General features: G+C 34.2%; 9 protein-coding genes, 2 long non-coding RNA genes and 2 pseudogenes across 16 annotated transcripts; 5 read left to right on the top strand and 8 right to left on the bottom strand.

The window, feature by feature from the left end:
• Window positions 1-30,767: 30,767 nt before the first annotated feature.
• LOC107902625 (uncharacterized) lies at window positions 30,768-32,561 on the bottom strand. Its single transcript, XM_016828773.2, has one exon. It carries the CDS (start codon window positions 32,559-32,561, stop codon window positions 30,768-30,770), a length of 1,794 nt encoding a protein of 597 aa, XP_016684262.2.
• Window positions 32,562-40,087: 7,526 nt separating this feature from the next.
• LOC107905295 (uncharacterized) lies at window positions 40,088-42,127 on the top strand. Its single transcript, XM_016831925.2, has one exon. The coding sequence runs from the start codon at window positions 40,545-40,547 to the stop codon at window positions 41,895-41,897; it is 1,353 nt and encodes a 450-aa protein (XP_016687414.1). The 5' UTR covers window positions 40,088-40,544; the 3' UTR covers window positions 41,898-42,127.
• Window positions 42,128-42,444: 317 nt separating this feature from the next.
• On the bottom strand, window positions 42,445-43,884 carry LOC107905296 (aquaporin PIP2-2). Its single transcript, XM_016831926.2, has 4 exons — window positions 43,493-43,884; window positions 43,107-43,402; window positions 42,881-43,021; window positions 42,445-42,782 (listed from the first exon to the last, which is right to left on the bottom strand). The coding sequence occupies exons 1-4, from the start codon at window positions 43,791-43,793 to the stop codon at window positions 42,663-42,665; spliced, it is 858 nt and encodes a 285-aa protein (XP_016687415.1). The 5' UTR covers window positions 43,794-43,884; the 3' UTR covers window positions 42,445-42,662.
• Window positions 43,885-50,975: 7,091 nt separating this feature from the next.
• LOC107905297 (aquaporin PIP2-2-like) lies at window positions 50,976-52,427 on the bottom strand (annotated as a pseudogene).
• A 3,088-nt stretch (window positions 52,428-55,515) lies between these two features.
• LOC107905300 (thylakoid lumenal 17.4 kDa protein, chloroplastic-like) lies at window positions 55,516-57,516 on the top strand (annotated as a pseudogene).
• LOC121214043 (uncharacterized) lies at window positions 56,217-56,627 on the bottom strand. The gene is made up of 2 exons (XR_005909653.1): window positions 56,489-56,627; window positions 56,217-56,415 (listed from the first exon to the last, which is right to left on the bottom strand). It is a non-coding gene; the product is annotated as an uncharacterized lncRNA (long non-coding RNA).
• Window positions 56,869-57,185, bottom strand: LOC121214044 (uncharacterized). Its single transcript, XR_005909654.1, has 2 exons — window positions 57,080-57,185; window positions 56,869-56,907 (listed from the first exon to the last, which is right to left on the bottom strand). It is a non-coding gene; the product is annotated as an uncharacterized lncRNA (long non-coding RNA).
• A 5,730-nt stretch (window positions 57,517-63,246) lies between the features above and the next one.
• LOC107905301 (cytokinin riboside 5'-monophosphate phosphoribohydrolase LOG3) lies at window positions 63,247-67,601 on the bottom strand. Of its 3 annotated transcripts, none has more exons than XM_041087670.1 (7): window positions 67,036-67,253; window positions 66,741-66,838; window positions 66,599-66,629; window positions 65,654-65,753; window positions 64,609-64,679; window positions 64,103-64,246; window positions 63,247-63,588 (listed from the first exon to the last, which is right to left on the bottom strand). In XM_041087670.1, exons 1-7 carry the CDS (start codon window positions 67,036-67,038, stop codon window positions 63,496-63,498), a joined length of 540 nt encoding a protein of 179 aa, XP_040943604.1. In that variant the 5' UTR covers window positions 67,039-67,253; the 3' UTR covers window positions 63,247-63,495. The 3 variants fall into 3 exon arrangements, with proteins under 3 accessions (XP_040943604.1, XP_040943603.1, XP_016687417.1); XM_041087669.1 differs by lacking the exon at window positions 67,036-67,253 and adding an exon at window positions 66,933-66,975; XM_016831928.2 differs by lacking the exon at window positions 67,036-67,253 and adding an exon at window positions 67,307-67,601 and having other exon boundaries at window positions 63,248-63,588.
• Window positions 67,602-86,600: 18,999 nt separating this feature from the next.
• Window positions 86,601-88,979, bottom strand: LOC107903156 (protein CNGC15b). Its single transcript, XM_016829199.2, has 5 exons — window positions 88,493-88,979; window positions 88,205-88,417; window positions 87,815-88,107; window positions 87,617-87,728; window positions 86,601-87,542 (listed from the first exon to the last, which is right to left on the bottom strand). Exons 1-5 carry the CDS (start codon window positions 88,934-88,936, stop codon window positions 86,601-86,603), a joined length of 2,004 nt encoding a protein of 667 aa, XP_016684688.1. The 5' UTR covers window positions 88,937-88,979.
• A 3,841-nt stretch (window positions 88,980-92,820) lies between these two features.
• LOC121214042 (pentatricopeptide repeat-containing protein At2g35030, mitochondrial) lies at window positions 92,821-95,350 on the top strand. The gene has a single exon (XM_041087668.1). The coding sequence runs from the start codon at window positions 92,876-92,878 to the stop codon at window positions 94,778-94,780; it is 1,905 nt and encodes a 634-aa protein (XP_040943602.1). The 5' UTR covers window positions 92,821-92,875; the 3' UTR covers window positions 94,781-95,350.
• A 4,683-nt stretch (window positions 95,351-100,033) lies between these two features.
• LOC107905303 (phenylalanine ammonia-lyase-like) lies at window positions 100,034-103,060 on the top strand. Its single transcript, NM_001326949.1, is given in 2 exon segments — window positions 100,034-100,449; window positions 101,311-103,060. Coding segments are annotated over 2 exon segments (2,166 nt in total).
• A 5,061-nt stretch (window positions 103,061-108,121) lies between these two features.
• On the top strand, window positions 108,122-109,862 carry LOC107905304 (uncharacterized). Its single transcript, XM_016831931.2, has 2 exons — window positions 108,122-108,439; window positions 109,265-109,862. Exons 1-2 carry the CDS (start codon window positions 108,213-108,215, stop codon window positions 109,353-109,355), a joined length of 318 nt encoding a protein of 105 aa, XP_016687420.2. The 5' UTR covers window positions 108,122-108,212; the 3' UTR covers window positions 109,356-109,862.
• A 572-nt stretch (window positions 109,863-110,434) lies between these two features.
• On the bottom strand, window positions 110,435-116,423 carry LOC107905305 (uncharacterized). Of its 4 annotated transcripts, none has more exons than XM_016831934.2 (10): window positions 116,296-116,423; window positions 116,113-116,188; window positions 115,073-115,190; window positions 114,474-114,660; window positions 113,644-113,693; window positions 113,362-113,443; window positions 112,718-113,271; window positions 111,621-111,848; window positions 111,480-111,536; window positions 110,435-111,006 (listed from the first exon to the last, which is right to left on the bottom strand). In XM_016831934.2, exons 3-10 carry the CDS (start codon window positions 115,130-115,132, stop codon window positions 110,794-110,796), a joined length of 1,431 nt encoding a protein of 476 aa, XP_016687423.1. In that variant the 5' UTR covers window positions 115,133-115,190; window positions 116,113-116,188; window positions 116,296-116,423; the 3' UTR covers window positions 110,435-110,793. The 4 variants fall into 4 exon arrangements, with proteins under 4 accessions (XP_016687423.1, XP_016687421.1, XP_016687422.1 ...); XM_016831932.2 differs by having other exon boundaries at window positions 110,435-111,012; window positions 116,296-116,418; XM_016831933.2 differs by having other exon boundaries at window positions 110,435-111,012; window positions 115,073-115,165; window positions 116,296-116,418.
• Window positions 116,424-118,049: the final 1,626 nt, after the last annotated feature.

The raw sequence follows: 118,049 nt of genomic DNA, 5'->3' as shown, positions 1-118,049 counted from the left end.
AGCCCAAAACAAGACCCAACTAGCCCAACCCCCTCAAAGCTAAGCTAGGGTTTCAGAAAAGAAACCCTAGCGCCGCATCTATGGTCTTTAGACCTTCGGCCTTCTGGCGCCGTCGCCGTACCCCGCACCCTTGACCCTCTACGCCACCATCATTTGTCGCGTCCCATCCGCACCTACTAGCTTCATCAACACCTGCAACACAAAGCAACAGAGGACACAAAAAAACGCAAAAATAGAAAACAACAGCAGATAAAAAATACATTTTGATTGTAATATTGGTTTTGTTTTATCTTGGGTATAAAAGGCCATTTTCTGGAATCTAAAAAAAAGGAGGCGCATATTGTATCAAAAACAGGAAATCAATAAAAAAAAGGTGATTTTCGAAAGGCTCACTGGTTTCTTCCGTTTTCTTTTTTTTTTTTGGGTTTTCTTTTCGGTTTGATTTTGATTCATCTTAGAAAAAGAACAAAAACAAAGTTTAAAAGGGAGGGAGATTACCTTGTGGTCGCGATCTTGGCCCTCCTCGTCGCCATCGGAGAACGGGCTAAGGTCGAGGGCCGTTTGAACGCCATCATTGTTTAAGAACGGCGCCGATGAAGCCTTCTTCTCCTCCTGGTAAGTCGGAGTTGAATAGGCGAAGGCGAGGGGGGGCTCTCGAGCGGCCTGTTGTCGGAACGGCGCGGAGGAGAGAGCATTTGGCTCTCTGTTTCTTTGTTTCTTTTTTTCTTTTGTTAAAGGATGAGTGTAGGCTACCAGATTAGGTTTTGGGGGGGGCTATTGTATGATGTGAAACGACGCCGTTTGGAGTCTGATCAGTAACTCCAAAACGGCGCCGTATTGAGCTCTGACCCGCGCGTTTTTGACTCCTGGATAATTCCTGCCTTGGTCCCTCAGCATTTCTTATCTTTTTAATGCGGTCTTCTTTTATATTTGCAATTTTGGCATCGATTTCTGCTTCTGTTTCAGTTCGGTCCCTGGACTATGCGCATTGACTTCGTTGGAACTGTGTCGTTTAATCGACAAGGTTATTCCCATCCAGTCCCCGCTTTTTCTATGCGCATTCAGAATAGTCCCTCCGCTTTAATTTATTTATGTTTTGACCCCGAATTTCGTTTAGATCTTTAGTTTAGTCCTTTTTATTTTTTTATATTTCCTTAATAAATTTATATTTATTATTATTATTATCATTATTATTATTATTTCTTCCTATTTATTTTTATTTATTTTATTTAAACCTTTGGTACGTATATATATATATGCATATTTTGTATGACATACATGCATTATTCTTATAATATATATATACTTATATATTTTCATACATTTATAACTTATGTACATATCTATAGATCTATATACATGTTTCATTCTTATAAATATATACATATTTATATATAATCTTTATAGTTTAAAATATACTTTTTTATATATTTTAAAATCCACATACATACACCTTTTCAATATATTTTTAACATGTATATAAATTAACGTATTTATTTGTATACATATGTATATTTTCATATTTTAAAACTTTAATTTGTACATATATATTTTTTCTTTTACTTTACAATATGTATACACTTACTTTTTATATGTATTTCTTTATTTTCGTATTCCATTAGTTTTATACATCTATATATATGTACATGTTTTTATATATACGTATATTAATTTATTTTATTAAAATATACTTTATATATTTTATTAATTCATGTATACACATATTTTAGCTCATGTCTATATATATCTTTTTATACTTAATTGTATTTGCTATTTATTTATTTCATTTTTGTCATTATTTTGATGGATGATTTAAATTTATTCGTTTTTTTATATTGTGTTATTTTGTATGTTATAAATTTGATCGTTCAAATTAATTGCTATTGTTTGCATCGTTTTTATATTTTCATGTTCATTATGATCTTGCTATGCATAAATAATGTAATTTGCTTTCACTATGATTTTGTGCTTTATTTTTACTCGATATAACAAAATTTATTTTTTCAATCATTCGTGTTTGGAATCGAGAAAATCGTGCCCTAACTTACTGGGTTTCGTTTTTCTCGATAAATCTAATGCACGAATCTTTTCAAGCTCAAATTTTAAATGATCCCGGGATCTTAAAAAGAGTCGCGTCCTAACTTACTGGTCGTGATCTCATTTTAAATCCGAGATGGCTAAAATATCTTTTAAATAAGCATTTTTATTCGCGTATCGGGAGTTTGAGACATTGTATTCTAACTTACTGGATATGATTCTCTTTCTCGATTAACGTGAAATATACTTCTTTTTCCAAAACTTTAATGCTAGGATCGTATTTTTTTTAATTCTTTCAAGTTCTCAATTTTCGACATCAAGACATTAGATAATCAACTAGGTACCAATTTCTGGGCGTTACGAGGGTGCTAACCCTTCCTCGTACGTAACCGACTCCCGAACCCGTTTCCTAAATTTCGTAGACCAAAACCGTTGTTTTAATAAGATCAAATTATTTATTAAAAACAACCTCTTTCCAAGGTGACCCAATCACACCCCAAAAAGGATTGGTGGCGACTCCCGTTTTTTTCGTTTTCATCAAAACCCAAGTCGACCCGTTTTCCATCAAAAATGGTGTCAACAGCTGGCGACTCCACTGGGACTTAAAATAAGAGAGTCAAGCCACGAGTTGATTATTTTTGTCTTTTGTCGAAAGTTAAAATTTGGTTTAAATTTACGATCCTCTCGTTGCATTTCATTTGTTTTGAGTTATAGTTTCATCAGGTTGTGTATTTTAAATTTTATATATCTTTCTGCATTGCATTGCATGACCGTTGGTCACACCTTTTAAGTGGAGTGAGAAACTACGCCTTCGTGAGGTTTTCACCTCCGCATGGGATAGTGAATCGCTTCCGGGATACATCCGTACCTATGTCTTCGTGAGATTTTCATCTCCGCATGGCCATAGGGAAATGTATCCCCCTGAATCGAACTTGGTCCGTATGAGCCTATAATGGGTGAGGATCGAGGAATCTGCTGGTTCAGGTACCCTACTTTAGAGCCAAACCACATGTAATGAGCCATAGGAACTGACCTAAGTAGAGCTACTCCAATTTTTAGTGCTTACCTAAATGAGTGTTGTATTTATTTGCCGCTTATTTTAAATCTTATTCTGTGTTTAATGCTAATTTACTTTGTTTGTGATTGCATGGCATCTTCATTCTAAAAGAGGTGTCGATTTACATTCAGTTTCTCAGTAGAAAGCTTATCATGGAAAAGGGGTTTGTTGATAAAGTAGAGGATAATGCGGCTGTGCGAATATGGGCTGAAACGACACAGCGGGAGAAAGGCGATAGTCTTACCAAAGGGTACATGTCAGAATTGTAGGATTTTACCCGTATCAGTGTAATCCAGAATGACCTTCGAGAAATGAAAGAAGTCTGGATCAATGGGATGTCGAGGCCAAGCAGCTGTTCTATTGTAATTACGGTGACCTACCTTATCTGCTTAGTGTCAAAGTGGACAAGTATTTATTCCGAGCCCTCGCTCAGTTTTGGAATCCTGCCTACAGTTGTTTCACTTTGGGAAGGTAGATTTAACGCCTACTGTGGAGGAGTATACGACCTTGCTTCGGTGCCCAAAGATTCAAGTCGACAAGGCTTATTCCAGAGCTGCTTGTGTCCCTCCGTTGTTAAAGAAATTAATGAACATCACTGGGATGAGCGAGCAGTGGGTCGCTGCCCGGATCCAACAGAAAGGCGACAGTAAATGTGTTCTTGGAAAAGTTTGCGAGATTTGGTGCTTGTACATCTGACTTGAAGAAAGGGTCGATGTCTTCGCTTTAGGTATCTATGGACTAGTGGTTTTCCCCAAAGCTTTAGGACACATAGACGAGGCTGTATCTGATTTGTTTGATCGGCTTAGTAAAGGGGTGACACCGGTTCCGGCAATACTCGCTGAAACTTTTAGATCCCTGAATGCGTGTCGAAAAGCAGGGGAGGAAGGTTTATTGGATGCGCGCAGCTCTTATTGGCATGGTTCCATAGCCACTTCTGGAAGGTCGAAAAGGTCTCCTATCGGGTATTCTCTGATAACTACTCCCCTCTAGGAGAATTGGTGGCCACGCCAAGACGGGATGATATTTCAGAAGGAAAATGGATAGAGATACTCCAGAATCTCCAGGATGAAGATATTGAATGGAGGGCTCCTTGGTTAATTCCCGATGAGATATTGTACCGATGTGGAGATTTTGACTGGGTTCCGCTGCTCGGGATATGGGGAGCTATCGGATATGCTCCTCTACTCGTATCAAGACAGTATAGATCACGGCAATTCATACCAGCAACGCAGGGGTTGGCTTATAGTGATTTTTCCTATAGGGAGGACCATTACAAGAAGAAGGTTCGAGAAATATCTAGTGCCTGGAACCAAACTCGTCGAATGAAGATCTTAGCCGTGGGTCCGATAATTACCCCGAGTATGGTCAGTGGCGTGATCAAAGGATCAACGACAACATCCCGGCGTCAAATTCAGAAACTGCTCGATCTTTAGAGGAATGCTTACAAGTTTTGCCTTCTGAGATGGAAATCATCAAACAAGAATTTGAAAAAAGGAGTTTAGAATTGGGGAAGAAGATAGAACAACTAGAGGAAGAAAAAATGCAGTTAGGACTGGATGTGGACATTCAAAGATTAGAGGCCGATAAATTGAGAAAAGGAAAGAACAAAGCAGAAGAAGATTTAGACAGCCTGAAGACAGATTACAAGAAGTTGCGCAGGTCGGTAAGAACTGCTGGCTTGGGTAAAACGCCAGAACAATGGCGACAAGAAATTCAGGAGGAAAAGACGAGAGCTAATCAATGGGAAAAGAAATTTCAGGATACTCGGGCTCGAGAAGTCGCCTTGGGAAAGAGTCTACTAGTTTGCCAAGATGAGAAGACGGAGTTGAAGGTCCGGATAACTAAACTAGAAAGATCGCTTCACCAGTACTGTAATCGTAATGCTACGGTTGAATTAAGGGCGAGCTTAGACAAAATTGAAGACTTAAAAGGACAAATAGGAGAGCTAGAGAATGCATTGCAGAATAGTGAAATCCGGATAGAGCTTCTGGAAGAAAATAATGAGCAGTGGCAAAGACAATTCCGTCGGTCTCAAGAGCAGATTAGAGAAAGAGATTATATTATGGGAGAGGCGGTGGCTCAAGTGCGCGAAGTAGCTGATCATCTGCAGACTCTAGCGGTTCAGGCTGATCTATTAAGTTTGAAGTATGAGTCAGAGTCGGACAGGGGCCGAGAATTAGCTTGGCTTCTTAGAAAGGTTAAGGCTTTGAGTGTGAGGGCAAAGCCGTATATGTAGTCTATTTTATGTAAAGAAGCTCTTTATCTAGTAAAGTTTTCTAACGAAGTTGAATTAGAATCAGTGCCTCTTTTTCTTTGCATTCTTTTCATGCATTGCATCACATCATATGCATTAATGACCATAAAAAAACCTAATTGAATAAAATCATTTCAGTTAACCTGGAAAACCAACAAAGTTACGGCACCCGAGCTAAGGCAAAAATTATGGACCAAAGGTTGGAGAAGCTAGAGCGACTTCAGAAAGAAATGCAAGACCAGTTGCAGGCGCAAATGAAAGAGCAAATAGAAAAGATTCAGCGTGACATGGTGCAAAAGATGGAGGAGTCCCAAAATGATCTGGTGGCTAAGATGACGCAATTATTGAAGGAGTAGATAAGGGTAAAGGTCCTGTGATTGTTAGTGAAGAAGAAAACAATGGTGAACCACTTTATCCTCCAGGTTTCACGCCTCCACATGCGCAAGTACAGGCCGAGCTGCATTCGCGGAGACCCTCTGTGTCGGTTAGACCCCAGCAGTTTCAAGGCGATGCTTCAATCCCAATGAATTTTCAACCCGGAGTGGGCTTTAATCCCGGTGATAGCCCGAATAATATTGCGGTCCCAGATCTAGACGAGATGGTTGAAAAGGACAAGGCGAAGGAGGAATTTCCAAAACAATTTGAGGAGAAATGGAAATGGATAGAAGAGAAGTTTAGGGCAATAGAAAGCATTGAAAGTTATGGAACAGATGCAAAGGATCTGAGCTTGGTTCCGGACTTGGTGCTCCCTTACAAATTTAAGATGCCGGAATTCGAGAAATACAACGGGACTAGTTGCCCAGGATCCCATATTACTATGTTTTGTAGAAGAATGACGGGGCATATTAATAATGATCAATTATTAATACATTGCTTTCAAGAAAGTCTTACGGGAGCGGCGTCAAAGTGGTACAATCAGCTGAGCCGAGCTAAAATCGCTACTTGGAGGGATTTAGCACAGGCTTTCTTGAGACAATACAATCATGTCTCAGAAATGATGCCTGACAGGATAACTCTGCAAAATTTAGAGAAGAAATCGAACGAAAGCTTCAGACAATATGCGCAGAGGTGGCGAGAGGTGGCGGTTCAGGTGCAACCACCGTTTTTGGAAAAAGAGATGACGACGCTTTTTATTAATACTTTGAAAGCCCCGTTCATCACTCACATGTTGGGAAGCGCATCAAGAAATTTCTCAGATATAATCATGAATGGTGAAATGATTGAGCATGCCATTAAAAGTGGAAAAATAGATGGAGGAGAAAATAATAGGAGGGCACCCCCGAGGAAAAGAGAAAATGAAGTGAATAATGTGAATACTTATGGTAGGTCAATTACCGTAAATCAGCCAAAGAAAGTGGTTGCTAATCAACAGGGATCCTCAAGACAAGAGTCGGGAGCTAGGCAAACTACTGAAAAGCCCCAATTCACGCCAATCCCGATGTCATACAAGGAGTTGTATCAGACTTTATTCGATGCACATGTTGTTGCTCCTCGTTACTTGAGTCCTCTACAACCCCCGTATCCAAAATGGTATGATGTGAATGCGCAATGTGATTATCATGCGGGAATTTCTGGGCACTCGATAGAAAATTGTACTGCCTTCAAGAAGGTAGTAGAAGGACTTATCAATTTGGGTGTCGTCAAACTTGACGACTCACCTAACGCAAAGAATCCGTTACCTAATCACGCAGATAAAGGGGTGAATATGGTTAGCGAAGGTACGGGAGAAGAAGTCAAGACTGACATTGCTGAAGTAAAAACTCCATTGAAACGGGTCTGGAAAGAAATGGCGAAAAGAGGGTTAGTTATTTCAGATTCTGAGAAAGGGCATGAGATGGGAAATTATTGTGAATTTCACCATGAAACAGGGCATGAAATCCAAGAATGTGAAGGATTTAAGGCCTTGGTTCAAAGCATGATGGATAACAAGGAGATGAGGTTTTATGAAGATGTGAAAGAAATGAGGAGCATATGCGCGACAGAGTTGGGAACAAAGGCTCCAAATCATCCTGTGGTCATTATCTCACGCCCTAAGGGTAATGAGGTTAGGGCCCAGGTAACACCGAAAATTGTAATCCAGAAACCATCAAATTTCTCTTATAGGGATAACAAAATGGTGCCGTGGAATTACGGGTGTAATGTGACCGTTTTGGGAAAAGAAGCAGAAAGAAATCAGGAAACGGGTTTTTACACGCGCAGTGGAAAAAGATATGACGCTCAAGCAGAGTCGTCCAGGGAAGAGAATTGGAAGAAAGAACAGAGGAAAGGGAAAGCAGTAGAAGTTGAACCATTGGTAAATGAACCAATAAAAGAAGAGAAGGCAAAGGAGTTTCTGAAGTTTTTGAAACACAGTGAATACAGTGTTGTGGAGCAACTACACAAACAGCCAGCCCGCATTTCTGTATTAGCTTTACTCTTAAACTCGGAAGTACATCGGAATGCACTATTAAAGGTGCTAAACGAAACATATGTGGCTGACGATATTTCGGTAAACAAGCTGGATCGGCTGATCAACAATATTGGTGCTGACAATTTTATCTTCTTCAGTGATGATGAAATACCATCCGGAGGAAGAGGTTCTACTAAAGCCCTACATGTTACTGTCCGATGCAAAGGGTACACACTCCCGGGGGCCTTGGTTGATAATGGATCGGCACTAAATGTATTGCCTTTGTCCACTCTTAGTCGATTACCAATAGACAGTTCGCACATGAAAGCATGCCAGAGCATAGTAAGAGCATTTGATGGAACAAAAAAGGAGGTTATAGGGAGAATTGAGATACCATTAAGGATTGGCCCAGTCAATTATGAGGTGGATTTCTTGGTAATGGATATTAAACCCTCCTACAACTGTCTATTGGGGAGACCGTGGATACACTCAGCAGGGGCAGTACCTTCATCATTACATCAGAAGGTGAAGTTGGTATCGGAGGATCGGTTGGTAACAATAGATGCAGAGGAGGATATTATCGCAATGATGACTAGCGATGCACCTTATGTGGACATCAACGATGAGGCACTAGAATGTTCTTTTCGGTCGTTAGAATTTGTGAACGCGATGTTTATTGCGGAGGGAAATAGAATTCCAGTACCGAAAATATCCAGGACCACTGAGATGGGATTGCGATTGATGGTAGAAAGAGGAGCCTTACCCGGGAAAGGATTGGGAAAATATCTTCAGGGAAGGATTGAGGCACCAATGCCGAAGGAAAAGTTTGATAGATTTGGTTTAGGGTACAAGCCAGACATGAAGCAGAAGAAGAAAGAAATAGAGAAGAGACAAGAGAGAAGAAGGGCGCGTTTGAATGGACATGAAGCTAAGTGTGAGCCTTTAACCTTTCCCCACATATCTGCATCTTTTGTGTCGGGAGGATTTATCCATTCTGAATGTGGAGTGTCCGGTAGCGGCATAGGAGGAATGTTGGAAGATGTTTATACCAACGCCATAGAAGCAACGGAAAGGAGGGCTTTGTTGGAGATCTGCCCTTATGAGCCTGGAAGCGAGCTAAACAATTGGACTGCTGAAGAAATCCCTGTAGTCTTTAGGGCTTATTCAGAGTAATGCTCAAAACATTCCTGTTGTTTGTTGGCCTAGGAACGATATGAAATCTTTTGTGAAATAGGCATTGGGCCTAAATATCATTATTTTAATGAAATACGTGTCTACGTTCATCTCAATCAGTCATTTTTTTTTCCTTTTATATTTTTCATTCGGTTGATTGTCTTACAAATAATTCTTTCATTTGCAATTCTTTTGCACAAACATATTCGTAAATTTATATTCCTGGTATATTCTTTGACATGCTCTCATAGGTCTTCAGATATCAATGACATGAGTGACGCTGCCTCAAACGCGGAGCCTATTTTTGAGCAAGAAGTGTGTTTAGAGGAATCCTGCGACTTTGAAAATGACGAAGATTATGATGCATCTCCGGACTTGTTAAGAATGGTGGAACAAGAGGATAAGCATATCCTACCTCATAGGGAATCATTAGAAATAGTGAGCCTAGAGGATGGAAAGGAGGTGAAGATTGGAACTGAAATCACCGCAAAGACAAGGCAAGACCTCATTAATTTGCTCCGAGAATTCAAGGATGTTTTCGCGTGGTCGTACCAAGATATGCCTGGGCTAAGTACTAACATTGTGGTGCATCGTCTGCCCATAAAGGAGGATTGTAAACCCGTTCAACAGAAGCTCAGGAGAATGAGACCTGACATTGTATTGAAAATAAGAGAAGAAGTCAAAAGACAATTCGACGCTGGTTTCTTACAAGAGGTCAAGTATTCGGATTGGGTAGCCAACATCGTCCCCGTTCCCAAAAAAGATGGAAATGTACGAATGTGTGTGGATTATAGGGATTTGAACAAGGCTAGTCCAAAGGATAACTTTCCACTGCCTCACATTGATACTTTGGTAGATAACACGGCGGGCTATTCATTGTTTTCTTTCATGGATGGTTTCTCTGGATACAATCAAATAAAGATGCATCCTGGAGACATGAGGAAAACCACGTTCATTACCTTATGGGGAACATTCTGTTACAAGGTAATGCCCTTCGGATTGAAGAATGCGGGAGCAACATATCAAAGAGCGATGGTGACTTTATTTCACGACATGATGCACAAGGAGATCGAAGTCTATGTTGACGATATGATCGCAAAGTCTAGATCGGAAGAAGAGCATGTTCAGGTCTTGAAAAGGTTATTTTTGAGATTAAAGAAATTCCAGCTCAAGCTTAACCCGGCCAAATGTACGTTTGGAGCCAGATCAGGGAAGTTATTAGGCTTCATAGTTAGCAAAAAAGGGATCGAGGTTGACCCAGACAAAGTAAAGGCAATACGAGATTTACCTCCCCCGCGCACTCAGAAGGAGGTTCGAGGTTTCCTAGGGAGGCTGAATTACATTGCTCGGTTCATCTCACAACTGACAGAGAAATGTGATCCAGTATTCCGGCTCTTAAAGAAACATAATCCGGGTGAATGGAATGAGGAGTGTCAGGAGGCTTTCGATAAGATAAAGCAGTACTTGGCTAATACCCCAGTCTTATCACCTCCAAGTCCAGATAGGCCATTGATATTGTATCTAACAGTGTTGGAGAATTCCATGGGATGCGTATTGGGCCAACATGATGAGACGGGAAGGAAAGAAAGGGCAATATACTACCTCAGTAAGAAATTTACCGATTGCGAAATGAGGTACTCATCAATTGAGAAGTTGTGTTGTGCTCTAATCTGGGCGACCCGAAGACTGAGGCAGTATATGTTGTATCACACGACTTGGCTGATTTCAAAGTTAGATCCTTTAAAGTATATGATGGAATCGACTGCTTTGAACGGGAGAATGGCTAGATGGCAGATCTTGCTCTCAGAATTTGATATAGTATATGTCAGTCAGAAGGCCATAAAGGGAAGTGCAATAGCCGATTTCCTAGCTAGTAGAGCCTTGGAGGACTATGAATCTTTGAACTTCGATTTTCCAAACGAGGACTTGATGTATGTGGCAAATACTGAAGAAAATCCTCAAATGGACCATGTATGGAAGCTAAATTTTGATGGAGCTTCAAATGCTACGGGTAATGGAGTTGGGGCAGTTTTGGTATCCCCAAGTGGAGATCATTATCCTGTTGCTAGCAAGTTGGACTTCGATTGTACAAATAACATGGCAGAATATGAAGCATGTATTATGGGCATTCGTGCAGCCATTGAACGGAACATCAAAGTACTGAGAGTATACGGGGATTCAGCGTTGGTGATATACCAACTCAAAGGGGAGTGGGAGACTAGAGATCCTAAGCTAATCGGTTATAGAAAACTAGTTCTTGAATTGGCTGAGGAGTTTGACGATATCACCTTCTATTACCTCCCACGGGAGGAAAACCAAATGGTTGATGCATTAGCTACTCTAGCTTCGATGATTTAGGTGAATAGACTTGAGGCAATGAGGCCTGTTCAGATGAGTATCTCTGAGACCCCGGCTAATTGTTGCAATATTGAGGAGGAGAGAAAAGATGATTGTCCTTGGTATCGGAGTATCTTACAATATGTGAAGAATCGGGAATACCCTGATCAAGCGACAGAGAATGACAAAAGAACTCTGAGAAAGATAGCCATTGAATATGTCTTAGATGGAGAAGTGTTATATAAAAGAAGGAAGGATCAAGTACTGTTAAGATGTGTAGATGCGGTAGAAGCCAAGAAAATTTTGGAAGAAGTCCATGAGGGTATTTGTGGGACGCACGCTAGTGGTTTCACGATGGCCAGACAGATCATGAGATTTGGGTACTATTGGCCCACCATGGAAGGAGATTGCATTGATCATGCCAGGAAGTGCCACAAATGCCAAATTTACGGAGACAAAATACACGCGCCCCCTTCACCTCTTCACGTCATGACCTCTCCTTGGCCGTTTTCCATGTGGGGTATGGATGTTATTGGGCCAATATCACCAAAGGCTTCTAATGGGCATCGCTTCATCTTCGTAGTAATTGATTACTTCACCAAGTGGGTGGAGGCTGCTTCATATGCAAATGTCACGAAAGCAGTAGTCAGCAAATTCTTGAAGAAGGAGATTATTTGTCGATATGGAATGCCTGAGAGGATCATATCTGACAATGCGATGAACTTGAATAATAGCACAATAGCTGAAGTTTGTAGCAAATTTAAAATCAAGCATCATAACTCATCGCCGTATCGTCCAAAAATGAATGGTGCAGTGGAGGCGGCCAATAAAAACATTAAAAGGATTGTGGGGAAAATGACTGAAACCTACAAGGATTGGCATGAGAAATTATCATTTGCTCTCCTTGCCTATCGAACATCTGTTAGAACTTCTACTGGGGCAACGCCTTTTTCTCTGGTTTATGGAATGGAGGCAGTATTACCCATTGAAGTTGAAATCCCTTCTCTACGGGTGTTGTCTGAGCTACAGTTGGATGAAGCCGATTGGATCCAATCTCGGTACGATCAGTTGAACCTAATAGAAGAAAAGAGGCTAAGAGCTATTCACCATGGGCAAATGTACCAGAAACGAATGATGCGAGCCTATAATAAAAAGGTTCGCCCCCGAGAATTTCGAGAAGGGGACTTGGTACTAAAAAAGATTCTTCCTATGCAAAAAGATTTTAGAGGAAAATGGATGCCAAATTGGGAAGGCCCTTATGTTGTAAAGAAGGCCTTTTCCGGTGGAGCTTTGATCCTATGCGAGATGGATGGCAAAAGTCTACCAAATCCTGTAAACGCAGATTCCGTCAAGAAATACTTCACTTGAAAGAAAGCGGAACCAAAGTGAAAACCCGTGAAGGGCGCTTTGCTTCCTAAAAAAAAAAAAAAGGGACTTTGGAGAGGCTAAGGTGAAAGCCCGTAAAGGGCACTTTGAGACCAAAGAGGGCTTGAGTCGAAAACCCGAAAAGGGCGACTCAAGTATTGGGCAGGATTGGAACATCAGGACTGGAGCGGATCAAATTTTGATCGGGGGGGATATGATGATCTTCCTTTACTTGAACCAACAAGAAAGGATATGCAACGTCTTGAAGCAATTGCAGATCTCCTGAACACCTGTCAAACTCAGAAGGGTCTTCGGAAAGTTTGTACAGAGAAACTCAATCTGCGATAACTGAGGCACCTAGTTCTTATGTGTATTCTTGAAAATACATTCTTTCTTCCTTTCCTTTTGTGAAAATCCACATTCTCAATCCACTTCTTTGTTACCTTTCTTTCGCCATCTTTGATGTTTTATTTGAGTTATGATCAGAACCAACTTTATTTTTATCTATTATTATGACCTTTTTGCAAACATGTTGCATTGGAATAATGATTAATGGACTAATAAAACGTTCACAACGGAGGTTTTGCATATTACTCTGAAAAGTTCTAAATAATATAGGAACCTGAAACAGGACTATTGTTTAGAACGCGCCAATTTTAAAGGTTGGAGGTATCTAAAAAGGAAGAGTCTAAGTTAAAGACTACCTTTTCAGATTTTGTTGTCTAAACATTGATTGAACAAAATGACAAGATGTCGTGTTGGTGGCAAAGCTTCAATGAACCAAAAAACGATGTTTACCAGACAAGAAGAAAAGGTCTTCTATGAGAAGAAAATTTTGCATTTGTGCATGAGCATTTGGTATGACACCTTGGGGATGAGGTAAAGGACCAAAGAGTTTCACCTTCAATGTCATTGAATTGCGATAGGAGGAGATTGAGAAAAGCCATACCTTTCCACCCTTGGGTTACAATGGGAGATTGATGGTACAAATTTTATGTCCCAGTGGATTGAACTTTGACGTGCACAGTGGGGGGCAATCAGATTAAGTGTTTCTTTGGATATGCTAACCGAGCAAGAAGGCGGTGTAGCGCGTCAGTGATAAAGCCTTAATAAGCTTTTGTGTGATGATAACCTAAGCATTAAGGAATCGTTTTCATGACATTTTGCATGTCATTCATACACATCTAGTTAGGAGCATTTGTTTCATTTTGATAATGTCATCTTAATCATTAAGCATAATTAGGGTCATTATAAAAGGTCTTATTCCCCTGAGATTACGGTGGAACAGACCAAAGAATTGCAGATCTTATCTCCCTGAGATTACAGCGGAGCAGATTGAATATAGTAATCCTATCTCCCTGAAGTTACAGTGGAGCGGATTAAAGGATCTTATCTCTCTGAAGATACAGTAGAGCAGATCGCACCAGGTCTTATTTCCCTGATATTACAGTGGAACAGACTAAAAATTTCAGATCTTATCTCCCTGAGGTTACAGTGGAGCAGATCGAGGCCAGAAATCTTATCTCCCTGAGATTACAGCGGAGCAGATTGAAGACACTATCCTATCTCCCTGAAGTTACAGTGGAGCGGATTAAAATAAAGGATCTTATCTCCCTGAGGTTACAGCAGAGTAGATCGCATCAGGTCTTATTTCCCTGAAGATGCAGTGGAATAGAATAAAACCACAAATCTCGTCCCCATAAAGTTGCTGCAAAAGAAGATTGAAGCTACAAGTCAGATCTCCCTGAGGTGCAGTAGATCGAAGCGACAAGACACAGTGAACTGGAATGGGGCTACTTGAAGAAGAAAAGCATCAAGAAGTCAAGACTCGGCGAGACCGGGCAAAATTGGTCTTTTTCAGTCTTTGCTCCATTCTCGTTACACGATAACGAGCAAAGAGGGGCAGCTGTACAGCCCAATTTTGCCCTAATTCCATTACCCAATTTGCCTTGGCCCAATTCCAAACCCACCTAGACCTAGCCTAACCCGGAGCCCAAAACAAGACCCAACTAGCCCAACCCCCTCAAAGCTAAGCTAGGGTTTCAGAAAAGAAACCCTAGCGCTGCATCTATGGTCTTTAGACCTTCGGCCTTCTGGCGCCGTCGCCGTACCCCGCACCCTTGACCCTCTACGCCACCATCATTTGTTGCGTCCCATCCGCACCTACTAGCTTCATCAACACCTGCAACACAAAGCAACAGAGGACACAAAAAAACGCAAAAATAGAAAACAACAGCAGATAAAAAATACATTTTGATTGTAATATTGGTTTTGTTTTATCTTGGGTATAAAAAGCCATTTTCTGGAATCTAAAAAAAAGGGAGGCGCATATTGTATCAAAAACAGGAAATCAATAAAAAAAAGGTGATTTTCGAAAGGCTCACTGGTTTCTTCCGTTTTTCTTTTTCTTTTTTTTGGGTTTTCTTTTCGGTTTTGATTTTGATTCATCTTAGAAAAAGAACAAAAACAAAGTTTAAAAGGGAGGGAGATTACCTTGTGGTCGCGATCTTGGCCCTCCTCGTCGCCATCGGAGAACGGGCTAAGGTCGAGGGCCGTTTGAACGCCATCATTGTTTAAGAAACGGCGCCGATGAAGCCTTCTTCTCCTCCTGGTAAGTCGGAGTTGAATAGGCGAAGGCGAGGGGGGGCTCTCGAGCGGCCTGTTGTCGGAACGGCGCGGAGTAGAGAGCATTTGGCTCTCTGTTTTCTTTGTTTCTTTTTTTCTTTTGTTAAAGGATGAGTGTAGGCTACCAGATTAGGTTTTGGGGGGGCTATTGTATGATGTGAAACGACGCCGTTTGGAGTCTGATCAGTAACTCCAAAACGGCGCCGTATTGAGCTCTGACCCGCGCGTTTTTGACTCCTGGGATAATTCCTGCCTTGGTCCCTCAGCATTTCTTATCTTTTTAATGCGGTCTTCTTTTTATATTTGCAATTTTGGCATCGATTTCTGCTTCTGTTTCAGTTCGGTCCCTGGACTATGCGCATTGACTTCGTTGGAACTGTGTCGTTTAATCGACAAGGGTTATTTCCCATCCAGTCCCCCGCTTTTTCTATGTGCATTCAGAATGGTCCCTCCGCTTTAATTTATTTATGTTTTGACCCCGAATTTCGTTTAGATCTTTAGTTTAGTCCTTTTTATTTTTTTTATATTTCCTTAATAAATTTATATTTATTATTATTATTATCATTATTATTATTATTTCTTCCTATTTATTTTTATTTATTTTATTTAAACCTTTGGTACGTATATATATATGCATATATTTGTATGACATACATGCATTATTCTTATAATATATATATACTTATATATTTTCATACATTTTATAACTTATGTACATATCTATAGATCTATATACATGTTTTCATTCTTATAAATATATACATATTTATATATAATCTTTATAGTTTAAAATATACTTTTTTTATATATTTTTAAAATCCACATACATACACCTTTTCAATATATTTTTAACATGTATATAAATTAACGTATTTATTTGTATACATATGTATATTTTCATATTTTAAAACTTTAATTTGTACATATATATTTTTTCTTTTACTTTACAATATGTATACACTTACTTTTTATATGTATTTCTTTATTTTCGTATTCCATTAGTTTTATACATCTATATATATGTACATGTTTTTATATATACGTATATTAATTTATTTTATTAAAATATACTTTATATATTTTATTAATTCATGTATACACATATTTTAGCTCATGTCTATATATATCTTTTTATACTTAATTGTATTTGCTATTTATTTATTTCATTTTTGTCATTATTTTGATTGGATGATTTAAATTTATTCGTTTTTTATATTGTGTTATTTTGTATGTTATAAATTTGATCGTTCAAATTAATTGCTATTGTTTGCATCGTTTTTATATTTTCATGTTCATTATGATCTTGCTATGCATAAATAATGTAATTTGCTTTCACTATGATTTTGTGCTTTATTTTTACTCGATATAACAAAATTTATTTTTTCAATTCGTGTTTGGAATCGAGAAAATCGTGCCCTAACTTATTGGGTTTCGTTTTTCTCGATAAATCTAAATGCACGAATCTTTTCAAGCTCAAATTTTAAATGATCCCGGGATCTTAAAAAGAGTCGCGTCCTAACTTACTGGTCGTGATCTCATTTTAAATCCGAGATGGCTAAAATATCTTTTAAATAAGCATTTTTTATTCGCGTATCGGGAGTTTGAGACATTGTATTCTAACTTACTGGATATGATTCTCTTTCTCGATTAACGTGAAATATACTTCTTTTTCCAAAACTTTAATGCTAGGATCGTATTTTTTTTAATTCTTTCAAGTTCTCAATTTTCGACATCAAGACATTAGATAATCAACTAGGTACCAATTTCTGGGCGTTACGAGGGTGCTAACCCTTCCTCGTACGTAACCGACTCCCGAACCCGTTTCCTAAATTTCGTAGACCAAAACCGTTGTTTTAATAAGATCAAATTATTTATTAAAAACAACCTCTTTCCAAGGTGACCCAATCACACCCCAAAAAGGATTGGTGGCGACTCCCGTTTTTTTTCGTTTTCATCAAAACCCAAGTCGACCCCGTTTTCCATCAAAAAAATGGTGTCAACAGGTCCCATACATAGGAAAATGGGGAGTGAGTAGCCACAATGTGTGTACTAAAAATTCTGAGTTCCCATCAACCAGGGGCACTCACTAAGCCACCCAACTTTACAATCATATGAAGTTGACTTTGAAATTTTATATTAATCAATTTTATAAATTTTGACACTATAAAAGATATTAATATATATTTAAAAAATCTTAGAATTAATTACGGGAGTTAGTTGCCCTTTCTATCTTGACTAGTGGTTGAAGGTTTGATATTCTCTCTGGATACAGAGTAATTTTAAAACTTATGACTAATATCTACCCATTAATGGACATACAAAATACAGATGATTAGTTATTAAATTCGCTCTAATATATTGAGAAATTAGTGGGGTTATTATTATTATAATAAACTATCTTTATTTGCTAAATTTACTATGATATAAATTTGATTTTTTTGGTTATTTTAGAGTTAGTGTCAATAAGTCAAGCCACATCATCATGTTTAGTCAAAAATTTTATTATAGTATCAATAAGTATAGATAAATATATAACAAGATTTATATTTGATACACGAAAAATATATAATTCTCTATATTTTCAGTTAATGTCGTAAAAAATTACAAATAAATTTAAGTGATATTTTTAATAATATTATTAATGTATCAAATATAAATAAATTGATATTACTATTAATAGCGTGAAAGACGTGAACTCGAACATACTTAAGTGTTTCTTCCTTTAATTTAAAAATTATGAAAAAATAATGAGTAGAACTATATATGGTATAAAATATAATATAAATAAACCATTATCATTTTGAAACATTACATTTAAGTTTAGCAAAAAAAAATAGCATTTTAAAGTTGGGTCTGGAAACCCAAACCTTTTTTCCTCTTGGGCCCAAAAAAGTTATTTTTGAGCCTAATAAAAGCCCAAATAAGAAGGGAGTTCTTAATAATTTGAAACGCATTTATTGATTGCTTTGCATAAGAAGCTAAAAAGATTTGTGCATCCAAGGAGTGTCAGTTAGAGGGGCTGATGGGTCATTTCTGGTCCGGTCGGATTTAGGTTGAGCCCATATAAATTATTTAGATTAATTTTTTAAGTTTAGGTTTGACTCGACTTGAAAAATAAATTTATTTTTTGTTTAAGTACGGCCCATTCTAAGAAAGGTGTATCAGGCTTGATTCGACCCATTCATATTTAATTTTTATTAATTTTTATTTAAAAATAAAAATTTAAAAATATAATATACTAAATGTACTAAAAATGCTAAATTAAAAGTTTCCTGACATATTAAAAAGCACTACTATAAATATAATAAATGTTTTATTATATTAAAAAACATATAACAAATATTTTACTGTATTAAATATAATTTTCAAAATTTTTTATTTTGGGTTGGGTTATTTAGTTGTGTAACTGTTTTTTTTAAAATGTTTTGGGTAATGAGTTTAATTGTTATTGGATTAGTGATTTAATATAAGTATAAATATATAATTAATATGATATTTTTTATAACATAATATATTCAGGTGGGGTTGGGCTTGGGTAACAAAATTTGCCCAAGCCCGACTCATATAGAAAACAAGCCTTAAATTTTATCAAAGCCAATTTTTCGGACCTCGTATTTTATCCAAACCCTCACATTTTTCAAGCAGACCTTCAGACTTGGGGCGGGTGACTCAGCCCATGAACAAGTCTAATGACAACGTGTTTTTATCACTTGACAAACAAAAGTGAACCCAATAAATTGTAGGTGAAATAATTTATGAGATATTATTCGCTTTTAACACATTATTATGTTAATGAATAAAGTATGAAATCGGATCGAGTTAAATGTAATGGTTCGAATTAAGCTACAACAATTATTGAAAATATTATTTATTGTTACCATTCAAATAGATCATTATTTAATTACATGTAATAAGAAGTAACTAAAAGAATAAAAATAAAGATGAACACAATTTTAAGTAATTAATATTAATTATTTGTGAAATTTAATTTGAATATATAAATTATATTAAATATTATAATATAAATATTACAATTTTTGTATGGTTAACCATTATAAATTTAAATATATAACGTTAAATATTTGAAATAAAGTTCAATAAGAAAATAATTGTATATGTAATTTAAATATGATATAAAACATATTGTATTATAAATAAAGGTTAAAAATATCATTGGACTGCAAAAATATTTTTCGCAAATGAAAACTTTTGCGTGGTACTTTTTGACTTAAAAATGACCCGTTTAACATTGCTTATGGTCTCAAAAGTACTTTTAAAAATCAATGCTTAATAAAACTTAAATTACCACTATTTCCATTATGGTGCGTGGCACAAATTACTGCAATGATTTAACATCACATAAAACTTAAAAGTTGGTGAGAGTTGAGATAATTCTAAAAAATGTTTATTTTGAAAAATAAGTTTCTTGGGTTTAATTACTATTTAGAATTGAACTTAACAATTCTCACGTTCGAGTTTAAAATTTTTTTTATCTAAGTTAGTATATGAACTTTGTCGAAACCGTTTTTTGAAAACAAAAATTTAGTTGTCGACTTTAAAAATCAAAATTGGAGTCGTCATCGATCCTTTATTAAGGTGTGATCGGCCCACCTTAAAAAATAATTTTGGTCTGCGAAATTTGAGAAAATAGGTTCGGGAGTCAGTTACGCACGAGGAAGGATTAGCACCCTCGTAACGCCCAAAATTGGTACCAAATTGATTTTTTAAAATGCCTTGGTGTCAAAAATTTGAAAAGATTTTAAAAGGAACCTTTTATTTCATGAATGAATTAAAATAATAAGACATTCTTATTTCAAAGAAATAAAACACCACACCCAGTAAGTTAGGACACAATGTTTTTAATTCTCCAAAATATCCGCATATTGCCTTTTGCTTTTGAAAATTCTTATTTCGAGAAGAAAATGTCATGACCAGTAAGTTAGGACCCAACATTTTGAATTCCCGAGAACAAGCTTTTTATTTAAAATTTGCGAATTTATTGCAAAACAAATACTTGGCTTCCTAAATTCATCGAAAAAATAACCGCGATCCAGTAAGTTAGGACACAATCTTTCCCGAGAATCCCGAATGCCAAATATTTTGGAATTTATAAAATCGGATGATTTCAATTCTTTGAGAAAACCAAAATAGATATTTTAAAAGAGATGCTAAAAGGGTTAAGGCACAACATGAAACAAATACTCTAGTTTAAGACAAACATGAATAAATATTCACTAATATATACAATTACAATATACAAGTAAATTTACAAACAAAAAGAAGGAACGAAATACATCAAGCCCCAAAAAAACTAATAAAATGCATGTATATATATATGTATATGAAAATTACGAAAAAAAGATTTCTAAATATATATATGCAGATGTATAGATATTTTAAAAAAATGTATAAGTATATATATAAAATATAAAGTATATAAAAGTTTTTTTTTAAAATAAAAATAAAAAAAATATTAAGAAATTATGAAAATGTATATATATGTATTAAATAAGAAAACAACATATGTACAAATAAAATAGTAACAATAATAATATAATAATAGATAACGATATAATGATAAATTTTTTAAAAAAAAGAAAAATAGCTAAAAATGGACTGAATTAAATTTAAAAAACAAAAACGAATTTAGAAAAAATCAAAAAAAAAAAGGGACCAATTTAAATACACGTGTAACAGTGGAGGACCAAAAGGGTAATTAACCCGTCCTTCCAAAACGCTGCGCAGCAAAGGGGCCAAATTGAAACAAAGATAAAATGTGCGGCCCAAATTTTAAAATATGTAAAAAGGATTTAATTAAATAGCGCTGCAAACAGGAGGGGCCAATTGCGCAAATATACCATGTGACGTCAGAGCGCGCGGATCCTCCCCGGGTCGGGTCAACGCGCAGGTCACACTAGGCTTAAAACGGCGCCGTTTTTGATCCTTTATTTAAAACAAATTTTCTTTTCAAAATCAGTTGCAACCGAAGAGAAGGAAAAAAAATAATAAAATAAAAACAGAGGCCCCTCTCCCTGTTTGCTCTGCTAGGGTTTCGGCCCTAGCCCTCCTCGCGCCGCCGCCGCAACGCGCCTTCACCCCAAGCCTCAGCCCTCCGCCGGACCTCCGATTTGAACGCGGCGAACGTGGGCTTCATCGGTGAAGCTTTGAAGGTAAACCTCTCTCCCTTTTTTATATTATTTTTTAGAAAAAACAAAATAAAAAGAATAAAAGCATATAAAAACCGATTCACCTTGAAAAGCTTTGAACTCTTAGTTTTCCTTTCCGATTTCTCTGTCTATTTTTTTCTCTTATTGTTACAGATCTAGGCTTTTGTAGCCTACCAAAATACATTAGTTTACAATCCTTTTCTATTGTGGACTCTTAGTCCGTTTTTATTTGCAGGTGGTTGTGCGAATGGCGCGCGTGGAGGGGCTGATCTCCGAGTCCTACGGCGCTTGGAGAGGCTGCTGGAGGCAGGGCTTGTGGCGCTACTTACTGCTGGTGCTACCTAGGCTAGGGTTTTTTGCTTAGCTTTACTATGTTGGGCTGGTTTAATTGGGTTAAATTTGGGCTGTGCTTTGTTTTATATGGGCCCGGACATTATTGGGCTTGTACAGCTGCCCCTCTTTGCTCATTGTCTTGTAACGGGAATAGAGCAAATACTAAAAGCCCAATTGTGCTCGGTCTTACTGAGCCTCAACTTCTTTAATGCTTCTCTTCTTTAAGTAGCCTCGTTCCTTCCTACTACATCTTCAGAGGTATAAGAACTGGTGCTCCAATCTAATCCACTAGAATGTCGGGGAGACTGGATTCATACGTCGTAGCTTCTTAGAAGAACAAAATCTTCTATCTTTAATCTGCTCCACTGCAACGTCAGGGAGATAAGACTTATAGCTTCAACTTATTCTGTTACATCTTAAGGGTAAATCTGACGTGATCTGCTTTACTGCAACTTCAGAGAGATGAGATCTGCGGTTTTAATCTACTCCATTGCAACTTGAAGGAGATAGGATTGGTTACTTTTGTCTGCTCCACTGCAACTTCAGGGAGATAAGACTTGTATCTTCGATCTACTTCACCACCAGTATGGGAAGACAAGATCTGCTTATTTTTTATCTACTTCATGCCAGTACATGAAGACAAGATTTGTTTTCTTCGATCTACTTCACGTTAATACATGAAGACAAGATCTACTTTTTCCGATCGATCCCACTGCCGACCAGGGGAATAGAATTACTGGCGTCAATATACTCCACTGCAACTTCAGGGAGGTAAAATCTGCCATCTTTGACCTGTTTCTCTGTCAGTATAGGAATGCAAGATCTGTTTTTCCTACTTTGCCACCAGTATGGGAAGATAAAATCTGTATATTCGATCCACTTCGCTACCGATATAGGAAGACATGACCTACTATCTTTGATCTGTTTCACGCCGGTACATGAAAACAAGATCTGCTTTTTTTGATCTACTTCGCCACCAGTATGGGAAGACAAGATTTGGTATCTCTAATCTACTTCACGCCAATACATGAAGACAAGATCTGCTTTTTTTGATCTGCTTCGCCACCAGTATGGGAAGGCAGGATCTGCTTTCTTCGATCTACTCCACCACCTGTACGGGGAGACAAGATCTGGTATCTATGATTTACTTCACGCCAGTACATGAAGACAGGATCTGTTATTTTTCAACCTGCTCCACTGTTGCTCAGGGAGATAAGGCTCTATGATTTCACCAATCTGCTCTCTGTGAAACATGACCTGTATGATTCACTTTATGAGCCTAATTATGCCTAATGATTAGGATGTCATGATCAGAATGAATCAAATGCTCCTAACTAGGCGTGTATGAATGACATTTGAATGTTATGTCATGAAAAATGCATATTAAATGTTTAAAGTCATTATTGCTCATTAAGGCTTCCTTTGTGGCAACAATGCTTCGTCAAAACTTGAAAATTTTAATCTTGACTCTTGACTCCCAGATATCTCCGACCTTTTAACCCGGTGAAGATCTAAACAATAGTCCTGTTTCAGGTTCCTGAGCTGTTTAAAGATTTCTAGAGTAATATGAAAAACTTCCCTTGTGAAAGTTTTACTAGTCCATTAATCGTCATTCTAATGCAACATGCTTGCGAAAAGATCGTAACGATGAATAAAACAAAGTTAATTTGGGGGCATAGCCCTCAATAAATTGTCAATGATAGAGGAATTGTCTGGGGACATTTATATTGAAAAAGAATGAAATATTCTAAAACAACGAATACAAATACTATGATCAAGCACCCCAGATATCTCTGCTTGAATTTCTCTATACAACTTTTCGAAGACCCTTCTGAACTCAACACTTGTTTAGGAGATTCACAGTAGTTTGTTGATGCCCCAAGATGTCGTCTATTCCTTTCTGCCGATTTAGGTATAGCAAGACTACCACGTGCCAATCAAAACTTGAGCCGCCCTTTTCGGGTTTTCAACTCAAATCCCCTTTGGTCTTAAGGTGCCCTTTGCGGGTTTTCACCCTAGCCTCTCCTTTTTTTTTTTTGGAATCAAAGCGCCCTTTGCGGGTTTTCACATTGGTTCCTTCCCTTCTTCAAGTAAAGTACCTCTTCACCGAATCTAAATTTACCGGATTAGGCAAGTTTTTTCCATCCATTTCAGCCAGGATCAAGGCTCCTCCAGAAAAGGCATTTTTTACAACATAAGGACCCTCCCAATTCGGCATCAATTTCCCCCTAAAATCCTATTGTAGAGGAAGAATTTTTCTCAACACCAGGTCCCCATCGTGAAATTCTCTGGGTTGGACTTTCTTGTTGTAGGCTCGCATCATTCTTTTCTGGTACATCTGACCATGCTGAATAGCCTTTAGCCTCTTTCCCTCTATCAAGTTCAACTGATCGTATCGAGATTGAACCCATTCCGCTTCATCCAATTGTAGCTCAGACAAAACCCGGAGAGAAGGGATTTCAAATTCGATGGGCAAAACTGCCTCCATGCCATAGACTAAGGAGAAAGGCGTTGCCCCGGTGGAGGTCCTAGTTGACGTTCGATAAGCAAGGAGGGCAAACGGTAATTTATCGTGCCAGTCCCTATAAGTCTCAGTCATCTGCCCTACAATCCTCTTTATATTTTTATTGGCCGCTTCTACTGCACCATTCATTTTCGGGCGATACAGCGACGAATTGTAATGTCTGATCTTGAATTGACTGCGGACCTCTGCTATTGAGCTGTTATTCAAATTCAACGCATTGTCGGATATGATTCTCTCAGGCATTCCATACCGACATATAATCTCCCTTTTCAAGAACTTACTAACTGATGACTTTGTAACGTTAGCATACGAAGCAGCCTCTACCCATTTGGTGAAGTAGTCAATAACCACGAATATGAAACGATGCCCATTTGAAGCCTTCGGCGATATTGGCCCAATGACATCCATACCCCACATGGAGAAAGGCCATAGAGAAGTCATGACATGAAGAGGCGAATGTGGTGCATGCATTTTATCACCATAGATTTGACATTTATGGCACTTTTTGGAATAACTGATGCAATCCCCTTCCATGGTGGACCAGTAATACCCGAATCTCATAATCTGTCTAGCCATTGTGAATCCACTAGCATGCGTTCCGCAGATGCCCTCATGGACTTCCTCCAGGATTTTCTTTGCTTCCACGGCGTCCACACATCTTAACAGAACCTGATCTTTTCCCCTCTTGTATAAGATCTCCCCATCTAAGACATAATCAATGGCTAATCTTCTCAGAGTTCTCTTTTCATTCTCTGTTGCTTGGCCAGTATACTCACGATTTTTTACATATCGCAGTATATCTTGATACCAAGGACTATCCTCAATTTCTCCTTTTTCAATATTGTAACAATGAGCCGGGTCTTCATAGATACTCATTTGGATTGGCTTCATATCCTCATATCTGTTCACCTTGATCATGGAAGCTAAAGTAGCTAGTGCATCGGCCATCTGGTTCTCATCTCGTGGGAGATAGCAAAAAGTGATGCCTTCAAACTCTTTAATCAATTCAAGGACCAACTTTCGATATCTGACTAATTTGGGATCTCTCGTCTCCCACTCACCCTTGAGCTGATATATCACCAATGTCGAATCTCCATAGACCTCTAATACTTTGATTCCTCGCTCTATGGCTGCACGAATACCCATTATGCACGCTTCGTATTCTGCCATATTGTTTGTGCAATCAAAATCCAATTTGCAAGTGAAAGGATAATGATCACCATTCGGGGATACTAAGACTGCCCCAATTCCATTGCCCACAGCATTCAGGCTCCATCAAAGTTTAGCTTCCAATTGCGGCCTTTTTGGGGATTTTCCTCAGTAGCGGCTATACACATCAGGTCTTCATTCGGAAAATCAAAAATTAACGGTTCGTAATCTTCCAAAGCCCTGCTAGCCAGAAAGTCAGCAATTTCTGTAACACCCCTTACCCGAGACCATGGCCGGAGTCGAGCATGAGGCGTTACTTGACTTAACTTAAAAGTTCGGGGCATAAAAATTTACTTTCAAATTCAATTTCATCATTCATAATAAAGCTGTCCTCCTGTACAGCAGTCACTAAAATAATTATAATTCAAGCTACAAAACTCGAAATTTAGATCCGTAAATTTTCTATAAAACTAGACTCATATATCTATTCATCATAAATTTTTCAGAATTTTTTTTTTAGCCAATTAGTACAGTTTATTAGTTGAAGTCTCCCCTGTTTCACTAATCGACTATCCTAACCACTCATCACTAAAATTTAATTATCTCTTATTAAAGGCTTCATATGGTGATCAAACTTATTTCTACTGAAAATAGACTCATTAAGGAGTCTATACATATAAATTATAACTCAAAATTCCTTCTGTACAATTTTTAATGAATTTCTAAAGTCAGAACAGGGGACTTCAAAAACATTCTTACCCTGTTTCACTAAAATTCAAATATCTAAAAGTATATAATTCTTTTGCTTACTCCACTTCTTTTATATGAAAGTAGACTCTTTCATCTTTAATTTCATATCTCACTCAACTTCTAATTCTATTTCCACTATTTTTGGTGATTTTTAAAAGTTACATCAATGCTGCTGTCCAAGAACTGCTCCATTGCAATTTTTAAAAAAAAAATTCAATATAACCCCTTTATAATTGTCTAACCTTCCCTGCAAATTTCAAATCACAACCAATTCCAGTATTTCATCTACTTCATTTAAATACTAATGAAGTTCAACCAATCAACCATTTCAAACTAAAAACATGTATATATTTCGATATCTAACGCAACCATAACATTCAAATTTACTCTTCACTTCAATTCCCTATACATGCCATATAAATCCAAAAAGTTGCTTAACATAAACTACCGGAGTATGTCTGGATAGTGTGATTCTTGATGTAGATCCGATCCTCCGAATGTATAAATACGTTAATCTACAAAAACAATAAACACACACATGTAAGCTTATAGAAAAGCTTAGTAAGTTCATAGGCATAAAACATAAATCTTACCAAACACTTTTACACTTATACAATATACACCATTACTAAATTTACCTGTCAACCACAATCTTTGGTGAGTTCCTTGGTATAAACTCACTACTACTTATTCTTTTACCATAATTCCTTTGGGCCCATTTGTCACTTACCATCCTTGATCAAAATTAAGGAACGGTTACGGAAAATTGAGTACTTCACTTTCACTTTGACATATGACCTCTTATCACTTGTCCTTGATCAGATAAGTGTAGCTAGGCTACCACTTATCACTTTGCCACTTGATCAGATAAGTGTAGCTGAAGCTACCACTTATCACTTTATCACTTGATCAGATAAGTGTAGCCACTTATCACTTTGTCTCTTGATCAGATAAGTGTAACCACTTATCACTTTGTTTCTTGATCAGATAAGTGTAACCACTTATCACTTTGTTTCTTGATCAGAAGTACTCAAATCCGGTGTTCCACTTAATTTGATCATTTATTCGATTTTCACATTTTTATTTTATTCTCATTTCAACAATAAATACATTTCATCATACATTGTATAATTCATGAAATTAACATTTAATCATTAAATTTCAGCCATATGAACTTACCTGGATCGATTTGCAGAATTTGTAAAAGTTCAGGGACTAATCGGCTACTTTTTCTTTTCCTCGACTTGTTTCAGGTTCTCGATCTAAAATGCAAATTTATTCATTCATCAGCATTTAATTCAATTCTAATTCATTTCACAATTTATGCCCTTTAATTTTCGAAGTTACACTTTTACCCCAAACTTTACAGTTTTTACAATTTGATCCCTACTCAATTAACCCCTCAATTGATCTAATTTTTCTCAATTAACACCTTTTTCCAACTATTTTAGACTACTACATAGCCTTTCATACTCAAAACCGCAACACCAAACCTTAATTCCCAACTTTTTCACAATTAGGTCCCTAAAATCAATTTCTATCAAAATTACTTAATAAAATCATCATATAACAAAATTAAAGCTTCAATTTCATGTTTATTCATCATAAAAATCCAACACTAATCAATGGTAACTTTCAAAATCAGCCATGGAATCAAAAACTAATGAAATAATTAGTTGGACCTAATTGTAAAAGTATCAAAATCACAAAAATTAGAAGAAATAATCAAGAATTAAACTTACATGATTCAAAAATATGAAAAACCAGCTTATTCCAGACCTCCTATGGCGTTTTTGCTGATAAATTGTGAAGAGATCTCTAGATTTTTCACTTTTGTCTTTGTTTTAAATGTTTAATTTGTTAAGTTTCCAATTTTGCCCCTGTTTCTCCTTACATTCTGCTGATTTTTCTTACCCAACCGTCCAGCCCATATAATTTGGGTCTAATAGCCTTTTAAATCCCTCCACTTTAGTCACTTAAGCTATTTAATCACAATTTAACAAATTTTACACTATTCCCAATTTAGTCCTTTTTAGTTAATTAACTATCCAAACGTTAAATTTTCTAACGAAACTTTAATACCAACTCAATAACACTCTATAAATATTTCTAAAAATATTTATGGCTCGGTTTAAAATCTTCGAGGTCTCGATACCTCGTTTTTTTTAATTATTTTAATATTTATTCCTAGTACACTATTCACTATTTCAAAAATTTTCCTAACTTCACATTTAACTTATACTTACTAAATTTATAATATTTTCTACTCGTTTGTCAGATTTAGTGATCTCGAATCACCATTCCGACACCACTAAAAATTCAGGCTATTACAATTGCACTCCCTTTCACAGCCTTTTGGCTCACATAGACAACATCAAATTTAGACAGTAAGATCTGCCATCGGGCCATCCTCCCATTCAAAGCAGCTGACTCCATCATATACTTTAACGGGTCTAACTTTGAGATTAGCCAAGTCGTGTGGTATAACATATACTGTCTTAATCTCTGAGTTGTCCAAATCAAGGCACAACATAGCTTCTCAATAGGCGAATATCTCATTTCACAGTCAGTGAATTTCTTGCTGAGATAATATATCGCCCTTTCTTTTCTCCCTATTTCATCATGTTGGCCTAGCACACACCCCATGGAATTATCAAATACTGTCAAATACAATATCAGGGGCCTATCCGGGCTAGGTGGTGACAGCACTGGAGTATTAGACAAATACTGCTTCACCTTGTTAAAGGCTTCTTCGCATTTTTCATCCCAAGTACCAGGATTATGTTTCTTTAGAAGACGAAATATAGGGTCACATTTCTTGGTTAGTTGTGAAATGAACCTAGCACTGTAGTTCAGTCTTTCGAGGAATCCTCGAACTTCTTTCTGAGTGCGGGGTGAAGGTAAATCCCGTATTGCCTTCACTTTGTCTGGATCAATCTCGATTCCCTTTTCACTGACCACAAAGCCTAACAATTTTCCTGACTTGGCCCCAAAAGTGCACTTCGCCGGATTAAGCTTGAGCTGGAACTTTCTCAATCTTAAGAATAATTTTCTCAAGACCTGCACATGTTCCTCCTCCGTTCTGGACTTCGCGATCATATCGTCAACATAAACTTCGATCTCCCTGTGCATCATATCATGGAACAAGGTTACCATAGCTCTTTGATATGTCGCTCCCGCATTCTTTAATCCAAACGGCATCACTTTATAACAAAACGTCTCCCATAACGTAATGAACGTAGTCTTTCTCATGTCTTCAGGATGCATCTTTATCTGATTGTACCCCGAAAAGCCATCCATGAAGGAAAATAATGAAAAGCCCGCAGTATTATCTACCAATGTGTCAATGTGGGGCAATGGAAAATTGTCCTTTGGACTAGCCTTGTTCAAATTCCTGTAATCCACACACATTCGCACATTCCCTTCTTTTTTCGGAACTGGTACGATGTTGGCCACCCACTCAGAATACTTGACCTCTTGCAGAAATCTGGCATCAAACTGCTTTTGGACCTCCTCCTTTATCTTAACCACGATATCAGGCCTCATCCTTCTGAGCTTTTGCTGCACTGGCTTGCAATCTTCTCTTATAGGAAGACGATGGACTACGATGTCGGTACTCAACCCCGGCATATCCTGGTATGACCATGCAAACACGTCCTTGAACTCTCGGAGTAATTCGATGAGGTCTTGTTTTGTCTTTGCAGAGATATTCGACCCGATCTTCACCTCTTTACCTTCCTCCAAGCTCACAATTTCTATTGATTCCTTGTGAGGTAGGATTTGCTTCTCGGCTCGTTCTACCATTTTCAATAAGTCCGGAGATAAACCACAGTCTTCGACATCTTCAAAATCATGCGACCCCTCTAAACACATGTTTCGTTCAAAAGGGGATTCTGAATTTGTAAGAGTGACATTTGTATCATTGATATCGTAGGACCTGTTATGAAGAACAGTATGGATTTAGGAATTCGTTTGGTCCAATATGGTCATGAATGAAATGCAAGTGTAGTTTGAGAGAAATTCAAAATAACTGCTCTTATGGAAAGAAAGATTTGCTTCAAAAAATGACTGAAAACATGAACTTTATTAAAATAATGATTTTCTGGACATGAGCCTATTTCACAAAAGAATCCTTATCACTTCTAGGCTAAAAAGCAATAAGGGTGTTCTGGACATTACTCTAAGGAAATCCTAAAAACTACAGGTATTTCTTCTGCATTCCAGTTGTTTAGCTCCCTTTCCAACTCATAAGGACAAATATCCAGCAAAGTTCTTCCTCCCGTCGCTTCTTCATACACGGCATGAATACCCTCTAACTTCGTGTTAATGCTTCTGTCCCCTAGCATTCCTTGATAGACAAATCCTCCTGATACAAAAGTCTTAGATAGGTGAGGAAAAGTCATGGGTTCCCATTTGACCTCATCACCTGTCAAACGAGCCGTTCTGCTCTCTCGCTTCTTTCTCTACTCTATCCTCCTCTGCCTGACATCTGGCTTGTATCCTAAGCCAAAACGGTCCCGCTTGTCTTGTAACCCTGGAATCTCAACTCGGCCCTGAAGATATCTCCCTAAACCTTTCCCTGGCAGAGCTCCTTTTCCAACTGTCAATTACAGCCCCATCTTTGTAGTCTTTGATATTCTCGACATCGGGATCTTGTTTCCCTCAAAGATGAATGTTGCATTTACGAACTCTAAGGAACAGAAAGAGCACTCGATTGCATCGTCACTCATCTCCAAATAAGGTGCATCGTTAGTCACAGATGCAATGATATCCTCTTCAGCCTCTATCGTTACTACCCGGCCTTCTAACACCAGCTTCAGTTTTTGATGTAACGATGACGGTACCGCACCTGCTGAATGGATCCAAGGCCTTCCTAATAGGCAACTGTAAGAAGGCTTGATGTCCATAACCAAGAAATCTACCTCATAGACAGTTGGGCCAATTAACAAGGGTATCTCAATTCTACCCATGACTTTCCTCTCGGTGCCATCAAATGCTCTCACCACGTTCTGACACGATTTCATATGCGAACTATCCACAAGTAGCCTGTTGAGCGTGGATAGGGGCAATACATTTAACACCGACCCGTTGTCTACCAGAACTCCCGGTAATATACACCCTTTACACATTGCAGTGATGTGTAAAGCTCTGGTTGATCCCATACCCCCAGGTGGTATTTCGTCATCGCTGAAAGAGATGAAGTTATCAGCGCTTATATTGCCGACCAGTCGATCCAACTTGTTAACAGAGATATCGTCGGCCACGTAAGTTTCATTTAACACATTCAGTAGTGCATTTCGATGTCCCTCCGAGTTCAGGAGTAAAGCTAGCACAGATATGCGAGCTGGTTGTTTGTGTAGCTGCTCCACAACGCTGTACTCGCTATGCTTTATAAACTTCAAGAATTCTCTAGCTTCCTCCTCCTTAATTGGTTCATTGACCAACAATTCGGGTTTGACCACGTTCTTCTTTTTTCGAACTAAAGTTTCCTCTCCTATCTGTTCGTAGTGCCTTCCTTTATCCTGATCTTCTTTACTGACCATATCCTTTTTCCCCGGGATTGTCACATTACAATTGTAATTCCAAGGAACCCTCCTGTTATCCTTGTAAGTGAACACAGTCGGTTTTTGAATGATAACCTTTGGTGTTATTCGTTCCCCAACCTCACTGTTCTGAGGTCGCGAAATGATGACCATGGGACGGTTAACCTTCGGGACCCCCAACGCCAACTCTGATGCGCATACATCACTTTCCTCTTGAACTCCTTCACAGAATTTCACCTCCCAATTGTCCATCATGCCTTGTATCAGGGCTCTAAACTCCGTACATTCTTGGATTTCATGCCCCACTTCATGGTGGAACTCACAGTAATTCCTCTTCCTTTCACAGCTTCCTTCTGAGACGATTAGTCCCCTTTTCACCATCTCCTTCCAGACCCTTCTCAAAGGAGTCTTTACATCCGCAGTATCTGCCTTGATTCTTCTGTCTTCACCCACCATATTTACCCCACCATCAGTGTGGTCTGGTAATGGATTTTCTGCCTTGGTCGCGTCGTCAAATTTAACGACTCCCATACCAATGAGCCTTTCAACCAACTTCTTAAAAGCCGTACAGTTTTCTGTAGAATGCCCCGTTATTCCCGCATGATAGTCGCACTGTGCATTTGCATCGTACCATTTGGGATACGGGGGTTGCAAGGGCTTCAGATAAAAAAGGGAAACTACGTTTGCGTCAAATAAATTTCGGTATAGTTCCCTGTACGACATAGGAATTGGCGTGAATTGGGGCCTCTCAACATTTCGCCTTGTACTGACCTCCTGTCTCGACGAGTTTTGCTGAGTGGCAGCCACCTTTCCTGGCTGACTCACTGTTACTGACTTCGAGTAACCCTTGTTGTACATGCTCGTGTTGTTCACCTCACTCTCCTTCCTCCTCGAGGCCGATCTTCTGTTACTCTCTCCAGCGTCGATCTTCCCACTCCTGATGGCGTTCTAAATCATCTCGCCGTTCATGACTATGTCAGGAAAGCTTTTTGTGGCACTTCCTAACATATGTGTAATGAACGGTGCCTTCAGGGTGTTGATGAACAACATGGTCATTTCCTTTTCCAAGAGCGGTGGCTGAACTTGGACTGCGACCTCCCTCCATCTCTGTGCGTACTGCCTGAAGCTTTCACTCGGTTTTTTCTCCATGTTCTGAAGGGTGATTCTGTCAGGAGCCATGTCAGTCACATGACTATATTGTTTCATGAACGATTGTGCCAAGTCTCTCCATGATCCAATCGTGGCACGACTCAACTGATTGTACCACTTGGATACTGCCCCAGTAAGGCTGTCTTGGAAACAGTGTATTAAGAGTTGGTCGTTGTTAACATAACCCGTCATTCGCCTGCAGAACATGGTGATGTGAGCTGCTGGGCAGCTTGTCCCATTGTGCTTTTCAAATTTAGGCATCTTAAATTTATGAGGGAGTACTAAATCTGGCACTAAACTCAGCTCTTTCGCGTCAATGCCTCGATAACTCTCAGCAACCTCCATCGCCTTGAATTTCTCTTCGAGCCACTTGCATCTTTCTTCCAACTGCTTCGGTAACTCTTCCTTCACTCTTTCCTTCTCAACCACTTCATCAAAGTCAGGGATGGCAGGGTTAATAGGATTGTTTTCGGGATTAAAACCCGGCCCAGTTTGGAGGTTTGAAATACCAGCTCGAAATTGCTGAGGCATGATGGTGACAGTAGATTTGCGCGGGTATTCAGCTTGAGCTCGCTCATGTGGAGGGGTGAAACCTGGAGGATAGAAAAGTTCATCATCGTTTCCCTCATCAACATCTGCCATGGGGCCCTTTCCTTTGTCACCTCCCTTTGTTATCAATCGAGTTAACTTTGCCACTATATCCTCTTGAGATTCCTGCATCTTCTCAGACATTTCTTGCTTCATCTTGTCTAACCGTTCCTGCATTTGTAGCTGAAGCCGGTCTTGCATCTCCTTCTGGTGTTGTTCAAGCTTTTCTAATCTTTGATCCATATCTTTTGTCTTTGCTCGAGTGCCGTATCAGTGTCGGGTTGGTTGGTTGGTTTCCAGGTTAACTGAGCAATAATTTTAATTAATTAGGATCAATTAAAGGTTTTGAATGCATATGATGTGATGCATGAGATGAATGCGAGAAAGGCGTTAATTATGATTCAATTTCACTTGGAAAACTTTATTAGAAAACAAATCCCTTTACATAGAATAGACTAAAATACGACTTCGCCCTAATACTTAAGACCTTGATTTTTTGAAGTAACGAGGCTAACTCTCGTCCCCGGTCCGACTCTAATTCATACTTTACGCTCAATGTGTCAGCTTGTACTTCCAGAGTTTGTAAGTGATCAGCTACTTCTCGAATCTGAACCAAGGCTTGTCCCATAACACGATCCTTGTTTCTGACCTGATTCTGGAGATAGTGAAGCTGTTCGCTTTGATGATCTTTGTTTGCCTCCAAATACTCAATCCTGGCTTCACCATTCTGTAATGCCACTTCTAGTTCTTCTATAGTTTTCTTCATTTGCTCGATTCTGCTTAAACTTGCTTGTAGTTCCGCCACCGAGTTACGATTTCGGTATTGATAAACAATCTTCTCAAGTTCAGCCACTCTAGCGTTTAATTTATCTCTTTCATCTTGATTTTCTAACAAATTCTTCTCGAGCGATCTGTTTTGCATCTGGGCTTTCTGGAATCTTTCTTCCCATCTACCAGCCTTGGCTTTTTCTTCTTGAACCTCTTGACGCCACTGTTCTGAGGTTTTCCCCAACCCAGCAGTTCTTACTGACAGACGTAGTCTCTTATAATCCGTCTTCAAGCTGTTCAGATCTTCCTCAACTTTACGCTTCCCTTTTCTCAGGCCTTCGGTTTCCTGCTTTTGAACATCTATGTCCAACTTTAAATTCACCTTTTCTTCCTCCATTTGCTCTATTTTCTTTTCTAATTCTGCATTCCTTCTTTCGAGGTCTTGCTTTATGATTTCCAGCTCAGAAGGGACGACGCGCAAATGCTCATCTATCGACTGACTATTTTCTGAACTTGGCCCAGGAATGTTGTCATTAATCCTCCTAACACGCCATTCGTTATATTCAGAAGTTGTCATTGGACCCACGGCTAATCTCTTCATTCGGTGAGTTTGATTCCACGCATTAGCCATCTCACGAGCCTTTCTTTTATAGCCATCATCCTTGTATGAGAATTCACACTCAGCTAGTCCTTGAGTGGCAGGCACAAACTGTCTTGACCGGTATTGTCTTAATACTAGCAATGGGGCATAACCAACAGCTCCCCAAATCTCGAGCAATGGAACCCAGTCGAAATCCCCACACCTATATAGGATATCATCTGGAAGCAACCACGGAGCTCTCCATTCGATATCTTCTTCTTGCAGACTCTGAAAGATTGCCATCCATTTCTCCTCCGAGATGTCATCTCTCCTTGACGTAGCCACTATCTCTTTCAACGATGAATAACTCTCAGAAAAGACTTGATATGAAACCTTATCAACCTTCCAAAAGTGGCTGTGGAACCACGCAAGTAGTAGCTGCGCACATCCAATAAATCTACCCTCTCCTGTTCTTCGACATGCATTCAATGATCTAAAGGTTTCTGCCAAAATTACCGGGACTGGTGTAACTCCCTTATCAAGCCGATCGAATAAATCAGTGACCGCCTCGTCAACATGTCCCAAAATCTTAGGAAACAAGATTAGACCATATATACTTAGAGCAAAAATGTCTACTTTCTTCCTCGCATCTGGGTGTGCTAAGATGAGGTCCTTCAAGCTTTTCTAAGGAATGCACATACTATCCCCTTTTTGCTTAATCCGAGCTGTAACCCACTACTCACTCATCCCTGTTATACTCATCAACTTCCTCATGAAGGTTGGTACATTCACCGCTTTTGAATAAATTTTATCCTCCTGAACCTTCGAACATCGAAGTAAAGCCGTGTACTCCTCTATTGTAGGCACCAGATCAACCTTCCCGAATGTAAATCAACTGTAGGCCGGATTCCAAAATTGGGCAAGATCTCGAAACAGACGCTTGTCTACCTTCATGTCAAGTAAATAAGGCAAATCCCCATAATTCAAATAGAATAACTGCCTAACCTTATTATCTCATTGATCCCAAATCTCCTTCAATTCCTGCAAGTTGTTCTAAGCTACACTAACACGAGTGAAGTCCCATAACTCTGATACGTATCCCACGGCCAAACTGTCACCTTTTCCACGCTGTATCTTCTCAGACCAAGTCCGGACAGCCGCATTGTCTTCCACTCTATCAAGAAACCCATTTCCCATGATAAACTTTCTGTATGGCAACCGAATATGAACCAACGCCTTTATAATGAAATGTCATGCAATCATGATGTCATGCAATCAAAACAAAATAAAACAAGTCAGTACCACATATAAAGGTATAATAACATGGCAAGAACACTTATTAGGAATCTACTAGGGTTCGGTATAGTTCTACCTAGGGCAAGTCCCTAAAGCTCACTATATGAGGTTTAGTTTCTAGAGTAAGGGTACCCAAACCAGCAGATTCCTCGATCCTCACCCATTATAGGCTCATATGGAACGAGTTCAGTTCAGGGGGACACATTTCCCTATGGCTGCACGGAGATGAAAATCTCACGAAGACATAGGTACGGATGTATCCCGGAAGCGGTCCACTACCCTGCACGGAGGTGAAAACCTCACGAATGACTAGTTTCTCGCTCCCACTTAAGGGTAAAATGCAAAATGCAAATGCAAAGTTACCAACATACCATGGTAAAAAAAATATCAAGGGAAATCATGAATTTTTAAAAACTTTTGATATTCGACACAAAGACAAAAATGAATCAATTTCTGGCTCGACTCTCTAAGTGTCCCCAGCGGAGTCGCCAAGCTGTCGAAACCGTTTTTTGAAAACAAAAATTTAGTTGTCGACTTTAAAAATCAAAAGTGGAGTCGCCATCGATCCTTTATTAAGGTGTGATCGGCCCACCTTAAAAAATAATTTTGGTCTGCGAAATTTGAGAAAATAGGTTCGGGAGTCAATTACGCACGAGGAAGGATTAGCACCCTCGTAACGCCCAAAATTGGTACCAATTTGATTTTTTAAAATGCCTTGGTGTCAAAAATTTGAAAAGATTTTAAAAGGAACCTTTTATTTCATGAATGAATTAAAATAATAAGACATTCTTATTTCAAAGAAATAAAACACCACACCCAGTAAGTTAGGACACAATGTTTTTAATTCTCCAAAATATTCGCATATTGCCTTTTGCTTTTGAAAATTCTTATTTTGAGAAGAAAATGTCATGACCAGTAAGTTAGGACCCAACATTTTGAATTCCCGAGAATAAGCTTTTTATTTAAAATTCGCGAATTTATTGCAAAACAAATACTTGGCTTCCTAAATTCATCGAAAAAATAACCGCGATCCAGTAAGTTAGGACACAATCTTTCCCGAGAATCCCGAATGCCAAATATTTTGGAATTTATAAAATAGGATGATTTCAATTCTTTGAGAAAACCAAAATAGATATTTTAAAAGAGATGCTAAAAGGGTTAAGGCACAACATGAAACAAATACTCTAGTTTAAGACAAACATGAATAAATATTCACCAATATATACAATTACAATATACAAGTAAATTTACAAACAAAAAGAAGGAACGAAATACATCAAGCCCCAAAAAAACTAATAAAATGCATGTATATATATGTATATGAAAATTACGAAAAAAAGATTTCTAAAAATATATATATGCAGATGTATAGATATTTTAAAAAAATGTATAAGTATATATATAAAATATAAAGTATATAAAAGTTTTAAAAAAAAAACATTAAGAAATTATGAAAATGTATATATATGTATTAAATAAGAAAACAACATATGTACAAATAAAATAGTAACAATAATAATATAATAATAGATAACGATATAATGATAAAATTTTAAAAAAAGAAAAATAGCTAAAAATGGACTGAATTAAATTTAAAAAACAAAAACGAATTTAGAAAAAATCAAAAAAAAAAAGGACCAATTTAAATATGCGTGTAACAGTGGAGGACCAAAAGGGTAATTAACCCGTCCTTCCAAAACGCTGCGCAGCAAAGGGGCCAAATTGAAACAAAGATAAAATGTGTGGCCCAAATTTTAAAATATGTAAAAAGGATTTAATTAAATAGCGCTGCAAACAGGAGGGGCCAATTGCGCAAATATACCATGTGACGTCAGAGCGCGCGGATCCTCCCCGGGTCGGGTCAACGCGCGGGTCACACTAGGCTTAAAACGGCACCGTTTTGGATCCTTTATTTAAAACAAATTTTCTTTTCAAAATCAGTTGCAACCGAAGAGAAGGAAAAAAATAAAATAAAAACAGAGGCCCCTCTCCCTGTTTGCTCTGCTAGGGTTTCGGCCCTAGCCCTCTTCGCGCCGCCGCCGCAACGCGCCTTCACCCCAAGCCTCAGCCCTCCGCCGGACCTCCGATTTGAACGCGGCGAATGTGGGCTTCATCGGCGAAGCTTTGAAGGTAAACCCCTCTCCCTTTTTTATATTATTTTTTAGAAAAAACAAAATAAAAAGAATAAAAGCATATAAAAACCGATTCACCTTGAAAAGCTTTGAACTCTTAGTTTTCCTTTCCGATTTCTCTGTCTATTTTTTTCTCTTATTGTTACAGATCTAGGCTTTTATAGCCTACCAAAATACATTAGTTTACAATCCTTTTCTATTGTGGACTCTTAGTCCGTTTTTATTTGCAGGTGGTTGTGCGAATGGCGCGCGTGGAGGGGCTGATCTCCTAGTCCTACGGCGCTTGGAGAGGCTACTGGAGGCAGGGCTTGCGGCGCTACTTACTGCTGGTGCTACCTAGGCTAGGGTTTTTTGCTTAGCTTTACTATGTTGGGCTGGTTTAATTGGGTTAAATTTGGGCTGTGCTTTGTTTTATATGGGCCCGGGCATTATTGGGCTTGTACAAACTTGATAACTTTGTTCCCACGTTGGATCCTGAATTGGGCAATTGTTCTCACATTAGGTCTTGAACCTTTTTTGTCAAAGTTAGTTATTGAACTTAATAATTGTTCTCATACCAAGGCTTGAACTTGATAATTGTTTTCACGTTTAGGTGTAAATTTTAAGGTTTTCAACGAAATGTTAAGAACTAACTTGGACAACAAAGGAGTTCAGGTCCCAATGTAAGAATAATTACTAAGTTCAAGGATTAGTTTAAAAAAGAAAAACTCAAATACTAACATAAAAACAACTGCTAAATTCAGATTAACAAAAAAAAACATTAATATGAGAATAATTTTCAAATTCGGGCTCCAAAACATGATTTAGTACTAATATAAAATATTCCAAAGGAAACTTCAATGAAATTATGTTCACATTAGTGCCCATAGCACTGAAAAGGTTGGAACATACTACGGGGGGGCCCATGAGACAAAACCTACGGTCTGTGTTTGATGTATTTGGTTTGTTGGTGATCAATCTTTTCGGATCAGATGCTTTCATTTGCTGCCACGTAACACAATCATCTCCATCTTGGTTCCCACTCCCTTTATTTCCCTTGGTGGTGTAGTTGCAAATTAAATGATAGAGAGTTAAATTCTGCTTAGTGGTCCTTGTACTATGCATAAATTATTGTTTTAGTCATTACATTTTAATTTAGTTATTTTTAATGCTTGTAAATTTTCAATTTTAGAATTTCACGTCCTGATCAAATGACTGTTGTTAAAAGGGATAATATAATTTTTGGTGCTTAAACTTGGTAACTAGATTTATTTTGGTACTTATACTTTATTTTTTTGTTCAGTTGGTACTTGAACTTGGCAACAAGATCCGTTTCGGTCCTTGAACTTGGATTCCATCAAGGTTTGATGATGTGACCAGTATTTTTGGAATAAGACTATATTTAGTTCAGAGACCAAAATGAATCTCGCTGCTAAGTTCAGGTATCAAAGTAGACTTAATTGTCAAGTTTATGGGCCAAAATTATATTATCCCTTGTTAAATTCATTAAGTTCAATTATTTCTAAATTTTAATATAGCAAAAATATTATTATACATGTAATATTATGTTAACCTGATATTTTCATATATTATTTACAAAAAATTTAGTTATGAATTTAATAATTATCGTTTTACATAAAGATTAAAATTTCAAATTAAAAAAAAATATAAGGACTAAGAATGATTCAAGTGGAGAACTAAATCTACAACTTTTAAATAATACAACACTAATTGTAAGATTTAACAAAATGAATTTAACTACTACCGTTTAAATCAATATTAAAATTTTAAAATCCTAAAAATATAGGGACTAAAATTGATAAATAAAAAATATAAAGACTAAATTCCCAACTTAACATATTAGAGGACTAATAGTAAAATTTGACAAAAATACAGATCCAGATCTACTAGGTTTGTATCTCTATTCATTGCTTCATATAGCCTCAGCTTCACTTTACTTTCAAGTTTCAACCATACCAGTATCAAGCACCTCATTAAAGAAAAACAACAAAAAGTTTCCATTTTCTTTTTCTTTTTTTTTTCCTTTGTTTCAATCATTGGTTCGAAACCCAGATTTTAGATTGGCCTAATTCATCAAAAGATGTAATGTAGAATAGTTTCAAAGATTGATTTTTTTTTGTTGATGTTTAAAATAATGAAGCCAAGTAAAAGGGTTCCAATGAAGGTTTGGTTAACTGCTCAAAGGTCAATGGGTCTCCTCGTGGGTGGAAATCACACTTCCTCCAGGTTTTGTACTCGTTAAGTTTGTTTCCTTGTTTAGTTTTGGCTCACATTTTCTTTTCAATTTTCTCATTTTATATCAAAAGATTGGATCTTTGTTACAAGAACATGGATTTTAAGACCTTGAAATTGATGATCTTTCATGGTTCTTTAGCAAGACGTGTACTTTTACGTGCTCTAATGGTGATTACTGCTTTGTCAATTGTTCCTCTACTGCAAATCATATCTGGGGTTGACCTTGAATCTGGCTATTCAAGTTCATTTATATTCCCAGGCACTTTTTTCTTCTCTAAAGCTTGGGGTTCATTTAAAATGGTTCAATATGGAGGAAATAGGAACTTGACAACCAGTGTGGTTAAAGAGCTAATGGGAAAGAACATGTTGAATTACAGTGCAAAAGCTCTATGTGTTGGTGAAGGGTCAATGTCAGCTGTCATGGCATTGAAAAACTTGGGATTCTTTGATGTTCATGGGGTTTATAGACACCCCTTTTCCTCTCTTAAGCATAAGAAATTCATTTATGAGCTTGATTATGAAGACAAATCTTATGATTTTGTGTTGTCAAGGGATTTAGATAAAGTATCTGTCCCTGCGCTTCTTGTGCTTGAGATTGAACGTGTTCTTAAACCAGGTGGAATTGGTGCTATACTTATTGGTCCTACTGGTTCAGACCCTACTAGCTTGATTAGATCGGCTACGCCGGTTTCTTCTCTATTGAAAGCTTCTATTGTTGTTTATGTCGATCATTTGAATGAGCTGACATTAGTTGTATTCGAGAAGAAACTTGAAAACGTCACTTACTTTGAGCAATATCGTCTCCCTGCTGATTGTCCATCTATGACAAACAACAAAGCTATAATGAATCATATTGAGCCTCTTATGGAAGTGAAACCAATGGAGTTTGAGGAAAACATTGCTTATTTGCCTGAGTTTGTTAATGTATCTTCGAAGCAACGGTTGGTTTATATTGATATCGGGGCCAGTGAACATATGAACTCGAATGTTTCAAGCTGGTTCTTCCCATCTTATCCTTTGGATCATAAAGCTTTCGATGTTTATTTCGTTGATCATAATATTTCAGTGATGCTATCTTATATCAAAAGACATGGTATTAACTTTGTTTATTACCCTGGCCTTGCTGAAAACCGAGCTACATCGAGTTCAACTAATAGGGATTCGGATCCATTTCTTGAAGATGAAGGGTTTGACTTTCAACTCTGGTTTAAAGATACAGTCCAATATGCAGATTATGTGGTTCTGAAAATGAACGCAGGTGATGTGGAGTTACAACTTCTATCAGATTTGTTTGAAAGTGGAATCATATGCTTCATCGATGAACTTTTTCTTCACTGCTCGGACCGAACTGAAAGTGGACAAGCTCTGAAAGGAGGAGACTGTATGAGTCTCTTCAAGTCCCTTAGAAGAGCTGGTGTTTATGTGCATCAATGGTGGGGAGCTTAGACACCCATTGCAAATATCGGGGACTCTTGTTTTAGGTACTGTTTTATTCGAGTCTTGTGTCATCTATGTACTAGACCTGCTTGCAGGTGCCATTGTTGTCGTCTGCTAGTTATCGTTGTCGTGGTCTGTTTGAACTTATATGTTGCTTTTGTGGTTGAGCACTATACTAAATAAGCAACCACTATTGTCTCTGGTTTGTTGTTTAAAATTCACTTCTTATTTTGTGCTTATGGCTTAATTGTACTTTCTTTTGATGTCTACGAAACCTGAACATATATGCATATAGCAAGAGATTAAAGGGTGTCGGAGTAGGAACTACGACTACGATTAAAGGGTGCCGGCGTTTGAACTTGTAAAAGTAGTATCATCAGTACCGGAGGAATAATAACACCACTTACAGGGAAGCTAGCTACCTCACTTAACACAAGCCTATGCTTCTTACCAATTTAACATGTTTACAGGCCACGCAAACCATTTTCTATCCAGAATTTTTTAAGCTAAACAGAAGGGAAAAAAGTGGTTAGACATTGAATTGAACTCATTTAAATAATGTAAAAGATAGATTCTATAAAATTTTCAACGACATACAGATACCAAGACAAAGCCAAAAAAGGTAAAAACAGAAAGAAAATTGAAAGGTAAGCAGGGATGCTGACAACGCTTGGAGCACTTTAAAAAGTGAAGTGCCAAATTCAATGCTCTGAAAAATTCTCTTCACAATCATAGATAAAACTTGATCCATTCTTCAATGGCAACCCCTTTGTTTTACATGGCTGAGCTGCTTCTGAAGGATCCAAGAGCTTTAGCAGCTCCTGCTCTGAGGATATACTGGTGATAAATTGCAGCAATGGCAGCTCCAATGAATGGTCCAACCCAGAATATCCACTGCAATATTCCAAACAGATATAAAAAAATGTTTAATAGGAGCCGTATTAAACCAAGGAAAACAATAGAAAATCAATTGTATAAATGAAGTTTCATACATGGTCATCCCATGGCTTGTCCTGGTTGAACATAACAACAGCTCCGAAACTACGAGCAGGGTTGATTCCGGTTCCGGTGATCGGAATAGTTGCCAAATGAACCATAAACACAGCAAACCCAATGGGAAGTGGTGCCAACACCTTCAAAATGTAGAAAAAATTAGTCCCTAAAAACATACTTGTCAATGAACTTGTGTGTGGTGTTGGATTGAATTAAGAGACATACAGGAACATGAGAATCTCTTGCGTTTCTTTTGGGATCAGTTGCAGAGAATACAGTGTAAACAAGCACAAATGTGCCAATAATTTCAGCAGCCAAACCAGTGCCAGTGCTGTATCCATCAGCCAAGCTATTAGCTCCTCCACCATACTTGTTGTAATAACTCTTTTGGAATGCCTTGACTAACCCACACCCACAAATGGCTCCTAAACATTGAGCAGCCATATAAAGTATGGCTCGAACCAATGATACCTTACGAGCCAAGAAAAGCCCAAAGGTCACTGCTGGGTTGATATGTCCCCCTACATATCACCAAACAAACATGCTAAGAAAACACCCTTTTAAGTTTTAACCATATCGTTCAACAAGGAGTGTGTATAAGATATTATTACCTGAGATACCAGCAGTGCAGTAAACAAGGATGAAAATCATGCCACCAAAGGCCCAAGCAATACCAAGAATGCCAACACCATCACAATCTTGACCACCCTTATCTGGATCAACTTGGCTCTTGTATCCGATCACTGTTAACACAGTGATGTATAAAAACAAAAGGGTGGCAATGAACTCAGCTATTATAGCCCTATAAAAAGACCACTGAGTTAACTCTTGGGCATCTACCAATGGAGCTGGTGGAGGATCATGGTAGTCCTTGGCTTGGAACTCACTACCAACCTCAACATCATTAGCCATTGATCAATAACTTGAACAAGAACAAGAACCCCTTTTTTCTGTGCTCTCCTTTGTGAAAGAGATAGGTGAAGAATATTGTGGTGATGGGAAGTATTGAGAAGTGGAGTGGGGGTATATATGGGGGTTCAAATGAATGAGTGAGTGTCAATACATAGCCTTGCCGCCCCATATGACAAAGTAGGGTTTGTTTCATTGTCTGAGACCCCACCATGGATGCCTGTTTGGACTTTGATTCCTTGCCTCTCCCTTAGATTTGGAAGGATAATAATAATGACAGTTTGAATCATGATCAACTTTCTTATGATGTAATTGTTTCAAGCATGAGTTAGATTAAAACTCCATATGTATTTGCATGTGTATATACATACATAGTGGAAGCTATTTCATGTTCTTAAAAAAATAAAAATAAAAGTTGATAATAAAAGTGGGGAAATTGTTATTTTTATTAAACATTTTAACAATTTTATTATAAATTCTCATTATATCTGTTTTTCTTATACAATACTTAGAACTATCTTAATTCCTCTCCAACTTTAAAATAATAAGATAATGCAGTTCAGCGCACTTAAACCCACGTTCTCCTATACTAACAATAATACTCATGTTAATCAAGTTAAAATTCAATCGACTATTTAATAATAATTAAATCATGATAATATATTTAATTTTCTCAATTAAATGCATTTTTAATTAGATGGGTGGTTACAAAAAACAATAATCATTATTATTGTCCTTCTTTGCAATGATGATGGAAGTCCACAAACTTCCCAAAATGTGCAATTAAAAAAATATGGAAAATTCTAGGGTCGGTTGATTAGGCGAAAAGTGAGAAAAAAAAATTGAATAAGGCCAAAACTGGAAAAATATTAGCCATACCTGATAAGAGGCTAATAATTCGCCACGTGTATAGCATCTGGTCGGACCGTGGGCCAACCAATGGCTGTAAATGGAACAGCTAGGATCACATGAAATGGTGTGTTAAGGTCATCTGAGTATTTGGGTAGGGTGGTATTGGTTTGGTTTTGTAAGTTTTTGAATAAATTATTCTAAAAAATAATATTTCAATTAAATGAAAAATAATTAATTATTTTTAAAAAATTATATAAAATTATAAGTTATTTTTAATTTTAGATATAAAATATTTATTTTTACATCATAAAAATAAAAATAAATATTTGGTTCGAATCCAATTTGAGTAACTATAACTTTTTAACTTATATTTTATAAATCATTCAAAACTTCGGTTTGAGTCAATTTTCAATTTCTCAAATTTTCTTGCTAGCATTAGGGTGAATGTTAAGGGAGTAAAACCTAACTAAAAAAATAAAGCAACAAATAGGGGCAAAGCCATAATTTTTTTTGGAGGGGATGAATTTGAATTATAAATTTTTGAGTAAGCTAAAAATGTAAATTCACAATTGTATTACTGTAAAATTTACAAGTTTCAAGGGATTAAACTATAAACTTTTTATTTTTGAAGATGACAAAATTTAATTTAAAATTTATAAAGAGATCGAAATATAATTTTACCATTCAATTAACTTAAAACTTTAGAAACATTCAAATGACTAAAATGATAATTTTCATTTTTGGGGCCCTTGGTTGCCCCCTAGCTTCTCCCCCTTTCAACAAATGGGTTATGGATATATATGGACAAGTGACACGGGCCAAAGTGTAAAGCCCATGACCATGGCACAAGATGCGCCCCATGGAGGTCTATCGATTAGATGGGGATCATTTAGTCCACGAGAATTGGCCCGATTCCAAGAATTGTTAGAGAAGCCTGGTTGGCCAGATAATGAAGATATGACAACATATGCTATTTTTAGTAAATATGGGAATCATATATTGTAGATTTGATTTGATATGATGTAATCTTGTAAATCCCTAAAATCAAGGGATAGACTAATCTCGTCTGTCGATGTAATTTGATCTTGACCGTCGGTTTTGGGGGAGCTCAACTATAAATTGAGAGCATCCCCCTCATTTGTATCTTATCCATTGTAAGTTGAATTCTTAAGAGTAATAGAATTATTTGAGCATTTACTCAAACACTTTGTGTGTGTTCTTTCTATGACTTTTTGTTGTTCTTTTGTAGCTTCTTTTGACACAATTGCTTCTGCTATGCAAATTGGTGCCTTAGATGAATTCTAAATGAATCCTCACTTTTGGGAGTAAAGGCTGACTTAGGTGAGTTTGGAGCGAACGGATCGCCTAAGGCCACATGGATCGCGAGGCGAAAGATCTAGCCTCGTGACAAGTGGTATTCGAGTTATTGGTTGAGAAGGCACTGTTGAGATGTCGAAAGAAGTTATTGATTAGAATAAGCCAATGGAGACTTGTGGGAAGGCCAGAAAAGTAAGTCATTCGAGGTACATTCTGTCAGCTTTGGAAAATCGAGTGAGTAATCTCGAGGAATTTGTGGGGGAAATGAAGAAGACGCTTGAGTTGGTCGAGGGACGCACAAATGGGTTTGACTCAATGGAAGAGCAACTCAGAGAATTTGTGTTGGATTCTCTCGATGCCAATGTGGAAAAGATGAATGGATTAGTCAATTCAACTGTGAAAAGCTGGCAGAGAGGGATGACACTCTCGAGGATATGGTGCTAGCCATGAAAAAAGAAATCGAGGAGCTAAATGGGGAGCTCACGATTTACAAAGCTGCTTTGAGTAATAGGATGTTGACTTCGAGGCTGAAGCAACAAGTAATGGATGTTCCCAAACCAGAGAAGTTCAAGAGTGCAAGGTTCGCATTGGATGTAGACAACTTCTTATGTGAAATGGAGTAATACTTTCGAGCGATGGGCATCGAGGATGATGCCATTAAGGTAAACACTGCTTCCTATTTTACTAATGTTGCTCTCTTGTGGTGGCATCGTAGGTCCACGGATGAGAAACGTGGTGGGTAAGCAATTGGAACTTGGGAGGAGTTCCAAAGAGAGTTGAAGAAGCAATTTTACTCACAGTATGCCGAGAAGGAGGCTCGAGCTAAGTTGTGTCATCTTATGCAAAAAGGCACTGTTCGGGAGCATATTCGGGCATTTAGTGAGCTGATGCTTCAAATCTCTAACTTGAGCTATAAAGAAGCATTCTATTGGTTCGAAGATAGGTTAAAGCCGTGGGAAAAACATGAGTTGCATAGGCAAGGAATCACCGAACTTACTGTAACCATGGCTGAAGCAGAATCCTTTGTTGAGCTTGGTCCAACGAAAGACAAGTTTGAGTCGTTTAAGCCCAATGGAAAGGGCAATGGTGAGAAAAATCATGAGGGAGATGAAGAGGGACACAACAATGATGGTAATAGTATCGATAGCACAAGTAACAATGGGAAACCACGAGATGCGAAGTGGGGATCCAAAAACTCAAGGGATAAGAGGAAGAGGATAAAATGCTTCCCTTGTCATTGACCACACATGACGCGAAAATGTCTGAAGAAATCGATGATTTCAGCTATCGAAAAGAAAGATGAGCTGAAGGAAGTGAAGCCAGTTGAGGAAAAGACATCAATGGTCAATTCGATGGTGCTCTTTTGTAATAACAGGGATGGTGAAGAAGGGTTGATGTTTGTGGACATCAACATTGAGAGTTTGAAACGGAGTGCTCTTATTGATACGGGAGTATCAGACTTGTTCATATCGAAAAAGGCTACGAAGAAACTTGGTCTCTCGATTAGAAAATCGAATAAGAAGATCAAGATGGTAAATTTCAAGAGGGCCCCAACTGTGGGAGTAGTTCGAAATGTGGAGCTACAAATCGGCGAATGGAAAGACAATGAAGAATTTGAGGTAATCCACTTAGATGATTATGATTATATGCTTGACTTAAATTTCCTTGACAGGATTCAGGCAGTTCTGTATCCATGAGCCGATCAAATTCATATTGTCACCGATCCGTTATCAAAAATTTTGTACCGGTGTATCAGATATGAAGGTTGGGACCAAGGTGGTGTCATCAATTCAACTAGTCTAAGATGTTTCGTATGAGAAGAACATTAACTCGATAAAAAGGAATGCTATGAAAGCCCTTTTGAAAAAGTTAGTGGAGCATGAGACCGATATGAGGCCTGTGAAGTCGATTGTGGAGTCGCCACCTTTAGAAAATGTGGGTTGTGTATCGGACTTCAAGGGGAAAGAAGCAATGCAAAAGCAGTCGAAACGAGTAAATGCCGCGAGTAAGGTACATTACAAACACTCTGATAGTGTTTTAAATTCTGACTTGTTGGCTTGGCAAGGTCGTAAGGGCCTTTTCAAAGTTATTAAGCAAGGAGGCCGAGGGACTATGGGCGGTATGAAGCTAAGATGCAAGAATCAAATGGATTCCAATTGGAACAAGTCAAAATTAGGGCAAGTTAGAGCAGAGATTTCTTGCCAACGAGATGTACCAACGAGTGCAGCGGTTCAAGTTAAGAGGTGACGGAAGTCAAAGCAAAGGTTTCGAAGGAAGGGACAACCCGATCGCAAGACAAGTCGGGAAAAAGCTAGGGCAACGAGAGAGTTCCAAGGTGAATCAAGTCAGTGTCATTCATAAGTCGCAATGGGTGGGGGAGAATGTCAAGGGCCAAAGTGTAAAGCTTGTGACCATGGCAAAGGATGCGCCCCATGGAGGTCTATCGATTAGATGTGGATCATTTAGCCCACGGGAACTGACTCGATTCCAAGAACTGTTAGAGAAGCCTGTTAAATTGAAGTCTGGTTGGCCCGATAATGAAGATATGACAACATAGGCTATTTTTAGTAAATATGGGAATCATATAATGTAGATTTGATTTGAGATGATGTAATCTTGTAAATCCCTAAAATCAAGGGATAGACTAATCTTGTTCGTCAATGTAATTTGATCTTGACCGTCGATTTTGGAGTAGCTCAACTGTAAATAGAGAGCTTCCCCCTCATTTGTATCTCATCCATTGTAAGTTGAATTCTTAAGAGTAATAGAATTCTTTGAGCATTTACTCAAACACTTTGTGTGTGTTCTTTTTGTGACTTTCTGTTGTTCTTTTGTAGCTTCTTTTGGCACAATTGCTTCTGCTACACAAATTGGTGCCTTAGAGGAATTCTAAAGGAATCCTCACTTTTGGGAGTAAAGGCTGACTTAGGCGAGTTTGGAACGAATGGATCACCTATGGCCGCACAGACCGCGAGACAAAAGATCTAGCCCCGTGACACAAGAACATAGTTGGCAAGAAGTATTAGCGAGTAAAATATAAAGTGATCTTAATTTATTATCATTTTGTTGTTTCAAAGTTTAGTTGGTTGAGTTTTAATTCAGTTGGTATAATTGCTATTACAATATTTAGACGGATGTAGATTTGAGCGCGCTTAAATGCATTTTTTCTTCGATTTAAGGGTGAAGAAGAATTATGGGCAGAAGTAAGATAAAAAGTATTTGTAAAGCTTAACATTTGTTTTATTTTTTGGTAAAATTTCCTCTCCAATCCCTCTCAAATTTGATATTGAGTAAATTGGTCACTCTAGAAAAATTGAAGTAATTTAATCCCTATTAATTTCAAAAGTGAGCGACTAAGGATAATTAATTATGACGTTAATATTTTCTGTCAATTTGTGCGTAATTTTGATTGGTATGATAACAAATTTAGCCTTCAATACTTATATATTATGTGCAAATGTTGCAGGTTAAATTTGTTAAATTAGGACCAAATTTATAGAATGTGTAAATGTTGTGGGCTAAATTTGTTATTATGCCAATAAAAATATGTACAATTGACAAAAAAAACATTAATGTGATTAATTGTTTTTAGTTGCTCACTTTCAAAATTGATAGGGATTAAATTACTTTAATTTTTCTAGAAAAACTAATTTACTCAATATACGAGAGAGAGACTAGAAAAATATTTTTAGCAATGTATTAAATAATTTTTTCATCTGAATTATGGGTATGCGATAATCTAATTCTTTGTATATGGATTATATCGAGTTGAATATTTATATTTTGTTGTAAACTTTAATTTTATATTTGTAAGTTTACTTATTATTTATATTTAATATGAGTATTATTATTCAAATTACAATTATAATGGATATTAATTTGAAAAAAAAATAAATATCAAGATTAGAACCAGAATCTATTCAAAAAAGTAAAATGGATATTAATTAAAATATTTAAATCTAAAAATTATTTAAAACAACAATATTCGAATAAAAAATTCAACAATATTTAAATTCATACTCATAAATAGACCAAATCCAATTTTTTCGGAATCAGATTAAAATTGTTGGTTAAGTTAATTAAACCGAAAATTTATTAGTACAATAATTTAGAAAAAATCAGTTGAATGATGAATGGTATAAATCAATTGAGTTGAATGAAAAATTCGGTTGAATTGACCGCTCAACAAGCTGGCCTATAGAGAGGTGTAGGCGTGGCTAAAAAGTTTGAACCCACTAATCAGTGTAAATTTCAACACCCATCACTGTCAATTTCCGCTGCGGTCACACCGACCATCACCGGCACTGATTAGCTCAACCACTGTTGTAATGCCACGTTGTATTTAGTCCCCCACACAGCCGCCGCATATCACTGGTCGTCTACTAGTTATCGTTTTCAGCATCCGGCAATGTTCGGAAGAAGTTATGTAGCTTTTGTGGTTTGATCACTATACTGAATAAGCAACCACTATTGTCTCTAGTTTCTTGATTAATAAAGTACACATCAGCTTGTCAATTGTTTGGGATTGCTGTAGCAGGAGGTTAAATACGGGATCATAAGGGAGTTCGGGTCGTTGTTATGTGGTTTTAATGGAACTTTGAGGTGCTCTTAAGGAGCTCCAACTAGTATAAGTTTAGGCTTAGAGAGGGTGATATTCGAGAAAGATAGTACTGAAACTATCGAAGTGATACAAGTAAATGAAAATGAACAGTATTTTTCAGCTGTGAGGTGTACCGTCAAGGACCTTCTCTAACGTTTATGGATGGTCTGCCTTAGACATGTGTTCAAAGAAGAGAATAAAATTACAGATGAATTGATAAAATTGAGAAGATTGGTAAAATTGGCATTCACAAAATTTGTGAGAAATTATATTTACATGCAGCCACTAGAGAGAGTGCTTTAGATATTACACCATGATTAAGTTGAAGAAGATTTGCCTTTATCTGATTTATCTTTGTTTTATTACTTCTTTTGTAAAAAATAAAGTTCACATCAGCTGAATTAACACTCAAATCATTTAAAGCAAAGTAAAAAGGCTTAGATTCTATTAAATTTTCAACATACAGACACCAAGACGAAGCCAAAAACAGAAAGAAAAACAGGGATGATGACAACACTAGGGGCACTTTAAAAATTGAAGTGCCAAATACAAAGAAGCATGTCACATTTCCATTATGATTTACAAATTCAATGCTCTGAAAAATTCTCTTCACAGTCATAGATAAAACTTGATCCATTCTTCAATGGCAACCCCTTTGTTTTACATGGCTGAGCTGCTTCTGAAGGATCCAAGAGCTTTAGCAGCTCCTGCTCTGAGGATATACTGGTGATAAATTGCAGCAATGGCAGCTCCAATGAATGGTCCAACCCAGAATACCCACTGCAATACTCCAAACAGATATAAAAATATGTTTAATAGGAGCCGTATTAAACAAAGGAAAACAATAGAAAATCAATTGTATAAATGATGGTTCATACATGATCATCCCATGGCTTGTCCTGGTTGAACATAACAACAGCTCCGAAACTACGAGCAGGGTTGATTCCGGTTCCGGTGATCGGAATAGTTGCCAAATGAACCATAAACACAGCAAACCCAATGGGAAGTGGTGCCAACACCTTCAAAATGTAGAAAAAATTAGTCCCTAAAAACATACTTGTCAATGAACTTGTGTGTGGTGTTGGATTGAATTAAGAGACATACAGGAACATGAGAATCTCTTGCGTTTCTTTTGGGATCAGTTGCAGAGAATACAGTGTAAACAAGCACAAATGTGCCAATAATTTCAGCAGCCAAACCAGTGCCAGTGCTGTATCCATCAGCCAAGCTATTAGCTCCTCCACCATACTTGTTGTAATAACTCTTTTGGAATGCCTTGACTAACCCACACCCACAAATGGCTCCTAAACATTGAGCAGCCATATAAAGTATGGCTCGAACCAATGATACCTTACGAGCCAAGAAAAGCCCAAAGGTCACTGCTGGGTTGATATGTCCCCCTACACATCACCAAACAAACATGCTAAGAAAACACCCTTTTAAGTTTTAACCATATCGTTCAACAAGGAGTGTGTATAAGATATTATTACCTGAGATACCAGCAGTGCAGTAAACAAGGATGAAAATCATGCCACCAAAGGCCCAAGCAATACCAAGAATGCCAACACCATCACAATCTTGACCACCCTTATCTGGATCAACTTGGCTCTTGTATCCAATCACTGTTAACACAGTGATGTATAAAAACAAAAGGCTGGCAATGAACTCAGCTATTATAGCCCTATAAAAAGACCACTGAGTTAACTCTTAGGCATCTACAAATGGAGCTGGTGGAGGATCATGGTAGTCCTTGGGTTGGAACTCACCACCAACCTCAACATCCTTGGCCATTGATCAATAACTTGAACAAGAACAAGAGCCCCTTTTTTCTGTGCTCTCCTTTGTGAAAGAGATAGGTGAAGAATATTGTGGTTATGGGAAGTATTGAGAAATGGTGTGGGGGTATATATGGGGGTTTAAATGAGTGAGTGAGTGTCAAATACATAGCTTTGCCGCCCCATATGACAAAAAGGAAGAGAAAAGAGAAAAAAGTAGGGTTTGTTTCAATGTCTAGACCCCACCATGGATGGACTGTTTGTTCACGAACTTTGATTCCCTGGCTCTCCCTTAGATTTGGAAAGATGATAATAATGCCGTCCACATATTCTTGGCTTTGTTTCTGTAAAAGTGTCTCGAAAACTATTAAAAAAAAAACAAATAACATCAAATAATACATTAGTATTTTTATTAAAATTTTATTTGATTATTAAAAATTTATCTGTGTACACTAATATAAGGTACACATCGTGTATTATGTGAACCTGTTTGGTTATTCTATCTAAATAATTTTTTTTATAAAAATAATAACCTAGCTCTTTGATCTAACATGTAAGTACTAATTTATCCATTTTTTGTTGGAAAGCAAAATACAATTCGACTTTTAGTACAATAACTTTCATGATACTTTTATCTTTTGTTTCAAAATTTACCATGTATAAAATAATAATTATGTGTTCCGAATCTAGTTTTTATTTTTGATTTAACTTTTGTAGGTTTTGTTTAAATTTATATTTTAGATTTCAATATTTTTTTTTATTTTCAATTCCATCATATTTTATAATGATTAATTCTATTATTGGACGTTTATATTTTTGTAACTTGAAAAGAAAAGGAAATTTTCATTAATTATATATTTATACTTTTATGAGGAAGTTTGAATCATGATCAACTTTCCCATAATCTAATTGTTCAAGCAAATTAGATTAAAACATTTGCATGTGTATATATATATATAGATACTGGAAGCTATTTCATGTTTCAACTTATGATCTTTACTTAAAATTAAATAAAAATAAATGTTGTTGATAAGAAAAGTGGGGGAAATAAAAAAAAATTTAGGGTCGAAATTAAATTATAATTTTTATGATATTAAAAATATAATTTTATCATTTTAATAATCTATATTTTTATAATTTTTAAAGAATTAAATTAATTTTTTTAATTTTTGGGAGGCTGGGCTAGATCTGTCCATGGGCCGGGCGGCCCGGCCCGGCACGATGGCCCGCTCGAAATATGGGAGGGTTCGGGTAAAAATATAGGCCCGAAATATGGGCTTGGGCAAAAAAACGAGGCCCATTTAAAAAATGGGCCGGGCCTTGGGCACAACTTTTTTGGCCCGGGCCCGGCCCGAATATAATAAATATATATTTTTTATTTTTTATTTTAATTTTAAAATACTTTTAAAATATATTTTTTTTATTTTTTATTTTTAAAATAAATTTTTAATGCTTATTTAAAAATGGGCCGGGCCGGGCTTGGGCTTATGATATTTTCCCCGGGCCGGGCCTGAGCAAAATTTTAGGCCCATATTTTGGGCCGGGCCAAAAATTTTTCCGGGCCCGGCCCGAACCCGACCCGGCCCATGGACAGGTCTAAGCTGGGCCTAATGATCCCTACTTTCGCCTCTCTTGTCAATTTTACGAAACTCCACAAATTAAAGATAAATAAATTATTTTATTAAGGTACATTGTTATTGACAACAATTATAAACTTATGATTTAAGTTAAATTTTTTAAAGTCAAATAATTATTTAAAAGAGTTCTCCACATTCTTATCCTTTTTAATTTTATTCTAATAATAATTGAACCATGGATAATGTATTTAATTTCTCAATTAAAAGCATAATCATTTTATTTGGCCAGATAATCATTATTAAATATTGTTGTCCTTCTTTGCAATGATGATGGAAATCCACAAACTTCCCAAAAAGTCCAAATAAAAAATATGGAAAATTCGGGGTCGTTGGATTAGATGAAAAGTGAGAAAAAGAAGAAGAAGACAAAACTGTAAATCATAGCCGTAGCTGATAAGTGGCTAGTAATTCGCCACGTGTATTTTATCTGATGGGACCGCGTGCCAACCAATGGCTGTAAAAGGACAGCTAGGATCACATGAAATGGTGTATAGGGACTTTAAGGTGAACGTTAGGAGAGAAAATGCGTGACTATAAAGGTGAACTAGACCTGTCCATAGGCCGGGCCGGGTCCGGAAAATTTTTTTGGCCCATATCTTAGGCTCGGGCTCGGCTCGAAATATGGGCTTGAAATTTTTCTCCGGCCCGGCCCGGGAAAAATATCATAAGCCCTAGCCCGGCCCAGCCTGACCTATTTTTTAATAAAAATTAAAAAATTATTTTAAAAATACAAAAATAAAAATAAAAATATTTTAAAAGTATTTTAAAATTAAAAAATAAAAATAAAAAATATATATTTATTATATTCAGGCCGGGCCCGGGCCAAAAAAGTGGTGCCTGAGGCCCGGCCTGTTTTTTAAACGGGCCTCGTTTTTTTGCCCAAGCCCATATTTCGGGCCTATATTTTTACCCGAACCCTCCCATATTTCGGGGCAGGCCGTCGGACCGGGCTGGGCCGCCCGGCCCATGGACAGGTCTAAGGTGAACCGACTAATGGATATGTATACTCATAAAAATGAGTCAGATACTTATAATGTGGCTAAAATGCTTTAAAGTCACTAAATTATTATAAATTAATATTTTAGTCACTTAATTTCAAAAAGTTACAAAATCATCACTGAATTATTAAAATCGCTTATGTAGAGCATTCTTTGTTCGCACTATTTGTATCAATCAAAAGCACTTTGCGTTGTTTTTTTTATGAAATGGTTTTAAACACAATGAATCTGCAAATAAAAAATTAAACAATTTTTTTCTTCGTTCTCTAACATTGACTGTTAGATCAATATGGATCTTAGGTATATTCTTCTACACATTAATAGGTATTGATCTATCGTACTGATTGTCAATTTGTCGCTTGGAGCTCGTTAGCCAGATTTAAAAAAAATTTAACAACTCAATGAATTAAATAAAATTTTTTGAATAATTTAATGACTATTTTATAACTTATTTAAGTTAAGTGATCAAATCATAAACTTACTAATCATTTAATAACTTAGAATGTAATTTACTTTATTTTTTTAAATGGAGTTACAATTCAATAAAGGAAAGATGTAGGCTTCCTTTGGTTTGGCTGTAAAAGCCAGTGAGGTGCAGTTGGGGGGAGGAAATGGTACCAATCTCACTGTTATGCTGTTTGGTTCAGCAAATCAGTGCAGTGAGATTGCATCTCCACCACACTGCTCAGCTGAAAATTAACTGGAGATTTTAGCTGCAATTGAAATCAACTGAACTGTTGGTATTTTTAACCGACAAAAATACCCTGCTGCAACTAGAACCATGTCAATGGATAAGCTCTCAAAATGGAGATCAAAGAGACAAAAAAATATATATATACCCTCAAAAATGGTGACCCTTTCAACTCCACTCTCCCATAACTCTTTATGCTCTCCAGAATTATCAACAAAACGCCATGGTTGTCCTCTTCATCAACCCATGTACCTCTCAGAGTCACCTGTTCTTCTTCTGGTATGGCCCTTGCTTTTTTTTCTTTCTTTATTTCTTAAACTGCTTCCAAATTCTTTTTCCTTTTTCCTCTTTTTGAATGTTTGGAATATGGATTCAAGCTTGAAAGTAATTCCCATTATGTGGGTAAATCTCAATTGCCGTGATGTCTTCAGTTCAAGTCATGTTTTGGGGTTTATGTTGTTGAGTTATTGTCTGGAACTTTAATGGGGGAAGCCATGTTTAGCTTTGTGTTTTCTCTTTAATTACTACCGCTGATATGTTTTCTTCCATCGAAGCAGCTAGCAAACGTGTTCCCAAATCCGAGGAAAGCTCGTCTCCACTGAGGACTGTAGCTTGTGGCCTTCTTGCTGTATGCACCGTTGCCACTGCCTCGCCTGTAATTGCTGCCAATCAGGTTGAAAACCTTCACCACTCCTCTGGGTTAAGAATTGCCAGGAACACATAAATTGTTGCACGGTAGCTGTTTGTATCTTAGCCTGAAAGAAGAAATAATGGAATTCATACGTAAATTAGCCTAGTTAATTCAATCAAACTGTCTATCCAAGTTACCTTAGGTCATTTAGTAACTGGCTTGCTCGGGTAAGGATGACTATTGGGATTGGGGAATAAATGTTCCTATATCCATCTGACGATTCAAATTAACACTGTCAAAAGGCTACTAAAAATGTCTAATTACTAAAGCATTGTCATGCAGAGGCTTCCTCCGTTGTCAACGGAGCCGAATCGATGCGAGCGTGCATTCGTTGGTAACACCATATGTCAGGCAAATGGTGTGTACAATAAGCCGCTCGATCTACGCTTCTGCGATTACACTAACGAGAAATCGAACCTGAAGGGGAAATCTGTTGCGGCTGCACTTATGTCGGATGCTAAGTTTGATGGTGCAGACATGTCTGAAGCTGTGATGTCAAAGGCTTATGCTGTTGGAGCTAGCTTCAAAGGTAAATCTTCTTTATGTTTTGCATTTTCTACAATCATACATCTTTTCGTAACTCAGTGTTTTTGAGACAATTATAATTTTGTGCAAATTATCTATTTGATAAACTTGGCACAATTACTCGTATATATTTAGATACAGATATATGAGTATGATCCTCAAAATACATGAAAACATTTAGAAAAAATTAAGCATACACGTACCGAGTACATGTGTGTATTCAACACACATCCAAGTTGAGTATTGGAAATCATGGTGAATAAGTTTAGCATAAAAATGGGAAATGATCCAAAATATAATGAACACAGGTACAGACTTCTCGAATGCGGTTTTGGATTGAGTTAATTTCCGAAAAGCGAATCTGCAAGGAGCTATATTCAAGAACACAGTGTTATCTGGTTCAACATTCGACAATGCGCAGCTTGAAGATGCAGTTTTCGAAGATACCATCATCGGTTACATTGATCTTCAGAAGCTTTTTACCAACACAAGCATCCGTGCTGAAGGAAGAGTTGAGTTGGGTTGCCGATGACTGATTTATATACACATATATATTCTATGTTCTTACTTTCTTTTTCTTTTTTAATTTTCATGTTGAGATTAAAAATGGTACTGGAAAACAGTTATTTCTGGTTTTGCTGCGTCTTTTATTTACTTTGGGCCGCAAATGAAACAGATCAAAAATTTGTGGAAAAGAATTTGGGTCAATCAGCGCTCAGGCTGAGGTCTGATTTGAAAGTTTGCTTTATTATTTAAAGGCACAATGGCTATTTAAAAGAAAATTTCTATTTTTCTTTTTTACTCCCTTAAACTTGCATTATTTGGTAAAATCTCAAAATTGATAGAAAAATTTACTTTTGTTGATGGGGCATGTACGTGGATATAATACCAATAATTAATTAAAATTTTAAATTTAAAAATTTAAAACTATATTTAAAAAATAAATACATTATAAATTATAAAAAATATATTTAATTATATTGAATCAAAGTTTATGTATTAAATTGCACATTGGATCAAAATTCGTGTATAAATTTGAAATTTATACCTATATAAACTATAGCAAATATAGCAATTTATACTTGCATCTTAGGAAATTTTGAGAAAATGGATTAAAAGCCATCTAAAATAAACAAGTCGATTAAGACATTATTGGCGTTAACTGCATAGGCTCCTTTTGGATAGGCGGTGCGTTTATCTAATAAATAATCTAAATTAATTATATAATTCATTAAAATATTAGAAGATACATTTTAATATTCTATTAAATGAATTTATAAATTCACATATTTTAATAATTTTAAAAAATTATATTATATATCAGTTCTAATCTGATGTCCTTAATAGTCATTTTTTATTCTCATCTCACCGCTACAGCTGCGTTTGAATCCAAATACACACTCCATCATTGTTTTTAATCTCACCGCTACAGTATCCAATCTCACTGCTACAGTAACTAATCTCACCGCCACCACTTTTTTTAACCTCACCGGAGGTAAACACACCGCTCATCCAAACTCACCCTAAGTCGGTGTTTAATTTCAACACCCATCACTGTCATTTCCACGGCAGTTCCACCAAGCAGCACCCGCGGTGATTGGTTCAACTACTCTTGTCATGCCACGTTGTATTTAGTCCCCACACAGCTGCCACATATAATTGGTATTACATTCTAAGCAAAATTTACCTGGCGTATGATTTGCCACGTGTCAGACATACAATATTTTCAGGGAGAAACCGTATGATTATAGCTGTTGTTTGATTGGTCATTAAACTTTGGTCGGTTGTTTGCTTCTGATATTTTGTCATGTGCGCTCACTGTACAGGATAGTAACGGCTAGTAACATGGTATTATTTATTTATTTTCATTAATATATATTTTTAATAATTTTTTAAAAAAAGGCTTTTAACGAAGAGATTAAAAATGAAATTTTAATTAATGGTTAAAAAAAAAGAATAACAAATTATTATAACAAAGAACTGAAAAAAAAAAGAAAAGAAGAGAAAATGGTTGTTAGTCTTCTCTCCTTTTTTTTTTCCTTTATCCTACCACTCGTGTACTCATAAATCTTTCTATCTCTTAAATCGGATATTTACGTAAAGTTATAAGACCATATACAGAGGCTAACGCCTATCTAGTGTCGAAAGGTTAAGAAAGTTGGTGACCAGATGACAAGGGAGTCATCGACTAAAACCCCAATGAACGTCAATCGTAAATATAACAATGCAAAAGTAGTGAAATTTTTTATCGGATAAATTTTGATTCACACAAAAAACATAAAGATTTGGATCTTGTCTCAAAGAGAAGTTCGATGAAATAAATATCTCAAACTCATTAGTTTTTGTTAGATAACAATACTATGTTACGACTCAATTGACACTTATTTTTAAATTCATATTGGGATAAATAATCATTTCGCAATTAGTTTTAATTTTAAATATGGTAAAAATAGATGTTACAAAATTGATGGAACTCTTTTCCATGTGAAAATTTCATACAATGTTTCAAAAGAAAGAAGAAAACACAGTTAACCTCCAAGATTCAAGCATGGATGTTGATAAAAAGGCCTTTCAATCACAATCTTAAGCAAACTTTCTTTCGTGTCTTTTCTAATTGTGTCTCTTGCATTTCTAGATTAAAATTTTTTTTAAAAAAATTAAACTCGAGTTAAGTATTGAAAATAGAGCTTTGATCCCTTTAAATGGAAAAGTATATTTTTGTTTTTAAAATATATAAAATTATAAATTAATAATAATAAATTTATATTTTGACCCCCAAAATGATAAAATTTTAATTTAATCATTTAAAAAAATACATTTTAACTCTCATCAAAATATATAACTTAATTCCGCCCTAAAATCTTTTTCTAGCTTCACCTTCAAACAAAAGCAGTTTTTTTTCCTTTAAATATATTATATATTATTGTATATCTTTTAGGCATATATTTAGGAATATATTATATATCTTTCCTATTCTTACGTGACTACTGCTGTAGAAATATTATGTATACTCTTGAGGTCTATCAATAATATTGAAAGGGATTACCCTATTCTTGTCATGGTATCTGAGCTCGGTGTTTAACACAAAATTTTTTTCATCATTCTCAATGGTTGGCGATGTTTCTACTTCTCCACCACCACCTAAAATTGAACCTAACTCTCCTTTACTTCCTGATTTTACTGCTGAGCAATGGTAGTCTCTTCTGACGGTGTTTGGTAATACACAATCTACTATCAATCAGTTGAATGGTAAGTCCAAAAACAATTGGATTATTGATATGGGGTGTTTAAATCATGTTACAAGTGATCTTATGTGTTTGACGAATGTTAGAGAAGTTGTAGCATGTTCCATAGGACTCCCTGATGGCCAAACAATGGTAGCTACCCAAGAAGAAATGGTTAAATTGACAAGCAAAATTCACTTAAAACATGTTTTTTATGTTCCTAAACTAAACTGCAATTTAATTTTGATTTCACAGTTGAATGATGATGTGAACTATTTTGTCCAATTTTCTACTAGCATATGTGCTATTCGGGACCTTCATTTGAGGGAGCTAATTGGAGTGAGTGAGAGGCGAGATGAACTTTACTACTTCTGGCAAGCATCGACGGCTAAAGCAGTTTCGATTGAAGCTCCATCCCTTTGGAACTTTGGCATAGAAGATTAGGTCATCCTTCCGAGAAAGTAGTGAAGTTACTTTCTTATGGTAGTAACTCTAGATATCATTTGAGCAAAGCTTGCGAAATTTGTCATCGTGCTAAGCAAACTAGAAATAACTTTCCACTTTTATTATGAGAAATTTTTGAGTTAATTCATTGTGATTTATAGGGTTTTTATGATACTCCTTCATCTTGTGAATCCCTTCATTTTTTGACATTGGTTGATGATTTCTCCCATGCTGTTTGGGTATATCTATTGGTTAATAAGAAAGAGGTTTTCAAGATTTTCGTGTCATTTATTGCTATGATTAATCGTCAATTTTCTCAATAAAGGAAGTTTGTTAAAAGTGATAATGAGACAGAATTTAATTGTTTCCAGATTATTTTCTTATGTTGGTACTTCTCAACAAAATGGGAGAGTGGAGAGGAAACATCAACATATTTTAAATGTGGCTCGTGCTTTGCATTTTCAAAGAAATCTGCCTATATTTTTTAGGGGAGTGTGTTTCTGTGGCTTATCATCTTATCAATCATACTCATTCACCACTTTTGTGTCCCGTAATGTGAAACTTTTTTAGGATATTTTTCTGTATTTGGATGTGAATGTTGCGACCATTGAACCCGACCATGTTGCTCTGACATATGGGAGTGCAGACACAATTTTTGATACAAATTTTGGTGAGTCAAACGTGTCACAGCCCACGATAGTTCCTCTGCTTATCACTCTGCAGCTTGTGAGTTCACCACCTGTGGTGTCATCTTCTTCCATTAATGATACGATGGTACAAAGAGCTTTAGGTAATGGTGCACCTGAATTGAAATGAGGGCATAAGGAGACATTTCCCTCAGTGAAGCTTCGGGATTTTGTCACTCATACCGCTGTAAAGAAAAGTCTATCTCCTGTTTCACTTGTTTCAAAGCCTTCTTAGGTACTCCATTTCCTATAGCGCATTATGTTGATTGTAACAAATTTACTGTAAAACACCGATATTTTTTTACAGTTGTTATTGTAGGGGTCGAGCCATAGTATTTTTAAAAGGCTGTAAAGGATGCAGGATGGCGTGATGCTATGCAAAAAGAGATTTGTGCTGTGGAGGATAATGACACTTGGTCTATGGAGACACTTTTTCTCATAAAGAAAGCTCTAGGTAGTAAGTGGGTGTACAAGATTAAATATAACTCCGATTGAAGTATTGAGAGACTTAAAACTCGTCTTGTTGTTTTTGGTAATCACTAGGTAGAAGGTATTGACTATAACGAAACTTTTGCACTTACGACGAAAATGGTAACTGTTCATGCTTTATTAGCTATTGCAGCTTTGAAAAATTGAGAGTTACATCAGATAGATGAACATAATGCCTTTTTGCATAGTGATCTTGACGAAGAGGTTTATATGAAGCTTCCTCTAAGTTTTGCCTTTGATAATCCTGGAATGGTTTGCCGTTTGCACAAGTTTTTGTATGGGTTAAAGCAATCTCCTCGGTGTTGGTTTGCTAAGCTGGTTACTGCATTTAAAAGGTATGGATTTCTTCAATCATATTCTGGTTAACTTTTTACATACAGTAAGGGATATGTACACATTAATGTGCTAGTTATGTTGATGATTTTCTTATTACTGGGAACGAATTCGCTGCTTTGAAAACTTTTAAAGGGTATCTCAATTTTTGCTTTCATATGAAAGTTCTCGGTATTTTGATATATTTTTTGAGGATAGAGGTAGCTCATAGTTTATTGGGTATATTTCTTTTGTAAGATGGATCTTTTCAGAGCAAAGCCCACATGATTACCAATAGAGTAAAATCATAGGTTGACGCATGCTATAGGGGTAGTTTTGACTAATCCTAAGTCATACAAGCGGTTAATGGGTTATTTGATTTATTTGGCAGTGACCAGACATGATTTCGCATACTCAGTCCATATTTTATCTTAGTTTATTCATGAACCGAGGTTGGAGCATTGGGATGCAACTGTGCATGTTGTCCAGTACTTGAAAGGCTTTCTTGACCAAAGGATTTTATTGAGATCCGATAGTGATTTGTCCTTAAAGGGGTGGTGTGATTTTGATTGGGTTGTTATTTCGTTAACTCGACATCCGCTTACTATCTGACTTGTCTTTCTGTGACAATCTTCTATTTTTTGGAAAACTACGAAACAACATACTGTGTCTCGATCTTCCGCTGAGGTTGATTATAGGTCTATGACTTTCGTCACTTGTGAGCTCAAGTTGCTGTAGGCCTTGTTATTGAGCTTAGGTGTTTATCATCCTAAAACTATTCATTTATTTTGTGATAGCCAAATTGTGTTGCATATTGCACAGAATTTTGTATTTCACGAGAGTACTAAACATATTGAAGTGGATTGTCACTTTGTTAAAGATGCAATAGGATGGGTTAATATCACCTTCTTATGTACCGACCTCCGTTCAGTTGGTTGACATTTTTACAAAGGCTAAAGTGCGATTTGAATACCTTCTCAACAAGTTAGGCATTTATGATCTGCATGTTCCAACTTGAGAGGGTGTTAGGATATTATTATGAGATATTATTTTTTGGGAATATCTAAATATATTGTATATTATTGTATATATTTTAGGCATATATTTAGGTATATTTCCTATTCCTACGTGACTATGGTTGTATAAATATTATATATACTCTTGAGATCTATCAATAAGATTGAAAGGAATTACCCTATTCTTGTCAATAATTACATAATCCTTGTAAAGTCACACCTCTATATTCATATAAATACTTGAAAATTTAAAGAGTTCGACAACATAATCGGTCATAATTTTAGTACTTACAATGTAAAATAAAATATTTTTTTCCACTAAAAGAGAAGGCTGGAATTCATATATTGATGTCAATAACAGTAATTTACAAAAATTAATTACCCCATTGAAGGTTTTTTTTTTAATTAGATCCTTCCAAATTCCATCTATCCTTCTCTTCCAAAGCAATTACCTAGATATATCATATGTTTTAGAGTAACCAAGCTGTTCCATCTCCCAACTCAACTTTGAAGCAACTCTTTCATGGCAGGGTACGTATTCCTTTTACCGATAAGCAAACATGAAAAAAAAAACAATTATTTACGGGAACACTTTTATTATGGACCAATAATGTACAATTTCACATGACATACCATATATATATATGTGCAAGGGTAAAAGTATTATAGAGGTCTTGCTATAAGAATTATATTGCATTTACTCTCTTTATTCAAAAAACGAGTAAATTAATCTTATATGTTAGATCAAGAGGCAAGTTAGTCTTTTTTGTTAAAAATGCATCCATTTCTATTGTTAAAAACTAGGGTAATTAATAAAATAACCAGACAGTTACACGTGGCATGCTGCGTGTACTTCATGCCGACATACAAAAACTAATTTTAACCAGTAGAAATAGATGAAATTTTTAACAAAAAGAACTAATTTGCTCTTTTTTTAATAAAGAGAGGTAAAATACAATTTAACTCTTAGTACATGAACCTCCATAATACCTTTACCGTATGCAGGTTATTAATGAAGGAATAGCATCAGTGAAGAAGTTTCCTTTGATTTATACCTCCAATTTCTTTACTAGCTCCTTTGCTGTGGGTGCAGATACAATGATTTGGCGTGCACTTGGACTAATAAACCCTTCTTCCACAGCTTTATCCATAAAGGAAAGCAATGAGTTATAGTATCCATCAACATTCAACAAGCCAACCTGAAAAAGGAAGTAGAATATTATGCATTATTGATTATTTGTTTCGTATTATGTTGCTCCGGGGTATGGTATTGATGAGGGATGAAACTAGAAAATTGCTTTAGGGAGGGACCAGAGATAAATCATAAATTATAGGGAGCCAAACTACAATCTTACCATTAGTACCATTATACTAATATGTAATTTCATAAAAATTTAAAGGACTAAATGGTAAATCTATCATTTTTAGAGGGTCAAGGCTGCTAGCTTCTTCCTTGGTATTGATTTTCCAAGGACACATAATCATGTCTGTCACTCACACTCGAGTTACAAAAAGGAACATAAGTTAATCATGTATAAAAGGAAAAATGGCGAGGACATACTGATTTATCATGAATTCCGAGCTGAGCCCAAGTAATGACTTCAAGTAGTTCTTCAAGAGTTCCATAACCACCTGCATGTGTATTTTTAAGTTATAACGAATAAAGTGAATATATCATGTAAGTGGATTTTTTTTTGTTCACTGTAAAAGTATCAAAATCCACTCTATATTCTAATATAAGAACCTGTAAAGGTACTTTTACCTACACATTTCTATCTAAAAATAGAATCAAAGAGACTTGTCAATGCATTATTTGCATATCCTCACAATAAGGTTTCAATACATTTAGCTGAAAAAGAACTAAAAAAGAGAGAGTAGCCTTTTCAAAGTGGCAAAAAAGGATTCCCTATTAGACGCAGCAGCTAGTTGGCAAACAATCTTTTTAGTGAAAGTTTTAAGGATTTTGTACTTTAGGTCAGTCTTGATATGGTAGGTGGCACTGTGTAAAAACACCACCGACATTGGGGTCCTGGGGATACTTCAAATTAAACAAGGAAAGAGAGTTCCTCACAAGGTCTAATTTTCAGTGTAAACTGTAAAGATGCTGATAGGTCAATGAACTAGGGTCTAAAGGCTTGCTTTCTAATCATAGGCTTTAGGGTCTGTGCTCTCTAATCAAAACGCGTTTGATTGTAATGTGATAGGAAATACCAAAATAGTTACTGGTATAAAACTACAGTTAAAGTGAGGTTAAAGTAGAAAACATGAAATTAATGATTCTTTTTTCTTTGAAACAATCAATTAGTGCCTGTGGACAAAGGGTAAAGCCTTAAACTATTATAGGTACATGTATTAATACTGACTTACCTTATCCCCATAACATAGCACCTTTTTTAGAACTATCTTTTAATCTGAGATGAAACCATTAGTTAACATTAAATAAGCAAACTAAAGGTGAAGGACAGCTTTTTGCATTCAGGGTTCCATCTTTTCTAATATCAAATAAAGCAGAGGAAGGTAGCAAAGCACACTTGATGATAGCTATAAGTTTACTTGATTTGCTTTGTTATTTTGGTGTAAAAATAAGGGCTTGTATTGTACTAAACCTGGTAAGGCAATGAAAGCATCTGAATGCTTAGCCATCTCTGCCTTCCTTTGATGCATATCTGCAACAGCTTTCACTTCCCCTATTGTTTCACCAGTTAACTGCAAAATGGCACAGAAAAATATAATGAAAAGAGAAAGATCATCTTGAGTGTTGTGCAGTGAGGCAATGATGAGTGTTGCAGGTATAATGGACTTATTTTAAAGAACTTTTAACACTGAGAAATTTCCCTGACCAGTAAATATTTTTACCTACATAAATTTGCAAAAAAAGAGTAAAAAATCCAAATTTTAGAAAAGGCCAATCAAGAAAAAAACAAAAGAAACCCATTTTTGTGATCCCAAATATATATACATATATGAAAAAGGTAAAGAAAGTTGCAGTTGTCCCTGTGATTTTGTAGATAAAGATTACTTATTTTTTATATTTATGATATGCAAAAAGTTAATATTTTAAAGATTCGTAATTATTACTTCTAACAATATTATATTATTTTCAGAGTTTAAGAAAATTAATTCTAACACCATGAATGGTGAAAAGAAAGAGCAAAATGATGGTGATAATGAAACTTGTAGGTAGGTGAAGGTCCATTTGTTTATTTTTTAATCAATTTAAATTTAAAAAAAAAACCAAATTTCAGAAAAGGCCAGCAAAAAAAAAGGCACAAGAATAACCCATGTTTTGATCCCAAATATAATATTATAAGAGAAAATGGTAAAGTGGGAAGTTGCAATACTCCCAGAATATTGTGGATAAGGCTATATCAAATATTAAATAATTTTATTACCAGTAAAGAAAAACACTTTAGAAAAGTTTGGTTAATCTAAAATGGTATAAATGTGAAAAAATATGATTTAAAAAAGAAATAAAACACCATGAATGGTGAAAGGTAAGAGCAAAAAAGATAGTGATGCAGGTAAATGAAGGTCCATTTTTTTTTTCATACCTCTCGAGGCATGAGTGTCTTGGGAATAACACTGCAAATAGACAATAACTTGACAAAAATTCAGTTGTGTTGTAATAAGGAAAGACTATAACAACAACAACAAACAAAAGCCAGTTTCACTGAGAAATGAGGGTTCTTTTACCCAATGACATGGCGACCACCATTGTGAACAGCTTGTGAAACTAAACCCATCAATCCTATGCTACCTCCTCCATAGACCAAATCAATGTTCCTTGAGACCTGTAAAAGAACAAGACACTGGTTCAAAGATCAATGTATGTTAAAGAGGGAATGAGAAACTATGATTCAAAGTTTCAAGCATGTATATATATACATTAACATTGAAACTCATTTGAGTTCCACACACATTAAAAAATGATAAAAGACAAGCAAAAAAGCTAAAAGCTTGAGGGGGCTTTTTAAAAAATGCTAGATACCATATAAACAAATTCACAAACAGGTTTCAAACAGTAAAGAAATGGTATTATACAAGAAGATATACACAATACAAATAAACAATACAACCTTTATGGAAATAGAAGTTCATGGCTTTATGCAACTTTTAAAAGATTTCTTGCAGAACCCATGTCCTCCATTTTAAGTAAAAAAAGCAAAACCATAACCAAAACATGTCTCATTAGTGTAAAAGACCCCCCCCCCAAAAAAAAAAACAGAGAAAAAAGAAACAGCTTTATGGTAAATAAATACCAATTCCCTTCCAAGCTCAATAGCTGCATCTTGGTAACTTCTCTTTTTGCCTTGACTACTTCCACAAAACACACAAATCCTCTTAAATTTTGATTGCTTTGTTTCACTCTCCATCTCCATTTTTAACTCTCTTTTTTCCTTCTTTATATATATGCTTTTGGGTCTATCAAAAGCTTTAAAAGCTTGTATCTTTGCTTCCTAATCTATACACATATCAATATGAAAAAACTACAATGCAAAAGTACCAAAGCTTTAAAATTTCTTTTGTTTTGATTACTACTACCACTACTATATTGAGTAGTGCATTCTCTTCATGGTGGTATTATATAAAAACCTAGCCACACGTGAGTGCCTCATAGCACGCTTCTTCACACATATACACAACTAGTCTTCCCACGCGTGGGCCACTTGGTTTTTTGTGTGTGTTGTTTACGGTGAAATTATTGTGAAAATCCTTGTGCTAATAGTTAAATTATATTTTTCTCCCTCTATTTAAAAAAAATGGTGAATTAGTCATTGTACATTACATTAAAAAGTAAACTGGTTCCTATACGACAAAATAAGCACATAGTTACATATAGCGTGCCACGTGTACCTCAATCTGACATACATAGACCAATTTATTTTTTTATCTAATATATATATATAAGGATTAATTTACCCATTTTTTAAGTAAAATGAATAAAATACAATCTAACTCTTAATACAAACGGATGGAATAGATGAATATGATATACATCAAAGGAAGATTCATAAGCCTGTTTGTCTTCTATATGATCATGCTTTGTCACTCCAAGAAAAAGGCTAATTTTTTGTTCCTTTAATCTTAGTGAAATGGCCAAAATGATTTTCACTATGGATATTTATTTTGAGACACAAAAAAAATATATATATATAATTTTTCTGAGCTAAGTTATGGGTACAATTCAGAGGGTTAGATGGTGGTGATATATGGAGCAGTTGTTTAATTTTTATGATTGAATAAAAACATTAGTGGGATATGGCCTATGCATACCTTTGTACCCTCATTCACCCTCCATTGTTAGACAAACCTGTTGAATACAAAGGAAACATTGGGTTTTTATTTCATATACACTCCCCCACCAGGCATGCTGTCCCTCAAAACCTTTCTAAATCTCAAAATGTTGAATACCATACAATTATATCATACTAATATTTTAATATAAACATAATATATACACAAATGTTCCAAAACTCTATCTTATTAAAGTTATTAACCAGCAGGAGCTAAGCCAAAAACTTTTTTAGGAGGGTAGTAACTGAATTATAAAATTTTTAAGAGATCGAAATATAATTTTATCATGTATTAATTTATAATTTCATCAATTTTAATGGATAAAATATATTTTTTTATATTTTGAGGGTCAAAGTGTAATTTTACCGTGTTAACTTGCAAATTTATTATTTTTAAAGGAACTAAATTGAAAATTTTCATTTTTAGAGGGTTGCTTGCCCCCCCTGGGGTGTCTCCTCTGCTAATGAGTATATAACAACTTTGTTATACTCGGATAAAATGGATTAAAAGGTAGTAAAAGTATCATAGAGGCCCCTGTACTTGAAGTCAGATTGCATTTTGTCTCATTTACTCAAAAAATGTGCAAATTAGCCCTTATACATTAGATTAAAGAGTAAATTGGTTCTTTTTTTAAAAATTTCATCCAAAGCTACTATTCAAAAGTGGTCCTCGTACATCAGCATGAGATGTTTGTGGCACACCATACGTGATTGTTTGGTTATTTTGTCAGCCATAGCAATTTTTAACAATAAAAGTGGATAAAATTTTTAGTCGAAAGAACCACTTTGCTCTTTGATCTAATAATAGAAACTAATTTGGCCATTTTTTTAGTAGAAGGGGCAAAATGCGATCTCACACCTAATATAGGGGAATTAAATTGTATAATTTTATGAGAGCTAAATTGAAATTTAACCATTTTAATGCCTTATATTTTTACAATTTTTAAAAGACTAAATTAAAATTTTATCGTTTTGGGGGTCAAAGTGTAATTTTACCATGTACTAACTTAAAATTCTATAAATTTTAAAGGACCAATGGTTGAATTTCTCATTCTAGGAGAGGTCACGCTCCTACCAACCCCCCTCCCGCCACCATTGGACCTCCATTTTACTTTTACCATCAAAAGGCCCAAGAGAGCTCCGACTCCAATAGGCATAGTACTTGTGTCACAGGGTTAGAACTTTCATCTCTCAACCCATATGGCTTTAGGCGATTTCTTGGGTTTAAGTCAACCTAACTCTTGCAAAGTGAAGATTCTTGCAGAAATTCTCTAAGGTATCGAAAATATAACAAAAGTAACTCAAAGACAATAAAGCTCGAAAGAACAGACAAGCAACACCCATAAGGTGTTTGAGTAAATGCTCTCAATTAGTATTCACCTTAGAATACATTGGATACAATGGATGATTACAATGGAGGGGGAGACCCTCTATTTATAGGTTATCTTCTCCAAATCCAACAGTATAACTAACTTTACATCAACAGACGAGATCAAAGCCTATCTACAATTAAAGGATTTACATAATCCCCAAAGATTACATAATCAAATCTTATCAGATTATAGTCTCCTACAATCTTCTAAAATTACTTTCTATTTTTACCAAGGTAGTCCTAATTTGCCATAAGTGCTTCATTGGACCACCAAGGTTTCAAGTAAATGAGATTCATCACTTGTTCTTCGAATCGAGCCAGTTCAAGTGATTCAAATGAGTCTCATTTAATAGATTGACCTCCATGGAAAGCTCTTTGTGTAATAATCACGGGCTTTGAACTGCGGCCCGTGACACTCCTTGAGGCCTATGAGCCTACCTACTAACGTTCCTAACAAATAGGAGACGTCACATCAAGTAATCATTGTCCAATCGATAAATCTAGGTAGCAAATAGGTTGTCCAATAATTAACTATAAATACTAAACCTTGACTTTACTTCATGTATTACCTCTTATTCGTACTTAATTTTACCATATTTTCACTTTTAACCTTTTATCGTGTAGTTAAAGCACTGACTCGAGTGCTAGAGAGCATCTTGAAGTACAAGTTCCAACCCATTCCTCAATTTAACTCAGGATAGAAAGGCATCAACAAACTTCAAGACATGAATATACCAAAGGGGTAGGTAGGAGGAGCCTTGACCCTCCTTAGTTAAATAGGAGAATTTCCCTTGAGCCCCTCTTGAACATTAAATCATTCTATTTAAACTCTTTAGTTCTTAATAGAATAGAAAACTTTCATTATTGACCCACTGAAAATTTAATAACACAATTTAATCCATTTTAAATTTGACCCTCCAAAAAATTATAATTTTTTCTCCACCCTCACCTATTTTAAACAAATCCCATTTGCTAATATCTTTATTACCTTTTATATATGGTCCTCATTGTTGCATTAACTTAGGGTTATATTTTATTCATTACATCCAATTGCCAGGATTACTGGAACTGAACCTATGCTGTTTGAACCAAATTGAAGTAATGTGGGTATTGATTATTTAACATCCTCAATCCCCAAAAATGGCCTTTTTCAGCACTTCCTTTTGAGGCTATTTTTTTAATCTGTCTGCCTAATTCCTGCCCAACCTATGTTTAGATATTATAAACTCATAATTACTATTGCTTAATAGTGGATAATTCAGCATATAAATAAATATATTTAATTAATTGTTATGTGTAAGCTTCTGCATGCTTGCATGCGCAGTTAACTCAAGTTTTTGTGTGTTTGTGGAACCGCGTGTATAGGTAATTGCACTAAGTGCATAAATATTTCATTAATAATTAAAAACAAAAACTTGTGCTTGTTTCATTTGCTCTAATTCTGCTTCATCCTTATATTTTTGCATATTTATAATTTAGTCTATTTACTTTTAATTATATTTAATTTTTTTCGTCTTGAATTACTAATTGAAATCCATTTAATAACACCGTCAAGGGATTTTCATTGAACTTCAATTGTTAATTTACTGTAATTCATTTCACGTCTTATCAATTGAACTTCAATTGTTAATTTAAAATGATAGAGGGACTAAATTTCTAAAATTAAAAATAAAAAAATTAATTTATAAAGACCTAAAACTTGATTAGGCTTTTTAATTATCTTGATACGATAATGAAATCAACCTCGAATGATCTAAAGTGATGAGTAAAAATCGACAAAAGAATCGAACATATACCAAACTAGAGAGGACAACAACAAAACCATCCCTAAAATCACTTGTAAAACTAATGTGACATGCATCAGCAATACTAAAAAATGTGCTACAGTAGCAGACAAAAACTTCTAAAACTGAAAACTTATTAAACAATGGAAAAAAAACAAAAAAAATGTAAAACTTAAGACAACACGGGTCCAAATTGACTTGTGAAATAATTTATTATTCTGAAAAACTACTGGTGGCCGATGGAGTTTTAGCAAACGACAGGCATTGTCATCTGTCCATCACAACTTATGAAGACAATAAAGATACCCACAAAATAGATTAAAAACTGAAAAGATAGAAGACATGTGGAGTGAATGAGAAAAAGAAAGAAAGTAAGGTTGGTGGAAGGGAGAAAAAGGCGAGCGATAGCCAGTCCGGAGACTAACATCGCCACAAAACAAAATAAAAGATAAGAAGCAAACAGTTTGGAGAAAAAAAAATTTAACACAATTTAACCCACCAATTCTAAATAAGTTTATTAATATCTTTAATTACATGAAAACATAATTTTTTAGAAATATTTATGAAAAAAAAAACCAAAACTCAAAATTATTATAAGAAAATCGAGAACTAAACTTAAATAAATTATCGTGGACGGTTCAAAAAATCCAATTTAATTGAATTCAATCAACCTTATATGAAATAGTTTTTTTGTCAAATATTATATTTTTGGAAATTCTTTTATTTCATAAATATATTAAATTTCGATTAAATTTGAAGTCGAATTGAATCATATCTTTAATAAACATTATTTTTCTTACAAAACTCGATCTTAAAACTTTACTTAAAATTATCAATTTCTTTATCACTCAGACTTAAGTAATATCTAATAACTGTAAGACATAAATAATGACAGGATTAAACCTATAATTCAGTGTCTAGATTGTTAGTTGCCGACATTATTTCCACAATTAACTGAAATAACTATATGTTTGATTATTCTCCACAGTACTATCAAATTTAGATTTTTTTTTCTAAAATTCCAATTATTTTATAAATATTTATATCATTTTCATGAAATGCTTCTTATGTCACTATTTCACTTTTGAATTATATTTGTTGTTGTTGTTTTTTTTTCTTTTGTTGAGGTATTTTTTTTGTCCTCTTTTCTTTTATGATGTTTACCTATTTATATAATATAAGTATTGTTCATTGAGATGACATGCTAAGTATGCTCAACGCATACAGGCATGTATTCTACTCTAGATTTAACACGTACGTGTACACATTCTCATACATGTATAACTTCACAGAAGAGTAGGCTCGACGAACGAGCTTTGCCTGCAAGCTCAGTCTGCGACCTTATTGGCCCAAACCCAAATGGATTTTAGACCGCTAGTAGTGACTATCCTAAGAACTTTTATATTTGATTTTTTTTATCTGTTATACTTTTTTTTATCTAAATTATAAAAAATTATTGACTATAAGCAATGTAAAAAAAATGGAAATATAGAGCCCCAAACAAAACAATTTTTTAAATGAATGAAGCACTAAGATATTTGGAGAGGGATCATTGCTTGTGGCCACCCATACCCTTGTTTCCCCTCCATTTCCCAATGTGTAAAATCGTTGCATCTTTGTTTATAGAGTCACCCATAACTATCAAGATATGTATGTCTTACAAATTTTGGTCCAAAAAAAAGTTTAGTGTAAAATTAAAAGGTTTGATTTTCTTTTGTTGGGAGGTGATATCGAGGACCGAAATTAACTTGTAATTTTTACTATAGCAAAATATAATTTCACTATTTTAATAACCTATACCTTTATAATTTTTAAAAGATTAAGTCAAATTTTTTTATATTTTCAGGGGGACAAAATGTAATTTTACCTTTATTAATTTAAAATTTTAAAGGGCTAAATAGAAAATTTCTCATTTTAGGAGGGTCGGGGCCCCTGCCAACCCCTTTAGTTTCGCCCCTTGTTATAAAATATATCACAAAATCCGACCCATCCGGGTGACCTAGAATCCGACCTGCTCTCCACTCTACTAGCTCGCAGGATCTCTGCAGAGATAACTCTAAGGATACGTGTCGAGCCAAAAAAGATAATGTATCGTTATACATAACATCTAATTACCCCAAACATGTTACATCAGTGAACTGTATATTATATTAAAAACATGTTTCTTGTTGTTTCCATACAAACATCAATGAAAAGAAAGCAAGAAAAAAACAACAACAAATTACCCATATTTTAAAAGATCCAAAAATTGGAGAAGTAGCTTTCAGAATTGGAAAAAGAAAAAAGTTCATAAAATATTAATTAAATATGAGATTTTTGGTTCACAATTTCAAAAAGGAGTGAAACTTTTTCTCAACTTTATTTTCCCTCAGGAATTTGGCAACTTGTTTTTGTCATCAAACACTTAAAACTACACTCAAATGCTTTTCTTATTAATAAAATAAAAGCCTGCAAAAATTTTGGTCCGTTGACATAATTTGCTTCATCACCCTGAGATGCCACGTGGCTTTAGGTAAGTGGACGATGCATCATTGCTCCACTCATAATTTCCCTGCAAAGTTTTCACCACCCGACTCAGCCCGCTGGTTATAGGTCATGTCGTTAAGGACAAAATTAAAAAATATAATAAAATTTTGAGAGGTAAATATAACCCTAAACCCTAAATATAATTTTATCATTATACTAGCGTGTAATTTCATAAAAATATAAGAGACTGAACGGCAACTTGCCATTGTTTGCCCCTCTTTGCTTTCGTCCCTCATGTCATGAGGGCATAATTGAAAATTATTCTTTTCTCGTATTCACAATTTCTTTAAAATATCGTCACTTTCAAGCGATATTAAACTTTACATCATAGCATATACGCATTCAACATTGTAGATACATGTTATTTCATTCAAAACTCTAAAGGATTTGTAAGTATTCAAAAAAGATAGTTATATATAAGTTATACTTTCACGACACGACATAGTTCATGTCTAATCCGATCATGACAAAAAATTTATGGAAAAAATAATAATAATTAGATCTGAATTGGTCAGCCTTTCTACTATGTTTAAATTGAGATTTGGTTTCTATACTTTAATTTCACATAATAAATTATATATTTTTATAATATCATCAGTTAGTCTAAATAGCTAATTGTTTCAATTAAAGTATTTATATATATAATTTATAAAAATAAATTTAAATCCATAATAAATCTAGAGAAATACCCAATAGGGATTTAAAGTTTTTTTTTAAAATATCTATAAAATATGTCAATAATTCTTTTGCACCATGCATAATAAATTAAATTAAAAAGAGTGATGAAATTTATTATATACAGTCAATTATTTTATCCCGACATTAACATTGAAGTGGTAGACGTTACACCAATTATTGTGAGACCAAGCTAACGTGAATGCCATGATTGTAATGTCCACATTGTAGTATAAAATTGATCGGAATTGACTTGATTATTTGATGATAAAAAATTATGAATCTGAAATGGCTCGAGTTTAAAATGGTATAAACTTGTAATAACTTATTCCGAAAACACGGATTTTAAATTTAAATGATTTGAACTCGAGTAAAACAATAAAAGTTGAAACCTATTAATAATTGAAATCTTATTTATTTTGGATGGGTGAGGGAGCATGCAAAGGAATAGTGAATGATTGGATAGGACAAACCATAAATCAACTTGTAGAAAATTTCAGGAAATTTACAATACTCTTTTAGTCCTTACTATTTCCCCGATTTGTCAATAAAATTGTCATAGAATAGGTTACAAGGCTTTGTCTCTATATATAGACAATATCCCATAGGTGAACATGTCTAACTAGCTTAGGCTTTTTAGTTTCACATTGGGATGTACTTTCTTCTTTTATAATCGATAAAGTCACGGTTAAAGTTATAAAATTATTGTTCGTTAGTATCATAAATCAAGGTTGGAGTCTAATGTCATTCATCTTTTTTCGAACATTAATTTTATTATAAATTCTTATCATATCTATTCTTTTTGATATGATACTTAAAACCACCCATAATCCCTCCCCTACTCTTAAATAAGAGAGCAATGCGCTTCAGCGCATTCGAACCCATGTACTCTTACACTCGCAATAATGCCAATACCAATCGAACTAAGATTTAATCAACTTTTATCATTAATCTTTCTTTCCGTGACGTAATTGTATTTTAAGTATTAGTTAATTAAGAGTTTACTTATGTCATTTAAAAAGGAAAAAAATTAAGGGAATATATTTGTTTTTCTTTTTACCTTGTAATAAACTATTTGAAAGAGCCGCATTTTACCATCAAATATTTTAGTTTTTATTGGATATTCAGATTCAAATATTTATGGATTCGATACTCAAATACTATATTAATAAAATAATAATATAGGTAAACTATTAAAATAGTTAATTTTGTTTACCTCAAGTTCTATTTTAGTCACTTATGTTTGAAATGTTACGTTTTAGTCACTTACATTATAGCGTTATAACATTTTAGTTACTAAGCCGTTAATTACCATTAATGGTGTAACGGTAAGTTGACGTGGCATGTTAAATCATCATTTCAAACAAAAATTTTAGGTTAATTTATACATTCGGTCCCTATATTTTTTCATTTTGAGCAATTTAATTTTTTTCTTTTATGTTCTTTTAACTTTTCTTTCTTTCTTTTTTTTCCCATTCTCTTCTGCTTATCCTTCTGTTTTTCTCCCTTCTCCATTTCTTTTAACGTAGTTTTTCTATGTTTTCCATTTGTTAAAACTAGTCCCTATACTTTTATTTTTGAATAATTTAATTTTTTTCGAGTGATGCGAGGTTGTGGACCAGTTTTAACAAATGGAAAACATAGAAAAACTACGTTAAAAGAAATGAAGAAGGAGGAAAACAGAGGGAGAAGTAGAAGAGAATGAGAAAAAAAAAGGAAAGTTAAAAGAACATAAAAGAAAAAAAAATTAAATTACTCAAAATGAAAAAATATAGGGACCAATTACAAATTTTAACCTAAAATTTTCGTTTGAAATGATGATTTAATGTGTCACGTCAGCTTACCATTACACCATTGACAACAATTAATGGCTCAGTGACCAAAATGTTACAACACAATAACGTAAGTAACTAAAATGTATCTTGAGCCAAACAAAAGTGACTATTTTGATAATTTACCCTAATAAAATAGAAATAAAAACACAAATTATTACCAAAACGAACAATAATGCATGTTTGTTATAATTTGACCAAAAATTGAACTCTCTCTCTATATATATTTGATGAAATTGTGCAAAATATAAAAGGGGAAGATAAAGGATCTTTCAAAGTTATTTGGCAAAGAGTTGTTGTCATGTAGCACTAAAGAAAGGGATGCTCTTTTCTTTTCTTTGTTATTATTTTTTATTGGGCGGCAGGGTAAAGCAAAACTGAATTATAAATACTTTGGAGGATAAAAAATGCAATTTTACCATTATATTAATTGATCATTTTATAATTCTTGAAGGGACTCAACTGCAATTGAACCATTTTTGGGTGCCTGCCGCCTAAATTGGGCAAAAACCAAGACAAGCAACATATTAATTTGGCTTGAATTTCAAGTCCATAATCTCACCATTGTACATGTGGGGTAAACATTGAGATCCTTTTTCTATATCCACTACAATTGCTTTTTCACTTTGAGACAAGTGATTTCCTTGTAATTGAATACTCCGAATCAGATTTTATTTTTATTACTTTTCAATCTAATGGTGAAAGTATTATGGAGGCCTGTACTGTTGTCGAAGTCAGATTTCATTTTGACCAATCAATTAAAAAACTAGGTAAATTAGTGTTTGTATGTTAGATTAAAGAGTAAATTGATCCTTATGTTAAAAAACTTTATCCATTTCTACTATGTATAAGTAGTCATTGTACGTCAGCATGAGGTATACGTGGCACGCCACACGTCACTATTTGGTTATTCTATCAGTCACATTAGTTTTTAACAATACAAATAGATGAAATTTTTAATAGAAATGACTAATTTGTTCTTTGATCTAACATACAAGGATTAATTTGCTTATTTTTTCAGTAGAGCGGACAAAATACAATTCAACTCTTAATATAAGAATTTCCCCAATACTTTTACCCAAATCGATATATCTATTTTGAAGTTACAAAATACATTTGCATGAGAAGTTACAATTAAAACATATCGGTATCAATAATTACATTCGCAAAGTATTGAATAACGAATCGAACTAGTTTAAACCAAAAACGACTTAGGTAAATAATATAAAAAATTTGAACTGTGATCCGGTTTGACCTATAGACAAGTGCACATCAGATGAAACATAAAAACCATAATTAAAAAAAAAAGCCTGATTTTAAGGTGCTTTTTGAAGTTTTCTAAGTTGAAGCCCCCCCCCCCCGATAGCGAATAGGGGAAAGTGCATGGCTGTGTCTTTCATTAGAAATGGACTGATCTGAAAAAAAAAAGAAAGCAAAACAATAAAATAAATGTCGGGGGATTGACTCTTTGACTTTCATGCATGCAACCGAAAGTTTTATTTCCATTTTGTTTGATAGATAGGTTTTTATAAATAAATTTATTAATTCGTGAAGTCAGAAATTTAGTATTAGATAGGGATTGTGCCTCAAAATGAAAAAATTATTATGCAGACTCTTTAAAAAACATTTAAATTATAAATTAATATACGAGTAAATTACATTTTAACCTTCAAAAATTTTTAAAAAAATCTATTAAGTCTATTCAGAAAATAATGAAATCATAAATTAATACATGATAAAATTATTTTTTGACTTCTTAAAAATATATATTTCAATTTCGTCTCCCTAAAAAAATTTTTGGATTCAGGTTTGGTATTAGGGTCGAAATAAAATTATATAAAATTATTTTTTATTAAAAATATTTAATAGAAAAACCATGATCATGCAACATTCATGCATACGAACTTAAACTTTGAAAAGAAGTTTAATTTATAATTAAACTTTTAGCTTTAATTTTTGGGAATTTTGTGAATGATTTGACGGAAGCGTAGGTTTAGGGAATTTTTGGGATATTTACATAATAATTAAGTTGAAAAGTGTAGGTTTATGAACAAATGCATGATTATTATAGGAAAAAAGTGGATAATTATTCTATGGACCCTACTCTTCCGATAATCCTATATATAAACCGAAAATAAATAGTTTGTTTGGCAACGACAGTTATTTGCAGTTGGTTTTACACTTTTAGTCAAACCTTTAAGTTGATTATAAATTTAGTTAAAATATCGCGACGTACCTATATTATGAGTCAGAGTGTGTTTTATTTTATTTATTTAAAAAGGGGATAAATTAAGCTATATACGTTAAATTAAAAATTAATTCGGTCTTTTCTATTAAAAAATTGATTCATTTCTAATGTTAAAAACTGGTTTGGTTGATGAAATAACTAGATAATGACATATGGCGTGTCACATGCACCTCATGCTGATGTATAACACTAGTTTTTTTTAACTATAGAAATGGATGATTTTTTTAATAGAAAGACAAGTTTGCTATTTGATCTAACGTGCATGGACTGATTTGCCATATTTTTAGTACAGGGGCAAAATGCAATCTGACTCTTAATACAAGGACCTCAATGATACTTTTACCAGTAAAATTTCATTGAGCTCAAATCATAAGAAGCTTAAGTTTGAAATTTGAGATTTGAGGTTCAATCCGAGTTCAATATAGTTTCACTTTTAAAAATCGATCTCGATTTGAGATAAAGATTGAGCTACTAAAATGTACTCGATTTAATTAATTTATCTAATAGAGTTCAACTGAGTTTTACCTTCTAAATATTGAGTTTGATTTGAAATAAAGATCGAGCTACTCAAACTTGATTAGGCTTGTTTACGTAGTAAAAACATAAGCTCAAGTTCTATTCTAGGCTTCATGCTTCGATTATATGTCTCGAATATGAAATTCGGAATACTAATTAAGAATACAAGAATATATAAATTGAAATTAAATCTCAATTAAAATTACAAGTTTAATTAATAATGTTTTGACTTTTTTGTCAGGGGTGGATTCAGAAAATTTTTTTGGAGAGGTTAGAATTAAATTATAAATTTTTGAGAGATCAAAATATAATTTTATCATATATTAGTTTATGATTTCATTATTTTTGAAAAAAGATTAAAATAATTTTTTTAAAAATTTTCTTGTCAGAACCAAAGTATACTTTTTTATAAGGGACAAAATTGCAATTATCCATTTTTTGGGCTGATTTTTGTGAAACAAAAGGAGTGAAAGATGCCTACCATTTCGCTAAAAGAAAAAGTCGGCAGAGACATGAAAGGAAACCGATAAGATTTTCAGTAATGATCAATGTCTCCTGTTTCTAAAACATATTTTACGTTTCTTCATTATGTATATTGGTTAAAATATGAAATAAGTCTTTATACTCTTAGTAAATTTAGAATTTAGTCCCTATACTTTTATTTTTAGAAATTTAGTCTCTTTACTTTTTAAATTTCAAAATTCAGATCCAATAGTTAATTAAAATTATTTTGTTAAATTTCAAATTCAGATCCAATAGTTCATTACAACATCGTTTTTTTGTTGCTCTATTTTTATAATTGGGAGTGGGGAATGGTTGTTTGGAATTGAACTCGAGCTCTCATACCTACAATATAATACTCTTGTCCACTAGGCTAAGAGGTTGTTGGCCACATTATTTAGTTGCATTGTTATCAAAAGAGTTTTTTTATTATTTGAAAATGCAAGGCGAATCCAATTTTTTTAGTGGGGATCGGAATTGAATTATAAATTTTTAAGAGGTCAAAATATAATTTTATCATTTATTAATTTTTTATTTCATCATTGTTGAAAGGACTAAATCATTTTGTTTTATTTTGGGGGGGCAAAGTGCAATTTTACGATGTATTAACTTAAATTCTCATTATTCATAAAGGGACTAAATTGCACGGTTTTCATTTTTAGGGAGCCAAGGTCATTTGACCTAAATTTTGAAAATCGAAAAATAGAGGGACTAAATTCCTGAATATAGAAGTGCAGTGGATAAATTCCAACGTTGTGAAGAGTAAAGGGGCCTATGGCATATTTTATCCTTTTATGTAAAGAGAGTGGGAGAATATCCACTCACACCGATATAAAATAACTGTTTTACACTCATTATTCTTTATACAATTAATATTTTAACAATTTTATAGATGAATTTATCAAAATAATTATATCTTTTATCCATGTAAATTTTCAAATAGATCCGATATCGCTATCATACTTATCCAAAATACTGTTTTTATTAATATATATTTAATGGTTGAAAGTTTTTTTTACATAAAACATATGGTTAAACATTTTTAATATACTCAAAATTTAACATGCTTAATTTACATATAATATAAAATAAAATGATTATATTATTAAAATATTAATTATACAAAGAATTAAATTTTACACTAATATAAATAGATCTTCCATATATATATTTACTTACGAATTTTTTTTGTACGAAATAATAAATCCGAGAGACTTGGGAAAGGACAGATTAGGCCAAGTCTACTCCATTCCTTGTTTTCTTTGAAAATTTTTATATTTAAAAAAAATTAAAATTTACCCTAATTTATCATAATCACTCAACATCTTATCATCCCTCCATCTTTTTTTATCATGTGCATTCTTCTATTGAAACATATTTTTTTGGTAAATTGTCTTATTAGTCCTTCTAAATAGAAGTGATTCTTATTTTAGTTGCCTTAATTTTTTTTTTGTTAATTTGGTCACCATTATTAAAAGAATTGATCAAATTAATTACTCTAACATTAAATGTAATGAAATATTGGTCACCCAAATTTTTTTTTTACTAATTTGGTCATTGTCATTAAAGAAACAATTAAACCGATTACTTCGCTGTTAAATATAACAAAATGTTTTCATCTCCTTTTTTTCTTTTTCTTTCTTACTTTTTTTTACTATCTTTTTCTTTTCATTCTCTCTCCTCTTCTTTAAACTCATCTCTTCCATCAAGTTTTTTAAATCTCACATTTCACTCAAGGATGAATCTAGAAATTTTTTAAAGAGGGGCCGAAATTGAATTATAAATTTTTGAGAAGCCAAAATATAATTTTACCACATATAAATTTATAATTTAATGATTTTTAAGATAGTTGAAATACTATTACCGTCTTTTTTGACGAAATTATTAAAAAAATTAGCCTCCTATATCATTTTTGACACAATGCTTAAAAATCCCGAAATTTCCTCCCAAACCCATAAATAGGAGGATAATACACTTCAACACATTTGAACTCACGTCCTCTTACATCAGCAATAATGTGCATACCAATTGAGCTAAAGAGTACATCAACATAATAGACATTTAAAATTAAAGTAATTTACATAGTATAAGGCCTAGGCCATATTTTTATGGTAGGTATTTTCAATTTTATATTCCAAATTCCAAAATGAGGGTTGGTCCAATCCAATGTCATCAAAACATTTGGTCAAAGACATACATAATTTAGTTGCCATTGGGATCCCAAATTTTAATGCATTAATTATTATGTTAAACTCTTTTGTAATTGCTCATTTGCTTCATCCAACACTAATTGCTCCCCACACCTGCCATTGAATACCTTGAAATTGAAAATTGCTCAATACTGGCTTTAGTTTATTTATACACTGAGTCAGGTACGGAATTCTTTTTTTTTTTAAATTTAAATTCAAAGCCAACTAAATCCCACACAAAATAATTTTTTAGAAAAATAAAAAATGTTTCTTCACGTTTGTCTAGATTCATTCTATACAATTTCTTTAATAATTTTATATATTTTTAATTTTTCATAAAATATCATATTATATTTTATATTATTATTTTAAAATTAAAAAGATATAAAAATATTTTTTAATAATAAATACTAACTTTATTCCAATTTAATTTTATTTAATTTTTTTAATAATATAATGACTAAATTAATCCATTTAATAGTAGAAAGACTAATTTAATTAAGCTACCAAAGTAATCATGCCTAAAGACAATCGTCATGCCACGTAATTAAGCTGTCATAATTTCTTTTTTTTTTCTCTGAAATAAAAATATATATTGAAAGAGCAGAGAAGAGAACAATGGATTTGCTTTCTGACTAGGTTGTTTATTCTTCTTTTAAATAAATATATATTTTAAAGGTATATTCACTAATTTATTTAAGAAATCAAATCATATAATTCAGGAGAGAAAATAACAAACACTCGTCGTAGATGATGAATGACAAACTTCATCAACACAACAAATGTTTTAGTCTCGGTATCAATAGAACATTATGACACGTTGACAATTGACTTTGTCACAAGTCAAGCATAACATATCTGGAGTGATTACAAGTAGTGAATACGATAAGGAAATCAGTCCAGGATGGTCTAAAACGGCAAGCAAAAATCGGCAAAAGAATTGAACATTCACCAAACTAGAAAGGACAACAACAAAACCATCCCTAAAATCACTTATAAAACTAAGATTACATGCATAAGAAAGACTAAAAACATGTTACAAGGGCAGACAAAAATTTTTAAAACTGAAGATTTATTAAATAATGGAAAAACAAACAACAAAAATATAAAACTTAAGACAACACCGGTCCAAATCGACTTGTGAAATTATTTTTTATTTTGAAATACTTTCAAAACAGAAATAGATTAATAAGCTAACGAAGAGCCACCTACTTTTCAAGAAAAACTATTGGTGACCGGTGGAGTTTTAGCGAACAACAGACACCGTCATCTATCCATCACAACTTGTGAAAATAATAAAGATCACCACAAAATAGATCTGTAAACTGAAAAAGAGAGAAGACATGTAGAATGAATGAGAAAAAAAAAAGAAAGAAAAGATTAGTAGGAGGAAGAAAAAGACGGGCTCTGGAATTTGACACCGCCGCTGAGCAAAACAAAAGATAATAAGCAAACGTCTTTGAGAAAAAAGAGAAAAAGATTTAGAATTTTTTTTACTAATATATATATAGTTATTTAGTACATTAATTTCAAAATTCTTCCTTTTAATTTTTTTTAATCTCAACTAAAATAATTTTTTCTTCCTATGGAAAAAAAAAACTTAGGATTCCTCAAAATTGAGCTTAAAAAAAACATAATGAAAAGTTGAAGATATCCCATGTGACTCAAATGCATGCATAAATTAGTTAAGATTATAAAATATTCTTAAAATTCAAGTAATGTCTATAATTATTTTTAAGCCTTAGTTGGAAAGCTACCTCATTCCACTTGAACTTTGATATTATAAAAAGGGCCTAATTATTTCCTAGTCCCTATACCCACTTTTAAAACTTAATCCCCTATTTTTTATTTCAAGAATTTCTAGTCCAACTATTAATCTGATTTAAAAATTAAAGTCTGATCGGTAATATTGTCAATTGACTTTTGTTAAAGTCGAATATGTATCATCAATTGGACTTTAATTTTTAAATCAGAACTTTGAATATTAAAATGTCATATATTCAAATTTAATAAAAATATTAATAGTGTTATCAATATATAAATTTGTTAATAATGTTATCAATTAGACTTTAATTTTCGAATCAAATAAGTTGGATAAAATTCATAAAAATAGAGAGATTATATTTTAAATGTTCAAAAAGTACGAGGATCGGAAGCATATTTAAACATATAAACCCTAAAAATAATAAAAAGGACTGGATAAGCAAATGCTTAAAAACTAGGTTTCTATCTTTGTTTTGATTAATTTGGAGAAAAACTGCTACCCATTCATTGCAATAAACAACAATTAATAAATAAATACTTATGGAATATATAGGCATAATAATTTATTTATTGCTTCAACCTTAAAAAAATTATATTTTAATTTTTCATTTAAATTTTTGTTGTTCGCTAATCATTTCCAGGATGGATGAAAAAGTTAATGTTAATTTTATTAACGTAGAATACACGTGGATGTCACGTCAATAATTAAATAATTTTTTTAAAATATTAAAATTAATAAAAATGTATAAAAAATATAAAAAAAATATTTTTTTGATATTTTAATTTTTAAAAATTAATTAATTGCTAATGAGTATACACGTGGATTGTCACATGGATGTCATGTCAACAAAGTTAATAGGCATTAACTTTTTTATTTATTTTGAGATGATTTGATAAATAATGTAAGTTTAAAAATTAAAAGAAGCGAAAAATTAAATTAAGAGCTAAAATAATTTTTGTTTATAAAATTGGAAGACCGAATAAGTCATTATGCTAATATATATTGCTATACTTTTATCATATCAGTTAACGATTGTGAAAATTAGTGAAGTGTGGCATCGGTTTTATGTTCTTGGCTAAACATCTTGTTGAAGAAGAGTTCCTAACACCAAAAAAAAAAAACCCGCAATTTGACAAGTGTCTTATTAAGTCCCTTCAAGTCAATTTTAATAATACCTTAACTTGGCATCCATCATACCATGACATCATAGGTGAATTCATGAAATTTTTTTGAAAGTCGGAATTAAATTATAAAATTTAGAGATGTCAAAATATAAATTTATCATTTATTGATTTATAATTTCATTATTTTGAAAGGATTAAAATGATTTTTTTCTATTTTTAGAGGAGCTAAAGTATAAATTTACCATATATAAATTTACAAAATTATTATTTATAAGGGGGTTAAAAGGTTAATTTTCCATTTTTTTGGGGAGGCCGAGGCCCTGTTTGTCTCCTTAAATTCGCTCTTGTGCGACACCTATAGAGTAAGGGTGGTTGAGACGCACACCCAATCACTCCATTTTTATAAATACCATAACCCTCGGTACTAGAGTAAAAGGAGAGGTCATCCGGATAACTTATACCTTGTAAAAACTCAACCCCAAGCTCTTTCAAACCACCAAAATTTGTGGTTCTTTGCCCAACTCATGGTAGCTGCTTCGATTATACTATCAAACAACTTGTATAACTTAATTGTTATAATATATATTGTCGAGACAAAGAACAATCCCTTATTGAATAGTCAAGGATTAGCCTATGGTTAAATAACATAAAAAGGGGTTAAATAATTTTTTTGGGCCTAAACTTGACAATTATTCCCATATTAAGATCTAAATTCTTTTTGTCCAAATTAGACTTTAAATTTGGCAATTGTACCCATATTGGAACTTGAACTTTTTTATTATTATCTAAGCTAGTCCTTGATATTTCCTTGAAAACCCTAAAGTTTAGGTCTCAATGTGGAAACAATTGCCAAGTTTAGGCCTCAATATTAGAACAATTACTAAGTTCTGAGACTAATTTAGACAAAAAAAATTCAAGCGTGAGAATAATTGCTAAATTCAAAACTTAAGTAGGACCAAAATTTATTAAAACCCCAATGTAAAAATAATAAACAAATTTAAATTCCAATAAAATAAAAAAAACCTCACCTTATTTAAAATCTACTATATATATTTATTTATTTATATCAATTCAATGCAAAACGCAATGATAAATGATAATTAGTGATAATTATCATATCTATTTGTCTTTTCAAAGACTCAAAAACTCTTCTTTCATACTACCATTTTTTTATAATTAATCTTGTCTTCTATGATTGTAAAAGTTAGGTTTGAGTATAACTAGGAAAAAAAATAAGAAAATGGGAAGAAAATTTAAATTTTAGTTTTACATTTTTATGGTGATTGAAAAATGAGGTTTTAACCTCAAAATAAGAAAAGGTTAATACGTTATTTGGTACTTATATTTGATTTTAATGTCTAATTTGATATTTGAGTTTGATTTTAATGTTTAGTTTGGTACATAAGTTTTTTTTTCTAAATTGATACTTGAGTTTTTCTTTTGTCCCAATTAAGTACCTATGGTTTTTTATTAGAGCACACATGTTGACTATTTATTGGGTCACATGATTTTGTTTAGTGTGGGCGCCAAATTGAACATTGAAACTAAATGTAGGTACCAAATGGTATATTAACCCAAAAAGAAAGGAGCTAAGCACATGGGTTTTAGGGTTTTAATTTTGCCCCAGATTGGGTCTTCCTAAGACCCATTTTAGTGGCTTAGGCCTTTGAACATCCATTGGGTCATACCCAATTTTCCATTTTAAATTTATGGTTAATGTATGGTTATTATCTTTCAACTGTAAAATCAGGTTCATTTGGCTTTTGCAAAGTGCTTAATATGTCGAAGTCATTTCCACACCTACTACTCCCACCTCTTGACCTTGTGCTAGCTGCCAGTTTCGCCGCATATGAGGCAAAACCCGTGGCTGCCGCTGAAAGTGGTGCAGCGGCCGTTTGTTCTGCCATTCTCTCCGGTGAACCGGTCACCATACTCTCCCATTTCTTCAGTGCATCAGCCTCTTTTCGTCTCTTGTACCGTAACCAAGCTGCTTGTATAAAGCATGCAGCCCATGTCCTCCATTGATGTGAATGAAATCTAAATGTATGCTTAAGTTGTTTACTATGTAGTTTTCGGAATTGGGATGCAACGAATTTCAAGTCCTCAGAAACGAGTGCGAAAGCTTCTACTTCGGTGATCGCTTTAACGGTGCGTGTAGACGATGGAAGGACGACACCTGGACGAGGGTCCAATGCCCATGTTAATAACTCCTCACCACAAAAGTCACCGGGACCGATCAGGCTCGAGTTGAAGAACCCTGTACGTCCTCCATTAGTAGTACATGAATCTAGGTAGCCTCGGACGATGAAAAGCATCTCATTTACGGGATCGCCTTCACGAACTATGCACGTCGATGGGGTATAAAGACAAGGTTTAAGCCTTTCACATATTGCATCATGCATCCTATCATCCATCAGATCAAAGAGGGGCACTTGCCGAACTAAATCGAGGCAGAGATGACGCTTGATGTCTCGGCGGAGATCAACCGGTAGACTCTTTAGAATCATTTCCTCATCAACACCCCGAGTCGCAACCCACTTGTATTGATCGTATCTTCGAACATTCTGCCTCAGTTCATGTGGAAGTTGCCTGTGATGCATCCATTGTTCTGTATCGGTCCTCCTAATCCGCCATTCTTCAAGTCGAACCGTCGTGGATTGGAGATACGTCTGAAAAACCGAAGGTTCGTATTAACCGAAAAAACTATAACAATGGGGTAGAAATCAAAACTAGAGGATTTTACCTGCATATTTCCAATCAGCAATGCAAAAAGCACTAATCCAAGAATAGCAATGATGATTGCAAAAATTATTTCACCAACGTAAGTGCTTGTAGAAAGACCCTGTCCCAATGAACTGCAAAATTTGGTAAAAAAAATGCATTAAATTCATTACAAAGTGAATTTCAATTATATGTTATGTAGCATTATAAGGTATTTTACCTCAAAGTTTTTAAGCCCCACCAAAGACAGTAAAAGTACTTCTCGAAAAACCCTTCGGATGTTATTCCGATACGTAATGCGTTGGCATATATACCGAACTGATAGAAGTTACTGCTTGGATCACATAGACTTGATATGTTGCTTGCATTGAACCAAGAAGCTCTAGCAGGGTCACCAATCGATCGGCAGTCGAAATACTCGTACCGGCAGTCCAAAGGGGGAAGACTACAAACTTTTCTCCAACATTCCTCTTGCCGTTCGAGTGATAACAGATACCAAGTTGCTCCTAAAACCTGAAAGAGGAGCATTCTCGGTAAACTTCGATATATATATACATGAAAGAGCTTGTGTTTGAACACTTTTCAGTTCGGGATTTATTGATTAACGTACATGGCTTGCTAGCATATAGAGCATCAAGTTATAAGCTGCACCGGCCCATGCTGTTGCGGTCACAATACCAGTAGTCTTGGTGATTTGAGATGAAAGTGGATAAATAAGGTATAGCCTTAGGAGATATTGGAATATGATGATTAATCGTAGGATGTTTTTCGTAGGCACCATCGGCGAACCATTTAATTTTGGAATTACAGACCAAACCAATACCTGCAATGTGCATAAAACAAGTGTTGAATTCGATGAAAAAGTTCGATATTGCTTGAAAAAAAATGAATCCGGTACCTGCGGTAATGGTTGAGCTGCGATGATATCGAGCCAAAAATCCTTATGAAGGTACCTTGAAGCGATCTTGGAAGGGTCAATGACTAACTCTCCTCTCCCAAACACGCGAGAAGACGGAGCAACATAAGCTGTTCGGAACCGAATAAAAATCTGAAGAACGTAAAACACATCAACTACCGATCGAATAATAGTGAGATCGATTTCGAGAGGTAATGAAACAGTCACGCATAAGCCTTTCTTTTCCTGTGGAAGATACAAGAATAAAGGGTCTACAAACAAGGAAATCAAACAAGCTACTAAGAAAAGCTTGTTCCATCGGCTAATATCGGGTCCTCGAGGATCGAATATCGTCTTCTCGACGACCTCGTAGTCTTCGGAAAACACCCTGGACAGTTCTTTCTTGTGGCCAATTGCAGTCTTTTGATTGTAGTTCTTCTTGGTCATAAATTTTGAGAGACGGCCTTTCTCAGTGGATGAGCAAGTGTTGTTATCAGGATCATATCGGAATCTGAAATCGGTATCGGAAGAATCCCATTGAAGAATCATATCAAAGAACATAAACTGTATTTCAAATACATTAAACATTGCCTGCTGAAACTACATACCTTACTGTTTTTGAATAACTAGCATCCATTGCAGTAGCACTTCAATTATTTGTAATTTGTTCACTCACTGGATTTTCTCTGCCATAACATTTCATCAAACAACTGTGATGAAATTAACTTGTCACAAAAAAAAAAAAAAGCTATGAAAAACCATCAAAATGCTAAAAGATTTTAAAATCATACCATGAATCTTCAATTATATATTTTCCTTTGGATGACAGAAAATTTCAGACCCAACACTGAAAATCAAAGTGGAAGTGTGAAATGAGTGTAAAATATAAATAAAACAATGCTTAGAGAATTGAAAATGGAAGAAAACAAAGGAAGGCATAAGGGAAATGGGATTCATATTCTTAAAGTTTAGACTCCTGGTAAAGCAACACTGTAACAATTATATGTTGGGTAAACTATGCTAGTAATCACTTAACTATTGATAAAATTTTTTTAGTCACCATACATTTTTTCTTTTCATTGTGGTCGTTTCAATTAAAAAAAAAGCTAAAAAATTATAAATTTATCAATTAAATTTAATTGAAAATATAATAAAAATAGAAACATAACAAAATTCAAGATAATTTTCATTTTATCTCATTTTTAAAAAAAATTATCCTCAATACTATAAAGAAAAGCAAAACTGCAAAAAAGACCAAATTACACCATATATAAATTTTGAGGGTTAAATTTACTATTTTGCTAATTTTTAAAGTTGTTATCTTTCCATTGTTAATTTGATGGTTGGTAACCAAAAAAAAAAGTCGAATAGTTGGATGATAATTTTATAATTTTTTTATAATTGGATCAGTAAAAAAGAAATTTACTAATAGTTAAATGACTACTAGTGTAGTTTACCCTTATATTTTTATATTGAATTTTATATAACCGATCTGAATCGAAAATTAATTAGAACCCAAATTATCTAAATTCGAAATAATTCGAAATAAGTAGATGTTTTAATAATAATAATAATAATACCTGCTAAAGAAAAGCATAAATTTGTTTATCCATTGGCATAGCAACAAAGGAGTGAATAAAATTGAAGAAAAATGGGGCAATAAGTTTGCTCAACATTGACTTGTATATTAAAAGCTTAAATATTGATTAATTTTAATTACTTATGTTTTTGGCCTTTTACACAATTTTCAATTCTTAGAAGATGTGTTTTTGTCATTCATAGATATTATTCAATAAGTATTGTTTTTTTTATAGACAACATTGTTTTTTATGTTTAATAAATTTGGGATTTGGAAAGTGCCAAAATTGAGTATTTATCTTATAAAATATTTAGAGTGGAGGATATTATATTAAACACCTGCCTAACAATAATAGTTAAAAAGAAAAGTTGAGAGTAAATTGAAAAATAAAAAATTTAGGGTTAAACGTGAGAGTTATTGAAATTTAACTTTTGGGTTTTCAGCGAAATGTGATTTGTTGACTCGATAAGAAAATGTGTCTAATTAGATAATTTTAGTTAAAAATCAACAATTTCATATAATTCATCTTAGAGAAAAAAAAATTGAAGTCATTAGTGGGGTAGGTACTAAATAATTACTATGGTAAGTTTATTATTATTATTATTAAAAAAATTAATCATCCCAACATGTCATATTTTTTTAACCCTTTTTTTGACCTCCACTAGTGTTGGTCATCTTCTTCACCATTCTTTCTTCCTTTGCCCCCTTCTTCTTTCATCAATAAGAAAATGATAAACCTATGAAAATGGAGTATAGCATGGAAGAAGATAGAGGTAAAGACCTGAACTCTGGACCAAAGAAGAGGAACCAAAACTTTCGCACTATTCTCACCACAGCTTCACCAACATATCACTCATGGCTTATGTGGCTTGTCTCCACCATTAAACCTTGTTCCAAGGATACTCTTCATCAAGCTTCATGTGTTTGTTTGTTTTTGTCCCCTCACTGCATTTTCAAAGCGATGTTTTAGTCTCTCAAGCAGTCTGTTTGGTAACGATAAATCTTTCTTGTTTTCTGGAATCAAAATGATCCTAATAGTTACAACCATTTTGTTTTATATATGTTAGGATACTTTGTATTTTGTAGTATATATATGTATTAAGCAGTTTGGGTATGGTTAAACTAGTGGGGTTTTGGAGTGTATGCCAATGTTTGAGATAGCACAAGTTGAAAGGACAAATTCAAGCCTGCTTTCGAGTTTCAGGCCATTGGTTGAAGTTAAATCCACCCCACACTTACTGTTCTTGCGGAGGTAATTCTAAAGCTTTTAATTAGCGGGGCCTGGCAAGTTATGATCATCAGTCAATTCGATTTTTGTTGCTTCATTACCAGATTCTTGGTGTAAAACATAACATAAAGTTGTCCTGTTTTTTTATGGTAAAAAATCAGTTGTGGTCGAATGATTTTGTGGAGAATAATGCGAAAGTTTTGCTTCTTCTTCTTTGGTCCAGAGTTCAGGTCTTAACCCCTATCTTCCTCCATGTTGTACTCCTTTTCATAGATTTATCCTTTTCTTTAAGATGGAAGAAGAAAGGAGCAAAGGAAGAAAGAATGGTGGAAGTAGGGATTGGGTGGAAGGGAAGAATGTTAAAAATATGGTGTAGTGTGTACAGTCATATTTTTTTTATGGATAATCGAAATAAAAGTGTTCAAAAAATTGGGTCACCAATTAGGCAATTTACCCTTAAAAAATTCATAATAAATTTAAGTCTTTAATATTTATAATTTTTGCCAATTTAGTCTTTATTTTCTGTTCGAGTTAAATTTAGCTTTTAACATTTTAAAAAGAATCAAATTTAATCATTATTTTTTCAAAAAGAATCGAATTATTTTTTAATAAAAATATTGATTAAAATGTTAAAATTTTAAACATACCATCTTGCATGGCAATTTATTTGTACTTCATGCTTTTTTTTAGAATTTTTATGAATATTTTTATAATTTTTAAATTATTTTTTGAAATAATATATAAGACAAATGGTGACATGTCAACATGAAATACATATGGTCTACCACATGAGCTGCCATACCAAAATTGTTAAAAATAATGTTTTAGTTAGCATTTTCGTTAAAAAAGTTTTAGCTTAAAAAAGAATAAAGACTAAATTGATATGGATATTGTTGCCAATATAGGAGGACGTGAATTTGAGAGTATTGAAGCGCATTATTCTCTTATTTATGGGTTGGGGAGGGGCTATGGGTAGTTCTGGGTATTGTGTCAAAAATAACACATATGATCAAAACTTATAATGAGATTGTTAAAAAAAAGGACTAAATTAACAAAAGAAATAAGTATTGAGGGCTAAAATTAACATTATACCAAAAACTACATATTTACATGTAAAAATAAATAAATAAATACTATATTTAACAACTCTTGTTTTCAGTTTTGAGGTAGAAGTGGTATGAAGGTTATTATATTAATAGTTAAATTGTATTTTATTAATCCCTATATATTATATGAGAGAATAAATTGATTTTATTATTATTAAAAATTTTATTCATTCCTATCATTGAAAATTGACCTCTGTATATTATCATGATATACATTAGACACATCACTTGTAACTATTTAGTTATTTCGTTAATCACACTGGTTCTTATCAGTAGAAATGGATAAAAATTTTAACAGAAAGAATCAATTTACTATTTGATCTAACATACAGAATTAATTTATCTTTTTTTCTTAATAAAGGGAGCAAAATATAATTTGATTCGTTAGAGGGACTCCATTCTAATTTTACCCAACCTATATCCGTGGTATTTCAATCTTTTCAATTGGATTTGTTTGGTGCCTGAGAAAAGAAATGTTGATTATTTCTCGAGCATTAATCACATTCAGATGTTTTAATAAATTCACCGTTCTTCGAAGCTTAAACCTACCCCGACCAGTTATTTCAGTGAAATGCAAAACTACGATAACCAGTATAGATTATAGTGTTAGTTCTAGTGTGGCACGATCCAATTGGCTGATCACTAATCTAAGTAAAGAAGGCAAATTAAGCCAAGCACGGGAACTGTTCGATAATTTGTGTGAGAGAGATAAAGATGTAATCACTTGGACTGCATTGATATCTGGGTATATCAGGATTGGGTTAATTGATGAAGCTAGGAAACTGTTCGATAGAGTCGATTCCAGGAAGAATGTAGTAACGTGGACTGCGATGCTAAATGGGTATATAAGATCAGATCGAATTGTGGATGCCGAGAGGTTGTTTGCGGAAATGCCGGTTAAAAATGTTGTATCTTGGAATACTATGGTTGATGGGTACATGCAAAATGGGATGGTCGATAAGGCTTTTGAAGTGTTTGATGAAATGCCTGAAAGAAATGTGGTTTCCTGGAATACGATGTTGACTGCTTTGGTGCAATGCGGGAGAGTTGAGGATGCAAGGGCATTGTTTGATAAGATGCCTAAAAAGGATGTCATTTCGTGGACTGCGATGGTCACGGGGTTGGCAAAGAATGGGAGGGTTGATGAGGCTAGGAAAGTTTTCGACAGGATGCCAGAGAGGAATGTGGTGTCGTGGAACGCGATGATTACTGGCTATGCACAGAATATGAAATTGGATGAGGCTTTTGATTTGTTTGAGAGGATGCCGACGAGGGATTTGTCTTCTTGGAATGGGATGATCACAGGGTTAATTCAGAATGGGGAATTAAGGAGAGCTGAGAAATTGTTTAATGAGATGCCATGTAAGAACGTGGTTTCTTGGACCACGATGATCACGGGATATGTTCAAAGTGAGCAAAGTGAGGAAGCATTGAAGATTTTCGCGAAAATGTTGGCAGAAGACAGGGTAAAGCCTAATGAGGGAACTTTTGTAAGTGTTTTGAGTGCATGTAGTAATTTAGCTGGCCTTGTTGAGGGACAACAAGTTCATCAGACGATTGTGAAAACAGTTTATCGGCGTAGCGAAATTGTTGTATCTGCACTTATTAACATGTATTCCAAATGTGGGGAATTAAATATAGCTAGGAGGATGTTTGATGATGGATTAATAAGCCACAGGGATGTGGTCTCATGGAATGGTATGATTGCAGCTTATGCACATCACGGGTGCGGTGAAGATGCTATCAGTTTGTTCAAAAAAATGTCCGATTTACATTTTAAACCTAATGATGCTACCTATGTGGCTTTGCTCTCTGCATGCAGTCATTCCGGTATGCTCGAGGAAGGACTAAGGTACTTCGATGAGCTTGTGAGAGACAAGTCCATTCAGGTTAGAGATGATCACTATGCATGCTTGGTTGATCTCTATAGTCGAGCAGGGAAGCTCAAGGAGGCTTTTGAATTCATTGTGCAGCTTGGGATTAAACCATCTGTATCTGTTTGGGAAGCTCTTCTTGCCGGATGTCATGTTCATGGGGATGTGATTTTAGGGAAATTGGTTGCGAAAAAGATATTAGACACGGAACCAGAAAATGCAGGCACTTACATGTTGTTGTCTAACATATATGCTTCAAAAGGAAAATGGAGAAATGCTGCTAAGGTAAGGTTGAAAATGAAGGATAAGGGACTAAAGAAGCAACCTGGTTGCAGCTGGATAGAAGTAGAGAATAAGGTTCATGTGTTTGTGGTTGGTGCCAAATCTCATTCTCATTCTAATCTTATTTACCCAATACTGCATGAGCTTCATGCAAAAATGAGGAAGGCTGGAAATATATCTAATACTAATTACCTGGAGGAGGAGGAGGATTTAATCTGCTGATGTCTATGCTCGGTTTTAGCCCTGGGTTTTGTGTCCTAATTCCGAGGAGAACCCAACAAGTTCAAGGAATTTGGAGAGTGCCTCATCATTAGGGAAATGCTTAGTATTTGGCGTTGGTGGGGTTTGAAACCATGCTCTTATATGGCATTAGTGGGTAAGAACACTGTTGCTTGACTAGGCACAACACCTCCCCTGTTTGAGAGTCCGACCGACCGGTTGCTTGACGGACGACACTTCAAAAAGTTCTCCAAAAGGAGAGCGGACCCCCTCAACAAGGAATATGATCAGCAATTCCCATTGTGCTCATTGACTTGGATTTTGAAAGCAAAAAGAGTTCCTCAAAGGGGCTAACATTTAGGAGCTAAAGGACTTGATTGAATACTGGTGATATCATGTCTGGTCTGTATTACTATTTTTTGTAATAACAATTTTTTAACTTCGTCCCTGGCTCTTATCTCGGTCTAGTGTTGTGAGCTAGGTAAGAAATTAGATGTACTATTGAGACGCTTATCAATTGAAGTGAAGCAACTGAAGGTGCAAGCAAAAATAGGATCCGTATCATCCATTCATTCTTTTCTATGGATATTCACGAAAATTTTTTGGCCACTCAATATAATTCTTTTAAAAAAAGGATAATTATTTTATTTAATGTGTAGTAATTATATAAAAATTATTTTATTATATTTTTGTTTTTATTAAATTTTCAAAAATAAAGTAATTAGCATTTTTTAATATTTATTTTATAATATATTTAATATTTACATGATATTAATTATATCATATTATACACTTAAAAATAAGTAGAGTTGGCCTGAGATCAAGCTTTGAGTATTGGAATTTGAGTTTAACTCATATTTTAAATGGGTCTAATTTGTTTTACACAACTATTTTCAAATTTAAAACCAACTTTCAAACCTAAATGAATAAGTTCAATGTTGTTTGAACTAGATCAATTTAGTCAATCAAACTAGTTGGGTCGAGAGATACTGAATCAGAGAGTGACTTTGAGCCGATTAGATCAGAAACTAACATGAACTAGTAAAATTGGGTTTTTAAAAATTTTAATACTATTTTAATCAAATCAGTTAAACTGACAAACTAATGCCCCGATCAATTCGACTACCACTAACAATCTACAACCCTAAACAAGTCTAATATTTGCATACGAATAATTAGCATGAAATTTTATTAACTATTGAGGATATCCATAAAATCTTCTTCCTAGATATATCCATTAAAAATTGTTCCTCGGTATTATATGAATAATTAAGATTTTAAGAGCCTGGAAGATAGAAATAAAATATGCAAAACGAGAGTATTTTTCTAGGCTTATATTTTCGAGGTTAAATTACCTTATTGATCCTTGTATTATAGGTTCAAAAGTAAATTAATTTGTTTTATAGAAGTAACCAATTTAATTTTTATATATTCAATTTTGATATAATGTTTAGAACTACCCATAGTCCCTCCTTAACCCATAAATAAGAGGATAATGCGCTTCAGTGCACTCAAACTCACATCTTCTTGTATTGACAGCAATACTCATACTAATCGAACTAAGATTCAGTCAGTTAAATGATGATAATTTTAAATGCAAAAAAACATAATAATTTTTTTTATAGTGAGAAATAAGCAGATGATTCAATTCATTTTTTTATATATAAAATATAAATATAAAATAAATTTATATAATTAAATATATTTGTATTCATTACTTTTAAATTTGACAAATAATAGTTTTAACTGGAAGCAAACAACCATTAGGTGAAGTTTGAAGTATGGACAGCAAGTACTATAGAAGCTGGTAGCTATTCCAAAATCACATGATCCACAACTTCCAAACCTACCCTTTTTTTTTCTTTCTAAATTTTAATTTAATTAAACTATAAATACATACAATAATATAAAAATATAAAACCAGAGGGTAAGGGGGAAGCAATGCCCTTGACCCTCCAAGATTTATGATTTAGTCCCTTAAAGTTTTATAAAATTATATATTAATATAATGGTAAAACCCATAAATCATGATTCATCTCTGATCCTTAAAATAATTTTTCGATTTTGCCCCTATTTGTCACTATTGGTTTTGATGATAATTGTTAATATAGTTGTAAGTTAACTTTAAGAAAAGCTATTCATGTAGGGATAAATAATTTTTGTGATTAAATCTGTTCGCGATATGTATAGGGTGCTAACTCTAGGTATAAACCCGTTTTCTCATCTTTTAATGTTGAATTTGTATGGTTATTTGAGACCAACATATACATATAAAGACGGTTACTTAAATCAATGTTTAAGCCAAGCGGTAAAGAACTTAATATCTCGTAAGTAAGATCTTAAATTCGAGTCACGTGAATAAAGAAAACAATGCAAAATTATTTTCCTCTATTAAGACTTAAACTCGACTCAACTGCAATTAATCAATGTCTTTTGATTTTATAAGCTTTAAAAAAAATTCACATGTCTCTTTAGCTTAAATAATGGAGTAAAAATTGCATCTTGGTTTTTACATTAAAAAAAATTGGCAATAACATGTGGAAAACATATATATATACCTTTTTTAAATTTAAAATTATTTATTTAATCAAAATTGAGATTTAAATATGTATTATTTAAGGGTCCGGAGATTCTAAACTTAATTCCATTCCAAATATGGACTAAATTGAAAGAAAACAAACAAATAAGACCCAATCGCTAAGCAAGTGGATCTAAAAAAAAAAAACCAATACAATCTTAATCATATTACTACATAGATATTCGTGTGTATATATACATATATATAATTATAAAAAGGTTAACATATCTCATAAGTCACTATACTCTTCATAAATTTAGAATTTAATCCTTTTACTTTTATTTCTAAGAATTCAGTCCATCTACTTTCTAAATTTTAAGATTCAAGTCCAACTGTTAATAATAGTAAATTTATTTTGTTAAATTGAGGTTCATTATAATGTCATTTTTTTAGTTACATTACTACCAAGTGAATGTCTTTTTTTTTTTAAATGTTACACAAACAAATTTAACAATATTAATAATTAGAAACTTAAATTTTGAAATATGAAAAGTAGAGGGACTAAATTTCTAAAAATAAAAATAAAATAACTAAATTTCAAATTTATAAAGAATACAAATACCTATAACATATCTTTACTTTTTAAAAACACTAACTTGTATTATTTATGGATATAACCTGACCCGACCCTTGAAGTAATCTATTGGTCGTACAAGTAGTTTAAGTGGTGAGCAGTAGACTTATCCATAAGTTGGTTGGGTCTTGTTTAAATAATACGTTGATTAATTCAATTCAAGGATCTGGTTATCTATCCAAACTAAAAGGACGGTTCGATTTTTGGAAAGGTTTGGATAAAAATATCAATCTCGGAAATAGGTTTAAAAAAGAATAAATTTGTTTGAAAATATGAATCGGGCTTGTACTCCAACATTTCAAGACACGAGCTTGACTTGATTTGTTTTACAATTTTATTATCTAAATTTTTTATATGTTATATAACTCATCATATGAAGAATAAACATATTATATTATAATACAAACATTAAAAATATTTAGATTGTTTATGTTTAAAGTTTTAATAAAAGTTTAAAGTTTATGGGTAGGATACACGGTCCAAGGTCAATTTTTTACTGATCCCGAAACAAGCCTACCAAGCTTAGTGGGCTACATGACCTAAGGATGGCAATGGAGCTCGGTAGAGTAAATGTTGTCAAATTCACCATCGCTCCACAAGTAACATGCTCTACCCTTCCATTTGTCTCGTTCTATTATGAATGTTAAATGTATCTATCCTCGTCATGCTTCAATTTAATATTTGCTAGTTATTTCTAGATGAGTTCGTGGGTTGGGCCGAGTCAGGTTTGACTAGGTTATGCATAATACTAATACACTTTATGCTTGCCTAAGCTTGGTCTGACCCGGAATATGAGTCTCAAATTTTACCCAAACTCATTTTTCAGGCCTAATCATTAAACAAGTTTAGTTATTTCTAATAATTTTAATTTTTTTAAAATATAAGTAAATATTTAAACATAATTCTTTAAAAAACTATTTAAACATAAAATTTATGAGTTTTTTTATAACACAATTTTAAAGCGATCACTATAAGTATTCGTAAGTTTTATTTTTGGTAACTAAAAATAAAATTAAAAAGATAAAATAAGTGAACAAAATGAAAATTTACCAAACTTGAATGACTAAAAGGAGTGTACAACGGATGATTAAAATAAAAATGGTTCTTAACAATAGTGCCCAAAATGAAATTTTTTATTTGTTGATGTCCAAAATGAAAACTTATGAAAATTGGGTGATTAAATGTGTAGTTTATCCAAAATAAATCATCTTAGCACGTCTTTATCCACTTTTCAGAAAAATATCCACTCAAATTTTGCTACCGTTAATGTGATTAGGGACCAAACTAATTAAGGGTGAGTTTAGATGGGCGGTGCGTTTACTTGCGGTTAGTGTAAAAATAGCGGTGGTGATGAGATTAGATATTGTAGCGATACTGTAGCGTGAGACAAAAAATAAGCTAAACGCACCGCACTGTACCCAATCGCCTATCCAAACCCACCCTAAGGTACTAATATAGAGAAAAGACTTGAACCAGTTGACTTCAAATCAGGTATAAATCAATTGCATTAAATTAAAAAATCTGTTGAATTAATAATTGATTAAAAATTTTATTTTATTTTTATAACTTTTTAATAATTTATTTAATTAAATTTAACAAACCGAGTTAATGGGGTTTCCTCGGCCAAAAGTTCTCTTTGCCAATCCGGAACTATGCCAGACGGGCTTCCGGGTCCTCGGTTACGTCCATGGGGGCAGTGAGCACTAAAACTCTTTTTTCTTTTTTAAAACGTGCATGCATTCAACAATATAGTCCTCAGCTTCCACCAACCCCCATAGCCATCGCCAGCCATCCACCAGTACTTTTACCAGTCAATATATATATACACACACACACACATATATATAAATATTTATTTTTCCCCTTTGATTATTGTCAGTGATCCAAATCCAGTCCACGCTCTTTTCTTTCCCTCCTTTCGATCAATCGTCGAACCAACGGTCCTTCTTTAACCTGTCTCAACCAACACCCCCTTATGCTTACCTACCCACTTCCTTCCCCCTCCCTTATTTAACCCCCCCTTTCGTTTCTTTCATTTCTTCACTCTTAAACACCTCACCATTTTGTATATTCTTTCCTGGGTCAATCTTTGCTTCTCATTTCAATGGAGTCCATCACTCAAAATGGTACCTCAAATGGCCATTTGCAGAGCTTTTGCAGCACCACAAATGGTGGTGTTGGTGTGCTGGTGGACCCTTTGAACTGGGGTGTTGCTGCTGAGTCACTTAAAGGGAGCCATTTAGATGAAGTGAAACGTATGGTGGCTGAGTTTAGGAAACCATTGGTGAAACTCGGTGGTGAGACCTTAACCATTTCTCAAGTTGCTGCCATTGCTACACGTGACTTGGGTGTCAAGGTTGAACTCTCAGAGGATGCAAGGGCTGGTGTTAAAGCTAGTGCTGATTGGGTCCTTGATGGTATGAATAAAGGAACTGATAGCTATGGTGTCACCACTGGTTTTGGTGCTACTTCTCATCGACGAACCAAGCAAGGCGCTGCCCTCCAAAAAGAGCTCATTAGGTAAGTTCATAGCTTTCCAAAATGTGTTAAATCACATTTTAGAGCCTCACCTTGGCAACTTTTTTACATTGGGCCTTAATTTTTTTCCTAAGTTAAAAGTTAAGCCCCAAACATTGCAAAAGTTCTTATGTTAGGCTTTGAACTTTTTTTTGGTTCAAGTTAGACCTTAAATTTAACAATTATTTAAACTATTTCTCGAGTTAATCCTTGAAAATCTTAAAGTTTAGGCCTCTATATAAGAACAATTATCAAGTTCAAAGACTAATTCAAACAAAAAAAAGTTTAAGCCCAAATGTGAGAATAATTGCCTAATTCAGGTTTCAATGTAGGAACAATTGCTAATCAGAAACGAAGCTAGAAATTTTTTGGGGTTAAATTAAATTGTATATCTTTATAGGATCTAAAATGCAATTTCGTCATTTTAATACTTTATATCTTTGTAATTTTTTAAAAGATTAAATAAAAAATTTATTATTTTGAGCAATTTTATTATTTATTAATTTAAAACTTGATAAATTTTCATTTGTCAAATTTTGGATTCCAATTTTAGGGGCTGGGGCCTTGTCAGCCTCCAATTGCCGTCCCTAATTGTAAAGTTTTGCACTCAACTTGAACAAAAAGAAATTCAAATTCCAAGATAAGAAAAATTGCTAAATTTAGGCCCAAAATATTGATTTAACCCTTTAAAAATGAACATTGTTGAGTTGACTCGGCCTGGTTGGCTGAGTTAAAACCGAGGTATCAAACTAGTTTGTCAATTTGTAAAGGTGGTCCTACAATTTGTAGCAAGATTCATAAGGCTGTAATCACTTATCAGATTTTCTGTGATTGATATTAATGTTAAAATATTTTTTGTTGCAGGTTCTTGAATGCTGGGATATTTGGCAATGGAACTGAGTCATGTCACACATTGCCTCACTCAGCAACCAGAGCAGCTATGCTTGTTAGGATCAATACCCTTTTACAAGGATACTCTGGCATTAGATTTGAGATTCTTGAGGCAATCACTAAGCTTCTTAACAACAACATCACGCCGTGTTTGCCGCTCCGCGGCACGATTACTGCGTCCGGTGACCTCGTTCCTCTTTCCTACATTGCTGGATTACTCACTGGCAGGCCTAATTCCAAGGCTGTTGGACCTAATGGAGAATCCCTTGATGCTGAAGAAGCCTTTCGTGTTGCCGGGATCGATTCGGGTTTTTTTGTGTTGCAGCCTAAAGAAGGACTTGCTTTAGTTAACGGCACCGCGGTCGGTTCGGGTTTGGCTTCCATGGTTCTTTTTGAAGCAAACATTTTAGCTGTTTTGTCTGAAATTTTATCAGCAATTTTTGCTGAAGTTATGAATGGTAAACCTGAATTTACTGATCATTTAACACATAAATTGAAGCATCATCCAGGACAAATTGAAGCAGCTGCTATAATGGAACATATACTTGATGGAAGCTCTTATGTTAAAGCAGCTAAAAAATTGCATGAAATGGACCCGTTGCAAAAACCGAAACAAGATCGTTACGCATTGAGGACGTCTCCGCAATGGCTCGGTCCACAAATCGAAGTGATCAGATTCGCAACCAAATCGATCGAAAGAGAGATCAATTCTGTCAACGACAACCCTTTGATCGACGTTTCGAGGAACAAAGCATTACATGGTGGCAATTTCCAAGGTACACCTATTGGTGTTTCAATGGACAATACTCGTTTAGCTATTGCAGCTATCGGGAAACTTATGTTTGCTCAGTTTTCGGAACTCGTTAACGATTTCTACAACAACGGTCTCCCATCAAACCTCTCCGCTAGTAGGAACCCGAGTCTTGATTATGGTTTCAAAGGTGCTGAAATCGCAATGGCCTCCTATTGTTCCGAGCTCCAATACTTAGCTAATCCGGTCACCAACCATGTTCAAAGTGCCGAACAACACAATCAAGATGTGAACTCATTAGGACTAATATCATCACGAAAAACAGCCGAAGCAGTCGATATCTTGAAACTCATGTCCTCTACATACTTGGTAGCTCTATGTCAAGCTATTGATTTAAGGCATTTAGAAGAAAACTTGAGGAACACGGTGAAGAACACTGTGAGTCAAGTAGCCAAGAAAACCCTCACAACCGGTAACAATGGTGAACTCCACCCATCGAGATTCTGCGAAAAGGATTTGCTCAAAGCCGTGGACCGCGAGTACGTGTTTGCTTACATAGATGATCCATGCAGTGCTACTTATCCCTTAATGCAAAAGCTAAGACAAGTCCTTGTCGAACACGCATTCGCCAATGGTGACAATGAAAAGGATACAAACACTTCCATTTTCCAAAAGATCACAGCATTTGAAGATGAATTCAAAGCTGCATTGCCAAAAGAAGTTGAAGGTACAAGGGTTTCACTTGAAAATGGAAATGCAACAATCCCTAATAAGATCAAGGGCTGTAGATCATATCCATTGTATAAATTTGTGAGGGAAGAGCTTGGAACTGGGTTGTTGAGTGGTGAACAAGGTAAGTCACCTGGTGAAGAATTTGATAAGGTGTTCATAGCTATGTGTGAAGGGAAGATTATCGATCCAATGATGGAATGTTTAAAGGGTTGGAATGGTGCTCCACTTCCAATTTGTTAGTGTGCTTTTTTCATTGTTTATTTCTTCAAATTTTTTCTTTGTTTTTTCAGCTTAATTGTCTTTCAATTTCATTGTGAAAAAAAAATAGTAAATGATAATATGAGGTGAATGTACGGGTGATATGTTTGTTTCTCATTTTCTCTCTCTTGTTTTTACTTTATAATAATCAAAGTTAGTACTTACCAAGATGGTTTTCTTCAAAATTTTACGGTTTTTTAAAAGATTAAATAAAAAATTTCTTATTTTTGAGTTAAACTATAATTTTATCATATATTGACATATAAAATTATAAATTTTAAGAGGTCTAAAACAACTCTTTTCAATTTAGGGAGGGGGTCGGTTTCCTACATATTTGAAATTGAATCCAGCCAAGTTGAATTCAAGAAGCTTGAATTTGATTTGAGCTCGACTAAGTTTTATTATAGAAGTTTAACGAAAGTTTGAGATAAAATCGAAATAAAAAAATTTGGTTCAATTAAGTTTGTTTATATTATTTGCCTCCTTGGACGGGAGTTTTGAGCTCGAGTTTGAACTTGTTTCATATATAAATTTGGGGTTTGTATTTAAATGATAAAATTTAGGGTTTGGATTTTAAGTGCATATATTAAGGGGAAAGTAGTAGTTTATTAATATTAAAGTTATTATAGATATATTATAAATAAAAAGTTCAATTAAGAAATTAAATTGCCGGAATAGAGGATTAAAGTAGTCAAAACTCGATTCGATTGATAGCTTGATATGCTTAAACTCAAGTTAAGGTTACCAAATTAAATTCAAATTTTTTATATGAGTATAAATGTTTCATTTATTTTATGGATAGTCCTTGGAAACAATTTATCTAACATGTCCTAGATTAAATCTTGAAATCTTAGAATATCTCAAACTATTAAATAAAAGGATTATGCGTTTCAACGTACTCAAATTTATATCCTCTTACAATGACAAGAATGCCAATACCAAGTGAGCTAATACTCAATCTACTTTCCTTTCTTTTCTTGATTTAGTCTAAGTTCAGTGTTGGGTTTTTTTTTAATTTAGGCTGGTTTGGTTTAGAAAATAAGTTTGGGCTTTTACTTTTCCCAATTGGGAAAATATCGATTTAATTAGATTTTTATTAGTTTTAAACAATCATATTAAATTAAGATAAAAATTTTAAATATCAAATTGAACATTAAAATTAATTCACGTAGCTTCATCTTTGGGATATGAGAAGATGCTTGAATGAGTAAAATAAGGAGATAATATAATTTTGGCCCCCTGAACTTGGTAACTCAATCTACTTTGGTACATAAATTTTTTTTTGTCGATTTTGGTCTTTAAACTTAAAATCTATTTGGATTTGATAATGTGATCAGTTTTACCGAAATATGGTCGAATAGGACAGACCAGAATTCAGTTTCAACAAAGAAGTTAGAATCAATTATCTAAAAAAACCCATAGTTTTACCTATTGATTTCCCTAATATTTATTAGTATTTATTATGGGGTTTTCACTAAAGCAACCACCATGGGCCCAAAGAGAGATCATATAATTTATGAACAACTCCTAAAATGCAGAAGCTGACAAGTGTGTGTGTAGAATACCTACAACAAAACCAAAACTTAGATTGACAAATGAAAGGACACACTTCTGCCAACACTACGTATCATCCCCACTCATTAATTACGTTCCAGCTAATGTAAAGCACTGAATCACACCAAAGCACATTTAATGAGGTTATTTTTTTAAACAATTAACTTATTTTTTATATATAGGGTAAATTACAATACAGGTCACTTAATTATAATTTTTTTGTTATAAAAAGTTAAAAGTTATAAAATTACTGACTGGCTAATGTAAAAATAGAAACATGAAAAAAATCAAGATAGTTGAGTGACTAAAAAAAAATATTAATAGTTAGGTAATCATTTTGTAACTTTTTATAATCAGACGATAAAAAAAGAAAAAAATCCATAATTGGATGACGATTAATGTAGTTTACCCATATATATATATATATATATATATATTTAGAGTCTAGTCAAGTTAAGCTTTTAAATTGGGAGGGAAACTTATATTTATAAAAGGTTAACCCAGGCTTAATTAGCGTTCACTCATATTTTTAAAAAATGTATATTTATATTAATTTTTAATTTAATATTTAATAATATTATATATTTTTTATTTATTAAAATTTTATATATAAGCATCTTAACATTTTGTTTAATATTTATATTATAGTATTATATATTATTATAAATCTAGTTTTTACGTATTATAAATTTTTTGTTAGAATTTGATAACTTAACATATTGATTAGACTACACTTATATAATGTACGTTGCATATGATTGACAAAAATAAGCATGTTAAGTTGAAAATTTTTAATAGAAATTACATGCAACAATAATATTTGAACTAGAATTTTTAAAATGAAAACGTAAAAAGATTAAATTTTTAGCTTTTAAAATACAAATATTAAATCTCAAATTCTGAACTATGTAAAGGGAATGTAGCATATTTTAACTTTTTTTTATATGAATGCCTGGTTGGATATTATTTCAATGTGAAATTGTTTCTTTTAAAAAGTTAAACCCATAAATTGTTTTGTCATTTGTTGGGGATCGATCTGTATAAACAACGAGTAAGAAAAGTAAAGAAAATCGAACGCACAAATATTTACATGAAAAACTCCTCTGAAGAGGATAAAAACCACGAGTAAAGAAAACTTCACTAATCGACAAACCAACGGAGAGTAAAAGATGAAGAAAATAAACCTAAAAGAGCAAAACCCAAAATCCGAATATAGAACTCTCTCAAAAACTCTTCACCAAATCTCACGTAAGAGATATTTCACTAACTCTCTAAAACAGGGTTACAAAGACCTTTTAAATAGGCTAATATTAAAGTTCTAATATGACTAAAATATTTCTAGATTAATCAGAGTTTAACTGAGAAAAAATAAGATAGTGGAGTTTAACTGGGAGAAAAGAAACTCTTTTTAAATTTAATACACTTTACCACTTCGTGATGAGGCATATCATCTCGTTGCGACGTCGTCTCTACTTCACCATTTTAACGTTGTCGCATTGTCCCGATGATCCTCGCCATAACGTTGATTTTGTTTCGTCTCTAATTTGTCCGGAATGCGACAGAGTATGCCTTATAATATAATCAATAAGTAAAATTATGTTATTAGTATGCATAGATTACAAATTTAATCAGTATATTTTAATATTTTATATTTTCGAGTTTAATCCAGCAGCAAAAATTGGGATTAGGTCCAAATATGTAAAGAGAGAGCAATCATGATTTTTATTGACAGATGATTGTTGGGCCTTAGAAAAGTTGAAAGTGATTGGATTTTTCTTTTGGTGAAATTCGATCCATTTTAGTGGAATGACACTTGTAAATAGATGAGTTTAACTCCAAATTCGATTACCCGACGCACTTCAATAGTTGTCCGTTAAAGTTATAAATATAATCTAATGATTGACCGTTAAAATTATAGGAGTGAAGTTAAAAATGTAATTTCATCATTTTATTAATGTAAAATTTTATAATTTCGAAGGGATTAAACTATATGCTTTTTGTTTTTGGAAATTTAAATTTTAAAAAGGTTTTGAATATAATGTTACCGTTAAATTAATTTAAAATTTTACAAATACTCAAAGGATTAAAAGAATAATTTTTTATTTTTGGGGAGCCAGAGCCCTGCCTACCTCCTCTATGCATAATCTATGGTGGAAGCTTGTTTCAAAGAAGTGGATGTTAATTTGATTCTTCCACATCGAAGTAGCTTTTGTACAAATTGATGGTTGTCCATTAAAGTTATATGCATAATCTTAACTTGCTTTTATGATATTTGATAATGGAAGCTTATTTTAGTGAAGTTGCTTTTAATATGGTCCTTTTGTATCAAAGTAGCTTTGTCGGATTTGATGGTTGTCCAATAAAGTTATAAGCATAGTTTTAGCTTGCTTTCATGATATTCGATGGTGGAAGTCACTCTTAGTCTCTTCAATTTGGTTTTAGAATTTCTGGCCTTGTTTTGTACGAGATTTGAGTCTATGGATGCTATTGAAATTAGTGATTCAAATACATCCTTACCCATTAAAATTAAGGGGAGATGGTTGAAGGATAATTGTTAGGTTGGAGTAGTTTTGAGTCAAGTTGATTCGGATTTAAAATTTCAATATAAAACTCTAAAATTTAGGTTTAAAGAATAGAAATCAGTGGCTGAAGGGTTTTTCAATTCAGAAATTTCGTATTCGACTTGTCTAAAGATTTTTGCTTGCATAGTCTTCACTAAATTAATTATAACTTAAGTTTCCGAACTCGAATTGATGCATTTTAAAGTGCATTGCGAAGTTAAATGAGATCTTCAATTCATAAGAAGATAACTAAAAAATACCCGAATTCTATTTAAAAATACATTACAAATTGATCGATGTTCCAAATTTGAACTCAAATGAGTTTTTTTTGTAAGAGAAGATAGGGATGGGAATGTGTAAGATATTTTTTTTCATATAAGCAAATCAAAGAAGAAAGCAAGCAAGCAATTATGATTCATTGACTCTTTGTCTATAATAGCCATTATGTTTCCATTTAGTGGAACTCCCCTATTTAGGCTGCTTCATGTTACAATTGCAACAAAGCCACTAAGGGTGGGTTTGGATGGGCAATTGGGTGCGGTGCGGTGCGTTTAGCTTACTTTTTGTCTCACGCTACAGTATCACTACAGTATCTAATCTCACCTCCACCGCTGTTTTTACACTAACCGCAGGTAAACGCACCGCCCATCCAAACTCACCCTAAATCTCTTGTATGGGTGGAAGATTTTTTTAATGTTTTTTTAAATATTTTAAATAAATATTTTTAGTTTAATTTTTAGTTTTTTAATAAAATTTATATTATTATATATTTAAGCAAATATAGATATATTGATATACAAATATAAATTTTAAAATAGTTAAGAAGAAAAATAAAATTAATTTAAAATATTAAAATCTTGATCAAAAATCAAAATACATCAAAATAATAAAACATTTCGAAATTTTAATCGAAACAAAACTTAAATACCAATTTAATTGGATGCCTCTATAAAATGCACCTAAGCTAACCAAAACTCTTACATAAACCCATCTTATTATTTGGTTCCATTAACTAAAGAATGTGGAGCGTGAAGCTTTTGGTGCTGTTTCTGGTTGCAATGATGGTGAGTTCTAGTTGCATGACAACAAGGCCGACGAGAGCTGTGATCGGCGGAACATACGGCTGGCGAGAGCAACAGCGATACCATGCCGTCAGGAAAGAAAATGAGGTTGAACGACGGAAGAACATGGTCGAGGATAGCTCGGACAAGAACATAGACAATCACCACAACATTCCAAGACAAAGGTATGATGATTGGGGCAACAATTCTCCCAACATTGGTGATGAAGGAAATGAATAGAAATCAATACCATTGAGCTATGTGCTATATGTTGTGAGGTTATTTTGAAATATGAGAATTTCTATTTAAAAAACATGAGTGTTTTAAATTAAAATCGGAACCGTTATTGATTTTTTTTAGTTAAGTATAATCGTTTACTTGTAAAATCACCTTTTATAAAAAAAAAATAATTTTAAGATTCGCGTTAAAATCCATAAAAAAAATTAAGTTTGAAAATTAATTATGTAAAGTGTAGTACCCTCACGACATTCAAAATTAATACATTGATAACTATGCGATATTAAAAATTTCAAAATTCAGAAATACGAAACCTAGTATTTAATTATAATCCTTTGAAGCATTCATATATAATAAAACAATTTTATTTGAACTGAAGCATATTAAATGTGTCCATGCTTACACATAATTGCTTGTTTACGAAAAAGGTTTTCAACCTTTTTATCTACCTTCTTGATTATATTTTCTTTTTTGATAATTTCATTATAGGCTAAGATTATATTTATTTTTTTTGATGTAATGTCTAAAATTATTATAGTTTTTTTAACTCATAAATAAGAGATAATACATTTCAGAGCATTGGAACCTATGTCATCCTATATTAACAATAATATTCATGTTAATCGAGCTAAAACTCAATCGAGTATTGAACACGTATCTTAATACTTCTAAAAAGAATCCCTTCTTTTCTATTGTGTTTGAGCGTCGGCCACCCAAAGGGTATACGACCACCGCTTCACATTCTCCAACACTAATGGTTCATCGTCGTTTAGGTTTGGGATGATGACTTTAGGTAAACCGAAAGGGTCCCCTTTTTTACTTCCTTTTGACCTTTCTCCTACCTTGTCGGCAAGTTTTGAGTAAAAGGGTCGTGGGTGGTGATGGTAATGGTGGGCTATTGTGTGAAGCTCGGTTGAGGAGGTAGGAAGTTACAAATATGGTGAACAGGGTTGTGAAGGGCGGAGATGTTGAGTGGGCGAAAGAGAATGTGGAATTTGGTTTTTCTTCCGTAAAAGAATCTACCTGTTGAATTTAAGGTTTCGGCTATTAAAAGGTGCATGAGCTCCTCATGGGATTGCCAGCTGCTACAATGAGCTGAAGGTACTGCTGCCAGGACCCGCGACCCTGCGACCTTGCAATTATCCTGTGCAGCTAACGAGCCAACAAGAGTTTTGGACTTTTTTTTTGTAGTTTTATAAAATAGTTAACTATTCTCTTACTAATGGGTCAAAGCCCAAAGCCTTTTTTGTCCATCACTATCCAAGCAAATAAAATTCGATGTCTACACTATATATATCAAAACTAAAGTTGGCTTGGCTGTTAAGAGTTTGTCTATGTTTATTTTTGGCAATTAAAAGGCGTATTTTTTTTATGGAATTAGCATTGATTTTAATGGTCAAAAAGCATTTCTTTTGGAAATTAAAAAAAACACCTTCAAATTTACATCTTTTTATTTCAATAAGACTCAACTGGCAAAGCAAACATAGTTTGCAAAAACAAGAATAAAATTATTTATTTAAAATGTAAGACATTATTCACTTAAATTCTAAAATTATTAAGATAAAAATATGGGTAAATTGTAAATCTATTCCCTTATATTTACTTAAAATTACATTTTGATATGAAAAATTACTTTATAATCACTAATATTATTGACTTATAACATCACTCAACCACTAACTCAAGTTGAGTTTAACTTTAAAATCAAATTGTGTAAATAGCCTCCATAGTTTTTCTTTTGAGCTAATTTAATTATTTTACTTCTTTTCTTCAAAGACTCGAGGAGAAAAATGATGATTAGATCTGTCTAAAGCCCGAGTTATCTAGACTCGGTTATCTACTTAATCTGGTAAGCTTAATATAAGATAATTCGATCCAACCCATAAATAAGCCTGAAAAGAGGCATTTTCTATCAAACGAGAAGACAAATTTCCAGCAAAAGAGAAGGCAAAAGGAAACAAGTTCCATAACCATAACTGCTTCAGATGCACTTACAGACATCGGAATTTTTGAGTTTCGAACTAAAACTGAAGCTTGTGCACAAAATATGTAAGTAAAACATATTGCTTAAACATCAGTTTAGCCATATTCCTGGCTGTTAAAATTGCTAAAAGTTGTGTTTCTTTTAACTTGTTGCAACGTTTACCAGATATTTCCTACTGGTCTGGGAACATATTTATATGTGCAGATTACGATAGGTGTTAAAAGAGGGGGGACTGTTAGGGGAAAAACACGGCTTCTTTACAACTAAAACTCGAATTGCAGCTTTGATTCACTGCAAATCGACTGAAAATGCACTACTTCAATTACACTTCTTTCCGCGTAGGTTTCTCCCGTGAGTGTTGATTGGAGCGGCTTTAGTTGTTGTCGGTTGTTTGGATGAAGGATCGGAATTGATGGATGAAAGATTTGGGCTGCGAGCCTTTGGGTATGGATGAATGGTCGCAAGTTCACGGATACGGCATACCACTGTCTTTGGTAATGGACGTACATAATGCTTCACGTTAGTCTCACCCTGCAACTAACGTTTAAAACAATGATTGTGATTGCACCATATATAAACTGCTCTTAGTAAAACACAATATGACCATGAAGAAAAATTGTCCTACTGACATTGTAGTGAGTGGACCACTTAATTAGGCAGATCAAATCAACTTGGATCGAGTCAATTTAAGCTTTAAAATTGCTAGGTCATGTCAATTTTGTTCATTTTTGAGTTCAGGTCATTTTGGGTTGGAGTCGTTTCAGGTTGGGTTTGGTCATGTACACTTAGGTCTTTTTGGGTTAATTGTTTGATTCATTTCAAGTTCAAAGGGTTCAGATTGTTGACTTTTTATAGTCAAACAAGGTAGAGTCGGGTTAATCAAATCAGGTTCTTGGAATCAGACTAGAAGTGATAAGTCTAATAAGGAGTAATGTAACTCGAAACAATAATTTGAATATGAAAGTGCAAATAAAGAAGGAAAAAACGAAAAACGGGAAGCTAACCTCTTTCCTGTTGTGTTTATGAGCAGAGCTAGATCTTAGAAGGTTTCGCCATTTGTCCTGTAGAGGGAGATCCGTATTTAAAAATAATTTGAGTATGAAAACATGGGGAAAACTATATGGTTGGATAAAGCAGCGAGGTACCCTTAGATCAACAGGTGTCCGGTAAGCAGATGATGCGAATAGAAGCTTTTTAATATCGGTCCATCTTCCAACACCATACTGAGCAATTCCATCAACCAACTTAATCACCTCCGCAAGAGTCCACATCCTTTGATGCTTCCTCCTATCACAAGCCGTTTTGAATCTTTTGGTCCTCTTACACTCATCTTCAGATTCAGATGCTGAAAGCTCACAATCAGATTCAAACTCCTGCAAAGAAAAAGAGAAAAATAATCACACTGAAGGAAGTACGATTTACTACTTCCAAAGCTGCAAAACAAAAAACGAAAATCAAGGAACGAGAATGCCATCTCCTCGTGCAAGTGAGAACAACAGTATCACATCCTCAGTAGTCACTTGTTTTATTCTAGCTCAAAGTTTGCATAGAAGAAAATCTAATATCATAAAGTTCTCCATACAATATACAAAAGGTTCCATACAGCATGTATCAATGCATATATGATACCATAATAAATTTCTATACTAAAATACAGCAAAATAACCCTACCAAGATGTCAACAAATATGTGTTACCAGAAGGCAGTGAAGATTTTTAAAAACCATTTCCTTACATCTAATGTTTTAACCAAGGTTTTCAGAACTGGACCGGTGGTTGAACTGGTCAGACCTCCAGTTCACCGCTCCAATAAAAAATCATTAAAAACTCATTAAACCAGTTCAGTCCAATCATCTGGTCTAGTTCTGAAAACGATTTTTAAAAACCATTTCCTTACATCTAATGTTTTAACCAAGGTTTTCAGAACTGGACCAGTGGTCAACCGGTCAGACCTCCAGCTCACCGCTCCGATAAAAAATCATTAAACCAGTTCAGTCCAACCATCTGGTCTAGTTCTGAAAACCATGGTTTTAACATGTATTTGTGGGAAATATCACCAATTTGCAACTAGAATTTACAATATTTGTTTTTATTCCTCGTACTCTGTGGTTCTCTAGGTTTCATGGCAACCACACAGCAATCAAGGCCAATATCTAAATAAATGAAAATGATGAATAAAAACATACACAAGCCACTGAAGTGAGAGATAAGAAAGAGAAGAGAGCGGAAAGTGGCAGTTCTACCATTTTTGGCATAATTTTCTTGGGACGTCCTCTTCGTGATTGGGATTCAGATGGGACTTGTGAAAATTCTTCTTGTGATCTGACTTTAAGGCACTTGTTCTTTCCAGAAGTAGTAGAATTTCTAGAAAATTCCTCAATATACCTCTTAGTAGGTTTCCGTAGTCTCTTCTGTCGGAGAAGAGTGCCACCTTTTGTTACTTTAATAGAGCTTTTTACTTTCTTATTAGACACTATAAAACTTACTAAAGGTTTTTCGTCATCAGACTCGACAAAATCTTGCGCATGTTCTTTACTAGGACGAATGGTTTCCATAACTGGAGCCTGACACCCACATTCGCTCCTAATGGTATGATGTATATCACAATTGACCATCTTCCCAAGCACACCATTCTTGCTGTTGGATTCTTGAACAGTTACAATCGATGATTCTGACATGCCACCAACACTATTACTACTTCCACCAGGTGAATGACTTTCAGAACTTGAGTTACGCAAATTTGATCCTACGTGAGGGCCACAATCCAATTCAGAGAACTTTTCTGGAAATTCAATATCTGAACCAGAAAAAAAAAAGAGGGAACATAAATAGGAGCATCCTGTGTTATAGAACATAGCTCATATTCAATTAACAAAAAAAGACTCACCCAAAAGAAAATCTTCACATGCACTGGAGAGATCATGTGCTGCTTGAATATCATCCACTTCATCCAGCAATCCATCAAGAACCTATTAAAGCAGTATTTCATCAGATATAAGCATACCACATATGCAGGTTTGTATATAGAACACAACCTTCAAAAGAAAACAAATAAAAGGGGAAGCAATAACAAGCATTTATAAAGCATAAGACAGAAAATATAAGGAAAGTAATGCATCAAACATGAATTGGATATGACATGACAGCCTCAGGAATAAGTTAGACATACTTCAAGCTTCAAATCATCTCCTCCTTGACCGTGGATAGAATCCAGCCCACCTTATCAAGCAGAAAAGTTTTAACAGCATCAGAAGAACAACTCAGAAAATAAAAAGCTGAACAACAGCATTTCTTGTGTTCGACAAAGGAATATAGAGTTAGTGTCTAGTTTCTACTAGTTCATTCTCACATACTTCAGTGCAATATTTGAGAAACATATGTCTAACAGCAAATAAGCACCAAATCTTGGAATGCTACTCTGCCGGTGACTCATAAGCTTTCATGTCCTGAGATGATTATGACCATTCATTACTTCAAATCAAGTCTTAGAACATCTAGTCCAAGACTGTCCTGGCACAACTCAGAACTTTCTGGACTTTAAACAATTAATGCTAACTTTTGAGTTATCCAGACCAACTAATTGGATAAAATTAATAAAAACATATACTAAGCAGGATTAATTAGTTCAATCAATTTAGAGATAAAAAGCTCAATAACCCTCGAAGCATTTATTTTAACCAGTTCAAAGCACAATATATGTCGCTTGTGCATGTGCAGAACAGAGGGCAAGAAATTTTATGCTCAAATCATTCTACAAAAGAATGTTAGCAAGTTCATGCATCTAGAATGCACTGTTTTCATTTTTCTGCCCCTGGAAAATAGCCGCACACTTTGGTTTTAAAGGGATGAGACTGAACCCTCAAAGAGTACTTATTGAACACTGTCAATGCTTCTACATGATGCCGCTGACAACCTAGAAACACTTCAAGGATTGTCTTCCTTTTCTGTCTAAACAACAGCATCAGTAAAAAGAACAGTGAGAAGCTATTAGAGAATTACCAGAACCAATTTTCCAGCCATAATCAAAAGCACAAGAGAAGTCCTCCATTTTCAAGTGTTTTTCTATATTCTCCTTCCCGAAACAAAAGACTCTGTCTACCGAGACACGTTCACTTTTAGGTTCCACGAGTAAATGCTCAACCTCAGTTGCTTCATCTTTCAAGCCAGGGCCAAGGGATTCATCAACCTATATCCAGACAACACAAGCAGGAGAAGAGGGCGAGGGGGCATTGTATAATTTATCAAATTTCATGCTTATTTAAGGAGAATGTCATAAGTAAAAAGATGTGGAGGGATGACCAAGACTGTAAAAGGTCACTAAGCATCAATTAAAAAAAAGAGGAGGCAAAACAAAGAAACATTAAAATAAGGATTAAATAATTGAAAATTGATTTTTCCTTTCAAGAAGGTACCTCAGGTACTCCCAAAAATTATTAGATCAAATTTCATAATTAAATAACAGACATGCATTGCATTGCCCTGCAAGTTGCAAAACCTAAGGATAAGGGAGTCATGGACTCATGGAACACATAAGATTTTCAAATATTGAAGCTAATGGTAAATCCACAAATAAAAAAGGTTAAAGAACAGTTTCTTACACTTTGACGTTTCGCATCAGCAGGCTTCTTTATCAAATGCGGTTTCCTCTCCGTTCTCATTTTATAACCTTAACTTGTACTACAATTCAAGACCTGCATTCATGTTTCCAGTTTTTCCCTACATCAAATGGAAATTGATAAAATTATTGTCCTTGGGACATCAAAAAATAATTGACTTAACAAATCCAGGAAAAATGGAAAACAAACATTCACAATTCCACTAATTAACTTCAAGGAAGGAATTTTAAATAAACAAACACTTTTGAGTTAATCATCAATATAGTACTCATATCGTACTTGTGTACCTTCACTTTATCATACTTTTGTTTAAGGTAATACATATTTATATAAACTTTGGTGCGTTAATAATTCGTGCTATATAGATTTTGACTCGTTCATGTATTCCTGTCATGTTTGTATTATAATTTGTGTCCTCTAGTATTTTAATTTCTTTTCCCCATGTAATGTAATTGTATAGTGTTCTAAGTTGCTATAGACCTTATATTCTCACCTGCACCAGAAATTATAACCTTTAAAGAGACTAACTAGTACAACAAAATATCAACAAGCCAATGAAGATTCTAGCCATGATACAAATTTACAATAAACAAACTCAATCCAAGAATACTAAAAGATGAAAATGATAAAGTTCAAGTCTATAAATTTCAACTAGTAATCTAACATTAAAAAAAATTTCATGAACTGTAAGTAGAATTTCAAATAAAAAATGATTTTGCAATTTCTATACCTAACATTCCTTAGATAAATATAATATATACATATATATACAAAAGCCTACTCTAGCTGCTTAGCTCAGCTAAATTTAAAATTTTCATTTCCTAATCTCGCGAAAAAAAAGGGAACAAAAAAATTTTGAAGAAGCTTATCCACTTTACTAAAACATGAAAACCGACGAGGCAAAAAAAAATTCAAACAAATTTTCTTTTCCGTTTTCCTTTTCCCGGTGTTCTCTCAGTAACCAAACAAACACTAAAATCGCAAGCTGTTAAACTGAGGGGGGGAAAAAAAACTAAACATACCTCATTTCATCTGTAAACAACACGGCAACCACTTATCACTCACCGATCTACTTAATTTCCAGCTCAAAACAGAAGCCTTTAAAAGTATAAAAGAAAAAAAGAACACAAATTCAAGATCTGATATAATCTATGAAAACAAATAAAAAATCTCAATCTAAAAAAAACAAAGGAAAAAAACCTGACCTTTGAGATCAAGATAAAGAGAGTGTGTTCAGTGAAAATAAAAATAAAATAAAATAAGCGAATGTTCGAAAGAGTAAAGCTTAAAACCGCCAAGAAATAAAAAAAATGATGAAAAAGTAGAAATAAAAAAATATATATAACGGAATCGAAACGGATTTTTATTTTACCGATTGAGGAATGTTATGGTTTAATTCGGTTTTAGTCCTTCTACTTCCTTCTATTTTAATTTGACTTAATTTATAGGTTAAAATATGCTCTAAATTCTTTAATATTTGTATATCTTAAATTTAATCCCTATATTATTATTTTTTGGAATTTAGTTGTCTACTTTTTGAATTTTCAAAAGTTAGGTCCAATTTGTTTACATTATGAAAATTTGTTTATTAAATTCATTGATGTGATATTTTGAAATAATAAAAATATTTATTTGGTGGCCATGTATTAAAAATGTTATAATGAATTGGAATTTAACAAAAGAAGTTTAACAAGGGTAACAATCGAACTTGAATTTCTAAATTTGAAAAATAAAGGATTAATTTTCTTAAGCCGCACAATGTTTAATCACCTAATTATGGTTTTTTTTCTTTTTTTAGTTAGTTAATTATAAAAAGTTACAAAAAGGTCATTAAATTATTTAATTTTTTTATTTTTAGTCAACCAACTATCTTGGATTTTTGGATGTTTTTATTTTTATGTTAGTCAATCGGTGACAAAAAAGGACAAAATTGAATTATTTAGCAACTATTTTCTAACTTTTCATAGTCAAGTGACCAAAAAAGAAAAAAAATCATAATTAGATGACCTCTACCATAATTTACCCATGATAAATTTACAAGACAATTGAGTTATTTTTTTTTCAAAAAAATCCACATCATCTAACTATGTTATCAATTTGAATTCAAAAATAGAGAACTAAACTATGTGAAATTATAGTAAAGAGATTAAACTTAAATTATAGCATAAAAGGAGGACTAAATTATAATTAAACATTTTTTGGTTTAAGTGGGTAATATAAAGTGCCTGTCATGTCCGGGGATTCCTTGTCTGTGACGGTGACCCACAAAAAACAAAGTACTGTATGATTTTATCTTTATATTATTGCATTGTGTAGTGTGTACGTAGTAATTTTTTTGACGGTGATGTAATAGGCGTTAAATGTGCAAAAAAGGTGTGTTTGGAAGCGAGTAAATGCGGCAACTTGATGTGTTCGGCTTTGGGCTTTGGATGTAAGTTGATCGGCTCAGCCCATGGAATAAACCCTTTTGGGGATAGCTGATCTTCGGATCCCCTGTAAGCCACCCACTTGGTCACTCACCGGCTCGACTTGGCTTTTCGAGGTTTTTGTGGGACCCAAGTCAGTGGAGGACTACCAAAAATAAAATATTGATTTAGGGTGAGTTTGGATGGGCGGTGCGTTTACCTGCGGTTAGTGTAAAAACAGCGGTGGAAGTGAGATTAGATACTGTAGTGATACTGTAGCGTGAGACAAAAAGTAAGCTAAACGCACCGCACCGCACCCAATTGCCCATCCAAACCCACCCTTATACGTTTCGAATTTGTTCTAAAATTAACTTCATTTTAAATTTTTTTCTTAATATTTTATTATATTGAATAATAATTTTAATTTTAATTTTTAATATTATTAAAAAATGTTAATATGAATTTATTATATATATTCAACCTAATGTAAAACTTTACTTGACTTACCCAAAACTAAAATTTATACTTTATTAAACTAAATCAGGTCGAAACTT

Source organism: Gossypium hirsutum, chromosome D01 (assembly GCF_007990345.1).
Source record: "Gossypium hirsutum isolate 1008001.06 chromosome D01, Gossypium_hirsutum_v2.1, whole genome shotgun sequence".
In the NCBI taxonomy this organism is placed as follows: Eukaryota; Viridiplantae; Streptophyta; class Magnoliopsida; order Malvales; family Malvaceae; genus Gossypium; species Gossypium hirsutum.
The sequence above is the reverse complement of the archived record's forward strand: the minus strand, read 5'-3'. Positions and strand labels throughout refer to the sequence as shown.

Coding starts and splice junctions, on each gene's coding strand:
- LOC107905296 (XM_016831926.2), bottom strand. CDS start 43,793: ATGGCTAATGATGTTGAGGTTGGTAGTGAGTTCCAAGCCAAGGACTAC. Junction 43,403..43,492: donor CTGCACTGCTGGTATCTCAG/GTAATAATATCT, acceptor GGTGATATGTAG/GGGGACATATCAACCCAGCA. Junction 43,022..43,106: donor CAAGAGATTCTCATGTTCCT/GTATGTCTCTTA, acceptor TACATTTTGAAG/GTGTTGGCACCACTTCCCAT.
- LOC107905295 (XM_016831925.2), top strand. CDS start 40,545: ATGGATTTTAAGACCTTGAAATTGATGATCTTTCATGGTTCTTTAGCA.
- LOC107905304 (XM_016831931.2), top strand. CDS start 108,213: ATGTGGAGCGTGAAGCTTTTGGTGCTGTTTCTGGTTGCAATGATGGTG. Junction 108,440..109,264: donor CACAACATTCCAAGACAAAG/GTATGATGATTG, acceptor ATCGTCGTTTAG/GTTTGGGATGATGACTTTAG.
- LOC107905301 (XM_016831928.2), bottom strand. CDS start 67,426: ATGGAGATGGAGAGTGAAACAAAGCAATCAAAATTTAAGAGGATTTGT. Junction 66,839..67,306: donor TTGAGCTTGGAAGGGAATTG/GTATTTATTTAC, acceptor GTTCTTTTACAG/GTCTCAAGGAACATTGATTT. Junction 63,589..64,102: donor AGCTAGTAAAGAAATTGGAG/GTATAAATCAAA, acceptor TATCGGTAAAAG/GAATACGTACCCTGCCATGA.
- LOC121214042 (XM_041087668.1), top strand. CDS start 92,876: ATGTTGATTATTTCTCGAGCATTAATCACATTCAGATGTTTTAATAAA.
- LOC107902625 (XM_016828773.2), bottom strand. CDS start 32,561: ATGTACAACAAGGGTTACTCGAAGTCAGTAACAGTGAGTCAGCCAGGA.
- LOC107903156 (XM_016829199.2), bottom strand. CDS start 88,936: ATGACCAAGAAGAACTACAATCAAAAGACTGCAATTGGCCACAAGAAA. Junction 87,729..87,814: donor TGGGGCTTAAAAACTTTGAG/GTAAAATACCTT, acceptor CAAATTTTGCAG/TTCATTGGGACAGGGTCTTT. Junction 87,543..87,616: donor TGCTGATTGGAAATATGCAG/GTAAAATCCTCT, acceptor TCGGTTTTTCAG/ACGTATCTCCAATCCACGAC.
- LOC107905305 (XM_016831932.2), bottom strand. CDS start 115,132: ATGAGAACGGAGAGGAAACCGCATTTGATAAAGAAGCCTGCTGATGCG. Junction 111,537..111,620: donor GGACACCTGTTGATCTAAGG/GTACCTCGCTGC, acceptor CTCCCTCTACAG/GACAAATGGCGAAACCTTCT. Junction 111,013..111,479: donor ATAAACACAACAGGAAAGAG/GTTAGCTTCCCG, acceptor TTTAAACGTTAG/TTGCAGGGTGAGACTAACGT.